This window comes from Halichoerus grypus, chromosome 3, assembly GCF_964656455.1.
Source record: "Halichoerus grypus chromosome 3, mHalGry1.hap1.1, whole genome shotgun sequence".
Taxonomy (NCBI): domain Eukaryota; kingdom Metazoa; phylum Chordata; class Mammalia; order Carnivora; family Phocidae; genus Halichoerus; species Halichoerus grypus.
The window spans coordinates 120990007-121134185 of record NC_135714.1 but is presented as its reverse complement, the minus strand read 5'-3'; the positions used below and the strand labels follow the sequence as shown (position 1 = coordinate 121134185).

Sequence of the window (144179 nt, the reverse complement as noted above, 5' to 3'; positions counted from 1 at the left end):
AAATGAAATCATAGAGTAGAGCCCTGGTGTGATGGGATTAGTGCCCTTATAAGAAGAGACACCAGAGAGTTCTCGCTCTCTCATTGCCCCCTCCCACGAGAAGAAGTCATGTGAGCACACAGTAAGGTATTGCCCCCTAAAAGCCAGGGAGAGAGAAATCACCAGAAACCCATGATGCTGATTCCCTAATCTCAGATTTCCAGTCTCTACCACTGTGAGAAAACAAGTGTCTGTTGTTCAAGCCAGTTGCCTCATGTCATTTGTTGTGGGAGCCTGAGCTGACTAATAGAAGCAGGTGTAGAGTTTTAGTCACGCAAGATGAACAAGTTCTAGAAATCTGCTATACAAAAATGTGCATTAGTTAACAATACTATACTGTATACTTAAACATTTGTTAGGAGGGTAAAGCTCATCTCATATGTCTTTTACCGAATTAAGAAAAAAGTAGTTGTGGGCGCCTGGGTGGCTCAGTCAGTTAAGCGTCTGCCTTCGGCTCAGGTCATGATCTCAGGGTCCTGGGATCAAGCCCTGCATCGGGCTCCCTGCTCAGCAGGGAGTCTGCTTCTTCCTCTCCCTCCGCCCCTCCCCCTGCTTGCACTCTCTCCCTCTCACTCTCTCTCTCAAATAAATAAAATCTTAAAAAAAAAAAAAAGTAAAAAGTAGTAGTATTTCCATAAAGCCTCATGCTGGCCATTGTGTTCCTTTTCTTTAAGCCCATGTCCTATTCCTACACACGCCCATCCAAGCCTTCTTACCTCTTTCCAGCCCAGATTTTTTCACTTATCTCCTACATTTTATCATTATTCCCTACATTTTATTTTCTTTCTTTTGTATCACCTTTATTTTCTGTTTACTTTAAAAAATTAATTTGAAGAAAGAATAGAAACACAGGCTATAAAATCCAAAAGATACAAAAGAGTACACAGTAAAACATAAGTCTTTTACCTCTGTCCTCCATCTTGCAGCCACCAACTATCTTCTCGGAAAGAATCCCTATTTCTTGCATAGTTTTCCAGATGGAAACTATGCATAGACAGACATAAATACATTTTTCACACAAATGATAGTATATTAAACACAGTGTTTTGCAACATCCTCTTTTCCCTTAAAACTATGCCTTGGATATCATCATTCCACATAAGTATGTATAGGTCTACCTCATTCTTTTTAAGAGCAACAATAAAGACCCTGTTGTTTTACAGAACAAGACATGTCTATACCAATGGTTATGAGACTAAACTCTGAGTTCAAATCCCAGATCAACCATTTACTAGCCATATTTCACTGGGCAAGTTATGTATCTCCCTGTGCCTCAGTTTCCTCATCTATAAGAGAAGGATAATAGGGTGGCTCAGTCAGTTAAGTGGGATTCTTGATTTTGTGTCAGGTCATAATCTCAGGGTCCTGGGATTGAGCCCTGTGTGGGGCTTCACCCTCAGCATGGAGTCGGCTTGAGATTCTCTCTCTCTCCCTCTCCCTCTGCCTCTCCCCCTGCTCTCTCTCTCTCTCAAATAAATAAATAAATCTTTTAAAAAAAGAGAGAGATAATAGTAATCTGTGCCTCGTGGCTTAATTGAGAAGAAATAACATACTCAATACATATAAAACACTTAAAATGGTGTCTAACTCATAGTAAGCACTCAACATTATTTTCTATTAGCATTTATCCAATTTCCTGTTGAAAGACATTAGGTTATTTCCAATACTTTGATGTTATAAGTAATTCTATAACAAACATCCTCATATAAAGCCATTTTGTACTTAGGCAAGTATGTCTGCAAGATGATTTCTGAACATGGAAACTTCTAGGTCAAATGAAGTGTGCATTTTATATATTCATACATACTGCCAAGCCACCTTCCATTCAGATTATAATAATTTACTCACTAGCAACAGTGATAAGAGAGTGCCTCTTTATCTCACCATTTCTAACACGATGGTCAAAAAATTATATTGCAACACAGTCCTAATTTTAATTACCTATTTATGTTAAGCATTTTTTTCATATTTTAAGAGACTTCTGTATTTCCTCTTCCCTTTTTTTAGGATCAATTCACTCAGTTACTTGCCCCATTTTTTAGTCTCCTCCTTTGCTTATACTAACACATTTTTCTAAAGTGTAGGTGGGCAGTGCAGAACCACCCACTTCCCTTTCTACTGAAATTGCAACCTCTGGCTCAAAAATGCTCAGAAGCTGCTCCCTGGAAGTTACCAGTGACCTCCAAATGACTCTATTTAATTGTGTCTTCTCCATCAGAATTCTTGCTTTTTCTACAGTATTGACCGCGCTTGGCCATTCCCCTTCCTGGGGCATTCAGGAGACTTCTAAATTACACACTTATGCTTCTCTTCAGAGTTCTCCATCTGCTTTTCGATTCTCTGAGGATGACCACATGGGCCACCTACCAGTTAAGCTTAGGGTCCACCATATAATTTATAACCAACCCAGGATACTTTTTAGGGTAAAAGAGGTGTTTTAATGATCACTCCAAGGCAATAGTTGTAAATAGATTATGACCCAAGCAAACCATGACATATGCTCACTCTAATCAAGACCCGAAACTATCTTTCTGTCAAGTATTTTCTTCCTTCTCCAAAATCCAGAGCTTTTTTTGTATAGCTGTGGTGCTTTAGCTTTGTCATTTATTTCTTGAAGTTGTACTCTGCTGAGATGAGAGGGAGTAGAGTCTATTCATCTTGGTACCCTGTTTCTTTGCTGTACCCCAAATCAAGCATTAATCAGTTGGAATTTTAAAGATTGCCTACTAATAACATTAAGAGTATCAGAGAGGGTATATTATGAGAGAGAGGAAAGCATGGCCATGTCTGAAGCAGTGATTCAGCAGCTAAGGGGGTCACTTAAGATGAAGCATATGGTCAGTGAAGATGAGCGGATGTCTTGAAGGTCGATACTCAAGGGATCTCTAGAAGCTCCAAGTGGCTGCACCTTTGCAACTGATGATGGCGTACTTCATTTTAAGGAACCGGAAGCCCCTGATATTGTGATCGCTCATCTACCACCACAGTTGTTTCAAATTCTCTTGAACCAAAACACCAGAGGAATTCACTTTTGCCCAGACAAGGAGACACTACTAGAACGAATGGTGGAAGGTGGACCTCTGACGGGCAGTCTGCACTGTGGACATTGAACTCCTCTCTCAGGGAGGCAGCTGGTCCACCCTACAGACATGAGCCATGCAGCTGCTCCTGATGTTTCATTCAGGCTGGATTTGGGTTACACCCATCAGTCTCTGCTTCATCTCTTTCTACATCCGTATGTAAACCTGGGGATGACCCTGAGTTCTTTGTGTAGTTGATAAAAGGGATTTTTGTGGCTCGAGGCTGAAATGTATGATATAAAGGCTATGCTTGTGGAACAGGAATCCAGAAGGTGGGAAGTAATCCACCTCTGTACAAACTTTTATGTGGGGCAATGCAGAGTTGCCTACCCAAAATCTATTCCCACCTTCTTCCTTGCTGGCAAAATCTCACCAAGGATCACATTGACCTAGCAGTTTGGTTTATTCACTTTGTCCCACCTTCAGTCCATTTTATACATTACTCCATCCAAATATCCACTTTAATTATGCCAGTGTCTGGCTCAGAAATCTATAGAGATTTCTCCAGTCTCTAATAATATTTAAAACATTCACCTTTTTTCCCCTGCCAAAAGCATAGCACAGAACACTAAACCCAATATATTTTTAGCAATTTTTTATTTTTTAATTTGCAACCATGAGTAATCTTATATATGAAAGCATTACTACCTTTTTATTTATATTTTATTAATGAGGACCCTGAGAAAGACACAGAGAAGTTTATATAGCTAGTAAAGGGAAAAAGAAAACAAGAGCGCCAAGCCCTGACTTTGATACTTGCAATTTTCTCACTAGAGTATGCCTCTTTCTTGTCTGTTGGGCTACCGACACCAGGCCAGCAACCCCAGCATTACTGGGACACACAGTTACATTTGTGACATCTGGGGATTTTCCATTGGTTGTCTGGAGGAAGATAGAATTCTTTGCAGTATAATTCCATTGCATACCAGAGCTACCCAGAGGTCCCCTTAAGGCATGAGAATAGCAAAATCCCAAGATACCTTCATCGTAATTGGAAATAAGAATAGCCCAGAGAACATGGTGAGGATGTTTCATAGATAAAGGAAAAAAGGAAAGCCTATAAATCTATGGAACCGTACTTATGCAGGAAAGGGATAGCTCAGCAATTTCGGGGAGCCCAAGCCCTGAACATTCCAAATAAAGGACTGGCCTTTCCCAGCTCCTGGAAGATAACTTCCAAGTCCTTGGAATATCCGGCTGCAGAGTGTCTTTGTATGCCTGGGAACTTGGCCCATGCCAGAGAGTTTGTGCCAGCAATGTCATATATGACGGAGGCCTTGGGCCATAATGTACCGGTTTGAACTCTGGAGAAGCTGGAGAGTAACTAACGTCAGCCACGCAGGTGTTCCATGCTGAACACCAAGACTGGGTGAGCTTCCCTCATTGACAATACTCTGTATGTCGTATTACATATTGTTACTGGGAATATTAAGTGCTCTTTGTATAACCCCATGGGGAGATGACGACTGAAAGTTTGCATCTGGTCTCTCCCAGACTCTGCCTTATGAACCTTCTACCTCTGCTGATTTTAATCTGTATCCTTTCACTGTGAGAAGCCGTAACCATGAGTATAATCCCCTACTTGAGCTCTGTTAAGTCCTTCCAGCAAATCATTAAACCTGAGCATGATCTTGGGGATCCCTGGCTTTTTTAAGATTAAGGGAAAGTCTAAGAGCACCTAGTTTACCTGTAGTGTGGTAAATGAACATGTGAAATAAGTATAGTAACTAGTATTTGTATTGATACTTTATAGTTTACAACATGCTCTCTTTTGAGATTCTTTCCAAAACTCTGTGAAGTAGGTATTATCCTCCATTTTTTTAAGATAAGAAATTATATTTGTCATTTGCTAGTGTAAAAAAACAAACAAACAAACAAAATCAAGTTTACTGGATTAAAACAACAAACAAGTATTAGCTCATCATTTCTGAGAGTCAGGAATCCCAGAGTGGCTTAGCTGGTCGATCTTGGTTCAGGGTCTCTCACGGGGCTTCAGTTACCTGGGGTTGCATTATATTGTAAAGCCTTGACTGGATTCCAGGCTCAGCCTCTGAGAAGACTCACAGTGGTTATTAGCTGGAGCCCTCAGTTTCCTGCTGGCTATTGTCTACAAATCTGATCTTGCCATGGAGGTCTCTGCACAAGGTTGCCTGGGTGTTCTCAAGACATAGACCCTGGCTTCGCCCCAAACACATGCTGCCGAAGACAGAAACCACAGTCTTTATAGCCCGATCTCAAAAGTGACTCAGCATCACTTTTGCCACACAGCATTGGTCACACAGATAAAGTCCAGTGAGGGAGGGTATACACAAGGGCTCCCTGACACCATCTTGCAGGTTCACCGCCACATGAACCAAGAAGGTAGCTGACAAGGGTACAGTCACCCTGTGAGAGGCAGAGCCAGAAGCGGAACTCTTAGCTCTAGGCTCCAGATTCCTTGCAAGTTCTCCCATAACTGACCCGACTTACTTACAAATGTTCCCTTTGACTCTAAGAGAAGCAGATGGAAAGCTAATTTAACCCTTGAATCACAACTCTAAGTAAATATTATTATCTCATCTAACACATTAGAATAGAGGTTCAGAAAAGTTACCTTGTTCTAGTTAGGTAATAAGGCTGAGGAAGAGAAGCTAATCTATAACGATTTCAAATATATCCATATTCTATTCTAAATTGCCTCTGTGTCGTGCTGTAGGAGCAACACTTAAAAAAATCACTTGTCTTGTTCCTCCATTTCTCTATATGTTATTGTTTTAACCTAATCTGAGATATCAATGATTGTATTACCCAGAAAGAAAGAATTGTGCAGATTGAATTATGAATCAGTGCTTTAACGAACGTCCTGCACAATTCATGAATTAGTCACACTAGCCTCTCCTTGTCTTGAAATTTTTCATCTCTTCTAAGAGACATGTTAATTTCTCTTGCCCTCAAATACATTGGTTGGAATCTAATAGACCATCCTTTGCATATATCCCATTAAGAAAACAATATGGCTTCACTGTATGTCAGTAATTTTTTTCTTAAATTCTTGGTTGCTGCTTCACCAAAAAAAAATGTATAATTATAGTTATTCCATCAGCAATGACTATTTGATAAGAGCAAATTTGTGCCCTGCTGCACTATTTTTGTGCATTTTTGCTTACATATCAACTTTTCCTTTGATGCCAATTACATTTTACCTGCAGTAGGAACAATGCACATGTCAGTAAGTTCATGGAAATGATGACAAATAAGAACAATTATGAACAAGTTGTGCACACCCACTTGGCTGGGAAGGATGGTAAAATGCCATTGGTTCTATGATAAAGATTGATTTCTAATATGTTAAAATATAAAAGCCTGTCTTTGAATCAGTGAACTATTATTGTCCAAGTTTTACTCTAACAATGGTTGTGGGTTACAACCTGGTTAATTTCAAGGTGCGAGTCAACCTAGTTAAAACCAAACTGAGCCTCTTTCACCTCACTTATTATACCCTCAAACAACTTTTATGTTATATTTTAGGATCTCTCAAGAATAAGTGAGAAATCAATTCAAAACACCAAGTCTGATGTCCAAAAGAGAGATTAGAGAGTCATCCATCAAAGCAGTTTATATCAACATGCAGTGGACCTCCACTGACAGAGCCTGACAAGCCTTATTTGGGTAAAATGAAAAACAGAAACAATTGCCTTTGCAAAGCAAGAACTTGTGAATCTACTCTAACCAGCAATTTCAACAAATGTGAGTAAATTCTCCAGAAAGGGTCAGGAATGGTCTCTGAGAACTAATGGAGTGAGACAGATTGAGAGGTAAATGCCATGTGTAGTTATATCATCCTGATATAGTCACAACATTCAGGAGACAGCTTTCATTTTTTCTACAAACATTTGTTTCCAGTTCAGCTGTGTACATTTTAGACAAAACTTGTATTAGTTTCTGGTTTGCTGCCATAACTAATTGCCCCGAGCTAAGGGGCATAAAACGACACAAATATACATCTTACAATTCTGGAGGTCAGAAGTCTGACACAGATCTCAGTGGGCTAGCATCGGGGTGTCAGCAGGGCTATGTTCCTCTATGGTGGCTCTAGGGGAGAATTGACATCCTTGCCTTTCCAGCTCCTAGGGGTTGCCCACATTCCTGGGCTCATAACTTCCTTTCTCCACCTTCAAAACCAATAATGTTGCATCCATTTGTGCCCTTTTCCCCCTAGGCAATCGCCCTCTGGCTCTTCCTCCATCTCCCTCTTCCACTTTTAAGGACTCTTGTGATTACTTTGGAGCTGCCCATATAATCCAGGACCTATTTAAAGGTCCTATATTCAGATGAGCTGATTAGCAAGCTTAATTCCCCCTTTAAAAAAAAAAAAAAGATTTTTTTTTTTTTTTTTTTTGAGAGAGGGAGAGCCAGAGAGAGAGAGAGAGCACAGAGGGAGAGGGAAAAGCAGACTCCCCACTGAGCAGAGAGCCCGACGTGGGGCTTGATCCCAGGACCCTAAGATCATGACCTGAGCTGAAGGCAAATGCTTAACTGACTGAGCCACCCAGGCTCTGCCTAATTCCCCTTTTTGATGTAACCTAACATATTCAGAGGTTCAGGGATTGGACATGGGCATCTGCCAGGGGAAGGGGTGCATTATTCTGCCTAACACTCTACTTTGGCTTTTAAGATGTTCTATTACTTAATTTCAAAATCATCTCAAAATTTTCCATATGTTGAGATGTTAGGCTCACTTATTTTGCAAAGTATATTTTTAACACTCACTGCTGGTTTCATGAAAGACTATCAGACTGAGTTTTAAAATGGAATAGTTTCTTTTCTGCTATTGACTTTCTAGGACAAATCCTTTTGTGAATTGTAGTTTCCAGCTCATAACATGTGGATAATTGTACATTTCCTACTTATCTCATGGAGTGATGATGAGATGAGCAAATATATGTTAAAATATTACATTGTCACTGCTATACAAATATGAGACAATTTATCTATTAGTAATAATTTGGGTTATGATGATTTAAATGTTCCAATTTCACTACTAGTTCCTTATCTCAGAGCTTCCAAATACAAAATGTTAACAAGAATTGGTTAAAGGCCCATGGGAAAATGTCTCCTACATTTTCAAAGAATGAACTACTGTATAAGCACAGCATTTCCTTCAGGAGTAAAATGTTTTTAGAGAGCCCTAAAACTCATGGGGGGAATCCCCAGGGTGCCTCATCTTCAGAGGATCTGATTTAAAATAGACCGTCTTTATTACAGATGTAAATTGTGTGACAGTTATGATTGGCCACATCTTCCACTCTGCAGGTGGTACCTTTTTTTCCTTTCCATACCTACAATTGTATCAAGAAAGGAGACTTGCTTAAGTGCAAGGATGCACACAGGTGGGCCAGGGCCCATGGTCGGTAATTTAAGGGCACACTTTCATTTTCAATGGAATTAGCTGTCTAATTGAGCCTCCAAATTTAGCAGTACATTTGCATGTGCAATTAATTATGATTTAAAAGCAGTCTGCGTTAATGGTTTCTTTTCCATTATCTACAAATGTAATTACTGAAGGATGGATTGAGTTTGGAAATCATTTGGGAAAATGTTTTTGCACCACTGGAGCCCAATGCTATAAGTGGTAACAGGGAAATCAGAATCCCACACCCAAAGGCATAAGGCTGAAAAGGGAGTTATTTGGTGGGGATGGGCTATAAGACAGGATCAGATTGCTGATTGGAGTATATAGTAATCTTTTCTTGCTTACTGGAATTAACTCAAATTCTAGTCGCCATATGACTTCACTCAGTCAGAACAAAGATAAACCCTGAATTTGCAACAGTGGATCTTAGGGGGGGAACCCTCACATTAAAATAAAAATCTAAAAGGAGATAGTATCTTAGTAATTTTTCATAAATCACAAAAATTAGTATCTAGCTCAGTTTAGGAACATTTGTATGTTTTTCTTGATTAAAGAAAGTAAAATATGACCTCAAAAAACCTGAGATAAAATTCAAATGAGGAGCCAGTAATAATTAATAGAGAACAGACTGAAAACATAGTCATTGGAGACAATATAAAAATTTTGAAAAAGCAGACTGTGTCCTTTCCATTGGCTGAACAACTGAAAAACTCTGCTATTATTTCCTGAGGAACAACAAAAATTTTGCTAACCTTGGATTTCTGTAAATGGAATGCCCATAAGTTTGCTGTGGAAGAAGCAAGTTCAAAAACCATCACAGAGGTTGAGTTCTTGTATCACTGCCCTAAGGAGCACCAAGACTCTGAAGGATGGAGGGACACTGGTTTGGGTTTATCTTCACAGGCCTAGTGAGGTTGGAGCCTGACCTCCTTACTGGGAACTGCTGACAGAAAGTGGCCATTGAGATACTGAGTGGTACTTCAGAAGTTGGGGGGGAGGGAGAGGCTAAAAAGTCAGGTGTGAAAGAAAAATCCTCAACCATTATTTCATTAAAGTTTAATTCATTTAAATAAAATTATTTTAAGTTTTATTTAAAATTATGTGCTAAATTATTGAATTAGTAATTTAAGAAATAAATTTAAAACAATTGTTTAGAATAAATTATTTTAATTAAAACCAAACAGAAGAGTATAAAACAATAAGTAAGTCTTTCTTCCCACTCAGAATCCTGGTTCTTCTCCTCGAAGGTGACCACAGTAAACATTTTTCATGTATTCATCCATAAAACAATATATACTATAGCTTAAAATTTTAAGCAAATTTTTATATCACACTAAAATCCATCTCTGTATTGCTCCTCACTTTTTCTTCATATTAAAAGAATTTTGATTTCCTTGCATATCAAGACATTCAGATCTACCTCATTCTTATGGCTGCTTAAAACATAATTGAACAGATTTTTTTTTTAAAGATTTTATTTATTTATTTGACAGAGAGAGAGAGGGAGAGAACAGGGGCAGAGCGAGAGGGAGAAGCAGACTCCCCACTGAGCAGGGACCCCGATGCGGGGCTCCATCCCAGGACCCAGGATCATGACCTGAGCCGAAGGCAGATGCTTAACTGACTGAGCCACCCAGGCGCCCCCATAATTGAACAGATTTTTGATGAAATATTTGACCATTCTCTTACTGATGGACCTCTGGGTTTTTCTAGCTTTGTCTTTTATATAAAATAGTGCAAAGTACATTTATGTAATTACCTTGGCATACTTTGGTATAAGTATATAAAGAATACACTTTTAGAAATGAAATTGTTGTCAGATGACATGTACATACATATACTTTAAATATTGATAGGTATTGGCAAATACACTTAAAAAAATTTTTTTAAAAGATTTTATTTATTTGACAGAGAGAGACACAGCGAGAGAGGGAACACAAGCAGGGGGAGTGGGAGAGGGAGAAGCAGGCTTCCCACAAGAAGGGAGCCCGATGTGAGGCTCGATCCCAGGACCCTGGGGTCATGACCTGAGCCGAAGGCAGACGCTTAACCACTGAACCACCCAGGCGCCCCTGGCAAATACACTTTTAATATAATATTCATTACCACAAATAGTGTCTGAAAATCCTAATTTCCCCAACAATTTTACTAATCCATCTTCAACATTTTAAGGCTTTTCTGAAGCTCATGAAGAAAATATATTGTGTTTTAATTTGCATTTCCATAATTACAATTGATACTGAATATTTTTTCACATGCTTATATTAGAGTTTGGTATCTTTTTTTGCTAATGACTTAATTATAGTCTATTTTTCTTCCTCTTTTTTTAAAACATCTTTTCCTTATTGGTTTGTAAGTTTCTATTCTAAGCCTTAACTTCTTGTCTGTTCTGTATGCTACATATATTTTCCATTTTATTTGTCTGTTGGCGCTTGGTCATGCTGTCTTATGCTCTGTAGTCCTGAGATATCTCTAACTCTGTGCTGCTCAGTGTACTTTAAAAATTATATGGAGAAATTATTTGACAACTAGGAAAAGGAAGCTTTATCCGAAGAGGATTTACATGTGTGTTACAAAGTGCCCTGAGATGCTACTTGTCCAGGACGATCTTAAACCAAGTTCAAGGTTTGAGTTTTCCATTCCCCACAGAATAGGATCACTGGCTTACTTCTGAGGTCTGTCTTGTTTTTTTCTGCGTAACAATTTACTGTGGGGGAAATGTCTCCACTAGAATGTACCTTACACTCCCTGTCTTGAGCAGACCCTAGTCTGTGATGTCTATTTAGCCTCCCTTACCCTTCACAGAACTATAAAAAAAAAAAGTTTAAATTTTTTGGAATGGCAAACTTTCTTAAGGCAAAATGACTTCAGGGCTCTGTTTATCTTTCTGGAATCCTTGCTTTGTTTTCCCTCCCACTTTGTTCTGCTAATTTCTTACTAGGTTTTGTCAATTCTTGATACTTTTCAAGAAGATTCTTAAAATAGTTTATTCAGTACTCTTACTTGTAAGCAGCATAAAGTTTATCAGAATAACTTAGTTTTCTATTCCCTTAGCTGAAAGTACTCTGCTCTTATCTTTATTAATCTTACCATTCATTCTATTTGGGAGAAGGTGGTGATTTTTCTGCTCTTTTCCTAGCTTTTTGAGATTAAAATGTATTTATTCTCAGGTTTTTCTACCTAGTGAATGTATTTAGGAGCGTGATTCTTTCTGAGTACTTGTTTGGCTGCATCCACTGGTTTTGATATGTAGTTAATTTTAAATAGTAATTTAATAACTTTTTAACCTAGCAGTTACTAAAAAGGGTTTTATTTTTTAAGACATCATTGATTAAATTTTTGGGCCCACCTCCAACTTATTAATTCCTTATTTGTATTATTTTCTGTTATTAATTATGAACCATATGATATATGGTTTTTACGAGTTATAAATACCACTCTTTACCTAATCCCTGAACAATTTTTGTAACTGTTACTTGTATTTAAGCTGACTATATATGCTGAAAAGGTTTCCCTTTTCTGGGTTAAGGGTAAGTTTATGTTTCTTTATATTAGTTTATCCTACAGATATTCATTGACTACTATTATGTGCTAAGCTCTGTCAGAGGCTATGAGGACAGAAAAGTCAACAAAACTGACAAATCACTGTCCTCAATATAATTGACTCTTCAGTGGAGGATTCAACCAATAAATAAAGGTATTTTTAGTGATAATGTCTATGAAAACAAAACGAAGCAATGTAAGGGAATGGAGAGTGGCAGAGGTGCTAGTTTCAATAGAGTAACCAGGGCAAGTTTTCTTCAAATCAGACATTGAGAAGAGACTTGTAAGCAGTTACCAGCTGACCTCGCGGAGATCTTGGGGATGAACATTCCAGGAAGAAGAAAAAAGTTATTACATATAGCTCATCGGTTTTGTTATTCAAATCCTCCTTTCCTTAACATTTTTGGCTGTTCTCAATTTCTCAGAAAGATATTAAAAGATGTTTTTAAGATGTCTACTATCATCAGACTTTGTAAACTTACATATATTTTAAAATAGGAATTGGGGCTCCTGGGTGACTCGGTCGGTTAAGCATCTGCCTTCAGCTCAGGTCATGATCCCAGGGTCCTGGGATGGAGTCCCACTTCGGGCTCCTTGCTCAGCGGGGAGCCTGCTTCTCCCTCTTCCTCTGCCGCTCCCACTGCTTGTGCTCTCGCTCTCTTTCTGTCAAATAAATAAATAAAATCTATAAAATAAGAATTAATTGAAAATATAGCTATGAAATATTTGTGCTGACACTGTATTAGTTCTCAGAGTATTTAAAGAAAATTAAATAGAGAAATCAAATAAATGGTTTGGAGGGGGAGGAGCTAAGATTTCTGGTATTAATATAATCTCCTTCAGCATTAAACTATTCTAATTGAAGTCTAACAGTTAGATTCTTGTCCAAGTACCCCAAAATGAAGTGATTCAGCCAATAAGGCCAGGGATACAAATCTCCCAAGAGATTCTTCCCATTTAAAGGGAAGAAAAATAGGTAAACCATACTACTCATACAACAGTGAAGAAGCTATCAAGAGAAATAGGTCTAACCCACAATTCTTAAATATGAAAGGACAACCAAGGATAAGCAGATATATAAGGAAAACAGTGTCATGAAAGAAAAGATAAAGAAAGGATCCACACATAATACAAGAAAGACAAGACAACTTAAATCTTCAAATTATTATCCTGAGAGAAATTTGAGGAGATATTGCAATGTACACAAAAGTTAAAAATAAAATTGCTAAAATAGAATAGCTGGAAGATACTATATTAGCTAGAAGATAAAGTCAAAGATATCCTAGAGAATTAGGAGGAAACTTTAAATACGCAACATCTGAGAAAGAACATTAGAGACAGAGGACATGTGTTGTTATGCCAATATCTAATTAGTAAGTATTCTGGAAGAAAAAAAAAATGGAGGAAATAAATTTATCAAAGAAAAACAGAAGAAAATTTTCTTAAACACATTAATTGAGCCATATTGTAAGGCCTTATGCTAAATACTAAAAAATTTAGAATTAATTCTATAGAACTGAAGACAGTAAAGTCTGTATCTATAGACTATAATACTATAGTCTATAGGCACTAGAAAACGAGTGAAAGGTTCTCTTCTCATAATCAGTATTTTTCTTTTAGGAAATGATTTCCCCTCAGCAATATGGATAATAGGCATGTTAAGAAAAAGCTTACATTTTACTAAATCTCTTCATCTATATATTCTTTATAATTGTAATGAGGGAGAGTTGTTACTATTCCCATTGGACAGCTCTGATTGAGAGAGGTGCTGTAGACTGTATATGCCAGATCTGAGACTAAACCTCTTTTTTTTTTTTTCTGATGCCAACATAACGTTCTTTTTCCTCATGATTATTTTTTTGTCCTTTGTTGACATTTCATGTGTATTCGGCACCATTTTGGCAATAACCTTTAGTCTGCAATTCAAATGGAAAATGTTTCTTTGAATTATCTAAGGACATATTATTCAATAAATGTGTGTTATGTAATAAATCTATTTTTTCTTATTCCTAGGAACATAGATAGATGACATTTTCTAGATCCCAGCTTGAGGTTGCCATGAACTATTTTCTAGCCAGTGGAATCTGAGAGGAAGTTGTGTAAACCTTTTTTAATCCTAGTGCTTAAAAAATTCATGTAATAAAGAAAACTTGTGTGATATAGAAAAAGCTGACACAGTTAATTGTGAGAAACCTAAAACTTTTCAATTAAGATCAGGTACAAAGCAAGTATGTTCCTTCTCACCATTCCTTTTCAACATCATACTGGAAGTTCTAGCTAATGTGATAAAGAGGAAAAGGAAATAAAGGTACACAGATGGGGGAAGGAAGAAATAAAACTCTCTTTACTTGAAGATGACATGATTATCTATAGAGAAAATCTAAAAGAATTGACAATAACTCCTGGGTCTAATAAACAAGTATAGCAAGGTTGTAGGATACAAGGTCAATATATAAAATATATAAATAAACAAAATATAAAACATACAAAAGTCAATTGCTTTCCTGTACACCAGCAATGAACAAACAGAATTTGACGTTAAAAATAAAATACAATTTACATTAGCACCCCAAGAATGAACTACTGAGGCATAAATCTAACAACATATGGACAAGATATTTATGAGAAAAACTATAAAACTCTGATGAATGAAGTCAAAGAACTAAATAAATGGAGATATTCTATGTCCCTTGACAGGAAGACTCAGTATTGTCAAGATGACAGTTCTTCCCAACTTGATCTATAAATTCAATTGAATTCCAATCAAAATACAAGCAAGTTATTTTGTGAATATTGACAAAGCAATTCTAAAGTTTATATGGCAAGTCGAAAGGCCCAGAGTAGCCAACACAACATTAAAGATCAAATTTGGAGAACTAACTCCACCAGACTTCAAGATTTACTATAAAGCTACAGTAGTCAAGAAACTATGTTAGTGGCAAAACAATAAAAAAATAGATCAGTGAAACAGAATAGAGGGCCCAGAAATAGACCCACATGAATATAGTCAATTGATCTTTGGCAAAGGAGCAAAAACAATACAGTGGAGTAAAGATAGTCTTTTCAACAAATGGTGCTGGCACAGCTGGACATGCACATGCCAAAAAATGAATCTAGACACAGACCTTACGCAAAAGGTGAAAATGCCTGTCACAAAAATTAACTCGAAATGGGTCATAGACCTAAATATAAAATGTATAAAATGCAAAATTATAGAACTCCTAGAAGATAACATAGAAGAAAACCTAGATGATCTTGGGTGTGGTGATGACTTATTAGATACAACACCAAAGGCATGATCCATGAGAGAAATAATTGATAAGCTGGACTTTGTTAAAATTTAAAACTTCTGCTCTACAAAAGACAATGCCAAAAGAATGAGAAGACAAGTCACAGACTGGGGGAAAATATTTGCAAAAGATACATCTCATAAAGGCTTTTATCCAAAATACTGAAAGAATTCTTAAAATTCAACTATTGATATTTCAAAGGAATACACATACCTTGATATTTAGAGCAACATTGTCTACAATAGCCAAATTATAGAAGTAACCCAAGTGTCCATCAACAGATGAATGGATAAAGAAAATATGGTCTAGATAGATAGATAGATAGATAGATAGATAGATAGATAGATAGATACACACACACAGAATGAAATATTATTCAGCCATAAAAAAGATGGAATTTTGCCATTTGCAATGACATGGATGGAGCTAGAAAGTAGAATGCTAAGCAAAATAAGTCAGTCAAAGGAACACAAATATCATACAATTTCAGTCATATCTGGAATTTTAAAAACAAAACAAAACAAATGAACAAAGGGAAAAAAAGGGAGAGAGACAAACCAAGAAATAACTTCTTAGATGTAGAGAACAAATTGATGGTTATCAGAGGGGAGGTGGTTGGAGGGATGGGGAAATAGTTGATGGGGATTAAAGAGTGTACTTACCATGATGAGCACTGAGTAATGTATAAAAGTGTTGAATCACTATATTGTACACCTGAAACTGATATAACAATTGTTATGGTAATTATACTGGAATTAAAATAAAAACTTAATAGAAAAAGCCTCAACAGTTGAAATCAAACAACCTGGTTAAAAATTGGCCAAAGACCTTGACAGACACCTGGCCAAGGAAGATATACAAATGGCAAATAGCATATGAAAAGATGCTCCACATCATATGTCATCAGGGAAACGCAAATTAAAACAACAAGATATCACCACACATCTATTAGGGTGGCCAAAATTTGAAACACTGACAACATCAAATGTTGGCCAAGATGTGGGACAACAGGAACTCTTATTCATTGATGGTGGAAATGCAAAATGGTTCAGCCACTTTGGAAGATAGTTTGCCAGTTTCTTGCAATACTATACATGCCTTTGCCATATGATTTAGCAATTGTGCTCCTTGGTATTTACCCAAGGAGTTGAAAACTTATGTCCATAGAAAAACCTGTACATGTTTAGAGCAGCTTTATTCGTTATTTCCAAAACTTGGAAACAACCAAGATGTCCTTCAATAGGTGAAGTGAAACATAAACTGTGCTACACCCAGACAATGAATATTACTCAGTGAGAAAAGAAATGAGCTATCAAGCCATGAAAAGACATGGAGGAAACTTAAACGCATATTATTAAGTGAAAGAAGCTGAATCTGAAAAGGTTACACACTTTATAATTTTAACTATGTAACATTCTGGAAAAGGGTAATTGTTTGACAGAGACTGGGTTGGGTGGAGGTATGAATAGCACAGGCAATTTTAAGGGCAGTGAAAATACTATGTATGCTTTTATATACACTAATACTATGAAATACTGTGTATCATTGCAGTTATAGATACATGTCATTATACATTTGTGTAAACCCATGGAATGGTAAACTATGGATATTGGTTATTTATGAAGTGTTGGTGTAGGTTCATCAATTGTAACAAAGGTACTGCTCTGGTGGGACATGTTGATAATGGGGGGGAGGGGGTTATGCATGTGTGGAGGGAGAAGGTATATGGGGAATCGCTGTATTTTCCTTTCAATTTTGCTGTGACCATAATACTGTTCTAAAAAAAGTAGCCCTATTTAAAGAGGAAGAAAGAGAGAGAGAGAGAGAGAAAGAGAGAGAGAGGGGGAGAGAGGAAGGAAGGAAGGAAGGAAGGAAGGAAGGAAGGAAGGAAGGAAGGAAGGAAGGAAGGAAGGAAGAAACTATCAGGGTAGAGAGAACAGAGAGCTGATCCTGACATTTGGAGTCTTTTTGCCATTCCTATTGCTTTTGTCAGCTTCTTGTGTCTAGAGCAAGTAACAGCAAACTTTTTATGTAAAGTGCCAGGCGGTAAATATTTCAGGCTTGGGACGCCTGGGTGGCTCAGTTGTTAAGCGTCTGCCTTCGGCTCAGGTCATGATCCCAGGGTCCTGGCATCAAGTCCCACGTCAGGCTCCCTGCTCAGCGGGAGGCTGCTTCTCCCTCTGCTGCTCCCCCTGCTTGTGCACACGTGCTCTCTCTCTCTCTCTCCCTCTCTCTGACAAATAAAATCTTTAAGAAAAAAAAAAAAAAGAAGAAGAACCATGAGAGACTATGGACTCTGAGAAACAAACTGAGGGTTCTAGAGGGGAAGGGGGTTAGCCTGGTGATGGGTATTAAAGAGGGCACATACTGAATGGAGCACTGGGTGTTATGCACAAACAATGAAGCATGGAACACTACATCAAAAACTAATGATGTAATGTATGGTGACTAACATAACATAATAAAATAAAATAAAATAATATTTTCAATAAATAATAAATAAACAAATATTTCAGGCTTTGAGGGCAACATGTAGTCTGTTGCATATTCTGTGTGTGTGTGTGTGTGTTGTTGTTTTTATACAGCTTTTTAAAAATGTAACAACCTTTTGGAAATAGCAGTAATGATTGCAAAACATTGTGAGTATAATTAATGCCCACGAATTGCACACTTAAAAATGGTTAATAAAAGGCGCCTGGGTGGCTCAATTGGTTAAGCGACTGCCTTCAGCTCAGGTCACGATCCCGGAGTCCTGGGATCGAGTCCCACATCGGGCTCCTGGCTCAGCAGGGAGCCTGCTTCTCCCTCTGACCCTCTCCACTCTCATGCTGTTTCTCTCTCTCTGTCTCAAGTAAATAAATAAATAAAATCTTTAAAAAAAATGGTTAATAAAAACTGGACAAACTTTTAAAAAAAGGAAACACCTCTCATGCTCTTTCTCCCTCTGCCATCTTAAAGCAACTAACAGATGCCAAGTGCTGAAGATGGTAGAGTAAGAAGATGTAAGAAGCTTGACTGAATCATCATTAGCAGAACCACCCAACAATCAGGACTAGCTATTACAGATTTGACATAAGAAATAATTTTTTAACATTTGAGGGAAATTACAATTATAATCTTAATACATGTAACCATACGGTATAACTATAATTACACATATTATGATTTTACATATATATTTATATATACACATATACACACACACAAAGCAGCTAAATCAAAAATCTCAAAAAATTTCAGGAAATCTCAATCCACATGCCACGATATCTAATCTTTTCATTGTCAAACAAGTGCTTAACTAAAAAAGTCTTGGTTTCCAATGATGACTTTTATATCTTTTTTTTAAACCTGGGATTAGTTATTTAGCCTTTCTGAGCATCATGTTTTCAAGATTATAATGCCTATTTCTTAATGCTATTTAAGGATTATAGAAAAAGGTCCCTTTTAGCAGTGTCTGGCACAGAATAGGCCCTCAATGTATGTTCCTTCTTCTTACAGCTTTTGATGTTGCTATAAAATCAGCCAAGACCAAAAATATCACAATAAAAAAAGAACAAAAACATTTCTTCATTCATGATGCCCTGGTGTGGTTTGATATGTAATCAATGCCTCCAGTGTTTTCCAAAATTTGTAGTGAATCACAAATTTATCTTTATTAGTTCTTTGTAGTTCACTATCTTAGCTAAATTAGGTTAAAACTTTAATTTTCTAAAATAAATGAAGTGTAAACCTACAAATGGAAAAAAAATCCATATCTTAATAAAGTGTATTTCATTTGGATGTTCTTTCATTTCCTATTTTTTCTCCAGGGCCTCTTAGAGCACAGCCAAATTGGAATCCTTAATTATAAGTAGCCATTTGGAATTGCTTAATCAATGGTGACTTACAACTGAATGCACAAACTTTATTATCATAGCTACTTTCCAAACGAATTCCTAAGTATATATGTCTTGGTGTATCATGTAATTTTCCTTTGATTTCTCTAGATAAAGTCAATTAAACTGATTAGAAGTAGATCTAAGTGGGGCGCCTGGGTGGCTCGGTCGTTAAGCGTCTGCCTTCGGCTCAGGTCATGATCCCAGGGTCCTGGCATCGAGCCCCGCATTGGGCTCCCTGCTCTGCGGGAAGCCTGCTTCTCCCTCTCCCACTCCCTCTGCTTGTGTTCCCTCTCTCACTCTCGCTATCTCTCTCTCTGTCAAATAAATAAATCTTTAAAAAAAAATAGAAGTAGATCTAAGTACCTAAAATATACATACACATTTTCTTATGAGGAGTAGAGAATTTATTTCTAACAAAATATTTACCCTGGAAGTGCCCAAGCTCTTCACAAACTCTTGAAACTTCATAGAGCTTTGGAATGAGAACCAGAAGGGTATAAATGGGCCAATATTATGGTGCTATGGTTCTAAATAATCATATGTATTTTTAAAAGACCTTAAATGTTTTTTATAATGGAGAGATCTAGAGGATGTTCTAACCAAGCAACAGTGAAGAAAAATATTTGGATAGTTTATAACAGTCTCTATCTCTTGCTAGTTTTGTTGCCTCTAAATAGAGCTATCTGGCAGGTGTTGCTGTCTTAGTTGAGTTAGTGCTTCTAGGTATATTTAACAGAGTAAGAGAATACTGTGTCTTTCCACTCAGTAATGTTTTCTTCTATACAAATAAAACTCTTTGATACTATTTACATTAGGTCAAACATAATTGTTAGGGTGTGTTTATTTATAATTAGGGAGCTTATTTATTCAATTTATGTCCCCAAGCTTAAGAAAAAACACACTCCTTAAATCTTTTAGTTTATATATAAAACAATTTTTTTAAAGATTTATTTATTTAGGGGCACCTGGGTGGCTCAGTTGTTAAGTGTCTGCCTTCGGCTCAGGTCATGATCCCAGGGTCCTGGGATTGAGCCCCGCATCAGGCTCCCTGCTCTGCAGGAAGCCTGCTTCTCCCTCTCCCACTCCCTCTGCTTGTGTTCCCTCTCTCGCTGTGTCTCTCTCTGTCAAATAAATAGTAAAATTTTTTTTAAAAATTAAAATTTATTTATTTATTTTAGAGAGACAGAAATCATGGTGGGTGGGGAGAGGGAGAGAGACCCCTAAGCAGACTCTGTGCTGAGCATGGAGCCCAATGTGGGGCTCGATCTCAGGATCCCGAGATCACAACCCGAGCTGAAACCAAGAGTCAGAGGCTTAACAGACTCTGCCACCCAGGCACCCCTATTCAAAACATTTTTAAGACATTGGTATCTTACATTCTTTTTTGATTGTTCAGAGCAGTTCTGGTGTCAAATTCCTTTCAGGCAGCAATTTTATAATTTTTCATTGACTTCCATTTCTTAGAGACAACAAATAGACTCTTGCAGAAAAAAAAAAGGTGACTCAAGCCAAGGTTGAGGGCTTTATTCAGCTGATAAGCATCAGGGAGCACTGAAGACAGGTAACTCCTGAGTAGAAGCAAGTTGGAGTTCCAGAAGGTAAGAAGAGGACACATGTCCTTGAGGTTTGGCTTGTGGCTCTTGCTCAAGACTATTAATTCAATGCCATTCCAATGTCTGTCCTAACAGGACTTTCTGAGACCTGTTTTTGCAAAGCCTTTCAGTATGGTGGTTAAGCGCTATGAGAGGGAGTGTATGGAGGGAGCAAAAAGCAAGAAAGCAAGCGAGGGAGAGAGGAAGGAAGGAAAGCATGGAGGGAGGGAGAGAGGGAAGGGGGAAGGAGACACAGGAAAAATTGGGGACTTTCTATTATGCCTGTTTTAGTTCTTTTAAACAGTACAGAAAAGGAACATTTTCCATACTGTATGCTCTTCTCATTTATAGCTGCCCTTGTTTTGTTTTGCTTTTTTAATCCACAGCAAGAAGCAGAAAAAGTCCTTACCACGTAATATGTCTACATTTCTACAGTATGAAAAACCATGATTACTTTTATGGTGCGATTGGCACAATTCCTATTTTATCCTTCCCACAGACTAGCCACCATATTGTTTGCTTCTAAAGCCTCTTTTCTATCTTGTACTTAAAGTTATTGCAATAGTTTGTATACCTTGTTTACCTTTACACATTCAGCTTTTACCTTGAGAACATGGCTTGTACCTTGAAACATTTGTAATCTCCTTTTTGACCTAGAATACTTTCTTTTTTAAAAATATTTTATTTATTTATTTGACAGAGAGAGAGGGAGAGCACAAGCAGGGGGAGCAGCAGAGGGAGAGGGAGAATCAGGCTCCCCACTAAGCAGAGAGCCCGACGTGGGGCTCGATCCCAGGACCCTAGAATCATGACCTGAGCCAAAGGCAGATGCTTAACCGACTGAGCCACCCAGGCACCCCTGGAATACTTTCAAGACTTTGGAATTATAAAATCTCAGAAATATTAGAGCATGACTTTAAAATATACACTTAAATAAAAGATATACTTTTAAACAGAAAATATTGCTTTCCCTATTCAGAGTAGTAATTGTGAAATCTGCATTTATGGTATTAGAGTATCATAAAAGTCCTTTGAGGGGCACCTGGATGGCTCAGTCAGTTAAGCATCTGCCTTCAGCTCAGGTCATGATCCCAGGGTCCTGAGATCGAGCCCTGCGTTGGGCTCCCTGCTCAGCGGAGAGCCTGCTTCTCCCTCTCCCTCTGCCTGCCTCTCTGCCTACTTGTGCTCTCTCTCTATTTCTCTGTCAAATAAAGAAATAAAATCTTTTAAAAAAAGTAAAAAAAAATAAAAGTCCTTTGAAACTTTCAGCAATGATCGGTCTATCTACATTTGGAAGTTAAAAATATATTTTTAACATAGCTTATTTTTCATACAAATAAAACTTCCATTGCTTTGCAGGGGTTCAAATACAAGTACTATCTACTGACTTAGAAATACTGATTAGCATATTATCCTTCTTTATTTCAATCTCATTCCCAGAAAAGTATGACTTACATACATGGGACCTTATAATTATGAATATTAATTCTCTTTTGGGGATTTATAGTTTATTGGAATTTTCTATACCTTTAAAAAACAAAAATCTCTGAAAGAATGTGTTTTGGCAATGTTTAAGCTTCTGATACTAACAGAGATGCACATGTCATGATTAAAGATTGGTTTGTGGTTAATTTATACTGTAAACTATCAAAGCATCTTATCAGAACATTAATTTAGGTATAAGTCATTTTACTCTTCACTCCAGAGCAGACATGTATGACTATCAAGCAGATGGAATTGGTATTTTGCTGAAGTCCACTAAGTATTCAATTAATTTGCTCCCCTTATGGTTAACAGGCCCCAAAAGGCTGTAAAATACTTATTTCACTCCCTTAAAGTCATTCATAAGAGACTGGCGGTTTATGTATCCTACTTCAAGAAGGTGCCTTGGCATTTACCTACCTGAAGTGGAGACAGAAACAAACTTTTGGTGACTGGATAGTAAGCCTCAGATGCATAAAAAAAAAAAACTATTTTTAGGTCAGCAAGATGCATCAGACCCACGCCATAAAAGCCCATTATCTGTAGGGTTTTGTTCTTTCCTTCCGTTGTTTTTAGTTTGAACCTCTGGTGCTACCATCCATTGAATTCCCATTCATGGAACTAACTCTGTTGGGATTGTCATCAAGGACTGGCATGGATGACCTGGGAAATGCAGGTGGTTGATGACTGTGTAGAATGAGAGGGATAGGCCTTTGGGGAAAGTAAAACTGTCTGCTGTCAGTCAGGTCCTAAGTGATAATTAAATGGTATGTTGTGACTATTTCAACTTTAGCCAACATTTCCATACTCCAACTTAGAACTGCAAATGTTTTCTACGTAACTATGTTCCTGAGACTCAATTGTTTGGAGTTCTATTATTTTGAGTTATGATACTGAACAGCAAAGAAAGGAATAAGAATTTTCTATTTCACTAGAGGGCCCTGGTTATATGACTACTGACATGAAAATAAACTACTCTTCAATACTTTAGAACATAGTAAATAATAACCTCAATGCAATTTATGTCTAGTCCTTCAAAGGTAGAAGATTTCTACTAGAAGCCTTAAAGTTTTATCTTGATTTTAGTAAGAAATGAATTTTTTAGACAATTAGGTTGGAAGTATTTCAAGGCCTCAGTAATTTGCCAACAGTATCAAGCACCAGTAGAACACGTTGGTGGTCTCTCACCACTCTGGGAGGAAGGACAGACAAAAGGGAGGGAGGGAGGGAGGAAGGAAGGAAGGAAGGAAGGAAGGAAGTGAGGGAGGAAGGAAGGAAGGAAGTGAGGGAGGAAGAGAACAGGGAGGGAGGAAGAGAACAGGGAGGGAGGAAGAGAACAAGGGAGGGAGGGAGGGAAGGAGGGAGGGAGGGGAGAAGGAAGAGCAAACAAAAGGAAGGAAGCAAGGAAGGAAAGAAGGTCAACATGTACAAAGCAGCTCCATTCTCTGACCTATAGGATTAATATTGAACTTGCATACATTCACAGAGGATAAGCTTCCATAAGTTTACATCTGGAAGGGCAAAAGCACTCTTTCTCTTCTCTGCACTTTCCCACGTGGGAGCAGCATAGCTCATCATGCAGCGGCTCCAATCCAATTCCATGAATACAATGCCACCAGTTCAACTGTTTCTAAGACAAAGACAGAACCTCTGGAATTTAAGAATCACCCCAGTTTCAAAGCACTTGCTCTCTGTTCTTGAACTCCTGACCCCATTCCAAGTACAGTTTAGTTCAGTTGATTGAGCCCAAGGGCCTTACCACATCAAGTTGATGCAAAAATTTCAAATGGGAAGATGGGACCAAGCATATTCATTCTGGATTTTCCATGGTGGGAGGATGGCTATCATGTAGGCATAAGCAAGGCTTGGTATTCAGAGAAATAAAGCGTGCGCCGGAAGTGATTACTAAGGTATTGTCTAAAGAAGCTTAATATTAAGCTGAGGAGCTCATCTGGGCTTCTTGGGCCAAAGACGAATTGAGTTGATTGGAAATTTGGGGAAAATAAATACTGCCCCTCCAAATTTCCATTATGCTTGAAAGTTAACAGCCTAGGCCTAAAACTGTTGCACATTTCAAGCTGTTTGCTGAGTCTGGAAGCTTTGTGATTCAGATTAATCCCGGGGTGACTGCTTCCACCCCCATTGTTTTCTTTATTAGGAAGCAAAGACTCCCATATGTTTCCGTGTAAGACAGAATGACTCAGGCGTTTTATATTTAATGCACCCTTGGATAGCTGCTTTAGATTTTATATGCTGGTACAAGAGCGCAGCAATCAACTCTGACACCGTCTGCTGGTGAGATGTCAAGAATGGCCCTGGAGACAGAGTTTTATGTTCTGGCTGGAAATATGCAGAAATCTGAATCTGTTCAATGCTATTATTTGCCAGTATCTCTCAGATGGACTTTTGGTTCCAGCATTAAATCTAATCAAATGATGGAAGTGATGGGACTGCCTTGATCAATGCAGGGATGAGATGCAAGGTGCTTATCCCCTGATAACTTCTCAGCAGCCAGCAACATGTTTACAAGAACTTCTGGGAAGCTCCGAAAGAAACAACTATATTAGAGAACTTCCATTTTTCTCAAGATGAGGTTGGCCCACATTACCTATGACCATGTTCTTTCTTCTGTGGGAAAGAAAGGGGAACTTTGAGGTGTGTAGCTTGTGCAGGCCTCCAAATATCAGCCCAGAATGTCAGGAGAAAAACGTAGTTACCCATCTCCATTTTCACACACGAGTGTTTTTTATTCTCTCCATCAGTGAGTTTTAGGACCATTCACCCAGTCAGAAGTTTGATTCTCCACTCCACCTTTTCTGAGAATCAGTCTCCAATCACATCTTCACAAATCCATCGTCCCCAAGTCCTATAGATTCTACCCTCTAAATATTTCTTATTTCTGTCTCTTCCTCTGCTAATTTCTTAATGGAGTCTCAGTGGCTGTGCCTGGATTATCTTAATGGATTCATAATGAGTCCCCTGCACCAAGTGCCCTCTCATCTTTATCCATTATTTATAAAACCATTGTCCAAGCTGGTGTCAAAGTAAAAAACTGTGCTAGACAAAGTTAACAGGAAAGGAAGACTTGTATTCAAGACTATTTCCAGAAGGAGGAGAGACTGAACTCCACTCTGCTAAAACAAAAGGCTGGAGATGTTTGAAGAACTGGGATGAGAGGAAGTATATGTCACCCTGTCACATGTTTGCTAATTGGCCTCACCCCCCAAAAAGTAAACTTTCCCTTAACTTCATGATAAGAGGAGGTTTTACAACTCAAGTTGGAACAAGTAGCCCATGGAAGTTAGGCTCCCACCTCCCACAGAGACTGGGAGATAGGGAGCAGTCTTCCTTGATGATTACATCTCGAAAGGATGGCTCTCAGGTCCTTGAGAAAGACATTCTCTGGATTGTAAAACTGGCAAGAGGCTTTTAAGGAGATTTACATACATTTCAAGAGGACAGAGAAAGAAATTGCAATTACAAGTTTTTTAAAGTAAATGCTCTACGAAAAGGGAGGTCAGGGGCTTATAGACAGAAAGAAATCCATCTAAAGTCTAGTCAAGCTGAAGGGAACTTTAAGTCCATCTTGGACACTGGCAGTAGAGAGATGTTTCTAAAATATAAATACGGACATGGCAGCCCCCTGCTTAAGAATCTTTGTTTCTTGTTCTCATATAGAATAAAACTAAAACTCCTAACTTGTTTCATAAGACCATTTTCATTATCTGACTCTCCAGCTACTTTTCTGTACCTCTAGGCTTCAGACATTGGAGTCTTTGCAAATCTCTAAATATAGCATACCTTTCTTGGCTCTTTGCCTTTGTGCTTTCAGATATGCTATTCTTTCTCTTAGGGATAACTTCCCCTGCCTTGTTTGCCTACCAAACTCATATTCCTTCTTTGTTACTGCCTCTGTGAAGCTATCCAGATGAAGTTATTTACTCCTTCACTGACCACATAGCAACTTCTACATAATTCTAGCATGGACTTAAGAAGTTATATTATCATGGGGTGTTTCTGAGTCTCTTGAGGGTTGAAGCAGTTGTAGGTAGAAGTTGTATATTTTTTATATTATTTCCCTAGTTCCCACCACAGTGCCAATTACCTTGGAACTACTTATTTAATATTTTCAACTAAATTAAAGATGTAGTTCTTAGAAATAACACCAGGACCTACAAATGGAGCTCTTAAATATTGTCAATAGTAGCAAATCACCATCTTTGAAGGGTATTATTTTTAAAAATAATAATCAAGTATAATTTGGAACTATATTTGGATAAAGAATATAGTTAAGCCTGTTTTTAAAAATCTGTAAGTATTTTTTCACATGTTTTTGCAAGGTGTGTGTGTGTTGTTTTTTTATTGCAAACCAGTGTTTACCAGATTTTCTTTTTTTAGTGTGATTTTTTAAATTAGCACTCAAAGTTTTACGCAAAAAACATACAATTTAAAATGCAAACCTAGATCCAAGGACTCACAAGGACAACGCTGACTTAGATAAATGACATTGATATGTTTGTTAACAAATTAGTCTCAGCACTCTATTGGTGTTTGCAAAGCAGTCCTGGGTAGGGTTATGTCTTCTGTGAGTTCTTAGTAAACATATGTTGACTAAATATTTTGGCATATTCCATTGTTTAAGGCATCACAACAAAATAGGGATTAAGTCCTCTGGCTTAAAAAGCTTAACGCATTCGCAGCACTGTGAAATCATGCTTCATGAGATAATGAATGCATTAGCCAGGCTTCTTGTCATGCTCAGACTCTTCCCCACTGGACAGCTGCCTTACACCTGTTAATGAATGAACTTCACTCACTAAGTTGGCTTAGTTCAATTTAAAGTTGGTTCATATCTGTTAACATGAATTATTTAAATCCCCAAAGTCTTTGGGGTAGAAAAGACATTCTTTAAAGTTCTTTAAAAGGTAACTCAAATCTGGCTACATTAAGTTAACTCCATAGAGGGAAAAATGTATCAGGTGATGTCTATTTGACAAAATATAAGATTGGAAAACTTAAAAAAAATTGTTGTTGTTGTTGAATATAATTTGTGTACAGAGAAATACAGAAATCTTGAGTGTACATATCAAAAATTTTGACAAATGCATAAATTAGTATAATCCACACCTCTAACAAGGCACAGAATATTTTTATCACCACATGCCCCTTCTCAGTTAAAGCCCCACCTGAAACAAATACCCTAGATTTATTTTGCCTGTCCTAGAAGCTTATATAACTAGATTCATGTAATAAATACTCTGTTGGGTCTCTCTTCTTTCATTTTAGCATAATGGTTTTGGTAAATTTTATAATGATGAATCTCTAGATTTACCGATATTGTTGCATGTTTCAGCAATTTGTTCTTTTTTATTACTGAGTAGTATTTAATTGGATGCCTATACCAAGTCTTGTTGAACTATTCTCATATTGGGAGACAACTGGCTTGTTTCCAGTTTGGGGCCATTATGAATAAAACTGCTATAAAAATTATTGTACTTAAGAGTACAATTGCTGAGTTGTTTGATAAGTATATTCTGGGCTTCATAAGAAATTGCCAAACCATTTTCCAAAGTTGTTATACTATTTAACACGCTCAGAGCAATAAACAAGAGTTCTAGTTGCTCTCCATCCTTTCTAACATTTGGTGTTATCAATCTTTTTCAGTGTAACCATTCTAGATGGTATGTAGTAGATTCTCTTTGTGGTTTTAAATTGCATTTTCCTGATGATTAATGGTATTGAGTACCTTTGCATGTGCTTATTGGCCATTTATATATCTTCTCTGGTGAAGTATCCGTCAAATCTTTTACACATTGGATTTTTTGTCTTTTTATTATAAAGTTGTAAAAGTTCTTTATATATTCTGGGAAAAAAATACTTTGTCAGATATTTGCATTAAGAATACTTTCTCCAGGGGTGCTTGCGTGGCTCAGTTGGCTAAGTGTCTGGCTCTTAATCTCAGCTCAGGTAAGAATACTTTCTCCAATCTGCGACTTGCTTGTTTATTTTCTTAACGGTCAGTTTTCATGAGCATAGGTTTTAGTTTTGATGACATGAAGCTTATCGATACTTTTCTTTTATGGTTAATGCTTAGTGAATCTGCTCTAAGAAAGCTTTGCTTAAATCAAAGTAGTGAAGGTCCTCCCATGTTATCTTCTAGAAATTTTATAGTTCTAGCTTTAGGTCTAAGTGTATAATCAATCACAAGTTATTTTTCCTTTATGATGTGACATGTTCTTTTTTTCTACATGGATATCCAGTTCCTCAAGCACTATGCTGAAAAATTTCAATTTCTGCATTGAATTGCTTCGGTCTCTTTGTCTGAAACTATTTGATCTATATGCAGGTCTGTTTCCAACCTCTTCTGTGGTAGAAGCCACTGCTCGATCTCCAGTGTCAGACCTGGGACGCTGGGTTTCCCCTCAGTTTCCTCCTACACCATCATGGCTCTGTACAGTGTGGGGGGGGTTTCCTCAGCCCTTGGTCCTCCTCCAGTAGCTGACTGCCATTCTTTAGCGCTTGGTGGAAGGCTTGGAGTTCCTGTGAAGTTTCTTCCTCCTGCCATCATACTTAGGAAGGCTCCATGTGTGTGCCTCAGAAGGGTCTTTTTCAGCTACCCTGCTCCACCGCCGAAATAGACTGCTACCATCTCATATTCAGTACAAGGCCTGGAGTGTGGGAGAGTTTCTCTTAGTTCTTTTGCTTTGTCCTCAGAGGACAGCAGGCTGGGGCACTTGTACCACAGAAGGGTCTCTCCATTCTCCTGCCTTGCTGAGTGCCCAGTGAAGGCCTGTGTAAAGGGGTTAGGAGGGTAGTTTGGAGTCACCCATGTATAGGACCCTGGAGGTCTCCAAACTCTTACACCCACCTACACGCAACATTTAAAAATCCATATAAGTTCACCTGTTTTCTTCCCACCATTTTTATGGCAGTTTTCTCTTCTATTCTGCTGAAAATGAAAATATCCATGGGTTCCAACACCCCTAAGAGAACTTGGCATGTCTCATATTTTAATTGATTGTGTTACCTTCAGACCTTAGGTCTTTGATGGGTTTAAAAAATAAAGTTCTTTTGTTGTTGTTGTTTGTTTGTTTGTTTTTAGATTATCTGGCTTATTCTTATTTTGTGAGTGATCAATTTCATCAAAATTAAAAATTTGACACAGGAAGAGACTTCTCCATCAATAATTTTTTAATACCGGAGGGAATGTCTTCTGCACTTAGCTTCCCAAAATACTTAACATAATTCTGTTTAAAAATTATTGAAAGTTTAGTAGTTCTTGCACCCACTAAACCAGCAACTTCTTGCTCCAAAAAAGGGTATTTAAAGGATTTTCAGCAGTTTTGTAAAATACTTGTATAATACTGAGGTTTTATTATAGATTTTTATTTATTTATTTATTTGACAGAGAGAGAGAGAGAGCACAAGCAGGGGGAGTGGCAGGCAGAGGGAGAAGGAGAAGCAGGTTCCCCACAGAGCAGGGGGAGCCCAATGTGGGACTCGATCCCAGGGCCCTCGGATCATGACCTGATCCGAAAGCAGATGCTTAACCAACTGAGCCACCCAGGCGCCCTGAGGTTTTGTTTTAACTGTGAGATCACTTTTTCCCCCTAGCGGCCTCAAAATATTAACATTCTGTGACAAATATCATAGGAACCAGTGTGACTTATGGGCTGTACTGACATCATTCCTCTGTTACCAATGCTATTTGAGCGAATTCTCCTTAAAACAAAGAACCAAAACATGCTCTTTAGCAAAGTAAATCGCACTAGTGGCTCATCAGTGAATAGTATCTGCATACTCATCATAGTTAAACCCTGAGTATTAATTGAAGCAAAGATTTTGGTATGGCTGTATTGGTATGAGGGGAAGTATATGGTGGGAACAGGGGAAGATGAACGTGAAAAATTCCATCTGCCAAAGAAAAGAGTCATGAGATAATATCTAGAGTTAAAAATTCTGTTCTATTAAGAAATAAACTTAGCATTTAGAAATATGATGAGAAACATGGAGGGTCACAATTGTTGACAGTGGATGTGACATGAGCAGGCCTCAGGCATGGGGCATGGGATGGCTTTTGCTGGCTTGTAAAAAAATATGTCCATAAATTCTTTTTATTAGAGAGAAAGAGAAAGCCAAATTCAATAAAGCAGAACTTTCAGGCACGGGTCTTGTAGACAAATCGGTACGAAGTTACTCTTTCTCCCTGATACATTTTGTACCAAAACACAATTTATCAAATTTGACTATTAATGAGATTTTAGTACTTTTATTTTTAAGTAAGGGAAAAAAAAAAAAACTACCTGCAGAAAAACAATTTTCTGAGCAGGCTGAAATGTACTTAATTTTGTAATACCAATTCCCAAGTTTAGATAATCACAAATAACATATCACTCCAAATAAATGATCCCCTTTTGAATATTTTTGTAAGGTAAAAACATATTAAGGGCAACACTGGAGGGGAAAGTAAGTCATGATGTTAGTTGGAAAGGCATACAGGGAAGGAGGGGGTCATCCAATCACTTCTGACTTAGTGAGGAAGGAAATTAAACAGGATGGAGAGAATGAGAAAAGAAAGAAGAAGGTGGGATAGTTTATTATCTAGTGAGAGACTTTTTAGTGTCTTCTGGAGTTGCTAACTTGTAATAAAGCACCACCCCACCCTCCTCAAAATTTAAGACCACAAGAAATACACCATATTTCTTTACCCTCATAACAAATCTTTAAAAATAATTTCCACTTTTATTGGATCACAGAGAAAAGAATTTGAGAGAAAACAAGTACTTTTTGAGCCATCACCTCCAATGAGATTGTCTCAGAAAGAAAAGAAACAGATTTGCAAAGTAATTTCCTTTTTTTCCCCTCATCTCTTCCTACCTGATGGATGGGGAACTGCTAAGCAATTAGATTCACTTGTTTTTCATGATTTGAAAAGCAAATTAAATAGGATTCTTTTACATAGCGACTCCAACTTTTCTTTCTTTGAGTCGTTCACCAATTTTTACTTAAACTTGAGGACCTCTGGAAGCTGATGCAATGCAAATGGCTACAAACATGTATGATTTTCTTGGGATTTTTTTTTTTCCCTAAGAGGAGTTAACACATTGTTAAGTTGAGAATCTTCCTTGTGGGTAAATAATTAATATCTGTGTTTTCTTATTTTAAACCTGTCCTAAAATCATTTGGTATTACTAAATGGGCCTCCCAGTGATCCTGTTCTCTTGCCATTTAAACACAAAAAGGTGGGGAATGAACACTAATTGATGGAAATAGAGAAAGTGCATTTTTGGAAATCTAGATTGTTTGGTTCAGTCAAGACCGGGGTTGCATATCTGATTACTATTACGTGAATTCTATTAGCTCTGCTCAGAGAAAACTCCTGAGTCATTGTGTTGCTTTTATATGTGAAGCCCCAAATCTCAATGACACCAACACAAATGAGCTCACTAGAGGACAGCAGTTAAAAAATGTACAATGAGAGATATAATTGCCAAAGCACCAGAGGAACACATCCCCAGGCCAGGACCTCCTCTTTCTGGTGACGAGCCAATAGGAAGCCAGCTTTTATTCAGAGATTTGCTCATCCACAGCAAGTCAGAGCCAGGGGAGACAGTAAAATTCAAATATTTAGTGACGGACGTTCTGTCCTGAGGCTGGTCCATTTGTCACTATGAGAGAATAGTTATCTCTGGCAATGATAAGTCAAGTCTGGAGCTACAGAACCCTTTTTCCAGGGAGCAAAAACATGACCTTCCCCTGCATTTGCTTGTCTTTGTGGTCCTCCTTTAGTCTATTTTTTTTTTTAAAGATTTTATTTTATTTATTTATTTGACAGAGAGAGACAGCGAGAGAGGGAACACAAGCAGGGGGAGTGGGAGAGGGAGAAGCAGGCTTCCCGCCGAGGAGGGAGCCTGATGCGGGGCTCGATCCCAGGACCCTGGGTTCATGACCTGAGCCGAAGGCAGATGCTTAACGATTGAGCCACCCAGGCGCCCCTCCTTTAGTCTATTTATGGCCAAAGCTCCTTATCATGGACACATTCCTTTTTCGGTTATATTAGCTCTATCCATATATTTATATGCCAATCACTTCCTCTTTTATTTTTTTAAAAGATTTTTTATTTATTTGTCAGAGAGAGAGAGTGAGAGAGAGCAAGCACAAGCAGGGGGAGGGGCAGGCAGAGGGAGAAGCAGGCGACCGCTGAGCAAGGAGCCCAATGCGGGACTGGATCCCAGGACCCTGGGATCATGACCTGAGCCGAAGGGAGACGCTTAACTGACTGAGCCACCCAGGCGTCCCTCATTTCCTCTTTTAAATAAGACTTTGTAAAACTCTGAATTCACCATTCTGTGCGGGGTAAAACTTTTCCTTAAATTTTCTTACAAATCTAATCTTTAATATTATTTTTCCACGTTTACTTGCTAATATCACGAAGACCAGCAGAATGTTTCCTGGTCAGCTCAGATAACAAGAATAACAGATGAAGAAAAAAGAATAGAGAGTCTAGAAAGGGATCTAAATATATATGTAGAAGAATAATCATTTAATAAAATGTGATTGGTTCACCTTTGGGGACATAATGAACTGAGACACCCCCCCCCCCCCGGCTTCATATCTTGAACCAAAATAAAGGGTCAAGTTATTTCAAAACAAAAATGAAACTCAAAACCTACCTGGAGGAAAGATTCATGGACTAAGGCAAGCCTTTCCAACCCGGATACCAAGGGCTGAAACCATAAAGAAAGTATTCAATCGATTTAACCATGAGTACGTGAGCCTTAAAAACTTCCTGCCAAAAACATGACAAATGTACTTGATAATATGCTCTGAGTCTTTCGCATGCCCACAGTGCTGTCTTAAGGAAATAGGCATAGATTTTTTTTATTTCAGTACTTACCTACTCTTTGGTCTAGGTTTTACCAATGAGAGAGAATGCACAAAAGAAATGATGGAGAAATAAGGGCTGGTTTATTTAATATTGGCCAGTGCTTAATACCACCCCTTTCACATACACACTGACACACTGTAACAAGCCCGAAACATGGCTTAGCTCAGGAGTCTTAAGTAAGACTTCTTATTTCTTAATCCCTAACCTCTTAACCTGACTCTGTTTATCCACCCAACCACAAGAACCTGAAACCAAGAGAGAGAATTGTGGTTTCAATTCACCCACCACTCAGTCACAGAACAAAGAGAGTATGGCTGGGCCAGAGAGAGCTAGATGGACGGTCAGGCCCAGGCAGAAGTACAAGATGCTGGAAGTACGAGACAAGGCAGGAGACACAATGCACACAAAGCTGACTCTTATTTTAAAAATCTTGGGACGCCCAGGTGGCTCAGTTGATTAAGCATCTGCCTTTGGCCCAGGTCAGGATCCCAGGGTCCTGAGATCAACTGAGTCCCACATCGGGCTCCTTGCTCAGCGAGGAGCCTGTTTCTCCCTCTGCCTGCCGCTCCCCCTACTTGTGCTCTCTCTCTCTAAAATAAATTAATAAAATCTTTTAAAAAAAATAAAAATCTTAACTGCTAGTGGAAGGTGCCCTCTGGCCCATTAGATCAGCCACCCTTCCTCCTGGGAGAGGGTGGAGGATGGGATGCAGAAAGGTCAGATGTATCTTCTCTCACACTTCTTGAATGAAGAAGCTGGGGGCATGTTCAGTCTCTATTATGGGCAGGAGCAAAAATGTGAGGAGGGGAGAAGGGTCCCATTCAATAGCATTGCGTCCTTAAATTTATCCAGATCCTTGGACAGAGAGGTGTATGTCTTAACAGAATGATTAAAAGTATACAAAAAGATTTGTCTCAAAGATATTCATTGAAGAGATAGTTTATAACAATAGAAGAGTATAAAGTAAACAATGTCCAGAAATAGAAAAAAAAAGCTTTTAGTAAGAAAATATATTCTATTAATACAGTAGAATGCCATATGGCCATTAAATCAGGTTAACAATAAATGAAGTGAAAATAATTCATAGGCTATGATGTACAATATAATTTTATTTTTATATTTAAGAGGTGTACATACACAAGAATGGCAGTTGTTCATAGTTATCTCTAAGTGGTAGTATTATGTGTGATTTTAATCTTTTCTTTATTAAAACCCAAATTGTCTGTCTGATCTTCCCATAAAAAACATGTAAGACAAAAAATTAATAAATGAAGAGTTGATTGTGTCAATGACAATGAAAAATACAGTTGTGTCAGGAATCAGGGAGAATATCAATATCTGGTTTATACAAGAACCACTTCCCAAACAACTGAAGAATTGATTCAAAAAACTCATTTTGGGCCGCCTATTGGAAATTGCTATGGGTCTCTTACACGTTACCTGGTTTTGTCTTGCCTATTTGACCCGACATTATTCGCTCTCACCTGCAGATGAACTAATTTGGAGATCGGCAGTTTCATTCATCTATTCGTTTAGTCGCACACATTTGCAAATGGAATGAAAGCATGATTTACTAGTGCTCTGGAGATGCAAAAAAGATAATAATTTCTCCTGAGAGAAACTTGCTGCAAACTTGATGCCTCTTCTGGGAAACAAATCATACCTGCTCGAAATAACTTGATTACACTCACAAGATGATATGGTAACGCGGCACGATGTGGAGATTTTTCCTGAGGACTGTGATGAGTGGGACAGATCCAGATGTCCTACGATGCCATGGTAAAAGATTCTTGGGGAAGAATCAGCTTAGCTTGAACCTTACGGAGTACATGGGATTTGAATTTGCAGAAAGGAGGATTTCATTATTCTAGGATGTAGTAACTGATGAGGTTAGGGGAAGAGGAAGTTTTAGGGAACTAGAGAGATGGGGTTGGACAACTAAAGTGGGCCCATTTGATGGAAAGTTTCAGAATCCAGATTGAGGACTTTTTATTTGCTCTAAAAAATTAAGAAATTTCAAAAAAGGGGGCACCTGGGTGGCTCAGTCGGTTAAGCGTCTGCCTTCAGCTCAGGTCATGATCCCAGGGCTCTCTGCTCAGCAGGGAGCCTGCATCTCTTTCTACCTGCTGCTCTGCCTACTTGTATGCTCTCTCTCTCTCTGTCAAATAAATAAATAAAATCTTTAAAAAAAGAAACATAATTAAAAAAAACTGATCTCCATAATTCAAGTTACTATATTTCTCTCGGAATTTTTCCATGGAGCCACTTCCAGGCAATATCCTCCCCAACCAACAAGAGCCTGTCCAGGATCACTGCGCAAGCTGAATGCTAAGCACCTTTCTCCAGCCACACAGAAACACCCTGTAAACCCTGAGACATAGAAGACTTAGCCTCAAAGATGTTATGTTAGATGGCTGTGCTGACTAGGACTAGTTATGGGGGAGCGATTAAAGATCGGAGTCAGCGTATGTGTTGGTGGCAGGGGTGGGGGGTGTCTTTTTGGCTTTCTTTTTTCTCTGGGGGCTCTCTTCTCCTCATGGAACTGGTAATGTTAGCAAGAATTCTATGCCAAGAGTGCCCAGACTGACTCTCCTCTATTTAAGGATTAAGGAAATGTTCTATTCTTTGTTTTTCCTGAGAGTTTATTTTTACTCTCTTGGCCTTGGTGCTGAGCTTTGAGATTCAGGGGATGGGTTTACAGTGTCAAAGGCGAGGGGCACCACCATCGCCATCATGTAGCACAGCTCAAAAAGATTCCCCACCGGGACTTGGAGTTGCCAGAACCCAAGCTAGTGATAGTCACGAATACAGTTGTATCTGCCTTCTTCTTCAGCACATACGTCTGTCTCAGAAATCTCTCAGGAAAAGGTGGCTCTAGCAGCCAGGATTTGTGTTCCGACACCATGGTTTCTAAGATGACCCCACAATATAAAATATAAATGCCAGGATTTTCCGGTGGTTGTATGTATGTATCATTAAATGGCTGCAGACACCAGGGAGTTACACAGATGTAAAAACCAGGCAGTCATGTGGGGCCTGTGACTAGAGAGAACCTATCCCACTGACGTAAGAAACATTAGACTGAGCTGAGTATTTTGTAAAACTATAAAGTGACTTCAAATAGTCACCAAAATCTCTCAGAAATGTCTAAATGTCAAGGATACAAAAGAACCTAAGCCAATCTTGGAGATGACCAGAAAAGCCAGGGGTCATGCATTCTTGATAATTCTTTGCAAAATATTACAACCCCTGTGTTGGGTGAGCCACCAGAATTCCCTGGCAACTGTTTAGGACCAGTCTTTCTGGAGACCCTGCCTTCTTTTTCAAATACCAATCATCATTTCAGTTTGATTAATTTTCCTGTAGGTGATTGCTAGGACATTAAAGCAAGCTCATCCAGAGTAACAATTTTGTTCTTAAGTTATTTGGGGAAACAGCTGTCCAGAAAAGGTTAAATTATTAGTCTTTAGGAGAAACGATGTGAGGAGAAAATGAAAAATAATTCTGTCTTTGATCTAACAGAGAACAATCTGTGCAGCACTTAAGGAAAAAGAAATCACAAAAAACTTTAATATGAACCTGGAGTGAGAGATGTATGTACTGAACAAGGCCTTTGTTTCTTTCACTTTTCTGGAAGAGGGAGAAAGATTGAGATGGTCACAGGGGCAGAGAGAGAGCATCCAGGAGGTGAAAAGGATGAGGGCCCAGTGACAAGAGTAATAATCCTGAGATCAGGGTCCCAGTACTGGGATGCCCTTCTCCACACATCTTTTTTGGTCAGCTTCTACTCATCTTTTAAATGTTTTATTTACCTCCTTCAAGAGACACACTTTAATCCCTGCCAGGCTCCTTTCAGGACTCTTGAGTTCCTGTAACACTCCTAAGAATATATCTAACAGTGTGCTTGCTTCCATTTAGTACTCTGTTGAGGTAGAGATAGACAGAAGTGTTACTCAGCCTCCTTTCGTCCCCACCTCATCCTCCTTGAGGTCTGGGCAACTTAGCTGGGAAAGGTAGAAAACAATGCTGTGAGGTTTTGCACTTGCAAAGTGTGTGCAGTTGTAAGTTACCCAATTGTTGGCCATGCAACAAATTCTATTAGTCATCTTAACAATGGTGTCCATAAATTTTAATTACTTCTAGAATCAAAAAATATTCCACTTGCCCAATTCATGGCTAAGAGCAATCACCAAGTTTGTTCTTGTCATCAATTGACATAGTCAACAATTTATATCCTTGCCTTAACAATGTGAAAATTGAGTTACTGAAAAATTATATGGTATTTCTAGAAGGGGTTTTATTCCTAGAGATTTGTTCTTAAAATTGTCTTTTTGAGGTTCTATCAATGGAATTCTACTCTGTTGTATTTTCTTGCCTCTAGCTACCAATGGTTAGTCACATACATGGCCTCCATATATTTATCAGGACCAAAGCAGAGTTAAAGATGCTGGTGCAGATCTCTTCAATATATCTGAGTACTCTGTCGTTTGGGGAGTTCCTCTCATGGGGTCACACTACTCAGTGAAGATAGCCAGAGTCACCTGGGAACATCAGAACACCCTGAACAGCAGAACTAACACCCAGAAATTGGATAGATAAGTCAAACCCTCTCTTTTTAAACAGAATTGTTAAAATCAAACAATAGTACTAGAAACAACAAATCTTTTTCTTCCCTTCTGGATAAGCACCCAGAACCTCCTTCAGAAAAAAGGAGGAGAACACTCAGATCTATGTTCTAGAAAAAAGGAAATTTACCTTTATTCCCCCCCCTTTTTTTTTGGATGGTATCAATCAAGTTAATGGCTACAGCTTCCAGAAAGATCTCAGAGGCAGCATGCATTGTCACTGATGTACTTGCTAGCTCAGGGGTCCCCATGGAAAGGATGCTCATTTTGTAGCTAATGTAAATTACAGTGCCTGTCTTTGGATTTCAGTGATTTGAAGTGACATTCTATTAAAGGTGTTCCTGACATAAACAGGATTAGGTGGTAATGGGAGAATTAAACAAGAATTATGCTTGGCTGGTAACCTTGAGACTAATGGTCTTCAAGAATAACACAGAAGTCTTTCTTTCTCTCCATTTTTTATACTGTGATCTCTCTTTACAAGTGGCAACTTCAAGAATTGAAAATTTATAGATTAGGACCTCTGTTTTCTATCACATTTGTTTACTACCATCTGCTCAGAGACTTCATTAATAATAAGAATTTGATAGTAGGTCAAATTAGTATAAGTTCCATGTTAATCATGACCTTGATATTTTGGTAATAATAATAATAATAAAGTACTGGCCAAACTGTCCTGCCTTTGTAGCTTAATGAGAGCATGAAATCATTCATTAGCAAGAGCAGTGAACTAAACTCCAAGAAAGAGTAACCATGACCTCTTCAAAAGCATTTAAGCCCCCAGCTTCACCTGAGACTTGGGGGTTTTGATGCAATGCAACCTAGAAATATTTGCCTCTTGACAATCTGAGGACAAAAAAATGAGATGAGTGACCAAGGTAATACATCAGATCAAAAATTAATATAAATAATGTAAGCAATTACATTCAGCAGCAGTAATAGGGTCAACACTGCAGGTTTTATGGTAGAGAGAGAGGTGAGAACTAGCAGGTAGAATAGCTTGAAAATGAGTTGGGAGAGAGGATAAGAATTTTGGAATATCACAGTATTCGCTGTAGTAGGGGACAATTAACTGATACAATTTGCTCAAATAAGTGTTGAAGTTGAAATACAAGTGAGAGAGGACATTGGTCAAATTAGCTTAAAGGCAGCATTCCCCAGGGCAACCAGTTTTTGAGACTTTACTGATAAACTTTGCAAGGTGGAAAAGACTGGAACTCTAATTCTGCTCGAGTCCAGGAGATACTAAAATAGAACTCTTTCAAGGAAATTCTGGACATATGCAATACTGTACTTTTCTTATCCAGAGGCTATCCTCAGTTTTGCTGATTATAACTCCTGAGTAATCGCCTCACTAGAGTAACAGGAACCATGAGGTGCTCAGGCGAGGAGATAGGGAACAAAGTTATCTAGTATTTACTCCATACCAAGACCTGTAGTCAGCATCTAACGTAATTCACAACGATCCTGTCAGATAATATTGTTAGTGCCTTTTTGGAGACAAGAAGACAGGCTCAAAGGGGTTAGGCGACTTGCCCAGCATCAGGTGACGGAGACAACATCTCGGTCGTGGCTCTCTGGGTGGCGTCCACTTGGAACGGCTCCTGGAACGGTGGCCTCTCGAAGAGCTCAGAGGCAAAGGTCTCCTACATCAAACTTTATGAGTACTGTACCTCTGTTATCCAAAGTGCAGTCCTTGGACACCAACATGGCACTTGCTTGGAGCTAATAAATCATAACCTGCATTTTAACAAGAGCCTGAGGTAGCATTAAAGTACACTGCAAACTTTACAAGACATGGCACTGCTTGGCCCTTTGACTTAATTGGGGGGAAAAGGGATTCCTTTTGATTCACGGAACACTCTAAGAACCTGATGAAAACTGCGGGACTTCTCTGAAAAAACAATATATCCACACTGAGAAATACACTTATACTTACTTCCTGAGGGTTAGGGACTCCCTGAAACCCATGCATGTACAATCTAGATGTCTGTAGACTCTAGGTTAAAAATGCCTAGGTGATTAAGGTAACAGGGAAATCAATGCAGTATAAAGAGTTTGGAAAGTGAAAAACCATAGCCAAAAAAAAAAGGTTTAGTCTTTTCTTTCTTTCTTTCTTTCTTTCTTTCTTTCTTTCTTTCTTTCTTTCTTTCTTTCTTTCTTTCTTTCTTTCTTTTTTTCTTTCTTTCTTTCTTTCTTTCTTTCTCTTTCTTTCTTTCTTTCTTTCTTTCTTTCTTTCTTTCTTCTTTCTTTCTTTCTTTCTTTCTTTTCTTCCTTCCTTCCTTCCTTCCTTTCTTTCTTTCTTTCTTCTTTCTTTCTTTCTTTTCTTCCTTCCTTCCTTCTTTCCTTCCTTCCTTCTTTCTTTCCTTCCTTCCTTCCTTCCTTCCTTCCTTCCTTCCTTTCTTTCTTCTTTCTTTCTTTCTTTCTTTCTTTCTTTCTTTCTTTCTTTCTTTCTTTCTTCTTCCTTTTTGAGAGAGAGAGAGAGAGAGCATGAGTGGGGAGGGGCAGAGGAAAAAGAAGAAAGAAAATCTTAAGCAGACTCCACGTGCTCAAGGCAGAGCCCAATGCGAGACTCAATCTCACAACCCTGAGATTGTGACCTGAGCTGAAATCAAGAGTCAGACACTCAACTGGCTGAGCCACCCAGGCACCCCAATGTCCTCTCTTTCAATCATCAGCAGTATGATTATATAAGTTGAACCACATACATATTCCCAGAAATTGGCTGAACATGGACACAAGAGATTTTCCTAGAAATTTGGTCTCCATTTCTTTATTTATTCATTTCTTCTCAGTGGACTTGATCAGTAGTTATTTGGAGTTTCTCTCCCAATGCAAAGATCTTTCACAATTGATAAAAAGTGTTTTTCAAAGATGATGTTTGGGTGTTACATCATTCTTGGGGACTTCGGGATATAGTTTCAGCCATGATTTTAAGGCCTAGTTTCGGGCACCTGGGTGGCTCAGTTGGTTAAGCGACTGCCTTCAGCTCAGGTCATGATCCTGGAGTCCCGGGATCAAGTCCCGCATCAGGCTCCCTGCTCAGCGGGGAGTCTGCTTCTCCCTCTGACCCTCCTCCCTCTCATGCTCTCTCTTTCTCATTCTCTCTCTCAAATAAATAAAATCTTTAAAAAAAAAAAAAAGACTTAGTTTCAATAATTTTATAACTGAAGTTAGTTAAAAAACTGGGTATTCCAGACTTTGTATTATTAAATGCAAGTCTGCAGCAAAAAAAAAAAAAAAGACAAAAACAAATATATATTTTTTATACTGATTAGACTCTCCAGGTTCTCAACTCTTTTTCACCATTTTGTAAATATTCCTAAAGCCATAAAGTCATCAGCTGTTGCCTGTGTCCTTCATCCTTTTCTCCCTTTCCTTGGACCTTAGAGAATGCTTATTTTTATCCTGAAGGGTCCAGTTCCCTCCTCGTCAGATTAACTTTCACGTCCTCTGGAACTTGTTCTGGACACATAGTGATATAAAAACAGATTATAATCCACCCTTTCTTCTTTAATGAAAACTTGGTCTTGTCCAAGTCTTTACTAGTGTCTTGGTCTAGTCCTACTTGGCCTTTTACTAGCGTCTCTCTCGTCTCCATTTAAAAACAAAAAACAAAGCCAAAACCTCTTGGTTTTGAATTTTGCTAACATTTCTTCTCTCTTCCTCACTGTCAGTGCTTCTAGAAGAGAATTCACTGTCAATATAATCTCATGTTGGTATAATTCCCTCACATACATTTCTTTACAAAATTCAGAATAATTATGAATTGGTTGTTCCTTTCACAAAAATACTACAAATAATTATAAGTTCCTTTAAGTTTCTGAAGAAAAAAACCCACAACTATTTAATTGATTTAAATCTACATAACAGCTCAGACTTCGATTCTGCAGTGATAGTCTGATAAAGTAACATTTTGTATAACTGACCAGTAACAAACAAGTATATTTTAATGAAACTGAGACATCTACAAAAGACACAATTTAGACACTACTAAATCATACTGCCACTGAAACATTTCATTTTCTTCATTTTTATTTTAGTTTTAAATCAAACAACACTTTAAAAAGATCAAATTTCAAAGTTAAAGGTAATTAGTCACATTCGGGAAACTATTTCTTTTTTTATAAAGATTTTATTTATTTGTTTATTTGACAGAGAGAGAGAGGGAACAAGCAAGAGGAGCGGCAGAGGGAGAGGGAGAAGCAGGCTCCCCGCTGAGCAGGGAGCCCGATGTGGGGCTCGATCCCAGGACCCTGGGATCATGACCTGAGCCAAAGGCAGATGCTTAACGAACTAGGCCACCCAGGCGCCCCTCCTTCTCAGTTTTAAATGCTAAACACAAATCAAAATTGAAGTAATGTTCAGTTTCTTACTCTTCACTGTGTTATCCTTGTTTAATTTCAATCTGCTTAAAGAATGTGCAAGACCAGAGCAGTGAAAATACCAACGGTCCTTGAAGCCAGTGTGAACAAGGCTGAACACTTTAGAAGGGACTGTCAACTGAATCCACTAGAGTTGATGGCCAGCCATGTAACCGAGGTCTCCAAGTGAACTTCCACGTAGAATATAATGTTTATTGGGCACCTGGGTGGCTCAGTTGGTTAAGCGCCTGCCTTCGGCTCAGGTCATGATTCCAGGGTCCTGGGATCGAGTCCCGCATTGGGCTCCCTGCTCAGTGGGGAGTCTGCCTCTCCCTCTGCCTCTGCCCTCCAGCTTGTGCGTGTGCACTCTCTCTCTCTCTGACAAATAAATAAAATCTTAAGAAAAAGAATATAATGTTTATTAAACATAAGTAATAAATAGGTGCCAACTTGCAGATCACATGTATATTATTACAAACAATATAACCTGAGCAATGTTTAAAACTCGGACTTCCAAAAATATTTTTCCACTGGCACCATTTAGAATCACTGACACATAGTGATCATAAAAGCAGACAGACTTTCAGTCAGTTTTATTATTCTCTGCAGACAATTATCCGCAGACATGCACCCACTTGAAGCCCACACCTAGTGGGGTCAGCCCTAGGTATGCCAGTGCTTGCAAATATTTATTCCTCTGAGCGCATTTTACATTTGGTGTTTGAAATAAGATAAAGATGACTAAGAATAAAATAAATCTTTAGGGACAAGTCAGCTTGGCTGAGAAATAGCATGGCCTCATGGGAAACCAAGTTCCTTCAAACAGGGGAAGTCTAAGCCCAGTCCGATGCCTTGAAGGGTTAGGATCTCATCATGTTGACAAGGGGTTATACTTCTTATCTTTTCTGGCTCAGAGTTCAGAAGAGCTCTCTGTAAGGGGAAAAGGTTTCTCTGCTTTGCACACCTACCCTATCTTACCAAAGGAAAAAAAAATAATCCCTTCTGCATTGGCCATATCAGTCATCAAAAAGACATTCAACTGAAAAGCAGGGAATAGCATCATTGTGGCCATTTAGACAAACTCTGTGGTTGCCTGTTAACTTTCTGTTTGGGAGGAGAGGTGCTTTGCTGCTCTCCAGATGCTTCACCTGTGAAGCACTCAAGACAGAGCCAAATGACCAGCAAAGACAATAACCATTCACAGGAGTACTGTCTTATGTCTGCAATTTGCATTAAATCCTTCTGCTACAGAAAGTGTGATGTTTTTCTGACGCTGCGATGTGGATAACAGGTCTATGGTTTTCATAAACTCTGGGACACCAAGAGCTTTTGTTATATTGAAGAGAGTGGATTTCTTGTCACATGAGATGTTTAAAGTGATGCTATTAATAATGCTGTGTATAACAGCTGCCTTTATTTATTCATAAATACAGCACCAACATCTTACTTGTCACAAGGAGAGGATTTTCTTTTACTATAAAAAGATAATTAATTCAGGCTGAATAAACTTAATGGTGCATTTGCCATCTGGGCAAAGCAAACAAAACACCAGAATAGAATTGTGTGAAGAAAAAATAATCAAAATACAGAATAAAAATACATGCTTAAGCTCTGTTTTGATTTCTTTAACAACAAATAATTTTTCACCCCAAGTATTGTGCTCATGCTTATTTGAAAAGAAATATAAAAGGCAATAGGGCATTTAAAAATACATAGCTGAACATGGACAGACATTTCAGGTGATTTCTTTCTGTCTTTGTTTTTTACACATCAGCAACATAAGCAAAATGTTTCATAGGTCTGCATCTCTTCTTGTCCATACCCACGAGGGACAGAAGCTCTTATCAAATAAAATCATATAGATAAAAGTGCATTGTGAACTTTAAAGAACCATAAAAGTGTAGGAGAATTAATATTATTTCCATCAGCCTGGTGTGTCCTTAGAGAGCAGAACTCATAGACACACTGGGGGCTTTGATTTTATTAAATAACTCAGGAAAGTGAACTTCATTGACGACCCATGATCTTTAAAAGCCTTGAAAAGATGGTACTTGTCATGGGGAGCCATCACTGGCCTGACATTCTAAAGTCTCACCTGTAGGCTCTTAGCTGCTTATTCAGAAATGTTTCTTTTTTCTTATCCTCTCCATAAACATCTCAGATCTGTCTTTTCTTGACCATTGTGCAGCTGAACCCCGTGAGTCCCTGATATATATATGTGTTTGTGCTTTCAAAACTTCCTCCCTGCCCACCACCCACCCACTCACCCACCAAGCCGCACCCATCTTGCACCTTTCCATTCCCTGTTTTAACCACGCCTTGCCACCAGACAGCAGAGTACCATCATTATATCCTGGGGCCTTTCTCTGCCCCAGTTTTCTTGATGAAGATGACTGGTCTCCCTTACATTAACTAGTTCTCATTAAGAAGTGATTGAAAAATCCTTTTTTCAAAAAGACTTCCTGGTGTAAAGATTTGGACCACGGATCAATTCTGGCAGGCCTCAGAACCCAAAACTGGATTTACATGTTAATCCTGACGTCAAGTCATATATACTGCAAACAGGTTTGTTGCATTTGACAGTGAATGAATAATTACTTGCCAAAGTTAGTCTCCATTAAGTGTTGCAAGGAGTTCATTAAAATGACTCCAATAATGAGGTCCATATAAGATGCTGTTATTAGAAATACTTTTATTATCCCGGGATTTAGAGGCAAGGGGATTTTGACTTTGACTCTTTTCTCAACAGCAGAAACAAAGCCTGCTGTATTTTTCACACGTCAGAGTAAGAGCCTCTTTCTTTTGGAATATAAAGCAAAATCTTTATCACTAATATCCTTACCTGGCCTATAAGACCAGCTGATATTTATCTTACCAGCTTCTTCCATTGCTTTTTCTGACCCTAGCCACTCTGGCCTTCCTTCTTCTCTTTGAACATGCTCTAATCCTTCCTTACTGAAGATTTTGGCAGGATGTTTCTCAGATGGATCCCCCCGCCCCCCGCAATCAGTCTTTATAATTTATAGCAGAGCTCAGACACCACTGTTTGAAAGAAGCTCTGACAGCTTGGAAGGATCGGCTGCTTCCTTCATATGCTCACCTGGTGCCCTTCATAGAACTGGTAACCAAATAAGCACACGAGTGGTTAATGGGATAACAGGATTCTCCTCCTGGAATGTCAACCCCATGAGGGCCGAACCTATGGATGCCTTCCTCACACTTGTAACTGCAGTAGCCGCCATCATGTTCGCACACAGTTGGCTTTCAATAAACCAGGTTACGATATGGCTGAAGGAGTGACTTCCTTAACGAGAGTGAGGATGATGAAGACAAATCACTTTTAGGGTGACACTGCATCTTCTGATAATATTCCGAAAGTGTTGACACAGCTCGTAAAAACTCAATGTACAATTTTCAATTTGACATCTGTGTAACAATTTCCACTTCAGTTCCTCTAGTGGTTAACTGATTTTGAAATCCAGGTTTAAAGAGGTAAAATAGGGGCGCCTGGGTGGCTCCGTCGTTAAGCGTCTGCCTTCGGCTCAGGTCATGATCCCGGGGTCCTGGGATCGAGCCCCGCATCGGGCTCCTTGCTCAGTGGGGAATCTGCTTCTCCCTCTCCCACTCCCCCTGCTTGTGTTCCCTCTCTCGCTGTGTCTCTCTCTGTCAAATAAATAAAATCTTTTAAAAAAAGTAAAGAGGTAAAATATAAGACTGTCAGAAATTTAGAAATACAGAAAAATAAAACCAGTCAATCACTGAAGTAGTAATTAGTGAAAGTTTATTGTGCACACACCAAAAAGGCAGTCTGCAAACCAGAAGCATCCAAATCAAAAGATGGAAGGCAGCTCAGGGGTATATTGTTACGGAGTAGCAGCTTTAAAGGTGAGAGAGCAGTGACGATTTATTCTTCACAGTGATTGGTTACATTAGAATTTTCTTAAATGAAAAGGAATTGGTCAATGGTTACCTCATATCCATCTTGGGAAACAGTTTAGGTTTTGCTTATGGTTTTCAGACGCATAAGCAAGAAATGACCCAGTCAGGTTAGTCTTGCAAAATAAGCTAAATTAGTGTTTGTATGACTAAACTGATTTTGTCTGCTCAGGGAATTTTCAAGGCTGGTCTCCGTTTGTTTTTTACCAAGGACAAAATCATGACTCTTTATTAACGATTCATTAATTTTTCTTCTCTGTTGCATCAGATAGATTATACAATTAGGGGACTTTTCAATGAAGCTAAAGTTTGCCTTGCATAATAAATTCCTTAGTGAAAATAAAATTCAATCATCAGACACATTCAGAAGCATTGAACTAAATCTCTATGGAAATGGGATTTCCTCTGGGCAAAATATTTATACATGACATGCATATGTTAACTGTGACTCACATATGAATGCAGAGAACTTACACTAAGCCTGAGATAACACAGATGAAGGAACAAAAATGCTTTCTCTAGTATTTCTGGGTGGGGGGGGAAGGGATCGATCACATGCTTGGTTTTCATGTTATGTATGTTGGTTTGACTTTATGAGCCTTTAAATTTGATGGACAGAAAGAGTAACACATAGAGAAACACATAATAAGCCCCTCTCACAACAGGAGTAATAGCAGCAAAAGAAAAGAATTCCATCAATTCTCTGTTCTAAGGTAAAAAATGAGAGTATGTAAAACTAGGCTTGTGATTGGGTTTTAATAATCTCTGGGCTCACAAATTATGTATTGGTTCAGTTTGTATTTCCATGTCCTCTGCCTCCTAACCCTTTTTTTGCTTATTGCCAGGGAGAGTGTAGAAATGATATTCTCTCATATATCTTTTTCTTCATTTGAAATTTTATTTTTTTATTTTTTTTAAAAGATTTTATTTATTTATTTGTGAGAGAGAGAATGAGAGAGAGCACATGAGGGGGGTTAGGGTCAGAGGGAGAAGCAGACTCCCTGCCTAGCAGGGACCCCGATGCGGGACTCGATCCAGGGACTCCAGGATCTTGACCTGAGCCGAAGGCAGTCACTTAACCAACTGAGCCACCCAGGCGCCCCTTCATTTGAAATTTTAAAGAGTAAGAATATAATCCATCAAAATGACTCCAGACTGTAAACCTAATTTTTATCAGGCTTGCCTTTACTATTTGAGCTTTTAAGTCTATGGATTTGTGCTTTCTTTATTATATGTAACATAAGGCAAATGCTTCCAGCATTTAGGGCAATAGGTGAGATAAAAACAACGTATTCTAATCTACACAAATAACATCGGGCTGGCTAACTAAGGAGGACAGTTCGAGAAGGAAAAGCTTTGAAACACAAATGAAAAACTGATCTTGTTAAGAATTCAGGCCTGGGGGTGCCTGGGTGGCTCAGTCCTTAAGCATCTGCCCTCAGCTCAGGTCATGATCCCAGGGTCCTGGGATCGAGCCCCGCATCGGGCTCCCTGCTCGGCGGGAAGCCTGCTTCTCCCTCTCCCACTCCCCCTGCTTGTGCTCCTGCTCTCACTGTATCTTTCTCTGTCAAATAAAAAAATAAAAAAATAAATCTTAAAAAAAAAAGAATTCAGGCCTGAACAATAAAACTTAGGTTGTTTTACATAATTAGTTCTTTTCTTAAGTTAGCTAAGAATGTTTTGAGAGCTGTACCTCTATGCCTTGAGTTCCTTAAGATTAACTGAAGACCCATACTAAGTAACTAATGTGGAAGAAATCCCCATTTTGAGCACTGGAAAATGCCAAACTTTAAACCCACTGTGTGCTTATATAGCCGGAATGGGTCATTGGTCACCATAAAAGATTATTGGTGATGTGACTGCCATTATGATTTCCCTCTCCCATCCCAACAAACACTGGAAGGAGGCTAACTTTTGTCTAAGGATTGGATTGGCAACTTCAGTTAAAAATGGTGTGTTTTTCCTAATCTCCATCCATAGAAAAGCTAGGGGGGAGAAAATGAAAAGTAGATTTTTAAAAATCCATTTCGATGAAATTAAAACAAATGAGCAAACAAAACACCTTGCCACAATTTCAATCCTTAAACTTTAAAGTGTGGCTGTCAAACACTATTTGTCTGGACTGATATCAGGGAACAAACTGATAGCCGACACATGACTCTTCGGAAGTCAAACAGGATACAGATTTCTCCAAAACTATCTCGAAATAAATGTTTAAGCATACATTGACTAGAGCAATGAGACACATGAGCGTGGACTGGGTACTGGGGGATAAAAGAATGTTTCGATAGAGAACTGGTTCGTATTGTGAAATGGAGTGAAATCGAATTCGCAGGACATCAACTCCTACCCTGTAGCCCCTCGAGTGAAGAATGCCAGAAGTGAGTTGGGTGAAAGAAGTCGTGAGGAGACAAAAATATTTCACCTTAGTCAGACTTTTATTAAAAAAGAGCTTGGAAATTTCAGACAGTATAGTGCAAAAATATATAAACAATTATTTTTTATCAGATAATGTTGGCTCTAACAAATCAGCAGTTTTTTTTATTATACAAAAGTAGCAAAAAAAAATGGGAACACCTGCACTCGGGAAAGCATGGAAATATTAACATCATTACAACCACGAGTCCTCCATACACGATTCTACCTACCGGTGAAGGTTTATTATTGTCACTCCCCCCTAAGATTCACTGATGCGCAGTACATGCCAGTTTCATGCACTGTCTTTGATAACAGATGCTTTTGATATCAATAACTATGCTACAGAGTAAAGCACCCATTTCACACCTATTTCTCCTTTCTCATTGGGAGTCAGTTCTTCCTCCTTGTGGGACACCCACTGGAGAAGTGAGTGAAGGCTGGTGGTTAGCAGTTCCTGACTGGCTGGAGCACACAGTTGACCTGCCCAGTGGTACTCAGCCCCGCCAGCTGTGTAATTTGACTCCTGCCCTTGAAGGAATGTCCCCTATTTCCTTAAAGGGGTAAGTATCAGTGCAATTTCAAAGGATAAAGTAGGTACACAATTTTATTCAATATACTATGCTACAAATATGTACAACTTCAATAATAAATTAAGAATAAGTGAACAAAATAACTATGAGGACAGTTCATAGACACCATGTTACTCAATGCCATTTTTCTGCCTTCATTTCCAAGAGTTCATCCGATCCAAAATTCCGGATCAGCCTCTTGTTAGAAAAATTGGTTTGGGCAGCCCATGTGAACTGCAGAGAGTTTCATTGCCTTTAAGCCATGGGAAGATGTTTGTTAATAGCAGAAATGCTGAAGAGGATCAATTACAATCAAGAAGAGTTGATGAACATTTGTACAATATGTACAAAACTCCGAAAAAATTCTTTAATATTTTTCTCCTCCAGTTCCTCACATTCTTTGCATCCCGTTTCAGTTACATTCTGCCAAATAAAAAGAAAGGATTAGATTGAAAGTCTGCTGTATCTCTTTCCTGGGAATATCACATCATTTGAACCATACGGTGAGGTCTTAAGACATGAAAACTTTGGCAAATTAATATCATAGTAGGAAGAACCACTGGAAAAGAGAACTGGGAGATTCGATTTAGGCTTATTTTTCCTATAATAGGTTAAAGACACTGGAAAAATAAGCCATGTCTATCAGACATGGACTTCCTGCTTACCGCCCTTGAGTGGTCATTTACCCTTCTGGTCGTCTACCCTAGCATCAAGTCCATGCCTCCCTGCATGGCACACAGGGGCCTTGAAGTGATCCTCACCTGTTTCTTTCACCTGTCCCCACCACCTCAAAGGACATAGCCTAAGTACACTGAGCTCATGCCTTTACCCCCATGCACACATCATGCTATTAGCTACCCTCCCGTGTTGACTTTTCTCTCTGCAGGTTCCTCATTGCCATTGTAGCTACCACTACTCAGGTTAAGATCGCTCAGGTGCTATCCCCACCAGGAAGGCATTCATGAGCTGAGGAGTTCCTCTAAATGTTCCATCTCCACATTTTCAGACCTCCGTCCTATCACATCATATATTATATTGATATTAGGGAGTTTCACGCTTTTTATGCTATTATTCTCTAGGCTTTTCTAAGAGCGCAAAGCCACACATTTTTGTTTCCCTAGCATTTAGCACAGGGCCTAGCACACGGGAGTCACCTAGTCGTTACCGGTTGAATTGAACTATTTAGGTGAAGACCACAAGTTGTAATTCAAACACCATTTCATGGATAACTAGAATCTTCCAAATGTAGTCATCACCAATAAACTATTTAAGAGATCATCTGAACCATGAAAGCCATACCAGCAAAAATCAAAATTAGATTTTACATCCATTAAGCATTTGAAATTCAGATTCACCAACATTTATCAAGCACATCCTCTATGCCAGGCACTGTCATATTCCATATAGAACTGTCCTCCTTGAAAATAATCATGGCAACCAGCAAGGCAGAGATGTTACATGATGCATCTCAGTTGACATAATCAATGAAATTCTCTGACTGTGCAGCCTGCCCGCTCCTTCCATTAGATGTGCTGAACCCACCACATCACAGTCACAGTGACTGTGACCATGGGCATCAAGAGTTCACCAGGAAAGATGTGGTATATATATACAATGGAATATTATGCAGCCATCAAAAGGAATGAGATTTTACCATTTGCAACGACATGGATGGAACTGGAGGGTGTTATGCTGAGCGAAATAAGTCAATCAGAGAAAGACATGTATCATATGACCTCACTGATATGAGGAATTCTTAATCTCAGGAAACAAACTGAGGGTTGCTGGAGTGGAGGGGGATGAGGGGTATGGGGTGGCTGGGTGATAGACATTGGGGAGGGTATGTGCTATGGTGAGTGCTGTGAATTGTGCAAGACTGTTGAATCACAGATCTGTACCTCTGAAACAAATAATACATTATATGTTAAGAAGAAGAAGAAGAAGATAGCAGGAGGGGAAGAATGAAGGGGGGGAAATCAGAGGGGGAGACGAACCATGAGAGACGACGGACTCTGAAAAACAAACTGAAGGTTCTAGAGGGGAGGGGGGTGGGAGGATGGGTTAGCCTGGTGATGGGTATTAAAGAGGGCACATATTGAATGGAGCACTGGGTGTTATGCACAAACAATGAATCATGGAACACTACATCAAAAACTAATGATGTAATGTATGGTGATTAACATAACAATAAAAATTAAAAAAAAAAAAGAGTTCACCAGGGATGTTGTTAGGAGTTATCTGTTGCCTGGCTCAGCCTTTCTACCAATAACATAGAAATAACATATCACAAGAGCATTTTAAACATCAGTATGTTCATTTCATAAATACATTGTCTAGAATATGCCAGGCAATGTTTGGGGAGTTGGGATACAGCACTGAAGAAAACACACACACACACACACAAACACAAAAATAACTGCCTCTTTGAAACTGGCATTTGAGTAGGGAAAAGCAGACAAAAGCCATTCAGGAAAACATCAGCTAGTGGGGCATGCAGACAAGAGGACAGGGCGTGGGAAGGGATTGCAATGTGAAGAGCTGCCATCACTGAGAAGGTGACATTTCAGCAAAGACCTAAAGCAACCTGGCATTTTTTGGGCAAGTCCACGGCGTCCAGCCATCCTAGCTCAGGGGCTCCGCACTTTCGGTCGCCTCTGCCTCAACATCCTTCCCCGGAGACAAGGCTCATTCCCTCTTGTCCTGGCCAAATGTCAGCTTAGTAGGTAAATGTCTAAAGTGGAATCCTAGCCCTCTTACCTACCTTCTTTTAGGCCACTGGAATTAATAAATAACTGAGTTATTATTATTCATTTCCTTCTGATTGCTTTATTTATGCTTTATTTTATGGTTTATTTAAGACCCTTAAGAACAGAGACCAAGTGTATTTTTTCACGTCTGTTATCCCGAGGGTCTACAACGAGGCTCACAAAGTGTTTGTTAAATTAATGAATTATTCTTATGCCTTCTTTGTTCATAAAACTTCTTTCTCTCCACTCTACTTTAGCCCCTGGTGTTGTGCTGGGAAAGCTATCACACTTTTTACTTGAGGGCCTCTGAGCAGCTCATCCCCAAGCCCGCTGTGGGCGCTCCTCGCATGTGCTCCCCCCGCAACCGTACGGCTCGTGGTGCCCGGCGTGGCCCAAATTCTACTTGAATTATTAATATGTTTATTATTAACTTTTTGAGGCATTTGTCCTGCCAGGGGATAAGAAGAAGACATCCTCCGAAGTGAAACTGCTTAGGTATGAATCCTGGCTCCCCATTTTACCAGCTGTGCAAATTGGAGGAAGTGATTTCAAGCCCTTAGTGCTCCAATTTCTTCAGCCTTAAAACAGACACACGATAACTATCTCACAGATTTATTGTGAGGACGCAAGGAATTGCCACATCACCGCTGAAGAACGGTGTTGTCTGGCATAGAGTAATAACCGAATAAATGCTAATTGCTATTCCTGACGCTAAACACTTAACTATGTCATTAGATTCATGGCTCTGCACTGCACCTGGGGATGAACACCTTGAGGGCAATGACCTCCCTGGTTCACCACTATCACTCTCGCACCAAAGTGCACGGCCTGGCGTCATGCAGGGCATGTTTGTTGAATGAATAAATTGATAAACCAGTTTAGGATTGTGCGCACCCTAGTGGTGCAGCCACTCCGCAGACATGAACTCCCTCTCCCGAGAGCTGCTTGTTCCTTATATCCAGCTAATGCCTTCTCCCACCCAAGTCGAGAGCATCAGACAAAGCTCCGTCTGACTATTGGAAAACTCACCGCATTAGAAGATAAACCATCATTTGCTAGGATGATAAGGTTCTCTACTGTTTCATTAAGGAGATGATGTTTGGACTCAAGCAAAATAACACGTAACTCCAGGAGAAAGCACTTCATCGCTGTTACTTTGCAACTGGGCTAAAAATAAGAGTTACAGAGAATCATTTTGAAAAAAAAAAAAATGACCTTTCCATTATGCATGTTTACATAGATGTAATTATGATTTTTTAAAAAGTCAATCCAAATATTTTATAAAGAAACACAATACCCCCAAGAAGTTTTACATAGGAGGCAGCTTTTTTTTTTTTCTTTCTTTTTTGGCTTTGAAATCAAACCCAAACAAATTGACAACAAAACAATCTAAGAGGATGGTAATATTATACAGAAGAGCGAACATAAATCTAGAAAACATGGAAATAATAGGCCACTTTTTCTCACTGAGAACATTTCCTCTTTGTAAAAGGGTGCTAATACCAGCCTGAGACTCTCAAAACATTAGTATGGATAGTGTGCACTGAAAGAATTTTTAGAATCAGATTGTGTTGTTAACATTTTAAACAGTGATAGCTGCTGATCGTGCTATTTCTGCAAGTTCCAAAGTTCCAGAGGCAGAAGTGATTCCAAGAAATGTATTAGAAAAATCGGGGCGCCTGGGTGGCTCGGTCGTTAAGCGTCTGCCTTCGGCTCAGGTCATGATCCCAGGGTCCTGGGATCGAGCCCCGCGTCAGGCTCCCTGCTCAGCGGGAAGCATGCTTCTCCCTCTCCCACTCCCCCTGCTTGTGTTCCCTCTCTCGCTGTGTCTCTCTCTGTCAAATAATTCAATAAAATCTTAAAAAAAAAAAAAAAAAAGAAAAATCAATGTAGGAGTATTGCCCACTCACGGGCTGGCCAAACCAGAAAGGGATCTTTCAGATGCCGCAGAAGTATGTTTCCCACAACGGTTCATTGAACAAAAGCCTAAACTTAAAAGAAGCATTGATGAATATCTGGAGGTTTGACCACGACTTGTTTGACTTTCTGTTCTCATTGCCTTGCACAGTGCCTGAGACCCAGCCGGCACTCCACAAATGCTTACTGAATGGACGAGGGAAGGAAGGAACCCACCCATGTGTCTGGCACTGGCAATATGCCCATGTCCCACAGCAGCTGCTCAGGATTGAAGGGTAAATACTGTCCCCACATAGATAGATAGATAGATAGATAGATAGATAGATAGATAGATAGATAGAGAAAATAATAAATAAGTAAAACAGGGTCAGACATGCTTAGTGACTTGTAAGGTAACACAGCTAGATAGGGGCTGAACCAGAGTTTAAATCTAAATTTCAACCTCAGCTTCTTTCTGTAACCCGTGAGTTACAAGGTTATCTTCTTGCAAAAAAAAAAAAAAGCAATCTCAGGATGCTGAGTTTTGGGGGTTAATTGACTGCTCTCTACTTTGGAAAAATGGAAGGCATGCTGAAGCCGAAGAGGCAGACAATTTCTATGTGTAGCAGCACTAGCCAAGTGGTTGATGAACATCTGGTTTTTTTTCTAGTTCATGGTGAAGGCTTCCTCCCAAAGCTAAGAAAGTCTTCATAGGAGCAAAATCTTCTATTTCAGAGAGGTCCTAACTGAGAGCAGACTCACGGTTCTCCATGCACACAACATAGAGTTTGTTTTCCACAAGGTGAAGAAGTCAGGGATTTGTTTCTTGGTTTTTAGTAGCCAATCCAGAGAGAAGGACCAGCAACATGGCTAAAATCCTACACACCTTCGGCAATGTCAGGGTATTAATGAGACAAGTTCAAGATCATTTTTGAATTCTGATAAGTTTTATGAGTTCTGTTTATTTCTTTTCTCACATAGAGGGTAACCAGACAGAATCCTCTTCTGACAATTGTAGAGATTCATGCAAAATGTAGAACATGAATGCATTTAAGCGATTTGTAGAAAATTTGATTAAGGGTGGTAATACACTACAGCACTGGAAACAACAGATATGGTGGATAGTTTTAAATTGAATCAGTTAACCTGATTTTTGCATTTAATTGCATCATGATCTAACTGCATCACAAAATATATAATATATTTTGTTTGACATTGATGGAAAAGGCTGTTTCAGATTTTGATTTGGTACCGTTATGAAAATAGCATCTTTGTAGTTCTCTGCCCCCACGTCCCACAACCTCAACAGTTACCTACAAAATTCATTGATCATATGTTGTCAGAACACACGGAAAGTTAGATTTAAAAACTACACATCCAAAATTCATTGATCATATGTTGTCAGAACACACGGAAAATTAGATTTAAAAACTACACATCCTTCAGTAAATTTATGAAGATACACTTCTTCAACTTTTGAAACTGGAAAATATAGCAATTTTCAAAAAAATAAACTATACTCACATGAGCATCACTTTCAGTATATAAAGTGGTATCAATATGTATAGACTGAAAGAAAACAAAATTAGATAATATGAAAAACTATGCCCTCCTTTAGATATAGTGAGAACAACCTACTGAAAACATTAAATTAAGCTTTTTAAATTTTTTTATTTTGAGATAATTTCAGATTCATACACAATCGTAAGAACAAATAGAGATCCTGTGCCCCCTAGCTATTCCCCCAGCGGTAATATCGTGCATAACCACAGTACAATATGACAACCAGGAAACTGACATTGATACAATCCACTCACCTTGTTCAGATTTCACCAGTTCGATGTGCACTAATGGATGTGTGCAGTTCTACTCAATTTTACCAGATGTGTAAATTCATGTAACCACCTCCACGGTTACATAGTTACATCATTAAAATCTTCCTCCTACTATTTTATAGCCCAAACCACCTTTCTTAACACACATTTCACCCCCCGCCTTTCTAATCCGTGGCAACCACTTCTCTCCTCTCCATTCCTGTATCATTTCAAGAATGTTATACAAGTGGACTTATATAGTATATAATTGTTTGAGATTGGCCTTCTGAATACACTATTTTTTGAGCAGTTGTATGTTTATAGAACATGAGCAGAAAGTACAGAAAGTTCCCATATATCCCCTCCCCCCCACCCCAGTTTCTCCTATTATTATTATCTTGCATTAGCCTGGTACATCTATTACAATTGATGAGTCAGTATTGATATATTTGTAACAAAGTCCATAGATTGCATTGGGATTCAGTCTTGGTGTTGTACATTCTGAGTTTTAACAAATATATAATGACATGTACCCACCATTTTAGTATCATACAAAATAGTTTCTTTACCATAAAGACTACCTGTGCTCCATCTATTCATCTCTCCCTTTCCCCTGACCCCTGGAAATTTCCCACTGATGTTTTTGCTGTCTCCATAGTTTTACCTTTTCCAGAATGTCATGTAGTTGGTACCACAGTACGTAGCCTTTTTAGATTGGCTTCTTTCACTTAGTGGATATGCTTTTAAGGTTTCTCCATGTCTTTTCATGTCTAGAAGCTCCATTTCTTTTTATTGCTGAATAATATTCTATTGTATGGATGTACCACAGTTAGCCTATTCAGACTGGTTTTTTTTTTCACCCAACATAAGAATACTCTGGAGGTCCATCCAACCTGTTGTGAGTTATCAGTAACTCTTTCTTTATATTTGCTCAGTATTGTTCCATGATATAATGTACCACAGTTTATTCATCCACTGAAGGGAATTTGGGTTGTTTTCAGTTCTTAGCTATTGCAAATAAAGGTCTATGAACATTCATTCATGTGCCTGTTTTTGTATGGACATGAGTTTTCATTTCTCTGATATAAATGTTCAGGAGTGCAACTGTTGGATCATATGGCGAATGCATGTTTTATTTTATAAAAAACAGCCAAACTATTTTAGAGTAGCTGTAAAATCTTATATTCTCATGAAAAATATGTGATCCAGTTTCTCTGCATCCTTGCCAGCATTCAGCATTATTACTATTTTTTAATTTAAATATTCTTATAAGTGCATGGTGATGTCATTGTGGTTTTAATTTGCATTCTCTAAATAATGTACAGCCATTTATTGGCACTTTCTCCCAGAAAAAGACTTGCAGTGATTCATAATTTCTTCCTTTCTAATCTGCATACTTTTATTCTTTTTCTTGCCTTGCCAATTTAGCTAAAATTCCAATACTGTGTTGAATAAGAGTGGTGAGAGATGACATATTTGTCTTGTTTCTAATCTTAGGGGAAAAACATTCAGTCTTTCCTCATTAAGTATGATGTTAGCTCTACGTTTTTTGTACATGCTCTGTATCAAGTTGAGAAAGTTACCTCTCTTTCCTTGTCTGTGGAGAAACTTTACTAGGAATAGGTATATTCTTAAAATGCTGTTTCTCCATCAACTGATCCGGTCACATGATAATCTGCTTCAGCCTGTTAATAAGGTGGGTTACAGAGACCGATTTCCCAGTAGTAGGCAGGTCTTGCATACCTGGAATAAATCCCATTGGTCATGATATATAATTCTTTTAATACACTGGTGCATTTTATTTGCTAATATTTTACTGAGAATTTCTGCATCTAAGTTTATTAGAGGTATCTGTTGCTTTCTCTTTTGGTATAATCTTTGCCTGGTTTTACCATCAGGGTAATACTTGCCTAAGTGAGTTAGAAAGTTTTCCTTCTTCTATTTTTGGAAGAGATTGTAAAATCAGTGTTAATTTTTCTTTAAGTGTTTGGTAGAATGCGCCAGTGAAACCAGGTGGGCCTGGGGATTCTTTTGGGGGAGATTATTTATGGTGAATTCAGTGTCTTTAATGGTTATAGTAGTTTGGGATTGTTTATTTCATCTTTGTCACATTTTGGTAGTTTGTGGTTTTTGAGAAATTGGTCCACTTCCTCCAAGTTGTCAAATTTAGAGGATAAAGTTGTTTACAGTTTTTCTTTATTATCCTTTTAATGTCTGCAGATTCTGTAGCGATAGTCTCTCATTTCAGCTCTGATATTAATGGTTTATGTCATCTCTTTCTTAATCTTTATCAGTTTTTTTGGAGGTTTATCAATTTTATTGATTTTCCCCCCAAATAATGAGTGTTAGGTTTCATTAAGTTTCTCTATTATTTTTCTGATTTCAATTTCATTAATTTCTGCTCTTATCTTTACTTTCTCCTTCCTTCTGCTTGTGTTAGGTTTATTTTGCTCTTCTCTTTCCAGTTTTTTGAGGTGGGAACTTAGATTGTTGATCTGAGATCTTTCCTCTTTCCTAATATAATCACTTAGTTTTATAAATCTCCCTCTCAGTAATGCTTTGCCTGAATCCCACAGATGTTGATGTGTTGTACTTTCATTTTCAGTCAGGTCTATGTACTTTTTTATATCCTTTGAGATTTAACCTTTGACCCACGGAAAATTTAGAAGTATATTATTTAGTTTCCAAGTGTTTGGAGATTTTCCTGCTGTATTTATATAATTGACTTCTACATGATTCCACTGTGCTCAAAGAACACACTCTGCATGATTTCAATTCTGATAAATTTGTTAAAGTTTGTTTTATGGCCCATGATATGGTTAGTCTTGGTGAATGGTGCCTGAAAAAAATATTAATTCCTTTCGGTGAGTGAAATGTTTCATCTATATAAATTAGATATTGTTGGCTGACTGTGTTGTCCAGTTCTTCTATATCCTTTCTGATTTTCTCTCTTGTCGTTCAGTTTGTTCCTTAGGAGGTGGTGAAGTCCTCAACTATAATTGTGAATTTGCCTCTTTCTCCTTTCAGTTTGATTAGTTTTTGCATCTTGTATTTTGAGGCTCTGCTGTTTGGCGTGTACACATTTAAGATCACGTTTTCCTGGTGGATTCATCTCTCACCATTTTGTAATGGATCTCTTGATTCTAGTAATTTTACTTGTTGTAAAGTCTACTTTATCTGATACTAAGAGAGCTACTTCTGATTTTTGAAATTATTGTCTGTATGTGTATCAGCTTCCTAGAGCTACAGTAACAAAATATCGAAATGAGGGCTTAAAACAACAACAACTTATTCTCTTACAACTCTGGAACCTAGAGGTCCAAAATCAAGATGTCAGTAGGGCCATGATCCTTCTGAGGGCTCTAAGACAATCCTTCTTTACCTCTCCCAAGTCTCTAGTGACTCGGGCAATCCTGGGTCTTCTGTGGCTTCTAGCTGCATTATTTTAGTTTCCTTTGCCTTGTAGCTGCCTCCAATTTCACATGGCCTTCTTCCCTGTCACTCTCTCTGTGGTCTGTCCTCTTCTTAGAAGCACAGCTAGTCGTGGAGTTAGGGTCCAACCCACCCCAGTAGGACCTCACCTTAACTAATTGTATTTGCAAAGACACTATTTCCAAAGAAGGTCACATTTGGGGTTCTGAGTAGACATGAATTTTTTTTGGCGGGGGGGCACCATTCAACAACCCATTACAATATGGTATATTCTTTTCTCTTTTCAATTTCAACCTACTTATATCATTATGTTTGAGGTGAATTCCTTGTAGACAGCAAAATACTGGTTTGTGTTTTGTTATCAATTTGGCCAATCTCTGTCTTTTACTTGTATTCTCTTTCCCCTCTCCTTCTGGGATGCTAATGCTAAGAATGCTGGATCTTGGGTGCCTGGGTGGCTCAGTCAGTAAAATGTCAGACTCTTGATTTCAGCTCAGGTCATGATCTCAAGGTCATGAGATCAAGCCCCGCAACGGGCTCTAGTCTCAACACAGAGTCTACTTGTCCCTCTACTTCTGCTCCTCCCACCGCTTGCCCTCCCTCTCTCTCTCTAATAAATTTTTAAAAAATAAAAAAAAAAAAAGAATGCTGGATCTTTTATTATACCAAAGATCCCTGAGGCTTTTTTTTTTCAGTGTGTTTTCTATTATTCTATCTTCAAGTTCACTGTCTTTCCTCTGTCATATTCATTCTGTTTGTGAATCTCTCCAGTTTGCTTTGTATTTCAGTTATTGTATTTTTCAGTTCTGTCATTTCCACTTGGTTCCTTTTACGTATTGTATTTCTTTGCTGAGACTTTGTTTTATCCAGGTGTTTCAAGGGCATCTGTAATTGCTTGTTGGCACATTTGTATGATGGCTGCTTTAAAATCCTTGTCAAATAATTCCAACATCCAATCCATCTCTGTTTCAAAGTCTATTTCAGAGTTGTTTCTCAGTCAAGTTGTGATGTTCTTGCTTCTTGGTATAATGAGTGAGTTTCAGCTGTATTCTGGTATTTTAGCTTTATGTTACGAGACCCGGGTTCCATTTAAATATTCTATACCAGCACGCAGCCACCCTATTTAATTAGGTTTACGTCTGTTTGTAAGCTGCAGTTCTAATGACAGTGTAGCTTTCAGAATCTTTGTGGTGCTAATTTGAAATGCTTGGTTCACCTGGCGCCCCTGGGACTCCCACCGGTCCCTGCTGTGTCACCCCCTGCGGTGGAAGGCAATTCCCTGGGCTCCTGCTCTCTTTCCCCTTGCAGGTTCTGCCAGGCCGGCTGGTGTCTCCAGGTGAGGGAGGGGGTTCCTTAGCCACAGGACAGAGAGCTCCTCCCTGGGTCAGGCCATGCTCCCTACAAGAGCGGCCAAGCTGCCCAGTTTCTTTGCTGGAGACGGGAGTCTCTGGACTGTGGTGACAGAGAGCTCTTCATAGCAGGCCACTTATAAATTGAGTTTTAAAGATAATTAAGATCTGAAAATTGTAAAAGATTTCATTTAAGGCTCATGAATTTCTACAAAAATATTGTTTCAAGTGAGATTTCATTAAGACTGACAGCAGAACATAGGGAGAGGCATACTCCATAGCAATCATACCAGATAGTTTATAGAAAAATGAGTACTCACTTGAATAATATTGTCAATTTTTTCCAAATCACTTATTACAAACTGCCAGGTTGCCTCTGTTTTAGGAAGACCTGCACTGATACTGCTGAAAGCAAAACCAAAGAGCAAAACATTTTGAATGAGCATAATAATACTGGCTTGATGAATATTACAGGCAAAAGAGCAATCAAGATCTTTTTTATTTTGATCAGTGAAAAGATAAGTGTTATCCTTGCCTTTGTGCATTCAACAGATGAATATAAACAGCAAACATACAGTACAACCCCTTGACACTTGAGGTTAACTTAAGGACTGACCTACCGGGATTAGAGAAAAACCTAATTTGGAAGGACAACTTATAAATAACCTGGTGTAATTTATTACAATGGAATAAACACAGCACCAGATGTGTAGTAGTGCTCAGTAAATGTTTTTGAATGAATTCCGAGTTTTCTTTAAGTAGAGGTTCCATCCGACTTTTAAGTCCAATAAATAGGTAAAATTCTTAAAATAAGCACTAATCGTTTTCATGTACAGATTTTGATAGTACATATTCTTTACCATAGATTAAACACGGCCCTTTGCACACTGCTCACACTGTGACTAGGCCTGCGGTAGCTTTCTTCAGAAATATTACAGACTGGAGACCAATCTAGTCTGAACGATCATACACTTACTCATTTTGGTAAAACTGAAATTTAACATCAGGACAAAAGGCTCATACACTGACCAAGTGACTGTGGAATGGTTCTTCAAGCTTGAGGAAAAATAGTTGCTCCCTGATGGATATTGCACGGAAGCAAGAGATCCAACACTAATCTTCCCTGTGAGGAAGATGCACCTGCACACATCTCTGGCTCCCCACACCATGAAGGCATTAGTAAGGAAAACTGAGCTGAGGCTCATATGACGTAACTACAGGCTGGGTGCTTTGGGCCAACTGTATGCAGTGAATTAGCTACATCTAAGAGAGAAGAAAAAAGTTAGTAAGCATGGAAATATATGAATGTCTATTAGGAGGAAAAACGAAAGGCCTAAGTAAAGAAAGAAACATTTCAAACTGAAGTAGGGTAGGGCTCAGAGGATGGGGGATGGCAGTGTCAGGGACAGATAAAAAAGTAACATGGACAAGCCCTAAATATCCGTATTTTACTGCTGTGAAAATCATGTAAGCTATTAATAAGGAATGGACTTCCAAGTTTAGTTAAATACCAAGAGGTCTAATTTATTGGAAAGATATAACACTCATTTGGAATAATACCCAAATGTAGAAATGCTCATTTGGGTGTTTACCAAACCTCCTCGGAATCTCCGTAATCTGCCCTCTATCTTACCCCAAATACTTAGCTCCTAAGGATTTAAGCAAACTGAACATAAAGCAGTTTAAAAGAAAAGATACTGAAGAACAATGATCAAGGCCATTAACATGATGATATTTATGCTGAAAGATAAACTTACCCCAAAATGAAGACATGAATGCCAGCCTCAGTTAGAAAATGACTGTTCAAAAGTAAACACAGGTAGCACTGGATGGAAGTACTTCTCAAATGTGGTTTCTAAAAAATATCATCACAGGCAAAGTGGTTAAAACTTTTTTTAGTTAAAAAATGATACTTAAAATAATATTTTATCATATTTTTAGATTCCAAAAGTTAAGTTTATCACAATTTCAGGATTAATGCTCTTTTTTAGAATTAATGAAGCTAGAATTTATCCTTCTTGCTTTGTCCGCACCTCCAGCTCTGTCTTCTATGAGCAAAATTCTTTAATATGTATTTCTCCAGGTGCATTTCAGTGACAATAATTTTAAGAAAGTTCACATATTTACTAATTTACATATATACTAATATCATCACTTACTTTGTTTCTATTATCTTTATCCTCCCTCTCATCTTTTTTTTCTCCTTTTGAATAGTTCAGCATATATTTGTTGGATTGCTCTTAATTCTCCATGGCATGTTCATTTTTTTATTTGGGTGTGGTTGACAATAATAGTTCAACATATTTCATATAGCACAGATTAATAACATGAGTTACTAATACAGGTGTACTAGTTATATATTAATTTCACGTGAATTAATTTCAAATGAAAATTAATTATATATTGGTATCATTTGGAGGAAAAGAATGGATAAAAATAGACCCAACTAAAGATACTCTATGCCATCATAACAAGCAATATATAATAATTTCTCTTGGTGATTTAGGAACATACTTATCTTAGAATTTCTCAGTTTTGATATTTTTGCCTGCCTCTCTCACACTGTCAAAACCTTTACAGTTTCAGAAAGTACCCTAAACACTAAGAATCTGTGCTTCATTTAGTCTACACTAAAGAGATGAATAATATCCAGACATTGTCATCAAAGACTAGACAATTCATTGATTAGATGAAAATTCAAAGAACAAAATAAGGTAAGTGAAATAATACATTTACAATGACATGAAGAGCACCTGATGTGAGTAGAGTTAAAAGACCTGTTTCTATTTACTTTCAAAATAAGAATAATCCATATGTGACCAGAGATTTGTGACATCTCAAGGTTTTTGGAGAAGAGTCATAGAACTTACTATGAAGTATCTGAGATTCAAGTGACCTTTTATGAAAAGTCCATGTACTATCTTTCTCTAATTTTTCTTACCGAAATTCTCATTACTCAATGCCAGGGTAAATCCTTAAGTACTGAAGAAGAGCTGGCTATGGCAATGGGTTTCCAGCAGCCATCCATCCAGAATATTTCCTACAATACAATCCAGGGTAAGGGAATGATCCATTAAAAACACAAGTGGACAAGAAGAAAGGGAGGAAATTAATATTCATGGAGCACTTACTTTTTCATGGGATCTCTATTAGTCACTTAATATATCTATCACATTACATCCTCACAGCAATCCTATGGGGTAGGGTTAGCAGCATTTGGGTAAGCTGCCCAGGCCCCACAGCAGGTGCAAGACAGCCAGGATTTGAGACCAGGCCTGTCTGATGACTAAGCCCAAATTGGCAAATTCCAAAATTCTATGTTGGTAAACAGTAGAAGCAACCAAATACCTGGCTTCGTATAAACTACTGACTGTTCATTTCATTTACAACAGAAAAGGTTACTTCTACAGACATGAACAGCTGTGTTTTGAAATAAATCACTGTTAATTAAAACATTATTTGAGAATTTCATAAGTAACAAATTCTATTTTTTTCTAATTCAAGGCAATGAAGAATGTGAAGATCACACACTCCCAATTTCATCTCCATTGTATTAAAGCAAAAATTAAAACCAAGATACATAAAATGTAAAGTTATTTGTGCCATCCTTTTTAAAATAGTTATGTGTTTACTGACGTCCCCACAAAACTCAAAATCTGCTATGGTCTTGACATAAATATTCACTGCAATTAAATTCTGTAAATTCAATTATTTAAATTATTTCATTATCCAGATGATTGCTTTATGATATACAACATATAAATCTTTAAAAGAAAAAACTAGCATTTATCTAAGCATTAAGCAAGATACTATGAGAGTACATTCAACAGGAATGCCTTTTTTTCAATAATAACATATGAAATCGAATCCTCCTGTTACATACGATCTGACTCATACGCACGATTTTAATTACAGCAAACCCTCCTTATTGCTCTCATCTTAGAATCATCTTCTTTGTCTACATTATCTCAGGGCTTCAAAGCCTCTTAGATTCCCTACATCCTTTTGAGTTGTATCCCAAACTCCACATTGTTCAAATAAAATTACCTACTGACCAGAGCCTGAGCAATACCAAGGGTGCTGGAGGTGTTAATAAGGCCCTTATGAAGCTACCTGAGTAAGCAGCGAGGATTTCACAGCAAGTCTCCACATATGCAGGGTGTTCGATTCTCATCCGGGGTGCAGTGGACGTCCACCACCCTGCCCAACCACCCCTGGCGGGCACCCGTCAAGGAAGACTAAGCCTGTACCCTGAATGCTCCTGCCCAGCATGGTGGAATGCAGCAGGAGCCCGCCTCCAAAGCTGCAAGCAAAATAACGATCATGGAGGCCAGTGTGGCCGCAAAGGGAACTTTTACAGCTTTGCCACCCACAAAAGAACTGATACGGTCTCCTGGGTTAACAGTGAAGAATCCAGTTTTTATAGCAGCTTTGGAAGCATTCAACCTGCCACTTGCTAGTTCCGTGGACCAGTAATTTTACCAGAAATATATGTGTGGGGGTGCACGTGCACGTGTGTGGGTCAAAACTCAGTGCGGGTCAAAGAAACCTGAGAAGGTAAAATACTCTTTTCTCTTTAGCCAGGGCTCAAAGTTAACAATTACTATAATTAATTAGTATTAATGATGGTAACATTATGATAAGTATTGTTTACCTGGTGCTTTCAGGTTTACCAAAGTATTTCCTACACATGATCTCATTCAATCCTGACAATCTCTTCCTGTGAAAGATATTACTCTTATTTTATGGCGAAGAAATTGAGGTTCTGAGAGGTTAAGTGACTTGCTTCAGGTAAATGTCATACGTGTGGCCATGAAAATTGACCTCACAACCCAAGGTGGGCAGAGGGAGGAGGGAAGCCAGAAACAGACGAGTAGCCCCTTCCTATAGGAAGTAACCGACCCACCCCGTGTGAATAAGAAAAATCCACTGCTCTACTGACACTTTAAAAACAGGTCTTTCAAATTCCTTGTGTGAAACAGAACTCAAGCTCTTTCACATCCATTATCTCATTTAATTTTCACAAAATACCTGTTAGAGGGAAGTGGCTGAAACCAGGTTAATTACTTTCTGAGAAGACAAATCTAGGGATGAAATAAATTACCCACTTCCTTTTATATCATATTTTTGGAGAACCAGGAAAACAGTGTTAAATTTTTTTTTAAGATTTTATTTATTTATTTGACAGAGAGAGAGAGATACAAATAGGCAAACAGTGTTTAATCCTGGCATACTAATTGCGTGTGATCATGAAATGTGCTCTCAGTCAGCATCTTTGGTTTGTCCTTCAGTCATGTGGGGGCCCAGACCCAGGATCAAAAAAGGACTGAATCCCGGCCTTGTGCTCAAGTGGCTCACAAAGTTTAAGCAGGGATTTTTTTTTTTTTTTTTTTTTTTTTGCGATCTTGTGGTTGGGTGTCACCGCAGGATGGTTGTTGACCTTATGGCAACACCTCTACGCTAGCAGGATGTCACCGGCCCGGGGTAAGACATCGGGAAGAGCTGACAAATCAACACAGCTGGGCAGCTCCCAGAGCTGTAATTCTGGAGTGACTTGTGAAAATAACTGTACACATCTTGCACTCCATACCAACACTATAGTCCTTCCCGGCGAGGAAATATAATCTAACACACTGCTGTTTTGTCTTGTTTTATTCTGCTTAATTATTTACTCGCCCAGTCACACATTTGAAGTCAATTTTAAAAGGTTTAGCAGAGAGGAAGGGTTTTAAGTCTCGGTTAATTTGGTAAACACATTCATCTGTTCACACACAAAAAAACAAAAAATGAGGGAAGACCAATGCTGCATGTTCATGTGACTATAAAGAATGGAAGACAGTGGGGTGCCTGGGTGACTCAGTCGTTAAGCGTCTGCCTTCTGCTCAAGTCATGATCCCAGGGTACTGGGATCGAGTCCCGCATCAGGCTCCTTGCTCTGCGGGGAGTCTGCTTCTCCCTCTCCCTCTGTTCCCCCCCGCCCACTTGTGCTCTCTTTCTCTGTCTCAAATTTAAAAAAAAAATCTTCAAAAAAAAAAAAAAAAGAATGGAAGACAGCATTGTTGCCCTGTACTCATGTAACAAATATTTATTGAGTACTTACTATGTGCTAGGTATTTCTCTCTGACCTTGGGATACATCAATGAATGCAGAGGACAAACCACCTTGATTTTAGAGGGAAAGACAGACTACTTATAATATAGGTAAACTAGTTAATTATATGTTTCATTAGGGAGAGATAAGTGATGTAAGGAAAAAGGAAACACAGAATTGGGCATGAAGGATGCGGCTGCGATTTGGAGTAGGTTGTCAGGGTCGAGTTCAGTGAGAACAAAATCAGATCAAAGATGGACAGGCAGCAAGGGAATGCGCCCCAAGGATACCTGAGTAAAGGGCATCTGAAGCAGAGGGAAGAGCTAGAGCAAAGGCACCAAGGCAGCAAGCATGCCTATGAGTGTGAGGTTCGGAAAAGAGGCCGAGGGAGCGAGCAAGAGAAAGTAGTCGGCGATGAGAGCAGGAAGGTACACAGGGAGGCATGGGTCAGACTGGGCCCTTGCGGTCACTGCACACGTCTACAGCTTGAAATCACTGCAGCACTTTGTCACAGTGGACAGCTGATACCATCTGAAGGACCTTGTTAAGAATCTGTCTTGGCTCCTGTTTTAAGGACAGGCTGGGCAGGGCGGGGCCAGGAGGGCAAGGCTGGAAGCAGGGGTGCAGGTGACCCATGGCGGTGGCTGCCACGTGGGGTTGGCAGTGGAGACTGGGACACGTGGTTGGAGTCTGGAAACACCATTATGACGGAACCAACAGGATTTCCTGACAGACCGGATGTGGGGCATCTGAGAAAGAAATACTCCCAAGTCGTTGGCCCTGAGCACATGAGAAATGGAGCGGCCACCAACTGAAATGAGATAGGCTGTGGGTGGAGTTGATACTTTGAAGGGAGGGGGCAGATAAGGAGTTTTTATTTTGGACATGTGGAGTTTGGGACATCAAGTACATATCTACATGAAAATGTCAAATAGGCAGTCAGACGTAAGAATCTTGAGTTCAGGAAAGTGCTTTGAGCCTGAAATCCACATCGGATTCATGACACTGGTTGAGATCACCAAGGAAAAGGTAGAGAAAAGGACCAAACCTGAGCCAAGGCATTTCAATATTAACTAGCCAGAGAGACAAAAAAAGGACCAGCAAAGAAAAACTCAAAGGGAAGACCAGAGAAAAGGGGAAAAATGAAGAGAGTGTGATGTTCTAGACATCAATGAAAATTATATCCAGGAAAATAAATGATGATCACATCAAAGGTGCTGACAGGTCAAAGACGACATAGATTGAGCCCTGAAGGGGGCTTAGCAACATGGGGGTCCTGGGGGACTCTGACAAGAGCATTTTCAAGGGAGTGATGGAGACAGAAGCCTGCCCGAAATGGGTAGAGGAGAAAGTGGGAGGAAAGGATTCATAAAATGTTCGTGCAGGCAACATTTTGCAGAATACTGCTCCAAAAGGGAGAAAAAGGGTGGTAAAAGGTAGTAGAAGGTGGGGGGAAAATAACAGCATGTCTATATGCTGAGGGAAACCTTGAGGATGTTAGAAGGAGAAGGGACCATTGCCAGAGTGATGTTCTTGAATAGGCAAGTGAGGAGGAGAATGGGATTTCATGCACAAGTGGGCTGGTGGCTGGGTCACCCATTGTCATGGAAGGAAGGCTATGGGTCAGGGTAGGTGCAATGTCTGGGTGGTAGAGAGCTGTCGTGGTGTATGTGCTCGACTGTTGCTTCGGTTTTCTCAGTGAATTAGGACAAAAAGTCATCGGCAGAGTGAGGGCAGGGAGGGAGCATTAGGGGTTGAGGACAGAGGAAAACGTATGAAATAGCCATTGAGGTAAGTAGGAGAACGACAAATGTAAGTACAGCATGGGACCCATGCCCAAATCCGTGGTCGTGAATGGTCAGAAAGGAAGATTAGTCGGCACGTGTGTGTTTTCTCCAGCCGCATTAAACTGTGAGGAAGAGGCAGGCCCGGCATAGGTGGAGAACTGTATTTAATCGGGGTCGTGTATGTCAACAAGCACAAGCAAGAGACAGGCAAGGGACTTTCGAGTCTATGTAAGGGAGTATATTGGAGATACATCCAGGAAACCTAATTTTCTGTTTTTATTACAAAACTTCATGGAGGAAGTGTTCCTGGAATCATCTCATAAAGCATAAACAGATGTTAGATGTAAGGGAAGAGAGAGAGACAACATTCAAGGTGGAGGAAAGAGCCCAAGCAAGGACATATGCAAACAAGTGCAGTGTGTCCTCAGAGGAAAGAGTGTCATCGGCTAACAGTGTGAAAGCTGGGGTGGGTACGAGTGGACAAAAGAGTCGTGGGTGTACGAAGCAGGGACTGCAAACATAGTCTCTACAGGGCCGGGGGTAAGACTGTCAGCCTCTGTCTTGCGTTCCCAGTCACAACTACTCAACCCTCGTATGAGAGTGGGAAACAGCCATAGACAATGCACGAATGAATGCATTTGGAGCAGACAGTCGGTAAATTTGACCCACGGGCTATAGTTCACAGACCTCTGACTCCTGGGGGAATCTCTTAATCAGTCCCAACTGGAAAAGAGTTGAGAAAGTGATACGTTTAAATGTCTCAAATTGTCCTGTTATTAAGGGTACCAGCATTTTTTTCAGTAATCGCTTTTAAGCTGTTTTCAATTGACACTAATATTATGAAATTTTCAAATACAAAATTGCATTAAACACAATCTGTGCTCAGTATTAAAGCTAAAAAAAAAAAACCCAATATGGACAATGTTACCATGGGTACTACTGTGACTTTTAAAAATTAATTCATATAAGATCTAAAGTTGGTATTCAATTCTTTCATAAGGCCATACAACTTGTTAACAAGGCCTATAAATCTCCCAATTTATCAAAACAACAAAAATAAATGATTAAGTAAGATGTTTCTTCTTTTAAAAATACTATTTCACATAAGGTTTACAAAGTATGTATTTTTAATATATATATATATATATATTTTTTAAATAAAAACAGTATTTAGTTTTGGCGAATAGTTAAGACAAATTGCTTGATTATATTGAAATGTTTCTAAAGCAAGTCATAACCATTTAAATGTCTATGCTACCAACGGGGTTCCTGGGTGGCTCAGTGGGTTAAGCATCCAACTCTGGATTTTGGCTCAGGTCATGATTTGGCTCAGGGTCATTAGATCAAGCCCCACATCGGGCTCCATGCTAGGCCTGGAACCTGCTTAAGATTCTCTCTCTCCCTCTCCCTCTGTTTCTCCCCCACTCGCGTGCATGTGAGTGTGTGTCCTCTCTCTCTCTCTCAAATAAATAAATCTTTTTTAAAAATGTCTATACTACCAAAGACCAAGGCAATAATAAAATTTGGATACTTATGATGACTGCTCAAAAAGCATTAATTAAATAGATGGTATTATAAAAAATAAATAGAGAAACACTTCAGGTAGTTTATCATCTAAGAAAGACAATGATGCATACATGTAGCTGGAGGGCACATATACTCTGATCATAGTTCCATGTAGCAATATGTTCATGTGCTTTTTTTAATCATTTGGTGCAAAGGTTCTTGAAAAATGTGTTGCCTAAGTGTTTTTGAAAAATGCTAGCTAGTATAATTCTCTAGGGCAGGTACAATGGACAGCTTGCCCAGAATAGCACAGCTCTAATATTTAACCTAGTGTCTAGGAATAGTTAACGAGATCTGTTCCTCTAGCCCAGTTTCCAAAAGGACTGCATTCAGAACACTTGGGAAAGGTGAAGAAATTCTCCCAAATCAGAGCACAAAAGAACAAAAAGTTGGAAATTATGAGACAGTGCTAGAAATTCCAACATAGGATTGAAATGGAACTCCAGAAAGAGCAAAGAGAATGGAGAGGAGGAAATAATTACAAAATGATTTTTAACAATGCTATAGAGTTGGAAAAAGACACCAGCTTTCACTTTGAAGAGGCATAAAAAGTACTGATGGAAAACGTGATATTTTTTAACCTAAATTCTCTAATTCCGGGATAAAGAACACCATGCTAATAGTATTCATAGAGTACAACCAAGTTACTTAAAAACAAGAATCAGAATGAATCTGATCATGTGGTACTTAGAAGACAACAGAACTAATCTTCAAAGTTTAAGGGAAAATGAATTTGAACCTAGAAAAATATTAGTATTTAAGAAAGAGGGCAAAAAATATTCTTTCATACCAGACTTTTGAAAGTGTAAGATCCACAGAATGTGAAATAATAGTGAAAATGTGAAAATGCATTTGGGGAAAATAAAAATGTCCAAAATAATAGAAAAAGATGTGGGATATAATAATATGAAGCATAAAACAAGTAACATTTATATTTGGGTTTAAATAAAGGCACTGTTCTTCTAAAGTACAAGGTCTTTTACCTGCTTCATTCATTCATTTTGCAAAAATGTGAGATCCTTGTGATTAGAAATGCTGTTTGTCTTGTCCATTACTGTACCTCCAACACCTAAAAGCATACTAGCTTAATATAATAAGCGCATATTCTATGTTTGTTGGATTTGGTTTTTCATTTATTTGCAATTACATTGTTCCTCTTCTCGCAACCATCAATCTCTTAGCTGCCCTTGCGTCCCCATCCAGCAGGTGTAGCAGTTAGTCACTGTAAAACTACCCTAACTGGCACCCTAAGTTCCCTCCGCATTTCATCTTTCTGCTACTTTGATTTTGCTAAGTTCAAATTACAAGCTACAAAGTACTGCTAGAAAAAATATGCCATTATAACTTCTTGAGACACAACCTCCAATGGACCATCTCTACATCTTGCTAATAATTTCTTGCTCTCTGACATTCTCCACACTTTAAAAATCAGCTTTATTGAGGTATAATTTCAGCCTTAATAAAATACACTCAGTTTAGGTATACAGCATGGGAATTTACACAACCGAAATTGGCGAATGCTACGTATCACCGCCTTTTTTTTTTTTTTTTAAGAACCAACTTCCTTGCCTACCATGGACTATAGCCTTACTCATTTTTGTACTTAAATTTCTCAAAAATGTTTTAAAAGCTTTGTGTTTTTCTGTGTTTTAACTGTGTTTTTCTATTAGTTTTTCCTTTATACAATTTATAACTAAATTGTTAGGTGCATGAAGTTTTGTGATTATTTTATCTTTCTGTAGACTGTAACTTTTACCCATGAGCATTATCCTTTGTATTGCTTAGTACTTGTCCCTTGAAATATAATTTTCCTGGAATTATCATTACTATACTCATATTTGCTTAGCATATCATTTTCTGTTCTTTCATTTTGACACTTTTTGTACCATTTTATTTTTGTTACACTGGTTATAAATGGCATATTCTAAAATTTGTCTGTCTTTCTGCCTTTCTCCTTTTTAAACTCAATCTAAGTGTCTGTTCTTTTAGTAAGCAGATAGAGTTTTTATCACATCTTTGCATGTGCGGAGGGACTCGCTTGTATGTTGAGATTTACTAATGCCACTTTATTTTGTATTTTTAACTGTGCCTCCTTTACCGAATTTTTTCCTTTTCCGCCTCCATGGCCTTCTGTTGGATTGCTCAAGTTTTCTTTGCCTTATTTTCCTTTTTTTGGTTTGGAAATTATAATTATAATGTTATATTTCATTTTTTTTCTGTAGTAAACTTTTATGTTGATTTTTTGCAATTAATCATCACGAATATGCTTCACATTTCAAGCCACCAATGGTTTAACGACTGGCTCACTAAATGCCTGCAAGGCTTCCACAAGCCAGTTAGAGCTCTCCAGCATACCACTGCCTATGGTAAATTTTAAAAACACAATGAATAATGTTTTATGTGGTATATATGTATATTAGATTGAATAGATACAGATAGATGAAACCATTCTGCCCTACAGAACAGCACATAGAACAATCATAAAAGTTGTCTCTGACCTAGATCTAAAATGTCTATGTGCCAAACTTAAAATAAAGTCTCAAAAATTATAAAAATCTGAAATCATACCGGCCATGTTACGTGATTACAAATCAATAATGTTGGATTAATGAAGTGAATCATACTGAATTACAATATTAACAATTTTGAATTAAAATAATAAAAGGAGAAAAATTCTAAAATCTGCTCACAGTAAAATGGTACGTTTAAATAAAGCTGGTATAAAAGAGAAAGTCAATATGAAAATTATACCTTACTTAAAAAAATTGGGGCACCAAAATCTGATGTCAATACTGTGTAATGATATCCCAAAAAAGAAAAATTATCTGGCAATCTCTTGTGAACACTGATATGCAGTCACAACTATGTGGGTTCAAATCCTGCTCTCTCACTATCTTAAGACATATATATATATATATATATATATATATATATATATATATATATACCTTAGTCATTTTCTTTCTAAGTCTGGAAAATGGAGATGAGCACAGAACATACCTCCTATGATCATTGTGAAGATTAAGTGAAATTTTACATGGGAAGCACTTTAGACCTTGCATGAGATGGGAACGATTCATAACACCATCTATTAATATTACCTTGACAACTCTTCAAGAACCTTTGAGAAAATATGGCAGGCATCATTATTATCAGCCTCAAATTACAAATAAAGAAAGTAAAACTCAGAAGTTAAGTAATTTGCCCAACATCACACATGCTGAGAAGGAACACATCTGAGTTTAGTCTTGGTTCCTTCATTCACGTACACATTTATCAAATATTTTCTAAGCCCCTACTATGTGTCAGTAACTCTTCTTCTAAGGACACAGCACTGAAAAATAAAAAGGTGAAAATGAGTAATTCTAAAGTATCACTGACAGTGTCCTCAGTTACCGTGGAGAAAGTGAAATTTTACACAGGATGGCAAGAAAGACCTCACGAAAACGGTGACATTATATTTAAAGTAGAAACCTTGAGTCAGCAAACAGTATCTGAGGAAATAGTTTTCCTGGCAGAGGCAACAAGAAACACAAAGACCAAAAAAAAGAGGAAGAAATATAAAGACGCCGTGGGAGAAGTGTGCCAAGAAGAGCAAGGAGGCTCATTCAGACAGATGTCCAGGAGGTAAGGGGACGGGGGGGTTAAGTAAGGGACAGTGGCGGGCAAGTATGCCATCAGGTAAGGACTTGGGTTTAACTGGAAAACTTGTTTGAAGCATGTTGAGCACAGGGAAGATGGGATTGTCTTAGACTTCAAAAGCCACGCAGTGGCTGCAGTATTGAGGAAGACTCTGCGTGGGCACAGGGAGACAAGCTGGGGGGTTGCTACAATAATCCAGGGTACTCGTAACAGCGATGGAGAGAGGTGTATATCCCGATGAACTGATGTTAGGTACGAAAGAAAGAGAAGTGTCAAGGATGACTCTGAAGGCTCTGGCCTGAAAGGGGAAGAGCAGGGTTGCCATTGTTTAAAACAAAGTAGGCTCTGAAAGGAACAGGTCTGAGAAAAAAAAGTCAGGAGCTCAATTTTGAAAAGATTAAGTTTCATGATTATTAGATATTCAATTTTATTAAGATGTGTGGAGGAGAGCTGGATTTCAGCACAGATGTCCCAGAAAGAATTATGGGAATACTGATAATATACCAAATAAGCAATGAATCAGTGAAGGCAAAGGGAACCAGAGGCCTATTGGTCTTCACTGTTCAGTTCTGTACAGCATTACTAGGTATCCCCTGTGTGCGAGGCACTAAGGGTTACAAAGGGGAATAACCATAGCCCCCGTTTCTTCAGGAAATTATAGAAACCCACACATACTTTCATTATAATATTATAAATGCTAAGACAGTTTGGGGGTCCAGCTTTTTACGTTGAGAGAAAACATCCTCGAGGATACGACAAAAATAGACTACCTGAGAGGATGAATAAAATTAGCCAATCCAGGGAAGGAGAAAAGAACTTTCCAGGCAGAGGGAAAATAGTGGGCAAAGGCAGAGAGGCATGAAACAATAGGAAGCATGCAGGGAAACTCCAACACTGCAATTTTCCTAGCACGAGTTAGAGAAAGGGAGTGGTAGTGGTAGAGTGAAGGATGAATGGGCTAAGTCATGGGGAGCCCTGCCTGACAGGAGAATGTGCTGTTCACTGTGTTCATGAGTGCCACGGCATGATTAAATCTGCACTGGCTATAGATCATCTTGACCACTGTGCAGAGGGTGTATGTGAAGGAAGCGAGACTGAAGGTAGGAAAATAGGTAAATTATTATTACAGTCGTCAACATAAGGAACTAACCTGGGGAAGAAGTAATAGGAATTGAAAAGTAGCCACAATATTATCATAGTTATCTGTAGTAATACTGCCTAGCAAAATCAGCAGGGCTTGTTGGCAGTCTGGGAATGCTGCGTGAGGGAGGAGGAAGAGTCTAGGACGCCTAACAGGTTGTATGCTTTGATGTCAGGGTCGTTAGGTCACTAATTGAGACTGGACACAGGCAGGGCTCGTAGGAGGGGAAGATGATTCACTCAGTGTTGCAAATGCTAAGTTTGGAAAGCTGGTTGGGATACCAAAGAAAATGTTCAGGCAGACAGATGAATATGCAAATTAAAGCTTAAGAGATGGCAGGGCTAGAGACAGAATGCATTGGCTTAAACCATGAGTTCAGAGGAGATCAAGCTCAGAGAGCATGTAAAGAGAAAACTGCAGTGAGAAAAGAGAGAACAGCCATCTTTAACCTTTCTTCAGATAATGGCTTCAGTGAAAGGATTCTAATTGCTTCAGGTTACTGGTCACAGCTAACGTGGTCACGCAGCAAGCAATTACAGCGCTCTCAGGGACTCTGATGGCGCATCTCCTTGAATGTAAGAAGCACATTTTTTCAATGTGAACATTTCTGAAATAGGGTTCACGTCTTATAAATGATCTCTATCCTCATACTCGGAAAAGCTGTTATTAAAAAGATTGTGCTTCTTAAAAAATTGATGGTGTTTCACCACAGGTTCTCTGGGAAGGAGACTGACAGATTTATGGGCAGGAGGTATACTGAGAAATGTCTTTAGGGTCAGTATCTGTGAGGGAGGGGTAAGAAAGCTCACTGGGCAGAGGGAGAAGTAAGGCCACTGTGCCATCACCAACTTGGCTTTGAGGAGCTCGAAAGCTGGGATGGCTCTCGGGAGCTGTACCAAGTTGGGAAAAGCCCTTAAAACACTCCCCTCCTCCCAAAACACGGGACGCAGGCTGCCTCTGGAGTGTGGGTGTGACCTTGGATAAGGAGAGTTTCTCCCAGAGATGACTGTCCTCTGAGACTCTAGCAAGCGGCACTCCTGGCAGCTGTGGTAACCAACTCTCATCCCTTAAGAAGAATATGGTCACAGCATGGCATCCATTACAAGTGACATGTATGAATGAAGGAAGTGCAGCATTTTTATCTCAGTATCATTTGATCTTACTATGATCATGAAGTATTAAACATAAATCTTCTCTGGCACAACCCATTTCAAGTCAGGAAAATGGAGATGAGCACAGAACATACCTCCTATTTTTAGTAAAAGTATAGGTCATCTGAAATCCTACCCTATATGGGATAAAATAGAGAAAGAGAATTATTTCTGAAAATTAAAGAAATAATGTAAGATCGAAAAAGACATTCACTGCAAAATTCCTAGGGATTTACTGAAAATTATTTGGGAATGAAAGAGTAAAATAATAATGGTTAAGTGCTAAGTTACTGAGCACTTAGAAGGACAGGCAGATTTACCATAAAATCAGTGGTGTTCTAACACCTCGGTCTTGCATCGCCAATGGTGAGGAAGCAACAGTCCTAGCCCTGTCGACGGGGGCATCAAGAACGGGTGGCCCCAGCCTTTGGTCCCTTCTACCTTCTAGAGGTCATACTGGGTTTGCAAACAGGTCCTAACCGCAGGCAGGCTGCCAACACTTCCTTCGATCTATTTGGACTCCAATGACAATTTAACCCCAGCAGACCTCATGAGGAATCTGAACCTCATCTGTGACTCTAAGGATGTGAATGCAATGCATCAGGGCCACCATGTCCCAAGTTCTCAGCCACTTTACATTCCCTCCCCGCATCTCTCACAGCAAGACCTGCCCACAGGGTAGGGACAGGGAGTCAAGAGGAAGCAGTAAGGACCTGGCCAAGCTGTGGAGGCACTGGCCTGTCCAGATCAGGTCAAGTGAAACCCCAAAGCTGGACTTCTCCGAGGCTTCCCTCCAAACAAGGAGGACTGCCTGAGCAGGCAGCTGTGGGGTAATCAGAAATGCAGTATTTCCAGTAATGTGTTATCAAGGTAAATGAATACTTCCTAAACCATCAATAATAACAAACAAATTCCAACTCACTTTGCTATAGAAAAAAAATAAATTTTCTCTCTATTTGCTCTATAAAAAATATTTAAAATCATCATCATCATCTAAAAGAGGACATCTGAGTCTACACAGACAAAGATTTGTAGGAAATAAAATATATAAAGGTGAGTTAGGAAGTTTTTTTACTGATAATGATAACATTTTGTGACGTTTGTGGTATTTTTCAGTTCTTTTAGTATTTGCAATTTGTGATTGCTCTTCCCACTCTAAATAAATACCCCAAAATGTGCTAGTTGACTAATTTTGTGTTCATAATTTAGTACTCTTTTTATTAAAGAGGGCCCGGACCCTGTAAATGCTTGAGGCCCTACAAACCTGGATTCGCTCTTATTTATGATGTGCTAGACACTTCTTCCAAGCACTCAATTGATTTAATCAAGTAAATGTATGAGGTAGATGCTTTCATTAGATGAGAAAGTTGAGGACAAAGACTTTAAGGAACTTGCCAAAAGTGACTCACGGAGGACAAGACAGTGTCAAGATTTGAACGCGTCTCACTCCTGAGCTCATGTTCTTTCAACTCTATGCTATACTGAAATAAGCAATTTATAGATTCTTTTGATGCACTTTGATATGCATTCAATACTTACTAAGTATTGTATCATTTAATACTTACTAAGTCCCTTTTTTGATTAAGGGAATGTGCTAGGTGCTGGGTAACATCAGGCAGATATTATAAAGCTCCTATCCCCCACAAACCATGTTGACTAATAAGGAGACCCAAAATGCTGCAACAGAAAGCATAATAAAATCAAAGGTATTAAGAAGTGCCACAAATAAATAAAGGAGAAATAATGAATTAAACATTCTCATCTGCCAAGTGAAAGAGTGTGAGCAATGGTGTATAAACATAAGCTAAGTCTTCCTTTTATTCATGTAACATTGGGGAGCTAATGTTACGATATTTTAAAATTTCAACTCAAGATAGTGGATATATTTGGGATAACACATTTTTAAAGTTTCATTTCAAGACTAATTAACAGATGTTTTCTGAGTACCTATGAAGTGACTGGCATTTTGATAGGTATTTGGTGATCACATTGAGAAAAAAATTTCGTATCTGGAAAGAATAACAGAGATCCTAGAATCTACCCTCTTTTGTAATGAGGAAGCTGAGGCCAAAAAGATATGTGGCATATGTTTCAAGAGTCATCTCTTTCAGGACGCCTTTCCCTAAATGACCACAGTCACAGACCATTTTACCTTTTTATAAATTCCGCATAGGCTTTGTTTGGTGGCTCTTGTTCTTTGATTGGGTACTTGTTTTATACATAGTGAGGTCATGAGCTTTTTAGCTCTTTTTTTTAATGATCAATGACACCTTTAACATCTAAAAGCTATAGACTCTTTCCTCAGAAAAATGCACATAAGCACATATCCAAAAATTTAAATAAAATCATCTTAAGATTAAACATTCGGTCCTCTAGAGGTCTCAGGATCCCAGGTTAAAGATCTTTCTTCTAGATTGTTGGCTTCATGAAATGATTTTTTTCTTATACATGCCCATAATACATGCATAAAGTACACTTATCTGTGTATCTCCTATAGTGCTTAATATTGCAATAAATATGGTAGAAGTTTAGTAAATGTCTACTGATTTGAGTTATCCAAGAACTAAGCTGCAGCCAACTGAAGACACAGAACCAGCCTCATCACTCTCTGCCTGGTCATGTCTTACACTATTTCATGATTTCTCTTAAAAACAAAACAAAACAAAACAAAAACGGGGTGGGAGGGAGGCGCATGGGCCTGGATGGCTCAGTCGGTTAGGTGGCTGCCTTCGGCTCAGATCATGATTTCAGGGTCCTGGGATCGAGCCCCATGTCAGGCTCCCTGCTCAGTAGGAAATTTGCTTCTCCCTCTCCTTCTGTCCCTCCCCCCCGGCTCATGCTATCTCTTTCTCACTCTCTCAAATAAAAAAATAAAATCTTAAAAAAAAAAAGAAGACACAATCATTAACATTGTGGGCTCAGTTTTACAGTGGAGGTAAAATAAACATTCAAGTACAAACTCAGCATAACCACTTGGATAGGACTATATGTGCAATAAAAATTCACATTTAGGACAGGACAGCACTTGTAACATAGACAATACTCAATAAATATCTGTAAGGTGATTGTGAGTACATGAATAAATGAATAATAAGGAATGACTAAATGTTACTGCTAGTGGAGAAGGCTTTTGGATGGGGTGGCCATTGCGGTTGGTATTGAAGAGTAAGTTGTGATGAGCACAGGGTGTTGTATGGGAGTGTTGAATGACTATACTGTACACCTGAAACTAATATTACACTGTATGTTAACTAACTGGAATTTAAATACAAACTTAAAAAAGAAAGTGAACAAAATTTGAATAGGAAGGAGGATATTCCAGCTAAGATAGACCCAGCATAAGTAATACCATCTGATTAGGAGAAAACCCAAGAGCTTCCACTGAATATAAAGTATTAAAGGGGGTGAGAGGAAATTGTAGGGAAGCAAAATTTGTCACCCCAAAATGTGTCTCTTTGGCACTGGATTATTTTAAGTTGATTATTTTTAAGAAACAGAAGGTTCGGGGGCGCCTGGGTGGCTCAGTTGGTTAAGTGACTGCCTTCGGCTCAGGTCATGATCCTGGAGTCCCGGGATTGAGTCCCGCATCGGGCTCCCTGCTCAGCAGGGAGTCTGCTTCTCCCTCTGACCCTCCCCCCTCTCATGCTCTCTCTCTCTATCTCATTCTCTCTCTCAAATAAATAAATAAAATCTTTGGGAAAAAAAAAAAAAGAAGCAGAAGGTTCGGGGAAAAACTCTGGCCTTACTCCTAACTGCCTAAAAGAATTAAGAGTACCTACCCTGGAAAGGAAGATATCAGCATGGATAACAACAGTATAATATGAACTAGGGGTGGTAGACAGGGAGGAACTTAATAAAATCAGTGCTTCTGCATGGCCCAGCCAATATTTGTTTACCGAAAGGGCACTTGTTATGACTGAGCACTGGGTATTATATGTAAGTGATGAATCACTAAATTCTACTCCTGAAACCATTATTACACTGTATGTTAACTAGAATCTAAATAAAAATTTGAAGAAAATAAATAAATAAATAAATAAATAAATAAATAAATAAATAAAAGGTACTCCCTACCTGTTCAGTAATTACCCCCCCCCAAAAAATTTACTCTTTTTCATCTTCCTGTGAACTGTCTTCCCTCCCTTTGAAGTCCCAGACCCCTAACCTGTTGTCCTTAGCTCTGGATGGCGTATACGCCTCAGCTGCCTGACTGCCGTGGGCCTCATATTCTTATGGAGCCCCCTACATACATAGTTCAATTTGATTTTCTCCTGTTAATCTGTCTCATGTCAATTTAATTCTTAGACCAGCCACAAGAATCTTGAAAGGTAGAGGAAAGTTTTTCACCATCAAAATACATTTGAATAGTCAGGCTGGAGTAGGATTACATGTGACCTAGAAAGTGAAGCTGAGGAATCTGATTTGATTTTCTAGATTCTGAGACAGTGATGTTACCCAACAGTTGTCCTTGACAGTAATTATTAATTCAATGCAAAACTGAAGAGAAAAAAGTCACATATCATTTTTTAACATCTGCTTGTATAAACACTCAGACCAGTTATTCATCTATTAAAAAAAAAAACTATTGCCCTAATCTGATAAATAGTCCTTCTACTTTAATAAGTAAGTTTGTGATTCCTGGTAATCAACAGTCATTCTTTTTACAGGAAAGGAAAGACTTGATTTTTCAAGAGTGAGAGTTTGTAATTGATTTAATACTGAGCCCATGTGTTAATTATTAGCTGGATAAGTACAAGGCTGGGTCATAATTAGCTCATATCCTATATGAAATTTTCCAGCTCCTCAGCACATATGCCTAATAGGAGCTCTCTTCTGGACCGTGGTCCTCTTTGTTACTGTTGCTTCTTTAAGTGTATTTTTTTTTTAAATTTGCTTCATCAAGTGTTCATACTGTTTCTGTATTTTGACCTGGCTACTAAAGCTAGTCATTTTTCAGTCTCTCTACAAATCCACTCACAGTATGATTGGGGTATAGCCCCCCTGTAGGACTCTACCTAGGGAGCTGGCAGCCATCTTGTCAGTTCAGATGAAAGAATGAACAACTAGAGGTCATATCAACCCCCAAGGCATGGCCAGACCAACCAAGGAACACATAGGCGTAGGCTCAAGGGATAGGAATACTTACTCATCATCCAAAGTAACCCATAGGACAAGGAGTTAATCAGCACTAATGAAATCTCTCACATACAGACAAAAATATTTTTCAGATTCCAAGTCTCTTGAGATGAAACAGACCTCCAAAGGACCAGATGGAGCCGGCACCAGAAGTTAGTAAGTAGCATCTGCTAACATGACCCTCAGGGCCTCCGATCAGCAGTGTCCACCTTCTCAGGAGACCCCTGCCCCAAAGTTTGCCCTTAAAAACCCTCACTTACAAGGCATCAGAGAATTTGGGATTTTTGAGCATTAGCACCCCATTTTCCTGGATGGTGCCATACCAATAAAATAGTCTATCTTTGTTCACTGCAAGAGCTCAGTGTCCGTTTTTATTGGCTTGCTGTGCACTGAGTGGACGAACTCTCGTTTGGTTCAGTTACAGACATTTATGGGGGAAATGTCTGTAACTTGATAAAATTAATTTTATTTGTGGAATTCAATTATCAATATTTTCCAAGGTTAGACTCAGTAAAGAAAATCCAGAGTTAATCACCAGTAAGTAAAGTTTTCCTAGTGTTCATATTTTCTTTCAACAAATATGGATCTTAATTTAAGGAGAGGGCGAACAAAGCTGGATATTAATGTATTAATAATTTATACGGGAAGCTAATAGTTAAACTTGCCTTTGCTGTTAACTCTGAACAAACGCCCAGAAAAAAACTCCACAGTTCAGAGAAAACTATTTTTGAAGGAGGAAAGGTACACTAAAAGAACAAAGTCTTGCATTAATAATCTCTATAGTAGAGTACATGCATTCAAATGTTGTATCTAATGTTGACTCTTCATGAAAAATTTTGAACAATTGTCTAGAAAAAGCACTTCTCAGCAGAAACTACTTCGACATGAGCTCTAAGTCTGTGAATTAAACTGAAATCCACAGTCTGTATGGTGCCAAAAGAAAATAATGAGTCTTGGCCTCAGGAACAACAAAATGGGTCACTTAAAGTCTGGGAGTTACATACAACAAATGGAGATAATAGGCTTTCTGTACTAATAACCCCTTATCAAGCCAATTAATGACTTAACTCGAGCACCCAAAGAGAGTCTGTGGGTTATTATCTGAAAAAAAAGAAGGCTCTACAATAGGGTAAAAAGGCCATGTGGAGTAATTGCCTTAGGAAAAAAAAATGTTTTCTCACTTTCCAGTAGAAATATCTGAAACATAAATTATATGGGAATGAGAAATATGTTAAGAATCCTGTTATTTCACTTTGATTCCCTTGGGCACCCATTATCATGCTAGAACTGAATATTTACATAAAATAAACACCATTAGCAGAAAAGAAGATGACAGAAAATTCTTTTCCCACTTAGGGCATTTCAACATCTGGGCTACCATGGGCCATTAAAGCACAATGAAACCGCCTGCCTGGCCTGCCATGTACCCTTTTATTTATTTATTTTTAAGGGAAAATGTCAGGAAATATCTGTATACTTTAGACTCCTTTTGGCTGCTGAGCAACCTGCTTCCAGGAAAAGCAAAAGATTAGTATGACTTTTATTCCCTTTGAAAAAAAAATGTCTTCTCTTCCTTTTTAACTTCGGTTAATTAAACATGCCAACTCACACGAAAAAAAGAGAAGGAAAGAAACCACGTTCACGGTGCATCTCATGTAAGAGTTCAGAGCAAAAATCAAAAGGTGTTTTGGGGAAAGAAGAAAAATACACAAGAAGGGCAAACAGGCAGTCTCTCAGGCTCTGCTTAAGGAAGGCAACACAGGACCGCTAATAAGTCGCAGAACTTAGGTGTGTACTGGCTGAGCTGAATATCATAGATGTCAGCCCATAAGAATACAAAGACAGGGTGACATGGCCACAAAATGTAAGTGGAGAAAAAGTTTAATATAGAAGAATTTTCATTAAAGGACGCTCATTTCAGTTAAGAAATCTCCCCAAAATGTTCAATTAATACTCACTGAGGATTCCCTGGTTTGAGGCAGTTCTTGGGAGCTATGCCTAGGGTAACAAAAGAGGTGAATTACTGAACATAAATGATATTTGGTCTTTGACAGTGTAAATATCCAAGGAAGACACCCAGAAAGCTTGGGTCTAATGTACAGCATGGATGGGTCCAACAAGACTATGGAGCCCCTGAAGGAAGGCTGGTGGGAGAGGAGTTCTGTATGGAAGAAAGTGGTCATATGAAGGATACGTCCAAATACACTGGGCAAACACAGCTCTGAGTTAAAACTAACACTCAGGTTCTGAGTTTTTAATGGCACACAGGGCAGCAACTTATAAAGATAATTTCCGATCACATTTTATAAGACTTTCCTTTATAGCCAAGACATAAAGCCATCTCCATAAAGGAAGCTTTACAACAAAACTTTCCATCAAGTGTTCGACAGAAAGAGAACCAACTGACAAGTCTCTGATATTCAAAGAACAACAAAAAAATAAAAACAGTAATACAATATTTATTCAGTGGAACGAAGCACATAAAACACAGGAGGTAGCTCACTTCTGGACATGGTATTGGTGGCATTAGGCTTCCTGCCTTGAACACTCAGAGTCACACTCTCCCTCCAGCTATAATAAAATATTGCTATCCAGCTAGAAAATCAACACATTGGCTTCCAAAGCACATGGACTCGGTAGTTTTCCTATCAGAATCCTACAGTTTTATGAAGCCACGTATTGATGGAATGGCAGTGTAAAAAGAAAATAAAACCAAAAGAAAAACAGACAAACAGCTGTTTTCCCTTACACTAAGGCATCACTGCAAACATATAGTAGTGTAGGTTCTTACACAGTGAAAACTCTTTTTGTTCTCTACACACTGAATGACAGCATGAATCATTTTGTTCTGTTTTGGTTGCCATTTTCCAAACTTTATTACCAGAAAAATCATTCCCTATGTGCATGTTGCCCATAATATCCTCCCCTCCAGGGAGAGAAGTTATATAGCTCAGACCCCATTTCTAATTTAACTGTTCATTTAATTTTCTTTAACACTTTAAAACATCAGCTGGATGCTTTGACTTGTCACAACTGGGCCATCAACTTGGTGGAGAACCCATAAGAATGGCAATACCAGAGCTTCATACCACATACTTCACAAAGAAAGGCAAAATCAACTTTGCTAAGACAACACATAACAACTCTGGCCATCGTCTGCCATTAATGATGTCTGTGTTTTAATATTCAGTACTTTATCCTTGAGAGCAGAAACAGGAATTTCTCATTAAAGAACAATCATGCATATTTTGTGACCAATAGCATGCCAAGTAAAAGATATTTCTGGTAAAATAAAGAGAAACAAGAAAAAAATGGAACACTTATTTGAGAAGAGCAAAGTGTGCATAAAAGTTGGACCCCAAGAAAGTTTTCTTGTGTGAAGAAAGAAAACAAATCCTATAACTTAAGTATGACAAGCTCCATACTCATTCCAATGAATTTTACTATAATATTCACACAGGTTCAACTATAAAATTTTTTCATGTGTCTTTATGAGATCCAGCAAACAAATTTCTAAGCAGTCAAACAAACAAACACAAAAAAAACTCCAGCAACTCAGAAACTGACCAAAATACGTCATAAAATAATAGAAACTTAGAAAACTGCTTATTTAATAGCTGGGGACTATAAAGTTCAGAGATGTCTAGTGACTTATCCCAAATTATGTAGTTATTGAGAAAAACCAGGACTGGACTTTGTTTCACACACAAACTACACTGTTCCCAATACAATTGAGCAGGTTATAGTCTAAGAGGCTGTTTGACCTGGTTAAATCATGGGGAAAAAAGCAGATGCCTATTATCGTCTTAATGAGGGGGAAAAAAAGAAGATTCAAAGCTGCCAATAAAGAAATCAATGATTCTCTGATAAAAAGTTGTCCTCAACAGCCTAAGAAATATATGCCATATAATTGTTTATGTTATTTAAAATTGTTTATGTTATTTAAAAGGAAAACTTAATCTGTTTTCCTTTTTCGTAGTGTACACCACTTCAAATATTCTGCTTCATAAAAATCCATGTGGTCTCCAGTCAATGGTAGCTTTATTTGAGAATGGGATTTTTCTTAATTGACTTTATGTCTTCGGCAGTTTGCAGCGATCTTTAGCACACTGCTATAGGAATTATAGTCACTCAACTCAATTGCTTCTTAAAAGCATATAAATAAAAAGAAAAACTATGATTGCACTCAAACTTCCAGAAGAAATGGAAATGAGCATGACTCTTGGTTAACCAACTCTTTAAAGTGTGTTTATAAGATAAGCGGGGGGGGGGGGGCACCTGGGTGGCTCAGTCGTTAAGCATCTGCCTTCGGCTCAGGTCGTAATCCCTGGGTCCTGGGATAGAGCCCCGCATCGGGCTCCCTGCTTGGTGGGCAGCCTGCTTCTCCCTCTCCCACCCCCCCTGCTTGCATTCCCTCTCTCACTATGTCTCTCTCTGTCAAATATAAAAATAAAATATTAAAAAAAAAAAAAAAGATAAGCAGGGGGGAGACAGGGTACAAAGGAGAAACCAAAGCTTGAAATCAAACAGGGCAGACTCAACCAACATTAGTGCAAATCACAGAAATATGGACAGCATAACAAAACCTAATGTCCGTGATTCTTGACCATCTGGATCTCCTATTTTACGGAACCCATGTGCATGGAAAGCTTGTGTGGGAACGCCGTGAGCTGGTACCTTTGATAGCACCATGTGGCACCAACACAGTCTGACTGTATAGCAGTAAGTGGTCTCCATAATGCCCACGGATAACATCCAACCCTCTGATCAATGTGATACGGGGACAAAGGTCTATCATTCAACCAAAACCCCGGCTTGACCTCTAGATCTGTCAATTACTGTTTTGAGTAATAGGACGTGGCAAGCAGAATTATACACCCCATCCCACCCCCAAAATCCCACCCCAAATGTGCATATGATGAAGGATCGCCCCTGGGGCTGTGTTATGTTATATAGGCACAGCTGACCTTAATAGAGAAATTATTGAAGGGGGTGGGGAGGAGGTGGCTAATCTAATCACACGAGGCTTTAAAAGCAGAGAATTTTTTTCTGTGTGGTGGCAGAAGCGGAAGCCAGGGAGGCTCAGATCATAAGAAGGACTACACATGCCTTTGAGGGAGCCATTGTAAGAAGCAATTCTGGTGGCCTCTGGGAGTGGTGCATGACTCTTCCTGATAGCCAGCAAGGAAATAAGGACCTCACTCCTACAACCACAAAGAACTAAGTTCTGCCAACAAGCTGAATGAGTTTGGCATGGATTCTTTCCAGAGCCTCCAGATAATAGCCCAGCCTGGCAGAAACCTTAATTTCTACCTTGAGACCCTGAGTAGAATACCCAATTGAGCCTGTCTGACTTCTGATCTCCAAAACTGTGATATAGTTAACAGGTGTAATTTTAAGTCACTAAGTTCGTAAAGATTTGTTATACAGCATAGAAAACTAATATATAAGGAAATTTATTTAACTTCCAGAGCTTCTGAAAAACATAAAATACAAAATCATTAATGGTTGTAATGAGAAGACACATCATGTGCCTGGTACAGTATTTAACATGCAGTAAGAATTCAAGACGCAATTACTGTACCTTTAAATACTTCATTTTATGACACTTCAGAGACTTCTGACACATTTTCTAAGTCAACCTTTCTGAGATCCTCTGCAAACTTGTTTGGGTAATACTTCTGCCTTTGTTCCCCTATACACTGAACAGATTTACAGGTCTGTGAAATTAAAATGAACTTTTATACGAGATAGCACAATAAAACAATCCGATGATTCTACATAGCACATGTGAAAAGCAGTCTTGTTAATTTGTATGTGCATCCTATACTTGCTACACTTCAAGCGACCATAAAGTAACCACAACAAAAAGGATGTGCATCCTAATCAGTAAGCAAAGGTCCCAAGAGCTCTAGGTTGTAGCTCTCTACTACAATAAAGAGCACCTGAAGAATTACCTGAAACCTGCACAAATCTAGTATCAACTTTAGTGAAACATTTTAAATTTTGGCACCCAAACAGAAAGATCAAGTGCTTCGTTAATGTTCAATTTGCTGACTTGTTGAACTACTCCAAATAATGTGCAGTTACCGAAGTGCAAATGTGTGTTGAGAGAGAAGGACAGATAGTTAATTATGCTGGAATATTTGGAATGGAGTAAGAAACCAGAGTGTTTGTTCTGAGAGAGATAAACCACATAATAAAATTGAAAAGAGAGTGAATTCATGAGGCTATTTTCAGGATGACAGGATGTTTTGTATGTTAGGCAAATGGACAAAAGTTAGGGAAAGGCAGCAAATTACAGAATGTGAGTGGAAACACATTGTGAGAAGAAATAAACACATTACCTCTTATGTGTCATAAGAGGCAGATGTGTTCAAAGAACCGCCATCTAATAGTGGGGAGCTCTGAGGACAGTGGTACCAGGAGGTTATTATCCATCCAAAGAGTGCAAGGAAGCTGTAGAAAGCTGTTGGAAGCAAAGAAAGATCATCAACACAGGAAATATGGTGAGGAGGTAAGGCGAAGTTGAGGTATTTGATTTGGGTGACCATAATTCCCAGAGCAATGTGCTAAGGGAATTGCCAAAAAATACAAAGTCAATCAAATAAAATCATATCCTGGTTCGCATAAAGCTACCCTTTAACGAGAGACCATGTGAATGTGAATAGTTGGGCTGAATGTATTTGTAATTGGATGAAAAATACGTAAAGAAGGAAATTTTATCAGTCTACCCCAAATTAATCCATTCAACAAATATCAATCGCCCACTGCAATGCTCTAAGTGCTGGCTATGAAGTGAAGATATGGCGGTGATCCAGGTCAATGTCATACCTGTCCTTGTTGAGCTCACTGTCCAGTGAGGAAGACAAACCCACAGCTATTACATAATAGTGGGAATTACTAAAGGACGACACTATGAAAACACTCAAGAGAGGTGTCTAGCCTGAAAAAAACTTTCTGAAGGAAGTAACATGGAAGCTGGGACCTCCAGGGCAAGCAGACAGTCCTTAAGTGAAAAGAGGATGGGAGAGTTCCAAGTGGAGGGGGCCACATATCTAAAAGCTAGAAGATAAGAAACTGAGTTGTGTTTTCAAGAAAATGAAGACATTCCCTAAAACTAAGGCTATACTCAACATATATACTTGTCTATAAACTGGAATACTTTTACTTTGTTATTACTGTTTTTGTGTGTTTTTAAATTGGGCATTGCCAAACTAGAAGTGGTTAGGAGCCCTCCCTGATTTTATGTATGAAGTTTGCTCTTATGTATGAAATCTACTGTTCAATCTAGATCCTGTGAATATTTTTCAACAGAAAATTCTTGCTACTCCCAAATGTTTGAAAACCCTTGTTTTTAGTAAAATGGGCAAGTTTGTGTTTCCGTTTTGTCATACATACCCACAAGATACTGTAGTATATAAATTACAAAGTCACTGAGACTATAAAACAACAAAGATATATGCAACAAAATACTTTGCTGTGAAGTCACTTAAAAAGTAAGGAAACTCTAGCCAATTGAAATGACATTGAAACTACTAGATTAAAACAACAAACACAAAACTAAAATCACTCCCCATCCCTATTCTATGCTCTTTAAGCCTTGGTTATACCCTGAGAGAGAGAGAAAAAAAAAAAACTGAATTAAAATATATTTACATTTTTGTCATCAAGGAATAAAAGTGACAGCTATTAAGAATTTACTTCCTATTGCTAAACCACTCTAGATAGTATAATGATTGACTAACAAGACTTTAAAACTCTCAAACTAGTAGATTTCCTCAGAGATACAAACAGATCCTTCATTCAACACATTCGTTAGAAGTAGCTACAATTTTTCTTTAATTATAAAAATTACAATGAGCTGTACAGAACTTAAACCATATCTTACCTCATATTATTATGTGCTAGTAATGATTACTGAAGTACAGAAAAAAATATACAACTGTTAGCCCTTGTATATAGAAAAATAGTTACATTTTATCAGATGTGAAATGAAAACCCACCCTGTTACGAAGATGGCCACAACAATCCTTGTCATCCCTGGGCCCTTATACAATGTGACTTTACCACTCCTCCCATCGAGAGGTGGAGTCTATTTCTCCTCCCACTAATCTGGACTGGCCGTGTCCCTAGAACTTGCTATGACTGAGAGGATGTGACAGAAACAATGAGCAATCTCCAAGGCTAGGTTCTAGGAGGCCTTGCCACTGTGTTTTCTCCATCTTGGAATGCTTCCGCTGCCATGAAAGAAAATCCAGGGAAACCTCTAATGAAGAAACTACGTGGAGAGAAAAACTCAGAGCAGAGCCAGTCCCAAGTTCCCAGACATGTGAGTGAGGAGACCTTGGATAAGACCAGACAAGACCAGCAGAAAAGTTGACCAGCCGACAGACAGAATCATGAGAAATAATAAAGTGTGGTGGCTTTAAGGCACTAAGTTTGGATGTTTTGTCATATAGCAACAGATAACTGGGTCACTATATATAAATTTTTCAATCACAAGATTTAGAAAATAGGAGTTCGTAATTCCTTGTCAATATATCCCTCAGACTCTAACATGAAATCATCTAACCTTCCATAGCACTCTGAAGTACTTTTCACAAACTCCTTTTTTCCTAACATAACCTATGAGCTAGTTATTCTTACTATCCAGATTTAAAGAGGAGGAAACAAAGGCTGATTAGTTTACCCAGTTAGTAAGTGTGTCCACAAAACTGAGTCTCCCCATTAGTCTGTGACTTTCTTCAGGTAGGGCTTATCTAATCCATCTTTGTATCTCAAGCACATGCATGGTGACCAAAATAAAGAAGGGTATTTTTCAAACGTCGGATGGATGAATGCATGGATAGATAGATGGAATGAATGGATGAATGAATCAATTGGTGCCTCCTCTGCTATTTTAAATATTTAAGAAAAATGATATACATGTAGCCCACCCCCACACCCAGCCCCTCCAAGGTCTTACTTTTCCATGATCGTTGTTGGCTATTTTTTCACTTGAATTAGTACCTAGATATTTTGTATTCTTGGTTGTCCTCTCCTAAGTCAAATTCTATTTCTCAATGTTTCTCTTAAAATTGAGAAATTGAAACTGAATGTAATATTAAGTTTATCTAAAACTACTCTCTCTAATCTCAACTCTGCATTTTAATATTCTTTGTGGATTTCAAAAGTTTATCTGAAATAAAGCATCACCTTAAATAAAACAAAATAATTTCTAGGTTTTAATAGGAAAAGATTGAATCTCTTTAGAAATCTGTTGTAAAATGCAAAATGCCTTGGCTAAATTTACAATCAATAAAAGTCAGTTAGGAAAATGTACTCACTCTGTAGTAATCTACTTGAATCGAGGGAATAAATGGACTCATTAATTTTGGCTAACTTAAGAGGCTTCTTTAAATTGTGCCATTGATTCTGGTTAATTTGGATAGAATTAAAGAACTCAAATTGTTTTATTAAATTCTTTCTATACGCATTCACTTTGGTCAGTTTTAAACGAATACAACTCCCTCCAACCCCACAGTTAAAACATAAATAATCTCAATGTCTTAAAGCCAGGAGCAGTTGGCTACAGTTCTTATGTCCTGTTTCATTCCATCACTTACCATGATGAGAGCATCATAGACCAAAGGTATCACTTTTCGTCTCTGTGACACCCAGCAAGTCAAACATAATTTTGCGTTAATTTCCATGGAACTATGAAATCATGAATTCTCTGAAATGGTTATGTTAAGTTCTCATCAGAATTTTAAAAACATATCTATATTAATTTTGCTGAACTTACTTTGGTATCTAGTTGAAAGAGAAGTTCTTACAAAGTAACTTTACAGGACTTACAAGAAGACAAACATAATTTTATAAAATCTATTTCTAGGCAAAAATTCTTTTATTTTAAATATTTATGTAATTTTATGTTCACAACACTATTCAATTTTAGTTAGAATACTGTAATACATGTATCCATGCTCACTAATGATTTCTCAAATTATATAGATGCTGAAGATGAAGAAATCAAAATCGAAATCTCGAACTCCAACAACTCTGCCAAGGTTCTGTTCTTTTGCAATAAATTACAGCAGGGGTTGGCAAACTATGTCTTTAGGGGGGCAAATCAGGTTGCAGCTTGTTTTTGTTCTACATTTTTACCTTTTCAAAAAATTAAAAGAAGAGTTTAAGACATTTAAAAAGAAGATTCTGTAACTGATTCCATATTTAGCGCACAAAGACTAAAATATTTACCTTCTTGCCCTTAACACAAAATATTTGTCAATTCCTGACCAATGGATGTTTCTACCTGAATAGCCTATTGCTATCTCAAACTTAACCGAAAATTAAAATTTTCTTGTCCAGGCCTACAAAAACTCTTATAGACTACAGCAGAGAAAGGAATACTTCCCAACACACATTCCCCCTCCCCCTCAAAAAAAATTCTCCCTAGACCCTCTCCTGACTACTCTCCATTTCTCTCCTATTCAACACTGGCCAGAGCCCCTCTGTGACCCCAGTCAGCCACATCTCTATGTCCTCCTGGATCCCTGCTGCTATTTCCAATAACTTAATCTGAGCTTGTGTGTCCTTAAGGCTTAATTGTCTTAACTACAATCTTTCTCTCACTCTTTGATTCTACTCTTTGTATTCTGTATGGGTTCATTTATAACAACAACATTACTGTCACCCAAATTTTATCAAGTCTTCCTACTGCTTACTATTGTATGTCTAAATACTATGGCACTTTCAGTAAATAAATACATATATACATACATACTATGACACTTTCAAAGTCCTACTTACTCAGGCACGTGCATTTCCAAATTTTCCATTTAGTTGCCAATAGCAAGTTTCTTATTTCCCTCCAGTTAGGTCAATCACTTTACCACATTCTACTTATGTTCCATGCCTTCAAATATCTAAAAGAAGGATAATTTTTTACTATGATTAATAATATTAAAAGAATAATTGCTAACAAATAATCAAGTACTACTTATCAGTTACTGTTCCAAGCTATGCATATATTTTTAATTAACTTTTTTATTACGGCAACTTTATAAGGAAGGTAATGCTATTATCATCATTGTAAAGATGAGAAATCTGAGGAACGGAGAAATTATATAATTTGCCCAAAGTTACAAAGCTAATACGTGGCAGCAGGTATTAGGCAGCCTGGCTTGCATCCATGTTTTTGCCACCATACTACGCTCTTCTCAATTAAACCAGTGTTTACTCCTGTTTGGAAGATCCCTACCACATAGCTTTCCAGAGGCTCCTACCTTGAAAATGTAAGTTGGTCTAGACAGAGCTTCTTCCACAGTAGAGAGTAAAAATACGATCTATGTATAAACACTAGACAACAGGCTACCCTTGGGATCAGAAAGATGTAATGCAAGTACATGTTTCAGTGAGGAGGGTAAGAAGGCTAAGAGAAACAGGTAGTATAAGACATCTGTGCAGTGAATTCTCCCTCCAGGGGTTGATATCTTTGGGAAAGTGAGTGGAGAGTACACTTGGGGGAAGGTTTGGTCCTGCCTCTCTGCTTTGAAATTCCTAATGGATACCAATGTGATGGGTAACCCCATTCTAGAGGCAGTGAAATGTGATAGAAAAACAAAGGTGAGGATTAGCTAGGCAGAGAAAAAGACTGAGAACACAACAAAGCCTCCTCTCTGGAAGGAAGTCAGAAATTTCTGCCTAAACCCACAAGAGAACATAGAAGATGACTGAGAAAGAGCCAGCAGTGTGCACGGAAAAGGCAGTGGGGAGGTGGCATAAAGGAAGCTGACCCCAGTGGAACAGAGATGGCTTAAAAGCATGGCCCAGGAGGGTAGACTGAGGCTCAGAGGATCTGCAGCATCTTTCCAAAGGAATTCCATTTTAAAGAAAATCTCTCTCAGCAAGGATATGCATATACCTTCCAGCATATGTGGCACTAAATATTATCTCTATCACAGAATCAATCATTTAATGAATATTAATAAAATTAAAGTGGTTTAACCACAATTGTAAAATACATATTGAGAAAAGATAATCATACATCATGTATACTTTTTAAATGCACAAATCCATTTCTGTAAAGTGAGCTTTACTGGTAACAGTGAGGTAGACAAAGCCTAATGTCCCATAAAGAAATGTTAACCTCAGATTAGCTTTTTCCGTAGAATATCTAAATAACCTATTGCATCAGAAAATTAAAATTTAGATAAGAGAATTAAGTAAGCTTATTTAAGTAGATGATGGAAGTGAGGTTCATGCTTACGTACATACATGACTAACCCTCGGTATATATGTATACATGGTTAACCCTCAGGGTGCTTTGACAACTTCCTAAATATTATGTGCATACAATACCAAGACAAAAATAAAGACCTTTCCCAATATCACCCACTATAAGAGAACTAGAAGAAAAAAAAAATGTTTGAAAAATTAGTATTTGATTCAACTCTACCCTTCCTCCTGATAACTGAATAAACAGAGCCCTGAAAAGTAGAAGACAAACTTGTTTCTTAATACTGCTGACTGGACAAAGCAAGGACACATTTTTTTTTTTAAGGTGAGAGCATACTGAGAGTGGAAAAAAAGGATAAGAATTAAACCACAGATGCTCAAACACAGGGTGGACAGATGTGTGCTCTTACTAAGATGGGCCATGCAATCTAAGATTCCAGTCAGACTCGCTTTGCTCGAATTCTTTCATCTTAAGTTATCCCATAGAAAGATCATACCATCATCTCAACAGATGGCAATGACAGTCATCGCTTACTGAGTGCCAACTATATTCCAAGGGCAATGCCAAACACATTACAGGCTTCAGTTCATGTGCCATTTATAGAATGCCTATGAGGTAGGTATGATTGCTATCTGCACTTTATAAATGATGAAACTGAGAGCAGAGCGTAAGCAGCTAGCCGTGGTTGTGATGCAATGCTGCTAAGTGGTAGAGCCGGGCTTCAAACTGCAGTCAGTCCAATCTCTTCAACACTGCACCAGGCTTGACATAAAAATACCTTTGGCAAAATTCACTACACATTTTTAAAAAAATAATAATAAATTCTTAATAATAGGAATAGAATAATAATTTCTTAATACAATCAAATCTTCCTTAAACTAATTCCAACTTCAAACCTACTAGCAAATCACTCTAAGTATCCCCATTGTATTCAAGAATAAGAATGGATACTCTGGTGGCTGTTCTTTGGCATCTGGAAGAAATTCCTGGAATTTCTTCTTTTTTTTTTTTTTTTAAGATTTTATTTAGTTACCTGAGAGAGAGCAAGAGAGGGAGAGAAAGTACAGAGGGAGAGGGAGAAGCAGACTTTTTGCTGAACAAGGAGCCAGATGCAGAACGCGATCCCAGGACACTAGGATCATGACCTAAGCTGAAGGCAGACGCTTAACCAACTGAGCCACTCAGGCGCCCCTGGAATTTCTGATTAATAAAAACAAGGCGTAAAAATATACAATTATAACTATTCAAAAACATAAAACCATTACTTGTAGATTCTACAATTATTTTTTTGATTTTACAATTATTTAACTAACAAAGTTAAGCAAATTACCTGAGACATCATATGAACTAAAATAGCAAGTTCTATGAGATAGTTTGTAACAAAATAAATGAAAAATAAAAATTAAATAACCACTTATTTTCATGTTCATCATTCTGTATCTTAGCAATATGTAGAGGAAATTATCTAATTCACATTACTGACAAAATTATACAATACTTAGGAATGAATATGATAAGGAATATACTAGAACGATATAAAAAATCAGTAACACTAGATTGAAAAGCAAAAAGGACAATAAAATGATTTGAGAAGCATATTTTATCCCTGAATGGTAACACTGTATATTACAGAGGTATAATTTTTTTCCAAATTACTTCATAAAAAATGAAATTGGAAGTATCAGGAAGTGAAATTGACACTATGATTTTTAAGTTCATGTGAAAAAGTCCACTGGTGAAAATAATTTTGAAATAGAAAGGTAATTTAAAAAAACAAAACCAGTCTTAGTAGATGTCAAAATTTACCACAAAATGAAAATAAGTGACTGACGTATTGATAGATGTCTCTATGAAAGAATCTTTTTTTTTTCTATGAAAGAATCTTGAAGCAGCAGGTAAGAGAATGGTTACTATTTAACAAAGATTCTGTGAAGCTATTGGTTAGCTGTTGAGAAAAATTATATTCTCCTCTCACTTCATATGACAAATTCCAGCTTTTAAAAAAAGACATCTAGAAAAAAGTATGTAAGTAAGCATCTGATTTCTGGATAGGCTTAAGGCAATTTTAAAAAAATTCAACAAAATAAGATTGATAGATTTAATGTATAATGAATAAAATAATAGGATAAACAGACTAAAAATGTGGAACTAAAAATTTTAAATGTTCCTTATATATTAAAAGGTTATAAAATTTGGTAAGAAAAAACATCTCTAAATATGAGAAACTCAAACAGATAAGTATGAAGAGTGAAAATACAGACAACAAATGAACACTTTAAGGAATTCAGTGTCTACAGTAATCAAGAATGCAAGATAAAATGAGATAAAATTTCTCACTTAACAAATTTGCAAAAAATTATATTTTATTGTATTTTTTCTGTAAAGGTAATATATTCACATGGTTGAGAAACAAAACAATATGAAAAGGTATTCATTTAGAAATCACACCCTGATTCTTTTCCCTGTCCACCCTGTATTCCCTCCACCCTCTTCTCTTTATTTAAATAACCATTTTTATTAGCTCCTGTGAATCCTTGACAGTTTTCTGATGAAATGCAAGCAAATTGAGAATATATACTTACATTCCCACATTCCTTAAATAAAATTTTAAAAACGACTAGCATTTTGCATGAGGTTGAATTTTTATGAATGAAAAGACTGTTCGCATTTTTTGTTATGCAAACTACCTATTCATAATCTTTGACCATTGTTCTACTGCTTTTTACTTTTCCCCAACCCCACAATTTCTAAAATATATTAGAAAACTCTTGGTGTGGCGCCTGGGTGGCTTAGATGGTTAATAGTCTGCCTTTGGCTCAGGTCATGATCTCGGGGTCTTGGGATCAAACCCCCATGTCTGGCTCCCAGCTCAGCAGGGAGTCTGCTTCTCCCTCTGTGATTCCCTCTGTTTGTGCTCTGTCTCTCTCTTTCAAATAAACAAATAAAATCTGAAAAGAAAAGAAAAGAAAAGAAAAGAAAGAAAAGAAAAGAAAAGAAAAGAAAAGAAAAGAAAAGAAAAGAAAACTCTTGGTGATTTCAGAGGTAAATACTTTTTCCCAGTTTATCATTCTTCTTTAGAATTTCTCCAGAGTAGCTGCTTTTTTGTTTTGTTGCCAAACCAAAGGATTTAATGAGTCAGATTTGTCTTTTTTTTCCTCTCTCTCTTTTAGACGTTAGAATTGAATCATAGTTAGAAATCTTTTCAGTTACATTCTTTTGGGTTTTCTAAGTATTAAGTCATCTACAATAACAGTTTCTCTTCTCTGGTTTTGTTGACTAACAACTCTGGTAAAGCGTCACTAGTGAGTGTGAGAGCTGTGCACCCTTATCTTTTTTGTCTTTTGGCAGAAATAACAGAAGTGCCTCTAGCATTTTGCCATTAATTATTATACCGTCTTTGGGCTGAGTTGGTGTGTGTATGTACGTGTGAATGCATAAATAGTTTGTTATGGTTACAAAATGCTTAACTCTCACTTTATTGAGTTGTGTCTTAAAAAAAAAAAAAAATCCAGAATGGCTGTTGAATTTTGTCAAATGAACACTCGACATCTATAGAGATTAACATATAATTTTTCCCTTAGATCAATTAATATGATGAATTCTTTTTAATGGAGTTCATAATTTTTCATTCCTGGAATGAACTCTACTTCATCATGATATATTACTCCTTGAACGAGTTGCTGGATTCTTTCTCCTGATAATTTTCTGAAGAGTTTTGCATTGATATTCATAAATGAAATCATGGATAGTTTTCTTCTTGTGAAATTTTGACCAAGCTTAGGTGGTCAATGATATTACGACCTCATGAAAATAATTTAAAGTTTATATTACTCTGAAAGGGGTTAAATCACACTGAAACCATCTCTTCTTAAAAAAATCACCAGATAGAATATAATATACAAATGATGAATATCATAATATCTATATAACAACTAATATCCAGAGTATCAACTTTAAAAAGATGCATGTTGTAATATTTAAGGTAACACATAAGAGTAAAATAATATGAATTAACAAATTAGTAGAGGAAAAGGGGATAATAAAAAGTTGATTAACGCACACAAAAGCAAGAAAGGAAGAAAAAGCTACATAAAGAGATGGGTCATATAGAAAACCATAGTTGGATGGTAGATATAAGCACAACTATATCAGTAATTAAATTAAATGAAAACAGACTGAGATTGTCGGGTGGAATTAAAAACAAAAATGTAAAACACAGCTACATGTTGTTTACAAGAGACACAACTGTAACATACGGGCAAAGACAGGCTGAAAGTAAATGGAAGGGAAGCTATAAATTATGCAAACATTAAAGGAAATAATCTGGGGTGACTATATAATGTTGGAAAAAGCAGACAGTAAGCCAGATAACTGTATTAGAAAGACAGGAGAGCACTTCATATCCATGAAAAGGTCCATTCACCAGGGGATAGCACAATCCAAAAGATAACCTTCTAAAACCATAGCTTTAAATTTTATAAAGAAAATGAGTAGAACTACAAGAAAAATAAGCAAATTCACCATTATTGTGGGTGATTTAAAAATATCCCTCTCATAAGCTCATAGAGTAACAATAAAATATAAATTCAGGAAGGAGAGAGTAGGTCTGAAAAAAAAAAAAATAACACACTTGATCTACCTAACTTGGATGCTGCATTGTACCAACAACGGCAAAATTCACACTTTTTTCAAGTTCTATCGGAACATCTGCCAAAGGTGACCATATGTTGGGTCATTAAGCAAGTCGTTACAAAATTAAAAGGACTGAAACTATTCAATGCTTATTCTCTGACAGAATTCTGGCTGCGAAATCAATAACAAGAAAGATAACTAGGGAATTCGTAATTGCTTGAAAATCAAGCAATATGTTTTTGAATAACAAATGAGTCAGAGGAGAAATCCCAAAGGAAATCAAACAATTTAAGATATGACATCATCATTAGACACAGAGGAAATACTCCATTAAGGAGTGCGATTCCAGGCAAGCAAGAGGAAGTGAAAATGGGCAAGAAGCAGGAGAAGGGGAGAAAGCCCATAGAAGGGGGTACCGTGGGGCTGGCCATTTCTAAGGGCACACAGCACACAAACTGCCCCATAAGTGGTCACTCTCAGGCAGAGAAAAGGTCAAGAATGTGTTACTAACTCTTCCGTCATCCTGGTCAAGGATGAGCCACAGAGCCTGTTCATTCATTCCCATCTCCATGTCAGGAGGAGAGCCCAGGCAAGGAGCCCATGTGTAGTCCCTCGGAGTTCAGCACTAGTGAGGATGCGGTGTCACCAAGGCTCACAGAAGGGTGCCGAAGGTATAAATTTATACATATTTTCTGGAATATGTATTGAGCACCGTTAAAATATTTAAAATGTCAGACATCTTAATTCTCCTCCTAGGAAATTTTCCTTAACAAAATTGTCAGAAAACTGGACGGAGATTTATTCAAAGATACATTCACATAAGTATTATTTTTAATAACCACAAATTTATACAATCATAATGGATTGTGATACATTTTAAATCAGAGTATTATACTCACATTAAAAATAGTATTTGCTTTACTGACGTAATGTCACAGGGAAATGTCACCATCTGCTGTTAAGAAAACAAAACTACAAGGCAAATGTTCAAACTTTTTTTATATCCACTATGTAGAAAAAATAACGATGCAACGAGTTGTCTCTTAGTAATTGCATTGCTGGATCTGATATTTCCCCCACTTTACGGTTTCCTATAGTTTCACTCTTACTACGATAAACACATATTACTTTGATAATCAGAAAAATAGCAAGGAAAAAAATTAAAAACTTGATATAAATTGAGTTAAAGATGGTGACTCAAGGCCACCCACGCCTGTAGGTTGCAGTCCTGGCCAAAATAAAAAGAGGAGAAGGCTTTGAGTGAGATCCTCTACAACTTAGTCTATACCCAAATTCAGCTTTCTAAATGCATTTATTCTCAGAATCTAAAAAAGAAAACAAAGATAATGATAAATACTACAAGTGATATTCAGTTAGCACAAATGTCAGCGCAGCCAAAATTTCTTGAGCACAGAGTCTAGTATGCTTCCCAACAGAGTCCCCAAAATAAAAGCTACCTTCAAAGGAACATCCTATAGAAATAGCAGCTTTCTGGATCCCTGTTACAGTAACCCCGGTGCTCATTAAGAAGCATCTTACAATTAGATGGTTTGCTTTGACTATGCAAATTGTAAGAAATGTATCTTTAATCCTACCTAGCCAATATCCTTCTCAATCCTCCCTCACATCACACAAGAACAACTATCACAGGCCTGCACAAAATGACCACATCAAAATGCCTCTGTTTTGAAGTACCCCAAAGGAAGCAATAACTAAAAATCTAGGAAGCAAGGAGAATTTGAAACACAGAAAGCACATGACATTTTGCTTATGATCTCAAAACAACTGAGGGGAGGTTCCTGTTTAATTTTTTTGCATATTGCAAGTATGATTTCATTTAAAGAAAATTCCCCTATTTCTTACCCCGAGTTGATCATGACAGTTTTTTTTAAAAAAAAATAATGTGTTTATTCATTTTCATAAATCTCTCGTAGTGACAAGACAATTCAGAGCTACGTTGCTATTTTAAGAATGTCACAAGTTCTATCCCTCAATATCCAAAATGCCCTCCTGCTTCTTCTCTGAGCTCTCAGTGGTAGCAACCCCTAAGACTGTCAGTAAGTTGTTTCTTGAGTTTGGGGAATTCTTAATAAAAATTCTATGAAACAGAGCAGTTTCAAGGAAGCATATGAAGCATGCTCTTCATACTTTTTCTTTCAATTTATATTTCCTTTATTATTTTCTGATGCCGGAAATGACTGCACAAGAGATGAATTACTTTTTCCTCCGAGGATTCTTATTGTTTCAATTTTCATAAACACCTTTACTTACTCCTTTGTTTATCCTGATCTATACACATGCTATGGAATTTTTTTCTGAAGGGATAAATGTAAATTATAACTGAAAGTAAAAACAAAATGTGTGTTTTCACTTTATCAAAAAGAAGTCAGTTCTTTGAATTTCCATTTCTGTGACTTTATTTTGTTTCATTCTTGAGCCTAAACTTGATTTCACATTGTTCTCAATATTTTTCAAACATTTCAATGAGTCATTCAAAAAATATGATCTACATTATTCTCTAATTTCCTTACACTGGTGAAATCATTCAGAAAATGGATGGTTGGATTACATATATTGTTTGGTTTTAAGCATCTTAGTTCCTTTAAAATTAACCTAATAATATAGGAGAAAGTGAGATACAGAATTTCTTCATCTTATATGCAGAGGGTAGGCAAACCATGACCCACAGGCCAAACCTCACCCACCACCTGTTTCGTAAATAAAGTCTTAATTGGGACAGAGTCCCATCTTATCCACATCTATGGCAGGAATAAAGGCAGAGTGGAGTAGTTTCGGTAGATCATTTGGCTCATAAAGGCTAAAATACTTACCTCTGGCTCTTCTCAGAAAAAAAAAATTGCCTACTTCTGTTATGTACAGTGTTCTCTGTCCTCAGAAAATCCCTTAAACATTTTATGACAAATAGCATTTTCTTTCATAACCAAGATATTCATGTTTAAAATTTTGAGTGTGTTTATGTATGTATAAAATTTCAACTGGTTTTCCACATCTTCCTTATTATTAATTACATTATTACATGAAAGAGTCTTTACTACCTGATATAATTCTTAAAAACTTACTTCTACGACCTCCTGTGGGCTGGCTATGTGCTCACATTGACTTCTTTGCTTTCTGTGATAATACCAGCCTGGCACCTGACGGGATATTGTTTTAAAGAAGCCAGATGGCAGTATATAGGAATGCATTCTGTAGGAGTCAAAGGTAGGAATTAAAAGATTTACAATTATGTACTGAATAATACTCCCTTCTTTAGATTTATGATTATCTCCATGCCTGATCATGCTAGAAAAGACAGGGAGACTCATATGGAGAAAGCTTCAGAAGTCCATGGGAATTTTTTTGGATTAATCTTTCCTAAAATCTTCAGACTTCCCCAAAATTTAATTCATATCCATATTGACTATAGCTACTTCATTTTGGAAGACAAATAATCATACACCTTTTAAAATAAACTATAATGTTTCATGCAATTCTCTAGTAAAATGTTTTTCATTTCCCCAAAAACAGCACAAAGCAAATGTAATGTCATCAAATCTATTTGTGGACTTGATACCAAGTTACTGACCAACTCCAAGGAAGATGCTAAAAATAAGCTACAAATATCTATTCTAAGAGTGGAGTAGCAAAGTCTCCACTCAGACACTTAACAGTAAAACACAACATTATAACATCATAATTTCACGGGATATGTAATTTTGAAGGGGTTTGAATACGCCAACAGATTACACCATTAGAAAACCCTAAAGTTGGGTATTTCCTATTTTAAAAAAAGGTAGTCAAACTTATGCCCTTTTTAAAAGTTAAGCAGTATAATTCCTATTTTATAAAATAAGAAACATTTTAACCAAAATTCAGTACGGCCCATGATATACAGGATATTTATGTTAATAATGATAACAAAATTATCTATATAATCTTATCTCTGACTCTTACTGATTTAATAAAAGTTTTGGGGCACCTGGGTGGCTCAGTCGGTTAAGCATCTGCCTTCGGCTCAGGTCACGATCCCAGGGTCCTGGGATCCAACCCCGCGTAGGGGCTCCTTGCTCAGCAAGTCTGCTTCTCCCTCTCCCTCTGCAATTCCTCCTGCTTGTGCTCTCTTAGCCATTCAATATATATGCCTATATGCTGGAATCTTCCTGAATTATTTAAAACATTTATTCAAAACTTATTGTATATAAGAACCTAGTAACTGGTTTTGATCCTTAAGAAACATGCCAACGGGGGGGGGGGGGGGTAGTGGAATGCAAACAACTAACTAATGCACTTCGTATTTGAATAGAAAAATAAGAAAAGGCCCATGTTAAAACATAGTGTGAGGCAATTAATTCTGAAGAGATGAGGAAGATGAGGGATTAGGAACGATTTCAGTGAGAAGGTGACATTTGAGCTGGCCTTTAAGAATGAGTAGTGTTACTCTAGCAAAATGAATGCTGCCCACAGAGCTCAGAATTCAAGAAGGTGGGTGAGGAATGATATTTTAAGAGGATTTTGAATGTGGCTTTACTCTCGCCCTGGAACTGGTGAATAGAGCTCCATGTTGGGGATGAAGAAGCGTTAAGAGGGCGCCTGGGTGGCTCAGTCGTTAAGCGTCTGCCTTGGGCTCGGGTCATGATCCCGAGGTCCTGGGATTGAGCCCCGCATCGGGCTCCCTGCTCGGCGGGAAGCCTGCTTCTCCCTCTCCCACTCCCCCTGCTTGTGTTCCCTCTCTCACTGTGTCTCTGTCAAGTAAATAAATAATCTTAAAAAAAAAAAAAGAAGCATTAAGTTACCCCACATTCTAAAGAGAGTTTTACAGCTAGGTCCAGACACCTGCTCCAGAGCTAACTTAGAGGTAGGCAAGCCCTTACTACTTTTACTCCCACCAAACCACCAACTTCACCCCAAGCACCCTTCCCAAGTCCATATACAGAAGACTAAAATACCAGGAAGGAAGAGAAAGGCAATGGTTAGAATCACCAGCCAAGAGCATGATGAGAAATGCTATGGGACTATACATAAAAGAGACTGTGCTATAGACTGAATTGCTTCTTCCAAAATTCTTATGTTGCAGCCCTAACCCCATTGTGATGGTGTTTGGAGATGAGGCTTTAGAGATATGATTAGGGTTGAATGAGGTCATAAGGGTGGGGCCCTCATGATGGGATTAGTGTCCCTGTAAGAAGAGACACCAGAGACTTTATCCCCTCCACCCCGCCACACCATGTTAGGACACAGCAAGAAGACAGCCATCTGCAAGCCAGAAATAGTCCTCACCAGAGAAGGGAATAGCTGCCACCTTGATCTTGGACTTCCCAGCCTCCAGAAGCCCATGATATTTTGTTATGAGAGCCTGAGCTGAGCAATACAGACTGGCATCTCATCTCCTGGGTAGACATCATATCAGCTCAAGAGATTGCTGATTTGCTGTTAAACCTACCTTACCAAAGGGGAAAAAAAAATAATGCAGAAAAGCATCAGATTTTATTTCCAGTGTTTGATGCAGCAAAGCTACGGATCAAAGCTCGCGTCTTTGCAAGGGGACTCGGATAATCAGACCTGGTGGGCTATCCCACTAATGGAGGGAGCTGAGAGGGTAGGAAGAGGTTAAGACTAATCACACACAGAGGGCCAGTACAGAGACCACTCTACATGTGAGGAAGAACTCACACATGTCCCACAGAAATGCCCAACTTTGGAACCCTCCTCCACAGAAGGTATCAATGGTGAGTTACTATTAGCCAGGAAGAGAAGCAACAACCAACAGAGAATGACCTCCAATCAGAAGCTAATCTGGCCCTTTTGCCCTATGTCCCCTCCCGGTCTCCACTTCCATCAGGGAAAACCAGAAGGAGGCTAGTAGGCATGAAAACGTGAACCACACCCTCTTCCCCCTTCTAGTCCCGCAGGTCTAACTTGAACTGGAGGAACACATGAAGATGAGACTGGGGTCTTAAATGGACTCCACAGTTACATCATTGGAAGTAACCAGCATGCTATAGGGCCTGACACTTTGCAGATGAATCACTGCAAATGGATTATGAGGGGAGTGGTTCCAGAAACATTTCAGAGTTAGCACAAAGAATCTTATATACCATCTATTATGGAGGAAAAGGAAAGAGTCAATGACTGGTCAGAAAAGATAAATTTGTTTTGGATCGATTTAAGGCAAATTCCTATTTTCATCATTTTCTCCCATCCTCTGACAATATCTTTTCTAGTTTATTCCCTTTCAAATCCCCCTTTTAAATAACCTCTCACTTGAGGCATTACTATTATACAATATTAAGAATATCAAGAATTCTTACTAAGCTTTGTGTTGACGGAAAAGATTAAGGTTTTTGAGAAAAATGTTCAATTTCAAAGTTGGTCTTGGACACAGCCATCAATCTTAGCATGTTTTTTCTTTTTTGTCTCCACCTGTGCATCATATTTATGTAACAGCCAACCCCTTAATCCTGGTTTTACTTCCCACTTCACTGGTCTCCTCCATCATCTCCTAAGAACTTCTTCGAGATTTTTCTTGGATATTTTTTCATCCTGTCTATGAAGCTCCATCAACTCTATCAGGCACACCTAAGACAGGCCCATTCCTTGGATCCTTCTCCCTCTCGGATCAGGAAACAAGCTTCCTTGACAGCCAGGACAACTGACGAATTCTGCATGAGGCATGAGAATGAAATTAGCAGACACACTAAAAGGCACAGGATGGGCACTCACATCTGATTTTCAAATAGAATGCCCTTGAGAAAAGGCTATGGCTTGTTGGCTTCCTCTGTTTACCCTGAGCTTCAAAAGGGAGGATGAATAAGAGCACCTAAGATTGTGGTTTAAAGCTGGTTGGACTCAGGACAGTCTAATCCTTCACCTATTAGCAACGTGGGCTAATGTTTCCTAGCCTAGGGAGATTGCAGGCTAGCTCTTTCAGGAAACACCTAAGAAGAGGCAACAAAAATACTTAAACAAAAGAAACTCTAACTCAGCTTTCCTGCCATTTTGCCCCAAGAATCTGTCAGGTTAAGTGACATCCTCTTAAAAACGCTGTTACAATGTGCCTTCTCCATGAATGCACAGCAGTAATTCCTGCAGATTAAGGCTGACCTAGCCAGGTCATTGGCCCCTATGTGGCTGAATACATGTTTGGGAAAACTTATCTCATCCCTTAGAGTTTAATTAGTACATATTTAAATGGAATTAGAAACAAAGAATGTTAGATACTCCCAAGAACTTCCAGCTGGGCATCCATAAATCATAAAGAAATTGGGTCATGAAAAAATCAAGTGACTTGCTCTAAACAGCAAGGCTATGAAGGAATTGATACGTATTCCCATTAAGATGTGAAGGTGCTACTCAGAGTTTTAGTGAACACGGAGGCTCTCATGACCCCAGCTGACAGCTCAGAGTGGAGTCTCTCCCCAGAAACGCCCTCAGTGGAAGGGAGCTGCCTAGCACAAGATCACACCTCCCTGTGGGGGCCTGGCCTCTTTCGCTGCAGTTGGAACATTCCTGAAGCTCCATCTGGGCTGCAGAGCACTCACTATCCATGGGACTCATGGGCCAACGCCTCTATTGCCAACCGCATCCCTCTTCACCTACTTCCTCTGCCTACCTTACTCCTGTCATGGCTTACTTCCATCAGGTGTCCTCCCGGAGAACACGCCCCAGTACACCTCCTGCATGTGCATTTCTAGATCACAGTCTGCTTCCCAGGGAACTCAACCTACAAAAACAGTCTATTCCAGTACTTGAGAAAATCGAACATTGGGAAACACTTGGCCTACACTGACGTAGACTGTTGCAGGATCTCTTTTAATTTAACAAGGTGCACTATGAATCCCCAATAAATACCCAGAAGTTACAGAAAGTTATTTAGCCAGAGAACCCTCTTTTTATATTGAACACCTTCTGAGACTGTTTGTGCAATATGCTCTGGGAAACATGAATGCAATTCACTCTAGCTCACATTAGACTATAATTGCTAATGTTATTCATGTCTATATGTCCTGTAATAGCAAAAGATTGGAAATAACTTAAATCTCCACAGAGGACTGCTTAAACAAATTATGATATAGCCATAGGATGGAATATTATGCATCCATAGGAAAAAAATGAGACGGTCTTTAAGTACCAGTATGAAAAAGTATCCCAGATACATACTTTTAAGTGCAAGAAGCAAGGTTACTCAATAGTGCATACTTGTTTTTTAAAAAAAGGATTGAACATATGTTTATGTTTCCTTGGGCATGCACAAAATATTTATAAAGGTATGAACTAGGAAATGATAGCAGCGGTTGTTTCCATAAAAGGGAATTAAAAGCAACTTGGTCCCCTCTGAATTTTAAACCATGGGAATAGATTACCTTTTGAAAAAAAATTAAAATATTAAAAATTAAAAGCAAAACACCACAAAGTATTAAATAGCAGATACTTAAATACTTTGTCTAATTATATATGAAGAGACCCTGGGGAAAAAAAAAATGTGTAACATTTTTCTTAGTTCCTTAGATTATGAGCTCCTTGAAGACAGGCACTATGTCTTCCTATTCATTTATTTGTAATGCTCAAAGCCTAGCAGAATGCCTGAACCAGAGGAGGCAGTTAATAATGTGCTTTTTAATTGAATCCTATTGCTTCCATATAGCAACAGATTTAAAGTAGCCCTTTTTTCCTTTCTTTCTTTTTTTATAATAAACAAAAAAAAATTTTTAATGTAGGATCCAGGGAAACTCTAGAAATGGAGGAAGAATAGCACATTCTTTCATGTATTTTCTTGGTTTGGTTTTTCTGTTATTAGCCTATAGTCATCTAAAAAGCATCTGGAGCTATGCTGTCCAATACAGTAGCCACTAGCCGTATGTGGCTATTTAAATATAAATGTAAATTAATTAAAATTAAATTAAATTAAAAATTCATTTTCTCAGTTGAGCTAGCCATGTTTCGAGGGCTCAAAAGCCACAAGTGGTCTGTGGTGACTTTACTGGACACAGCAGACGGAGAACATTCCCACCACCGCAGAAACTCCTTCTGGACAGCACTGATGCCGGTATAGCAGAGGCTTTGGTTTCGCTCCTATCTGGATTGAAGCCCAACTTAGCCACTTACTAACAATAGGGTTTAGAGGAGATTCATCAATCTCCTTGGGCCTCAGTTTCTTCATCTGTATAATGGGGGAAATGATAGTGCCTCCCCTCCCCGGGTCATTGTAAGAGTCAAGTAAGTTCATTCATGAAAACCACACAGAACAGGCCCAGACACACAGTGAGCGCTCGAAGATGTTACCTCTCTGTGATTATCACCACCGTGATTGTGACACCTCACCACGAACCGCTCACAATCCGGCTGTTCCCCCCGCTCCCATAAGTCCCTCAGAAAAAGTGGCCATTAACATCCTTACCATCTAGTTCAGTGTTATTAAAGTACCAGTCTACAGCGAATAAAGCTTACAAGAATTCCTTCTTCAGAAAAGACTTTGTGAAAAAAAAGAAAAATGTTGGGCGAACTAAAGATGTGTGCTAGTGGTGTGGTGAATTTGCATTCTGGTACGAGCTCTTTATTGGGTCAAATCCTGGAAACAAACATTTTCATACTTTGGACTGCAATGGTCTAGTTGGATATGATTTTAAAATTCTCACAAAGAAGGCATCTGTCATACTCCGCCATGTAGAGAGCAAAGTCTAGTACCAGCAAAACTGAAAGGGAGAGGCAGCTGGGTCAGTCAAGGTGAGGTTTTTATAGCTGGTAAATGTGAATTAAATTTCAAAGAACATAAATCATGATGAGAGGAGAGACAGAAGTGGAGAAGAACGGCCAAGGAACAATAGCAAGGGAAAGGAAAAAGAGAAGACTCATAGCTTTAGCCAGCCCTTCAAAAATCAAGAAATAGTTTCCTTTTAGCCCAGAGGCCAAGCCATTCCCTTGCTAACTTGTGGCTTCCAACAACAGAAAACCAGACAAACCTGAATCTACTAGCAGCCAGTTTTGGCCTCTTTAGTGCTTCTGTGTGGTATATCTTCACATAATATAATAGCAATATTAAATATATATAACTTTAAACTCAGAAAATATATATGGGAAGCTATTTCAGTGACTTTCTGACCCTTCAAACATTTGCAGTTAAAGATAAGTGAGCCAAAAAAACCCCAAAAAAGTGCTCACGTGTGTGTTTTAAATGAATGTTCTTCTTTTGAATTCCTCGGTACTTATATAAAAAGACCTATATAAAAATTATTCCTCGTCATAAAAATCAGCCAATTATTACTAACCAATTTTCCAGTACGGCCTCTATAGATAATTGTTTAACTATTAAAGTGTATGTTGTGATTTGTAACGGCCACATGCTGGCACCACGTGCTTGCTCTGTGTTGCCGCAGAAGACATACTTTATCTGCTGTAGCATGAAATGCTGTATGACAATTTAGAATGACGCACACTTCTTATTACCTGCTGATAAAAAGCTATCAGGGAAAACGACAGTTTAATTATATAGCACATCTCCTGCTGGCAAATAACTGGATTCTAACATTTCTATGGCTTCTCACCAATCCCTCACAGAAGCAGAGAGGTAAGATTACCACAATCCTCAGAAGTATCACTTACAATTAAGTAAAGAAGTCTAAGGCAAAGTAGATCTTTCATATTAAATACAGATGCACTTTCGGCCACAATCTCTCAGCGCCCTGTCCCCAGACAGTCCTGCCAGAGTTGGCTGTCGTTCCTCTCATGTTTTATTTTTTCTGGCTGATTAGGCCTTTGGTATTTCCCATTCCAAATACCCAGGTTGTTATGAGATGCATCAAGTGATTTATTCTGAGCACCGGATCTCTGAATCAACACAGTGGCCACAAATTTGCTGTAGTAGTCCCAAAGGTCTTGTTTCTAAAGCATTACTTGCTGGGCTCCTTCTTGACGAGTAACCTAAACTGCTCAACTCTCCATAGCAAAGCAGTCGTGCTTATAAAACTGGGAAGAGGCTGGGCGCCTGGGTGGCTCAGTCAGTTAAGCGTCTCTCAGGTCATGATCCCAGGGTCCTGGGATCGAGTCCCTCATCGGGTGCCCTGCTCAGTGGGGAGTCTGCTTCTCCCTCAGCCCTTTACTCTAATTATGCTCTTTCTCGTTCACTCTCTCTCTCTCTAAAATAAATAAATAAAATCTTTGGAGAAAAAAAAAGACCTGCCAAGAGGCAGACTGTCTCTATTCATAAAATTTATTTGCAATCGGCAGAGTGCTTGGACTCTTGAGTTCTAGGGTGGTCCATGTGGCTGTCGGCCTTTTTTCCCCGGACTGGATGCAGACCTTCTCTATCTTTGACAGCACTGCTGGCTCTTTTCTCTCCACCAGGGCTGTGTGCAATTTCCTGGGACACAGCTAACAGAATGCCTGCCCCCAGATTAGGACATTGCATCAGATGTTTTCGTTCTTTATCTCCTCTTTCCCCTGTCTCACTAGATATTCTTATTTAAATAGTAGCTACCAAAACTACCGCTATGAATATATTGTCATTCCTTTATTCTTTCTAACCTTTGCTTTTCATTTTTCTCTGCTTTTTATCAATTCTTCCATGCTCCTCAGCTTGTGTGCAAAGAAAAATGGTAATATAGACCTCACCGAACACGTAGTGTGCCCCATTCCTTCTATGGGATTACATATTTGGTTTTGTTTTTTTTTTAAAGATTTTATTTATTTATTTGTGAGAGAGAGAATGAGAGACAGAGAGCATGAGAAGGAGGAGGGTCAGAGGGAGAAGCAGACTCCCTGCTGAGCAGGGAGCCCGATGCGGCACTTGATCCCAGGACTCCAGGATCATGACCTGAGCCGAAGGCAGTTGCTTAACCAACTGAGCCATCCAGGCGCCCGGGATTACATATTTGTTAACAGCGTTTAAAATTCTGACCCTTTCTGTTGGGTGAATTTGGCAGAATGCCTCCAAATGGCCGTATTTTTGTAGCCTAAAATGTCACATTTCTTTTGAAGGTCCCCCCACCCCCTCAGAGGGGCTGATGGAGAGATAAAGTGGCAGCTTTTTACGCCAAAACCATCCCTACATAACAGAGGCTGTCCTATTAACTTAAATGACCAAATTACTAATGAGAAGATTTGTGACAAACACGGAATGGGAGCAAATGAAACTGAAAGGTCTTGTAGAATATATCATCCGGGATAGAAAACAGCATAGAAAATAATCTGGGTGGCTCAGTCGTTAAGCGTCTGCCTTCGGCTCAGGTCATGATCCCAGTGTCCTGGGATCGAGTCCCGCATCGGGCTCCCTGCTCAGCGGGAAGCCTGCTTCTCCCTCTCCCACTCCCCCTGCTTGTGTTCCCTCTCTCTGTCTCTCTGTCAAAATAAATAAATAAAATCTTAAAAAAAAAAAAAAAAGAATCTCCATTCAGTAACAGAACACAGCCCTCTAGGCAACCACCATGAAATGTGTCACTACCATTTGCTGGGACAAAGAGAATTTCTCTCTTTGGACTTGTGTAAACAATAGCAATGTTGTTCACTATCTTTTCTTTTACCAGACGCCACGCAGATGTCTTTACAAACTATTCATCACTAAAACGTTGCAATTTCGAAAACTATGGTTTACGCAACACTGAGACTGACGGCTCCTTGATAAAATCTGGGAGCCTCCCTAATCTTACCAAAAGCACAGAATCGACTGAAAGCCTAGAGAACCCAACCCTGATCCTGTTTGTCTTTAGAAAGCTATGTGACCTTAGCAAGGTACTTTGTGTCTCTTAACCTCAGTTTCTTTATCTTTAAAATAAAGAAACTAGACTGGAAGATGTCCAAAGTCCTTCCCAGTGTTTACGTACAACTATTAAGGTCACAGGTAGCTTATCAGCATATAGTCAAATCCATCCACATTATATTAATCATCAGTGCCGTCAGATTTGACACCTGAGGGAATTCCTCGGCTTTAATCATCTTAATTTTCCAGAAGAGAAAAAAAGTGCAGAGAAACTAAATACATTGTCCAGTTTTACACAAAGAGGTAAAACTGGGGTTTACCAAGTGTCGTCCTGGATTCTTGGTTTAAGTCTTAACCAGTAGTTCATTCAGTCAACAGGAAGCATAAGACATGTGCTATACCCTGGGTCCCCTCTCCATATTCGTTTCAATTTCAAAACAGGTCTACTTATCCCAAAAATCAAGAGTTATAAAATGCTTGGGGCTTACAATCTGATATGTACTGATCATAACTAAAGGGCAGTGTTAGTGGAATTTGAATTGTTTTAATTTCAAACCTTAGATCTAACTATCCTGTCCCAGCACTGGCACCATCAGCAAAATGCTGTGATTATGCCATTTACTCTACTTGTTTCCAAATAGCTACTTTCTGGGTCAGAACGACTAAAGTAAACAGGCCACCCATAACAATTCTGTGTCATCCTAACCCACTGTAGCCCAACTGACACCTCTCTACCTTGGGGGATGGGGAAGATAGAAATTTCATAATCTCCTTTACCCTGTGGCTAAGCCATCACCCTCTTGCTTTTACACTGGGATCTTCGAGATCTTTGTCCAATGTGGCTTGACGATAATAATGGTAAATATCATCATATATTTACATATGTACTGTTTCTTGGATGAATCATTTGGGAGAAGGGAAAATAATTAATCCCAGGCAGTTCCAAATTAAATGAAGAACCGGTAAGAACAACTAGCTTTTTCTTTGGAAATCTGCCCTGTAGGTTCCAGAGAAATAAGATGGTTCGTGGAATGTCAACCCATGCTCACGAGCTAATGCCAATACTGTAAAAACTCCCTTGGGAGAGAGGAGGAAATTGTATCTCATTTCAGCAGACCAGAGTTGGACAGCCTAGGGCCAGAAGTAGAGGATGAGAAGAGGAAGAAGGTTCTAGTTGCTGTACCTTGTTTCCTCCCATATTGTCCCTGAAAAGTACGGTTAGGAGATGCTTGTTTTATTGCAGGTGTTAACCTTAACTGGCACTTTCTGATTGGGCCTGGATTGCAGGGCATTCAGAACCTGGAAAATCGGCAACATGATTGCATAAGCCCATACCCTGGACCCAACTAATTGTTCCTCTCATCACTGGTGCAAGACAGAAGGGGCACCTAGAACAAGGGACTGGGAAAGATCCTTGAACAAGGTATTAGACTTGTGGGGGAGTCATGCAGTTGTTCAACAGTATAGGCTCTTCAACCTGAAGGGGACCCCACACCGACACAGTTGGAGGACATAAGCTAGAGTCAAGGGTTTTGTCTCTTGGCCAATAATGCTAGCCAATGATGACCTCAACTTAAGAAAGAGAAGTTTATAGGGAAGAATATATAGTAGGGTCTCTATAAGAGAGAGACAAAACTGAAAAAAAAAAAAAAATGTAGGCCAGATGGGAAAAGCCAAATGGAACAGATAAAACAAGAATTTAAAAAACTAAAAAATACTTGGTAGAACATAAGAAGGATTTTGGAAATCTGAATCAGGAACAAAAAATATGAAGAAATAACTGGGTATAGTAAATATTACAAACAAACAAACAAACAAACCCACAAGTGATAAAAGTAAAGATTTAAGCAGATAGGCTGAATGTCAGAATGAATACTGCTGGAGAGTGGCAGAATGAGCCAGACTGTTAGATCACGCAGTATCCTGCAAGGCATTAGGAACTAACCATTAGATGGGGAAAAATAAAGGAAGTGTAGATGGAAGATGAGAGTAGGAATTGCAACTCTGTCTACTTGCAGTCTGAAAAAAAATAAGGTAATAAATGAAAAGATAATAACCAAGATTTTCCCAAAATTCTAAACATAAGACCTCAAAATAAAGAAGATAAGAGTAGCAAAGAAAATAAATTGAAAACACATCCCACTCACAGCCAGGCATATTTTAGTGGCATCCGAAAAGATTCAAGCCCTCCAAAGAAGACATACAAATGGCCAACAGACACATGAACAGACACTCAACGTCACTGATCATCAGGGAAATGCAAATCAAAATCACAGTGAGTTATCACCTCACACCTGCCCAAATGGCTAAAATCAAAAACACAAGAAACAACAAGTGTCAGCAAGGATGTGGAGAAAAAGGAACCCTCTTGCACTGCTGGTGGGAATGTAAACAGGTGCAGCCACTGTGGAAAACACTATGGAGGTTCTTCAAAAAATTAAAGCTAGAATTACCATAGGATCCAGTAATTCCAATATGAAAATACTAATTTGAAAAGATAGATGCACCCTTAATGTTTACTGCAACATTATTTATAATAGCCAAATTATGGAAGCAACCCAGTGGCCATTGATAGATGATTAGATAAAGAAGATGTGATAGATATATAAATAGATATATAGAGATATACATGTATACAATGGAATGTTACTCAGCCATAAAAATGAATGAAATCTTGCCATTTGCAACAACATGGAGGGAGCTAGAGAGTATGATGCTAAGTGAAATATGTCAGTCGGAGAAAGACAAATACCATATGATCTCACGCACACGTGGAATTTAAGAAACAAAAAAAATGAACAAAGAAGAGAAACAAAAAAAAACAGACTCTTAACTATAGAGAATAAACAGATGGGTGAAATAGGAGAAGGGGATTAAGTGTACACTTATCATGATGAGCACTGAGTACTGTATAGAACTGTTGAATCACTGTATTGTACACCTGAACCTCATAACCCTGTATATTAATTATATTGGAATGTTAAAAAGAATTCAAGCCAAAGAGAAACTTCAACCATATTCATTAGAGTGAAAGCAAACAAAGGTCAGAATGATGTCACACTTCTTGAACAACAGATGCAAGATAATGGAGCAGAGTCCCCACAATGTTGAAGAAAAAATAACTTTGTACCTAGAATTAAATATCTGGGTAAATCATTATTTACATGTGAAGGCAAAATTAATATATTCACAGGCACACAAGACGTCAGAAAAATTCACCCTTTATGGCCCGTTTGAAGTAATTTTTGGAGAAAGCAAAAAGATATCGGAAGCAAAGATAAGTAAAGAATTTAACATTTCTGGTCGTTTAAATAAGCAAAACTTACAAAGCAATTAGAATACTGCTTGTCACATAGTAAGTACTCAGGAAAAATGAGTGGCTATTATCTTTGTTTTCAGTACTCTGTTAAATAGTTGTGTGGATACTGACATCCTCATCATTCTCCAAAACTGAAGGAAGTGCTTTTTAAATTTCTTTATTAAGAATGACATTTACTAGGGGCGGCTGGGTGGCTCAGTCAGTTAAGCATCTGCCTTCAGCTCAGGTCATGATCCCAGGGTCCTGGGATCCAGCCCCAATTGGGCTCCCTGCCCAGCGGGAAGTCTGCTTCTCCCTCTGCCCCTCTCCCCTGCTCGGGCTCTCTCTCACTCTCTCACTCTCTCACTCGAGTTCTCTCTATCGAATAAATAAATAAAATTATTAAAGAATGACATTCACTAGAGATTATTTACCAGATATCATTCATTCATTCACGCATTTGGAAGATCCCATTTAATCTCATGAAGCTCTTATCCAAATGCTGATAATAACTTCTCCTACATTCATCCATTAGCATTATATTGATAGATTTTCTAATATTGGACTATCCATACAATCCTCAAGTAAATCCCATTTGATTATGATAAATGTCTTCCTGGTGGGGGCGGTTGTGCCCTGTGTTTTATTGTTATGTTAGCTGATATTTCATTTAGTGTTAAAAACTGCTACTGAGTTTTTGTTACTCTGTCTAGCTGTCTTGCTGAACTTGCTTATTAGTTTTCATAGCTTGTTAATTTTCATGGCTTTTACTTATAAATAATGATAATTCTACCGCCTCCCTTTTAATCTTTATGCCTCTTCTTAGTTTTTCCAATGAAATAGCACATGCTAGGTGAAGCATACAGGCTTTGGAGAGAGACTTAGCTGTGGATCCTGGGCACAAGGTGTGCTTGGACCCTTGGTGCTTCTGAGTCACCTGAAAAGCAGTGAGAAAAGCACCTCAAGGAGTTTACAAGGATTCCACAAGTTGAAATGCTTGGCACGTGGCCAACAATAAATGCTAACTATTGAAATATTTACTAAATAAAGTTAAGAACAAGGGATACGGGAGGGCACATGATGTAATGAGCACTGTGTATTAATAATGCAACTGATGAATCACTGAACTCTACCTCTGAAACTAACAATACACTATCTGTCAATTAACTGAATTAAAAAAAAAAAAAAAAGAACAAGGCATACCTAATCCAATCTTGGAAGTTTAGGAAAATCTGCCTGAGAAACAATATGAAACTGAAACCTCTGGACCAGGTGTGTGAGTCAGAAGAAAGGGTATAGGAAAAAATACTGGATGCAATAAAGCATTCCCAAGGAGGGACGCGCATGTCCACATGCTTTGCAATGACAGAAAGCACAGCATGTTTAGAGAATGGACAGCTGTTCAGTATAAGTATACTGGATGACTCAGCTCTTCGGATACCAATATTAACTGCTCCAGTAGATAATGAGTTGCTGAAAGGAATTATGTTTGGTTCAGTTTTTTATCCGTAAGAGCACTTGGCAAAGAGCCATGCACTGAAAAAGTGCTCAATAAATATTTGCTATTTTTAGGAAGGTTTCTGGTCCGTTGTAAGCCTACTTGATTCAAAACCATAGCCTGGGAGCCAATACTTTATAAACTGCAGAGGCTAAAAGTAATGTGTCTTGAATTAAGAAAGGTCAAGGTTTAGAAGAGAGATACCTCAATATCAAATCTAAATCAGCCATCATAAAACCACAGGTCTGAAGTTTTAGAAGTCCTTCACAAAACAATGAGAAGAGTCCAGGGGTAAAGTCTAATGATATAAAATACAGATTCTTAAAAATCTGACATCTGGGATTACTGCAAATTTTAAAGTGACATAATAAAGTTGTTATGTCTATGTATTTGTTTCCTTGGATTCTCAGGAGAAGGAGCACTAAATAAATTAAATATTAACAGTACTACTATTTTTACAAAAATTTTTTCATCTTTTTTGTATTTTGAAATATTTTTTTTCAAAATAATTGGCAAATAGAATTAAGAAAATGAAAAAATTTCTATTAAAAAATTTTAAAGAATAGGGTGTGTCTTGTTTCTATTTCCTTTCATTTACTGAAGGATTTACTTTGCAATTTATAAAATGATCCCCTCAATAAAAACTGGCACAAAATATTAAACAGCACCTCCCTCTTTTTTTTAGTTCTAATAGGCTCATGCTGATCTAAAAAAGCTCATATGCATCATCCTAAAAATGAATGTAAGGATTCTATCAGTAGTCTGGCCCAAATTAGATCCTCAGGAAATTCTATTTCCCTTCCTGACCCTGACAATATGCTGGTATTGGTTTTCCAACAGCTATCTGATCATTGATGATTTATTTCCGGTCAAATCTAGTCAAACTCCTTTTCTCAAAACCTTTTATCACTTGGCCCCTCAGCAATATGTGATAGATATGGACAGCAAAAATAACATTATTAAAGATCGATTATGAGGGCGCCTGGGTGGCTCAGTTGGTTAAGCGACTGCCTTCGGCTCAGGTCACGATCCTGGAGTCCCTGGATCGAGTCCGGCATCGGGCTCCCTGCTCGGCAGGGAGCCTGCTTCTCCCTCTGACCCTCCCCCCCTCTCATGTGCTCTCTCTCATTCTGTCTCAAATAAATAAATAAAATCTTAAAAAAAAAAAAAAAAAAAAAAAAGATCGATTATGTGCCAGGCAAGGTGCTAGGCACACAAGGATGCTGCGTTTCCCAAACTCCAGCCCTTCCAACCCCATCATCACAATTCTTGTCATTCTTGGTACCACTTTCATCATTCACTCAAGAGGAAAATCAATCTGAAAACAAGTCAATATAATAAAATACTGCCGATACTATTAGAGAGGTACCCATCAGGAGGGGACAAAAACAAAGGAGAAATGTAGTCAATATTTCTAGGGGGCTTGAGAGGAGGTAAAGTTGGGGCTTTGCCTGGAGAACTTCACAGAGGAAGTGACTCTTTAAAGACTGGTATATTAAAAAAATAAATAAATAAAAATGAACTCATAGATACAGAAAATAGATGGGTGGTTGCCAGAGGCAGGGGGTTGAGGAATGGGTGAAATGGGTAAAAGGAGTTGAAAGGTACAAACTTCTAGTTATAAAATAAATAAGCCATGGGAATGTAATGTACAGCATGGTGACTATAGTTAATACTGTATTGCATATTTGAAAGTTTCTAAAAGAGTAAGCCTCTCTTGCATGGGGGTTTCAGGGTAGGGTAGGAAGGGACACATAATTCAGTCAGTAACTGTTACCTTTCCAAAAACTGAAAAAATCTGAACTCCAAACATATCTGACCCTAAGAGTTTTAGAAAGTATTATAAACCTAGTAGTTATAAACCTAGTAGTATGTCAGATAGTTATAGGTGTATGGAAGAGAGTTTAAACACAGTGCTGATGGGAGTGCAACAGGAAGTACATGAGTTAGGGAAAACCTCACCACAAATGGGATACTGAACCAAGCCAATGAGGTAAGGGAATAGGCTATATCTGAGAGAAGAGCAGTCTAAGTAGGGGAACAGCAAGTTCAAGACACTTCGATAAGAACAGAGCAGTATGTGTGATGAGGAGAAAGGTTGTCAGTGTGACTGAAATAGTGGAAGAATAGTAGGTAAGATAACAGAGATAAAAATCACTTAGGGCCTTACTGACCTTTGCAATGGAATTTGGCTTTTACAGAAGTGAGGTGAAAAGGCTAAGGAGGGTTTTGAATGGAGGAGGAGCATGACCTAATTAATGTTTTAACAGGATCACAATGTGTGGCTGATCATCTCCAAAGATGGCTGCCATCATCGGCACCATCCCTCGTTGAACAAGCATGACAAGCTACCTAGCGAGGGGTAGAGTCTATGTCCTCTCCCACTGAATCTGGGATGGCCTTCTAACTTGCTATTCCCAACAGAATGAAACAAATGTAAAGTCTGGGAATTCTATACCCAGGCCTTAAAAGGATTTGCAGCTCCCACTTCCTCTTTTATGGAAGCTGGATACTATATAAGAAGTCTGACAACCCTGAGACCATCATCAATCTCATCTTTCTAGATTGAGAAAGCCCAATCTAGCCATTTGGAAAGGCCAAGTGTAATAGAATGAAAGAACCCACCAACAGCCTGACCCAACGTCTTGAGCCATCTCAGACAGTCCTTGGACACTGGAGTCAGCTGAGACCACAGACACTGTGGAATGGAGACAAGTCATTACCACCGTGTCCTGTCCAAATTTCTAACCTCCAAACCTTGAACAAATAAAATGGTTCTTGTTTCACACCATGAAGTTTTGGAGGAGTTTATCACATAGCAATTAAAAACTGATACTAAAACTGTTAATGAGATCAGGTGGTGGGTAGACACCTGAAATGCAGCAAAGCTACTCTTTCTAGTCAAAGTTAGAAAGGCAATGATGAACCTCTTACTGGTGGCTGGAGAGAGGGCAACACATTACACTGTGGCCAAATGCCTGGCAACACTGCAATAATACAGAAGAAAGAAAATATATCTAATGTACTTGTGGACCTGACTAAGAAGATTTCTGAGCATGATAACTGGCTCCATTTAGCTGCCCAAGATTGATTACAGGAAGACAAAGATGAACTAAAGTGTTCAAGTGGGATTTAGAGAAAATTGTTCAACCCAGGATTTGCCAGCTTAGAAAAGAAAACTTTTTGTCATTCTTGCCTCTCCAGACAGCAGAAGATTCTCAAAGAAAGAAGCAGTCCTAGGACAAAATTCAAATCCAGGGTCTATTAGCACAATGTGCTCTCAGGTTAAAGATCAAATCAAGTGCGTGGCTGGAAGATGCCTCATCAAGACCTTAGATGAAGGTAGTGCCTCATAGACCCAGTCAGCAGGACAAAAATGCTTCGAAAAACCTTAAGGGTTTCTCCTACAGCATTCTGAAAGGGTTTCTCCTACAGCATTCTGACTTGCAGCCAAAGTAAAGAGGGGTGTGTCATGAGAGTCTAATGGGTACGTCCTTCTCTAAGGGAGTGAACCTCAATAAAATTTATAGGAAGCCTTCAAGATTTAAAAGAAATTGTACTTAAAAAAAAAAAAAACCCACAAAAAACTCACCACCAGGTAAACAAAAGGAAAGACACAAAAGGTCCCTAGATCCCAAACTCAGAGCAGGAAGTGGCTTACTCAGCTGCTGACGAGAGCTAGTTCTTATGGAAAAGAAAGAAAGACTCAAAGGAGGGGGCTTTAACTTTCCAGCCAGCCCAGATGAGGTGCCACACGTAGGAATGAAGAAACCTTCCGGAATGTTTCCTCCCCTGGGGCCTAGTAAGAGCTAAGGAGCTGAATGTAGCCCAGACTGCGGAATCATGACAAGTAACAAATTACTATTTGTTAAGCCAGTGGTTTCTGGGAGTTTGTTTGTTTGTTTTGAGGGTTTGCTTGTTTGTTTTGTGGGTTTGTTTGTTTGTTTAATGCAGGCAGGGCAAATAAACAGAAGCTTTCTGGCTGCTGTGTCCCACTGAGAACAGACTGGGGGGGAGGGGCAAGTATAGCAGCAGGGAGACCAATCTTGCAGTGATACCTTGAGGCATGACAAGAGTAGCTTGGATACAGGTGGCAGCAGTGAAGCAGGTGAGAAGTCAGATGTGGGATATACGCTGAAGGGACAGCTAAACGACCTGGTGGCAGATTAAAATGTGGGGGGTGAAAAAAAGAGAAGTAAGGACACCTCTGAGATGAACTAAGTGATTATCTATGCAACTCAAAGAATGGAACTGCCACCAAGTAAGAGGAGGGAGACAGTGGAAGAAGCAGTTTGGGGGTTAAGCCAGGAATCCAGTGAGTCCTAGACACCTCCTCAGGAATACTAACTAGACTGTTGTGTATACGAGTCTGGAGTTCAGGGGGAGGTCATGACCGGATATAGAAATCACCACTCTAGGAAGGCATTAACAACTACGAGGCTGGATGAGATCACCAAGGGAGTGAGTTACACAGACAAAGGACCTAGAGACTGAGCCCGCTGACTCCTCTGTTTAGAGGTTAGGGAAACGCAACCAGCAAGAGACTGAAATGGGTGATGGTATGGCAGAAGGACAAGCAGGAGAGGGGGGACTGCCTGGAAGCCAAATGAAAAACTCTGAAAAAAACTCTGCTGAAAGAGTGCACCAGAAGAGAATCAAGCCCTAACCGCGGAATCCAACATGGCGGGGCTTAGTACCTCTGACAAGGACAGTTTTAGTGGAGTAGTGGGGATGACAGCCTGCCTGGTTCAAGAGACAGTGAGAAGAGAGAAATTGGAGACAGAAAGTAGAATTGAAAATGGGGACCGAAAAACCAGGTGGTGGCTGGAGAGAAACATGAGGCCAAAGACAGCTGTTTGTTGTTTTTGTTGTTGTTTATGGGAGAAATTATAGTGATGGGAAAGACCCATTACAGAGAGACAAAAATTGATGATAGAAAGAATGAATTACTAAAGGCTCTGTCCTTGAGCAGATAACAGGAATGAGACTGCACCGCTGAAGGACTGCAATGGATTTCTGGCTGGGTTCCTTATCTCCAATTTGTTTTTTCTTCAATAAATCCTACCCCAGACTGATTTCCCCCAAATACTGTTTTTATAATAGTCCATCATTGTTTTTGCTCTGTTGTTTTCTACCTGTTTTACACTCCTCTGCTTAGTTGTCAAACTGCTGAATGTCCTGACTCTCATTGAAGTCAATACAAATCAACCATGTGACCAACCCTGGGCTGGGCTCACACTGTCAATACTTTATTCAAAATGTGACTGTAGAGACACACATAACAAGATGAACTTACAGAGACAAAAGTTATCACAGCAACAAAGAAATTCTTCATACAAGGGAAAAAATAATTCCACCTGGGCAGTATAAAGGGGCGGCAACAGTTATGGAGGTCGGATGCTTTCAGCAGGGCGCAGGAAGGATGACGAGGAGTGAGCAGGAATAGCAAGTGTGTCTAGAGCACAGAGAAGTGTGACTGGAACTAGCATGGAAGAGGAGCCCAGGCTGGGAAGGCTATCCAATCCCCCAAGCCTGGCTGGAAGCTATTCCCCTCCCAACCCCCGCTCTCAGTGGGAAGCCTCTGCAGCTGCCAGTTCTTTACCCCTCCCTCCCCTACACACACACACACACACACACACACAGTCTCTGTTTTAAGCAAAATGAGCCCTGGCAATCTACAAACCAACCTTAGGAGGGCGGGCAACAGGCTGAACCAGATCAGAGATCTTCAAAGTAAAAAACAGGTACCCCTGGGGAACCCCACAGCTTTCCAAGGGCTGTATGGATATAGAGAGTTCTAAAGGAACCAATTTCCGGATCCACTATTTCCATAGGAACCCTTTTTTATAAGTGATATGCCTGAAATGTGCCAACAGCAAGCAGTTTCTGGCAAGTTCTCTTTTCCCACTTCCCCTTTCATAATTACCCTTCACCCATTTTACCAAAGGAAGGCACATCTCTCTCCCATTCAGAATCTCACCATATGTCTTGCCTCCCCAGGGTGCCAAATAAAGGGGCAATTTGAAAAACTGATATTAGAGAAACTTCTTTCAGGAAAGCATTGATATCAACACTACCCATACCTACATGTATGATACACATTTCCAGTATAGTTTAGTTTTATGCCTCATAATTACTTATCAAAAGTTAATGAATTACTTTGGTTACCTGTGTACTAATATTTAAAATAACATAAAGGATAATTTTAACAGAATTATTTTAAAAATTAAATTTAAATGTATATACTTTTTGTTGCAGAAGAGTAAGAAGAACACGGAAGTTGGAAAAACATATTGTAAACTTTCTAACTATAAAATGTTCAATTAAAGAATAATTGAATATTTTAGAGGTCAGAGCTAACAGTGCCCAAGGGGTATTTCATTTCTTGAATTTCTATTAGAAGGCATATAAGCAAAATGCCCAGTGAGAATGAAATGATACAAGGGATTATTGAATGTATCACAGGGCTTCTTTCCTGTGCCACTGTGATAAGTAGAGCTCCCCCCGCCCCCACCAACCTTACAACCATCATATTTTCTTCTTGTAGGATCATTTTCAGTTTCAATTCCTTTATTTAACAAAATACTTTCTGTCACTCTCCTGATCCCCTCTGCAGTCTGTTAGCACTTGGAGAAACCTTAGCATCAGGAGAAGAAGCAACTATGTATTACTAGAAAATGATGAGCGAATACACATTCAGACTTTTTTAATCCATTTTTATATGGTCTATATACAAAATATACATTTTGTACACACACACCCATACATATATGCATATGCATATATGTACATATGTATATTTTGGTCCTTTCGAAAATGACCCACAAGACACTACTAGAGTCACAGTGGGATAAAACACTGAAAAATATATGTATATGTATACCCTGCCTCCAGATATAAAACGACTACGAATAACACTGCTGAATTGAAATGAGACCAAAGAGCTTCTTATTTCCTACATCCGATTCCAGTAGTGAGGAACTTGAAGAAAAAAAAAAAGGTAAAGCAAAATAATAAATATATAATTAATAATAATTAGTAAAGGGCGCCTGGGTGGCTCAGTTTGTTAAGCGTCTGCCTTCTGCTCGGGTCATGATCCCAGGATCCAGGGATCGAGCCCCACATCGGGCTTCCAGCTCAGCGGGAAGCCTGCTTCTCCCTCTCCCACTCCCCCTGCTTGTGTTCCCTCTCTCGCTGTCTCTCTCTCTCTGTTGAAAAATAAATAAAATCTTTAAAAAATAATAATAATAATGATTAGTAAAATTCACCATTAAATAGCTAGTAGTGAATATACTGCAGGACTAGCTAAAACCACAAAGGTTCTTCCAACTTCCCTATGGAATTTTTACACTCAATCCATTCAAATAGGATAGCAGCAAGCACTTAAGCATTATTCAATCTCAATAGCCTCATGTAGTAATCTGCAATCACTGTGTAAGTAAACCAAAGAGCTAATACTGAACTAAGGAAAGCAGCTGGCCTCTTGCCAACCTTCATACCATAAAGCCTCTGAAAAAGCTTCTCAAATAGTTGACTACACCACCTCGGTTGTGATATAATGGGAAAGGCTTCTGTTCTGATCTCTCCATGAACCCCAGCTTTCCACTTGGATGGATGAATGGACAGGGAGATGGATAAATTCAGCATACAGATCAATCCACATGTACCTATGCCAAGCCCTATCAGCAAAAACTGATGCAAATTAATGTTTTCATTCAGGAACCATGAAAGAAGTTTCTCCAAGGAACCAAACACATATGGACACTCATGTGAATACTAGTTGATCATAAAGCTAATCTTTAAATATATAATTAATGATTGATGTCAATCATGCAAGTACTATATAAGCAGTGTTACTTGAAAACCAACATTCTATCATTATAACACTGCGTCCATCAAAATGAAGTCGTGGTTAGTTGTCACCGCCAAATTGTGGGAAATACTTATATGGAAATATCATTCTTCCTAAATACCCGTGATCTTAAATCTGTCCGGGTTCAAATCCTCAGTTCTACCACTTACCTAGCTCTGTAACTTTGGGAAAGTTATTTATTACCCTATGCTTCAATTTTCTCAGCAGTATAATATAGTCCCTACCACCACATAACTTTATTATGATGATTTTTAAAAATACATACTTGGAACAACGTCCAGTACATAATAAGAACTCAACAATTATCAGCTATAATTCATATTATTTCCCATAATTCAAGTTCCTGGCAGAAAGACAGAACTCTCTGTATCATTAACTAAACTTCAAAAGAATAGCTACCTAATGAGCAAACTTAACAGTAAACTCTAAGAGATAAATGAAGAAAAGGACAGTTTTCTAAGTTTTAAGATGTTTTTAAAACTAGTTGTGGTTCAAGACCCACTTAAAAACCTAATTAGAGTTGTGGACATTTTCCTAAGAAAAATCCACTTATCCATAACATTTCAGGGCTTCAATCATAGCCTTCCTGAAATCTACTCAGAGCCAGCAAACCTGAGATGGAGAACCTCCTGGGGTTTAAAATCCTCTAATTATCAAACTCTGTTTCAATAAACTTTAAACCACTGATTTTCTCCCTCCTTCATAGAAGTTGATAAACATGTATTTCATTAACAACTAGTATGTCTTGCAATAGAGCTGCTGACATTTATAACTGAATCTCATGGGTGAAAACAAAAAGCATCAAATCATTTTCTTTAAGCCCACCAAAATCTGCAGTAAAATTCCAAATTTCAGGACTACAACTTCAAACCAGGTTCTGGAGTTCCTACTCCAGACTGTCGGAGAATAGTGAATCCAAAGTATGGGAAGGGGCGCCTGGCTGGTTCGGTCAGTAGAGCATGTGACTCTTGATCTCCGGGAAGTGACTTCGAGCCCCACATTGGGTGTAGAGCTTACTTAATAAAAAATAATATATACATTAATAGATTAATAATAAGTTAAAAAAACAAAGTATGGGAACACTGCTTACTAGAGCTTCAGGACCAGTGACCAACCTATCTCCTCTGTGTCACTCTGTCACAGAGCAGATGATACTGCAGCCATTCTGAGTATGACTAAAACTTTGAGAGGAGAAAACACAGGGAGAGATGGAAGAATGTGACCTTAAAACACAATCATAACAAACCTTTAAAACTTTCTGAGACTTCTTAACTTGATTACATAAAATTTTAAATTCTTCGTCACTTTAAATCTAAGAAGCCTGTTGCTTTTTTTTTTTTCAGTCCCTTCCTTTATATCTCTTTATGTTCTTTCCTTTGTACCACCTTCCTCTGTCTACCTTGCCCACCACACTGCTTTTCAATAAAACAACAGGAGTTTAAAAATTGAATCCATATATCACCTTGCTGCTTTCAGTAGAACAGTCCCCCTCACAGCCATCCCACTGCAGGATGCCACAACCATCCAGATCTAATCTGTTCATTCAGTCAAGTCAGTAAAACCTCATTAGGCACACTGAGAAGATGAGGATGCCTATCAGTTACAAGTCATCACCCGTGTCATAACATTAGAAAGTAGCTTTAAAAAACATAATGGAAAACAGCTAACGACAACCACTTTACTTCCAGTTTTGAAACTTCTGACTCACCCTGTTTAAGAATCTGTTAATACGCATCGTTTAAGAATAACCTTGCTTTATCTACGTTGAAGTTATCAAAATCTTAAATGCACGGCATTACATAAATTAAAATGAATCGTATCCGTTCGCAAAATGCAATCTCAGTTGGAAAAAATCAACCAGATTTTCATTTAAATCCACCTTGGATAAGGGTTTTATTGCAATTAAAGTCTCCTGCATCTCTTCCAAGTTACTAAGACTGCTTTTCTAAGAGATGAGTGGCTTGTCCAGGGTTGGAAGTGAGAATATAGACCCAGGCCTGATTGCCCAGCAGTAACCATTTCTGCAAGTTCCTCTCCCTAGGAGGACAAGGGTCCTTATTCAAGAAGAGGAGGGTAACTCGATTTTGCAAACAAAGGTAGCGACAGACGCGCAGGGCCCTACACACCTTTGCGCCCACCGACAGGGAGTTTGGGAGGCGGCAGGGAAGAAGCGGGGAGCTGCGGTACCTTTCTTGAACTCTCTGAGCTCGGTTAGGTACAGAACTCAGCGCTCCGTGCTGCCAGACGGCGTCTTCTCCGAAACCGGCAGCTTGGCGGGGGCAGCCAGACGCACGTCCCTTGCTCTCCGCGGGTCAGCTGCAGAGTCAGCGGAGGGGAGAGCCCGGCGCCGGGCGCTGCCTCCCGCCACTCCGCTGCCTGCAACACCGAAAGACCGCGAGCGCACGGAGGAGCGGCGCGGGACCCGCAAGCGGACGAGCAAGCTGCGCACCTCTGGAAGTGGAGGATGGCGAGCAGAGGGCACGGGAGGAATAAAGGGTCAGCAGGGGAAAAACCTCTGTGCGTAGTGCAACCGAAAACTGAAGTCGCGGTCAAGTGTTCCCCGTGAGAGGGCAGGGCGGGGCAGCGCGACCCGCAGCTGGTGGCGGGAAACGGGTGGGTCCGCCCGGAGCTGGGAGAGGCCCGAGGCGTAGGCTTTCGGGGAAAATTCCATCGCCTTTTCAACCACCACCACCTCCCCTCCCAGAGCGAAGTAGCAGAACTCTACCTCCATCGAGTCCGGGCTGCAGGGCTGGGGGCGGCAAGCGGCGCAGCCGGACGGGCGCGGCCACCCGGCTCCCTTCCCTGGCGATGGGCTTCGACTGCAACGAGCGAGTCAGCCGGGGTTCCCCATGGGCGCCCTGAACCCAGGGAGTCCCAACCCCCAGCGAAAAGAAAAGTGAAAGAGAAAAGAGCAAGGAGCACAGGGCAAGATAAACATCCCCAGCGGAGGCTGGGGGAGGGGAAGGTGGCAGCAGACCCTGAACGATTGCCCCAGGTGTCCAAGTTCCCCGCCCCCTGGGCTGGGACTCTCGGCAGGTTTCTGCCACTGCCAAGTCCGGGGGCGCAGAACCTGGAGGGAGGAGGAGGTCAGGGAGCGCCGGCCCCGCCTCGCAGAAATCCCGGACGGCGGCTTTGGCCTGTGCCTGTACCTTCCCGGGCACCTGCAGGGAAAGCGCGAGAAGTCTGCGAGACCACCCCCAGCACCCACCCAGCCTGGCTGAGGGCGGGAGGCCTCCCCGGAAAAGCCTGGAGACCTGGGCGCGTGGTTGCGCTTGCAAGTGGCCCAGAGGCAAGGGAAAAGTGTGTAGTAGGATCGGGCTGGGCTGGGCGGCTACTCCAGACCAACCCCTCAGCCCGCAGCGCAGGTTGGAAGAAGGAAGGCTCAGGTGAGGTCTTACTGCAGAAGACGGAATAAGACAGCTGGATGATTACTTTGTCCAAGGCAGTTAACACGGAGGGTGAACCGGCAGAAATGAGCCTGCCTGTGGATCACTTTTCCAGTCTAGTGCATACTCGAGTGTAAACACTGCACATGGCCCCATTAAATAGGACCGTGTGAAATGGTATTAGAGTATTTTACAGTTGAAAGAAGGGAGTAAGTTCTTTGAAGCTGAGTGATCCTTATGCCATACAGAGTCAGCAGAAAAGTCCTTGCCCAGTTTTGAAAACACTTTGAGGAAACTTGAACACCTATGAATCACCGAAAATCCCTAATGGAAGGTGCTTCCCCAAATTTTCCAGTTATGTCACAGAAAAAATGATATGGCTCCCTGGAGTTTAGTAAACATTTAACTGCCTTTTCTTTACAATTACCTATGTGTTAAAAAAATAGAAAAATATTAGAAGTGATTTAAATATTAAATATGCATAAAATTCCACGTAAAATAATTTCATATTTTTATGAAAAAGTTGATCTCTAGATAGTCACTTTCAACAAAAAAAGGTGATATATAAAAATGTAAAAACCATTTTTACAACAATTCAAAAATTTACCATGGTTGGAAATTATATTTAAAGAAATTAAACATTTTTTTCTGTCCAAGACAATGTAATGTTGAATTTTCTTGTAATAATGCCAATGATCTCAAATCTAATCAGACTTTTTCATAGCAATATGCTGAAGCTCTGATTTGCAGAATGGGCATTCACTGCAGGTCTGTAGCTGGATTGGATTGTTGCAAAGATAGTAGCCACAATAGGAGGACAGTATGTGTACACGTGAATATACAGATTAGGAATGGAGAAGGGGATCTGTGTCTTATCAACCTGGACTATGGCAGAGCTTCTTGGACTCCTGCAAAGTGAACTCCTCCCATACCTCCTTCAGCACCCTTACGGATGCTGTGTGCTGTGCAGCCGGTAGCCGACATAGATGTCCAGACAGTAAGACACCTTATTGGCTACACCTAGCATCAACCAGCAGAGCCTGATATCATTGTTGCCAGAGGACACATCATCACCTCTCAAACCCTGCTGTGCTTGGGCTGCCCAGGGGCACTAGAGAAAGCTGCTCTTCACTCTTAGCCTATGGGTTCCAGCTGCCCCCAGGGGCTGAGCAGCATCAATGTCTGACAGTGCACTTTGAACATGGGATCACCATGAGTTCCTGGAGAGATTTTCACAACACTCTGGGAAACTGATGGGACTTTTCTTCATAAACCTGAGTTTTAAACTACAATCTGAACACATAAGAATAATAAAATTGGTCTATAAATATTGATCAAGCTTCTAATATATGTGAGTTCTGCAACAAGATGGGCTGAATGGGATATAAAGCATTTGGTCAAGTTGGGGAGATAAAAAAAACATAAGTAATAATACAGTGAAACTGAAAATTATTCTAGCCATAAGATATGCTTTGCCCTATTATTTGCCCCCCAAAAATGTAGGTCAAATTTGTCTTCTTAATTACAGAAAATAAAAGTATTTTTAAATTAGTTACATAAGTGCCTACAATTCAATGATGTTGGGTTTTCAGCATAATTTGTTTTTGTTGCACTGCACTCAAACAGAAGAGTCTCATATAAGCAACTTGTATTTTCAGTTGCCACAGAGTGTTTTGGCAAGATACTGAAAATTACTCACACCAATGAACAAGTAAATTCCACTGTATAAATTAAAAACAAAGATTGATGAAATAATTTGAAACCACTGTAAGATACCTCATAAAATTATAATGTAGAGAGATGTAAAAATTAACTAAACCTCACAGGAGGGATTATAATAACCATCCTTTGAATTTACAGAATTAATAATAAAATCATAGTTCAATAAATTTTTAATATCTAATTTTTCATTCCAAAGACAATGGTTGCCTATTGGGCAGTTGTCTTTAAAAGAAATTACTAATAAATGTTTCCTAATAGCTTTTGAGATGACGTGGAAGAAGTTAAAATTAGCTCATCTGATTTAGTGTTCAAAGTCCGTGACTGTGACCTAATTTATGATCCTAAGAACAAACCATGGGCCAAGAACTAAGTTGACTTTCTGGTCTTTAAAAAACCTGGCCCAAGACCCCTCAAGTTTCCATTTTGATTAAAACATGCCTGAAATGCAGCTTTAGCTCAAGGTTGCCCCCCCAACTCTGGTTTTTGTTTTTTGGGGGTTGTTTGGTTTTTTGTTTGGTGTTTTTTTGTGTTTTGTTTTTGTTTTAGCAATACTTAGCAATGTTATGAGATATGAACTATCCCCATTTTACAGATGGAGAAACCAAAGCCCAGAGAAATTACACGGCTTGCCTAAGGTCCCACACAACTGACTAGCCCAGCAAGGATTTGAACTTTGGTGGCCTGGCTTAAGTATACACCCCGACCCGCTGCCCCCTCTGAATTGACAACTACCCTCCGCTGCTTGTAAAACAAAGGATTCCTGAGGAAAGAAGGCATTGACTTCCAGGCAGTGTCTCTCAGTCCAATTTTGTTTGCTCTAGAGTAATTTTAGCCACCACTAGGAAGGAAACTCATCAGTTCCATGAATTTCTGCTTCCTGATTTCATTGTATTTCTGTAATGAAACCACTATGGGTGTTACAGCCCCACTACAAATCGGTATTTGAATAAAGTGACTGGCCAAAGGCTGGCGGAGCTCCGCTGCAGATTGGACACCGCAGAGCTAGCAGCTGGTTCCTATCAGAGACACAGATTGTGTTTGAGTCAGATGTACCCATGGCAAAGGAGGAGAAAGACACCTACTTTCAAGCTGCAGGGGAATTATAAACTGTTGTTATAATGTTATAATGTTAAACTGTAACATACTGAATTCTTAATGTACTTAAGTGTATACAGAATCTTTAACGTTTGGATAGATAGCAATTGGGGGGAGGGGTTTAAGTAGAACCAAGAGATCATTTCATGTGCTGACACTGTACCGAATGATCTTTTAAGGCTGAACTTGCTAATCAAAACCTAGAGCAAAAAACTTTACTTATCTTACTTAGATTTATAGTGAAAGTGTATCATAAATGTACACAATATGACTTGTGATGGCATTTATTTCAATGATTAACTGTAAAAAGGGATTTCACTTTTCCTCACGGATAGGGGGAAAATACATATGGAAAATACATATTTTCTTCAATTAGCTCTATAACTTAAATTTATGCATTTTTTACAACATGTAACCACCTTAACAAAAAGGTGTGAACTAAAGTTAATAGCAAAGGTAGATGCATATTGACATATCTGACAAAAAAAAAAAAAAAGTTGAATGACATCGATTTTGATTTTGATTCTGCGGCTGGCAAACAGGTCCTGAACAAAAGTTTGTTGAATTTATTTTGGTGAGAAATAATTTCACCTGTCTTTTCACGGTTTTAAATTCTTGCTAGAATCAAAATCTGAGAACTTACAGATCTACATGTAGATATGTGGGTATGTATGCACATATAAACATATATACAAATACACATATACATTCATATTATATATGTATATGTGTATAAATGTACATAATAGTTCTTTGCAAGTATCATGAAATAATTTGATAATTTACGTAACTTAATTCTGTGGTCTATATGGATATCTAATACTACAATCACTTTTCATTGAGTTTTTAAACTAAACTGTCTTCAAAACACTTATCAAAATCAATTTTCAGAAACACTCTGACAAATATCAACTATGCCAATAGAAGGCTCATAATCATCTGTTAAAATACCATTAGTTTTGTTATTATAGGTATTGTTGTATGGGAAATGACCGTGATGAAATGCTGGCCTCCAGTTACCACCCTGGAAGAACCAAAATGAAAATGCTTACAGCCCAAATTAAGATAAACAACATGATTTATTAAATCAATCTAAAACTCACAATGAGAAGCAAAAGAAGAGACCAGACACCAGGTTAAACACACTTAGGGAAGAGTACATGGGTGGAAGACCCCAAGCCCCAAATCCTGGGTTATGCAATGTTCATATAACTTCTCTCTCTGTCTCTGTCTCTTTTTCTCTCTCTGCCACATCATCCTTATCTGATGATGGCATAGTGATGAAGACCAAAGTTGAGGTGTGAATAAGGATGGGGTACAAAGATGAAAGTTACCTAGGGCCAAAACACACGCTTGCCCTATTAGAGAGACATAGGAGTGAAGCTGTGTATTTCCAATGAGCTCCTACATTTTTTGGACACAGAACATGTGAGGCTGGAATGAGACTATACTGGATATCACCAATAATGGCCAATTTAAAGATGGTGCATAAAAATGTCTGCTGAGAAAGTCATAATCGTAACTATGACTTTCTATCCTTTCTATCTCTAAGTAGTATTCTTGTTTGTTCTTGCATGTATTTCATTATCCATTTTTTAAAAAGATTTTATTTATTTATTTATTTGAGAGAGAAAGAGAGAGAGAGAGAGACAGCACGAGCAGGAGGGAGGGCAGAGGGAGAAGGGGTTGGAGAAGCAGATTCCCCGCTAAGCAGGGAACCCGATGTGGGGCTCCATCCCAGGACCCTGGGATCATGACCTGAGCCAAAGGCAGATGCTCAACCGACTGAGCCACCCAGGCGCCCCTGTACCGTTCATTTTTAACATGTCTTTCAGGTTACTAACTTACCATTTATATTTAACACATCTTATAAATTTGCCTATGCCTCACAAGCTACTTATGTATTGTCTATGTTTAACACACATCCTATGATTTTTGCCCATTTCTCGAAAGCTGCTAGCCTACTTACTATGTTTAACATTTCTTAGGAGCTTTATCCATCTCATTGTTCTCTTGTCTTGTATAGAAGAATCACATATTCTTTAATAATACATATTTTAGTAATTCTTTGTGATAATATGTTTATTTATTTGAGATTGGTATGCCTGGAGGCTATTATCACGTTTAAAAATATTTGTCCTGCATCGGGCATTGATGTCCTTAACCAAAGGCCCTATAGACATATGGGATCATGGCTGATTCTGAAGCTATATCCTGCACACTTACACCATTCTATTTTGGATCTCAGTAACTCCATGGAATGAAGCCAAATCTGCTATGTTCCTTTGGGATATATAACAGTCTTAGTGTTTTGGAACCTAGTAGAGGGGAGAAAGTTTAAACAGAACCAAGAGATGATTTAAGGTACTGTTATGGAACCTGGACTGGATTGCTCGACAGAAGAACCAAGTGGCACCTGGAGATCTTGGAGGATAGGAGGTTTATTTAACGCTGGCAGGCTCAGAGGAGAGTGATCTCCAAAGGTCTGAGCCCTGAGCACAAACAAAGGGGGCAATTTATACACTTCTACTTCTGCATACTTGGCACTTTTGGCGCGTGCGCGAAGCGGGGCAGGGAGAAGGACCCAGATTGGTGCATGCGAGAAGCAGAGCAGGGAGAAGAACCCGGAAGAGTCCCGGGGCAAGAACTGGACTCTCTCGCTGGCTCGGTCGGCCATCTTAGGACATAGATTTTCCTTATCATTCCCCCCTTTGATGCCCCTTTAATCACCTAGTTTAGAGGGCATCATCTTCATCTTCTAAGGAGCGATAGTGAGTAAGGAGTAATGGAGTCTGATTTTAGCAATTTGAGTAGTGATAAACCTAGTAAGGGCATTAAGAATACAAGGACCAAATGCCACTATGAGGAGAAGCAATAGGAGGGGGCTGACAAGGGGGGTGAACCACTGTGAGAGGGTATCCCACCAAGTTGTCTGCTGGAGTGTTTCCCACTGGCGATGTACTCGTTCCTGTAATTGGGTCAGAGTTTCTTGGACCACTCCCGACTCATTAGCATAGAAACAACATTCCTCCTGTAAGAAGTGGCAGAGGCCCCCTTGCGCGGCTGTGAGCAAGTCGAGCCCGCGCCTGTTTTGGAGGACCACTGAGGCCAGTGAATCGAGTTGGTGCTTCAGGGCCAGGGCCGACTGAGTGAGGGTGCAAAAATCCACCGTGAGTTGTTGAGTTAACCCCTGGTACTGAACCTGAAACATCCCGACGCCAGTGGCGTGGAGGGCAACACCTGATGCGGCCAGCAGGCTCACGATGAGAGGGATGGCCGTGGGGGAGCATTGAGGGCGGCTAGGAGGTCTCCGTATGAGTGGGGCATTGCTCCCAGGGAGGACTGAAGACTGACAAGCATGCATGATTGAACGCACGGGGTGATGCAGATGTTTACACCTTGATCACAAGCTAGAAAAGTGTTGTTAGGCACACAGACCCAACTGTGGCCCATGATGGGTGAGGAAGAATTGCCATACAGTGGTACTGGAGCCAGAAAGGGATAATCTGAGGTCCCTGGTGCCGAGGTGGGAGGTGACATGGTGGACTGGTTGAGGATGACACCTAGGTATTGGACGGGACTGGGCTCCATACAGATCCAGCAGTCAGACTCTAGGGGTGGATTTGAGTGGTTAAGCGCTTGGTGGGAGGCATTAATCATACCTAACAGCTGTGCTATAGATGCTTGCTGTGTGTGGATGGGGGACCCAGGGATGCGCCAGGGCAAGTTATTTTCTGTCTGACTCTAGGGGTTGACTGTAAGGCTTGGACTTAATCATAAATTTGGTCATGAAGTCGGTCCCCATAGGGTGATACTGGCCCAACAGGAGAATGATTCCTGTAGCCCATGATGTGGCATTGGGTTCTAAGACTGAGAGGGTGATCAGTATACAGTGATTGTTAGGGCAAGAAGATGGGGTGGCATTCTGTGACAAGGAAATCCGGATGTCACTGCACTGTTTGAGGCGCCACCTGGTGGACCATCGTTCAATTCCCAGTCAAGTCGCCACCCATGACTCACATCCCCAGGCTTGCGAGCAGAACTAAGGGCAGGTGTTTGGCTGTTGAGGCGTAGGGCCCCCACAGATGTAGATATCTACCAGCCGGTAACCTGAATGAGGGCCATGGTAGGAACACCATCTGTGAGGTTCCCAGGAGGTATCAAGAAGCTGGCATCCATCAAAATGGAGGTTAACCTTTGGTGTGTGCCCATCCCAGGTGGAAGAAGTCAGTGGGGGCACTGGTGCGGGATTGAGGGGGATAAGCTGGAAAGTCCATTTGCCAGTAACAGTGATACGAGAGTTTGCCCCCCTTGCCTTGCCGAACAAGCTAGAGGCAGTGAGGAGGAACAGCACACCAGGTAGCAGAAGACTGGGACTGACTGGGGCCAAGAAAACCATGGTGAAATGCGCTCGGAGTAGACAGCAGAGGGCCAATAAAAGTGGGATCTATGACCTTAGGTAGAGGGAGCCATCATGGCTAACCCATCAGCAGACAAAACCTGTGGACAAGTAAGTGCAGTAATACACCCTAGGGACACCCAATAAGCAATGACAATAGTAAGCCTCTGGGGGAAAGTCCAGTCAGGAGGGGCAACAGTGTAGAGTCCGACTCCCAAGATGAGGGAAATCACACCATGATGAGAGCCAGGGACCATGGTGAACAGGTGTCCATCAGTAGGTGGGGTCTCGTCGAAGGTGAAGCCAGAGTGGGTTCGTGAAGTCTGGCTGGACTCTCCACTGGCACGGCTCCTCATCCGAATGATGAGCTTTCTTCACTCTGGAGTGGTGGACCCATGGGGTGACACTTGAGACCTTGAGGGCAGTAGGGGCGGTTAGAACAACAGTGTGGGGCCCTGTCCACTGCAGTTTGAGGGGGTCTTTCTTCCAATCTTTGACCCAAACTGAGTCCCCTGTCTGGAAGGAGTGTACTTGAGACCCTAAGGAGATTGGGGCCCTCTCAATGGTGTACTTTTGTAATTTATTTAGGGTGGCCCCCAGGGCCTGAAGCTGCTCCTTTATCTCCAACCTGATGCAAGTTTCCTGGAAGGCTCCCCAGGCATGGGGGAGGCCGTCCATATATTAATTCGAATGGGGAGAAACCTAATGTCTCGGGTGCAGCGAGCACGCAGAAGAGCTAGGGGTAGCAGATCCGGCCATGGGAGGTTAGTCTCTGGACAAAACTTTGCTAAGGTTCCCTTAAGGGTGAAATTCATTCGCTCTACTTTCCCTGACCTTTGGGGCCGGTAAGCACTGTGGAGTCTCCAGGTGATGTTGAGAGATTTGGTCAAGACCTGTACAATGTCTGCCACAAATGCAGGTCCATTGTCACTATGGATTGTTAATGGCAGGCTGAACCGGGGCACGATCTCCCACAAGAGGACTTTAGCTACTTCCCGGCTTTGCTCCGTCCTGGTTGGGAAGGCTTCAACCCACCCAGAGTATGTGCATACTATTACTAGACGATATCTGAACCCCCTGCTTGGCTGCACATCTATGAAGTCTACCTCTAGATCCTCGAAGGGGGTTGCTCCTATCCTCTGGACACCTGGCGGGGGCCATGGTGCAGACCGAGCATTATTTTTAGCATATGTTATGCACCGTTCACTCGTTGCTCGGCACAGTGCTGGCAGCTGACTGATGTAGTAGTGCTTCTTGAGAAGGGCCTCTAATGCAGTTTTCCCCAGATGAGTGAGTTGGTGGTATTCCTTGACTAGATGCCCTCCAGTTGCTGTTGGAACAAAGATGCACCCATCCGGCATCATCCACCATCCCTTTTCAGTCAGGGTGGCTCCCTCAGCCATGGCCCATTCCTTTTCCTTTTTAGTGTAACTGGGTGGAGGGACTTCTTCCAGGGGTGTTAGGGCCATGGTGAGGGAAGCGGCTCTGTCCATGTCCTCACTGGCTGTGGTCTTGGCTGCCTCATCTGCCAGACAATTTCCCTGCGCTGTGGGGTCGTCTCCTTTCTGCTGTCCCTTACGGTGCAGGACTGCTACTTCCTCTGGAAGCCAGACAGCTTCGAGGAGTCTCAGTATCTCCTCTTTGTTCTTAATAGCTTTTCCTGCTGCGGTTAGGAGGCCCCTTTCCTTGTAGATGGCCCCATGTATATGTACAGTAGCAAAGGCATACCGAGAGTCAGTATAGATGTTGACTCACTTGCCTTCACCGAGGGTGAGGGCTCAGACTAAGGCATATAATTCAGCCCGTTGAGCTGACCATCCAGCTGGTAATGCCTTAGCTTCTAGGACTTCAGTGGTTGTGGTTACTGCATAACCCACCTTCTGGGCACCCTCCTGTAGGTAACTGCTGCCGTCGCTGAACAGCATGAGCTCTGGATTCTTTATGGCTTGATCCCGCAGATCTGGACGGCTCACGTAGAGTTCATCAGTCACCTCGGAGCAGTCATGGTCTGGTTCCCTGTCTTCCGTGGGGAGAAAAGTTGTTGGATTTAATGTCCTTACTGTTTCAAGGGTGACCCGTGGGTTTTTGCAGAGGAGCCCTTGGTATTGTGCTAGCTGAGAGTTGGAAAGGAAGCGGTGTCCCTGTGCGTTCATGAGGGACACAACTGCATGAGGGACCTTGACATTAAGTTATTGCCCCAGGGTAAGTTTGTCCGCCTCCTTGATGAGTAGGACTGTGGCTGCCAGCGCCCTGAGGCACGGTGGCCATCCCGTGGCCATGGGGTGCAGCTTCTTTGACAGGTAAGCAACTGGCCATTGCCAGGGTCCAACAGTCTGGGTGAGTATCCCGAGCGCTATTTTTTCCTTTTCATGAATAAAGAGATTGAAGGGTTTTTCTACATCTGGTAGGCCCATGGCTGGAGCCCACCCCAGGGTGGTCTTTATCTCTGTGAAAGCGGCTTCTGCTTCCTCAGTCCAGGCAGGGGGTTCTCCATCTGGTCCCCCTAAGACATCATAAAGGGGTCTTGTTATTGCCGAGAACCCAGGTATCCAGATGCGGCAGAATCCTGCAGCCCCCAGGAATTCTCGTAGGCCCCTTTTTGTCTGGGGCTGTGGCAGGGAGATGATGACCCTTTTCCTCTCCAGCCCTAGTTCTCTTTTCCCTTGGGTGAGGAGGAAACCAAGGTATCAGACCTGTTGTTGGCAGATTTGTGCCTTCTTCCATGAGGCTCGGTATCCCGAGTCTGACAGGAGCTGTAGGAGGGCGTTGGTGCTTTTTGTGCAGTCTTCTTGTGCGTCACTGGCGAGGAGGAGGTCATCCACATACTGGAGGAGGGTGCATCGTGCGGCCTCTCTTGGGAAGCTGGGGAGGTCGGTGGCCAGCACTTCCCCAAAGAGGGTTGGTGAGTGTTTATACCCCTGTGGGAGGCGTGTCCAAATCAGTTGCATCTGGAGCCCTGTATCAGGTTCAGACCATTCAAAGGCAAATAGTGGCTGGCTCTGGGGAGCTAAGCAGAGGCAGAAGGCATCCTTCAAATCTAGGCAAGTGAACCATCTGGCCAACCATGGGATTTGGCTGAGGAGGGTGTATGGATTCGGAACCACTGGATGCAAAAAGGTGGTTACCTTGTTGATGGCCCCCAGGTCTTGAACTGGTCAGTATCCCCCTCCTGGCTTCTTGACTGGCAGGAGTGGGGTATTCCAGGTTGACTGGCACTCGACTAGAATACCCCCTTCTTTGAGTTTGGTCAGCTGTTCTTGGATGCCGATCTTAGCTTCTTGTGGAAGGGGGTATTGTCTTTGCCTCTGAGGTTGGGCTCCTGGGATCAGTTCAAAAATGATAGAGGCCTGATTTTGGGCTAGTCCGGGTGGGTTGTTTTCAGCCCATACTGAAGGAAGGCGAGTCTGAACTCTGGCAGGCTGCTCGGTTGGGCCTGGGCACAGAATAGCCTCCATTCTTCTTCCCTTGGCATGGTAATTGCTAGTATTAGAGACCCCGTCTCCTCTTGCCTTGGGTTCAATCGGAGGCTAGTGTGTCCAGTGGGCTCAAAGGTTATCTGAGCCCTAAGCTTGGAGAGTATGTCTCGGCCCAAGGGAGGGATGAGGCAATCAGGCAGATAAAGGAATTCGTGTCAGACCTTGTGGCCCCCGAGTTCACACTGGCGAGCTTGGCAAAAGGGCTGTTTTATCGCCCATGTCCCGGTGGCCCCAAGGATGGTCACAGTCTTTTTGCTGAAAGTTTCCAACTGGGGAGGTGACAATAGAGTGCTCGGCCCCAGTATCAACCATAAAAGTCACCGGCTGGCCCCCCACCTTCCTTTTGACCGTGGGCTCATGGGGGCCAAAGAGGAAAGAGCCTGGTCCCCCTCAGTCTGAGTCCACTCCCGCAAGGCCGATGAGGTCCTCCTCTCAGGGCTCTTCCTTGTAGCGGCTGGGCTTTTGAGCCTTTCCCCGGTTGGGACATTTGTTTTTCCAATGCCCTTTCTCTTTATAGTAGGCACGTTGATCCCTTGCCAAAGGGGTTCTGGGCGTCCCCCCTTTCGGTGGTTGGGGTCTCCCCGTCTTTGTGTTGTCTTTTTCCTTCAGGGAGGCGGCAAGGAGGCTGACTTTCTTTTTCATCTTTTTGTTGGCTTCCCATTCGGCTGTGACTTCCCTGTTCATGTAGACCTTACTGGCAATCTCTCTTAGTTGGGTGATGTTCATCCCGGCAAAACCCTCTAGTTTCTGAAGTTTTTTTCTGATGTCTGGGGCAGCCTGAGCCACAAAGGAGGTGTTTACCATCTGTTGGCTTTCCTGTGCCTCAGGGTCAAATGGAGTGTATATCCTGTAGGCTTCACATAGTCTTTCATAGTAGTCCCCAGGGGACTCCCCTGGTTGTTGAGTGACCGAGGATACCTTAGTCATGTTCATGGGTTTTTTTAGCTCCTGCCCGGATTCTCCAGAGGAGGGCCTACTGGTACCAGTGGATGTGGGCCTGTCCCTCAGTTATGGCGAAGTCCCATGCTGGGCGCTCTTCGGGTGCAGCTTTATTAGCCCAGGCAGCAGGGTTGATGACTCCCGCTGGTGTGTGCTCTTCCAGGTACTGCCGTGCACCTTTCATTATTCTCCTCCTTTCCTCTGTGTTAAACAGGGTGTGGAATAACTGTTGGCAGTCTTCCCAGGTTGGCCAATGAGTCTGGAAGAGGGATTCTATGAGGTCCTACCATAGCCTGTGGTTTCTCAGAGTAGGATGGGGTGTTATGTTTCCAGTTCAGGAGGTTGGTGGTGGAGAAGGGCTGATAATACATCATGGAACAGCCAGGTTGGACCGTCCTGTCTTCATCGCACCTCTCAGGTTCCCGCGTCTCTTGTACCAGCATTTGGAGGGCCCTTGCACCCGGCCTGGGGTGCAGCCTGACTGCTGTCCTGGAGAAAGTGGATCTTTTGCACCTAGGGGCGCCGGTGGATCCTCTGGGCCTGGGGGCACCAGTGAAACCAATGGTGGCCGAGTGTCTGGAGCTGAAGGGCCAGGTGTAGGCGGTCTTGGGGTATGTATGGTGGGGGCAGGATCAGTTTGTCCTCAGGATCTCTGGCTAGGATTTGTGGAGACTGGGATTTTTGCCGATTTTCTTTAGGTTACTTGGATGAGGCGATTAAGACCCTGGCCTGTCCCTGCCTATTGCAAGTGAATCGCACCCAGGGAGAAAGGGTCTGAGCAATTCCTAGCCAGCAGTCAATGTACGGAAACCGGTCAGGGTGTCCTGGTTCTCCTGTTTCTACTCGCCATACTCGACGAATCATTGGGACATCCAATGTTCCTTCTGAAGGCCACCCGACATCAAAGGTGAGCCATTCCAATTCACATAGGGTTCTCAACTTGCCGGGGTTCATCCTGACTCCATAGTCTCCTGAAAACACCTTCTTGAAATTTTTTTGATCATGGTCTCTAGAACCGTAGGTTTACTCTGCCCTGACCCCATGGTGATGTCCCCGTGTGCAGTGGCACAGAGACAAAGGGGGTGCGTCCTGAGGTGAGGAGACCAATCAGATGCCCATCTGGCCATGTCTCGAAGGAGCTTAGGTGAGGCTTAGCTGTAGTGGTCTCAACGCTGTGACTTACAGTCGGAAACTATTGTATGCCATTCACCACGGAATCGCAGACAGGCCCACTCAGACTCCATAGGCTTCTGGAGACCTTAAGGGTGCCCTCCCGTGGAGTCACAGAATCAGTCCGCTTGAGCAAGCCAGGTCGACTGCACATTCACTCACACATTCACACTCCAGAAGTTATTACATTCCCTCCCTGGGAATCCCTACCTGTGAAACCTCTAAGAGGTCTCTGGGAGGTGATCAGGCTCCCCTTTCACCCCAATGGGGGTGGGCCTTTCTGGGTCCTGGGGCCCCAGGCCTTACCAGAATCCGAGGTCGGGACCAGGTCCTCACCTGCCAAGTCTCATCAAGTCCAGCGGGAACAACGGAGCGGGGCAGGGCCGAGGCAATAGGGGCGGAGACTGCCGAAAATTAGGCAGGGTGCTCCTTCTCTCTTAGGATCCCTTGTTCCATCACCGCCTTGCCATTGCCCTCAAACCAGTGGCAACAATGGGCCAGCGCAGTTGGGTTTCCGGGTCAGGGAACCAAATGTTATGGAACCTGGACTGGATCGCCCGATGGAAGAACCAAGTGGCAGCCGGAGATCTTGGAGGATAGGAGGTTTATTTAACACCTGCGGGCTCAGAGGAGAGTGGTCTCCAAAGGTCTGAGCCCCGAGCACAAACAAAGTGGGCAATTTATACACTTCTACTTCCGCATACTTGCCACTTTTGGCGCGTGTGCGAAACGGGGCAGGGAGAAGAACCCGGACTGGTGCCTGCAGGAAGCAGACCAGGAAGAAGAACTCGGAAGAGCCCTGGAGCAAGGACTGGGACTCTCTTGCTGGCTCAGTCGGCCATCTTAGGACACAGATTTTTCCTTATCAGTACTAACAATACTTTTCTGAAAAATCTTTTAAGGTTGACCTTATCAATCAAAATCTAGTTCAAAAACACATTAATTATCTTACTTTGATTTATAATATAAGTGTATTTTATGTATCTATTTATGGAAATATACAATATGAGATTGTATATGTATATATGACCCACTTCTGAAGCTATCTTCTACCCATGCTTTATATTCCAAGTGTATATGTCTTAGATGTAAAAAGAGTACTGTTTACCAGTTTCCCAGAGTGGGTTTTGACAATTTACCAAATTAAACAGCAAGCTTCTAAATAAACCATGGATTAAAGAAGAAATCACAGAGGATATTGTAAGATTCTTTGAACTGAATGATAATGAAAACAAAATATACCAAACTTTGAGGAATTAACTATCTAAGAACTAACATAGTTCTTAGATAAAAATTTATAATTATCAATACTTATATTGCAAGAAAAAAAGGTAAAATCAACAGAACAAGCTTCCACCTTAAGAAACTAGAAAAAAAGACAAAAATACAAAGTTAAGGGAAAGAAGGAAACAATAAAGATAAGAGATGAAATGGAAAAGAAAATCGATGGAAACAACTACAATGAAAAGATCAGTGAAATTGGCAAATCTGAACCTAAACTGATCAAGAAAAAAGAGGGAAAATACAAGATACCAATATCAACATTGAAAGAGGAGATATCACTATGTATACTACAGAAATAAGAGAAAAATAAAGAATATTAAAAACAATTTATGGCAATAAATTTAACAACTTAAAAGAAAGAGGCAAATTCCTTAAAAGCCACAAGTTACAAAGACTGATATACAATAAAATAAAATAAAATGTTTAAATTATATCTATTACAGAAATTTAATTCATAATTAAAATTCTTCCCACAAAGAAGACTCCAGGCCCAAATGGCTTCACTGGCAAATTCTAATAAAAAACCAAGAAAAAATAATGCCAATCTTACACTAACTCTTTAAGAAATACAAGAGAAAGACACACTTCTCAACTTATCTTGTGAAGCCAAAGTTATCCTGTCAAAAACAAAGATATTACATGAAATCTACACAGAAATATCTTTGAAAGCCAATCAATATAATTCTCCATATTAGTTGAATAAAGAGGGAAAAAAGCATTTATCAAAATTCAACACTTAGCTGTAAGAAAACCTCCCAGCAAACTAGAAATAGAAGGAAACTTCTTGAACCTGAAAAAAGCTACAATGAAATATCTTATTTTACAATGAAAGATGAATGCTTTACTCCTAAACTCAGCTACAAGCAAATATGCCTCCTCTATTCAATCAGTCCTGGAGATCCTAAGCAGTATGATAAAATAAGAAAAAAAAATCACAAATATTAGGAAAAAATAGATAAACAGTGTTATTTGCAGACAATAGAGTCCTGAGGAACCCCTAAAAAATATTACTAGAACTATATTTGAATTTAGAAGGTCACAGGATACAAGATAAATATACAAACATAAATTATAGTTTTCTATAGAGCAACGAGTAATTGGAAATTTAAAGTTTTTAAATATAATTTACAAATGTATCCAACATAAATTATTTAGGCGTAAGTATTTAATAACATGTACTCTGAAAACTACAAAATACTGCTGAGAGAAACTGAAGATGGTCTAAATCATGGTTTGGCAAACTGTGGCCTACATCTTGCAGCCTGTTTTTGTTTAGAATATAGCTACACCCATTTGATTATATGTGGCTAAGGCCACTTTTGCAGCTGAGAGGTTGCAAAAGAGCTCAAAAAATTTAGCAAAGCTTAAAATATTTACTACCTTGACCTTTACAGAAAAAGCTTATCAACCCTTCATCTAAATGTTTGGAAATATACCATGCTCATAAAATCGGAGGATTTGATGTTAAAATGTCAGTTTTTCCCAAATGTATCTACAGATTCAATGCAATCTCAGCAGGCTTTCTTTTACAACTTGGTTGTAGCTGATTCTAAAATTGATATGCAAATACAGAGGGGCTAAAAGAGGCAAAATACTCTTGAATAAAGAGCAATGTTGGAGTATCTATACTACCAGATATCAAGATTTACTATAAAGCCATAAAGGCCAAAGCAATGTGGTAATGGCATAAAGACTGACAGACAAATCAATGGAACAGAACAGAGTTCAGAAAAAAGTCCAGATATATGGTCACTTGGATTTGACAGTTGTGCCAAAGTGAAAAAGAAAAAAAGAATAATCTTTCTAACGAATGATACAGGAACAACTGGGTTTTTCAGGGTTCCATCTGGGTTGAAAAAAAATTATTCACATACTCACATCATTCATAAAAATTCAGAAAATGGTTCATAGACCTAAATGTAAAAGCTAAAAATATAAACCTTCTAAAAGAAAGCATAGAAGAAAATCTTTGCAATCTTGAGATAGGTAAAGATTTCCTGGACAGAACACAAAAGGTACTAACTACGAACGAAAAAAAAGTCATATAATTAGATTTCATTAAAATGTAAAATTTTTCTTTCTTTAAGGTCCAAAATGACTACTAACATACTAAAATTTCTGGAGAATCCTGCAGTAAAAGCCCTGTTTAATATTATTTGACTTATTTCTCCAATTTACTGGTCCAAGAACCATTTTAAAGTAGAACACCAATTAATCTTTTACAGAATTGTATTCCAAAAAACACACTAGCAAAGTGCTATTGATGACACATTACTTTCTTCTGGAACAAACTCCACTATCAATGCTAACTGAGGGAGAGGAGCCATAACAGTAAAATAATGATTTTTTTCTATAGAATATGCTCCGTGTTCGATTCAGTTACCTTTTGGTATGATGCTTTTAATGTTTGGGAGTTATAAACATTTCCTTATGGCAATAAACATTATTGAAAAACAGTATTTTTGTAATAGCTGTATAACTTAACTATTCACCTACTAATAGTCATTTACAACTTGATGTATTTTTTTTATTAAAATTCAGAAGTCCTCATATAAAATTTGGTTAGAGAATTTCAAATTTAAACTTAGGTCACACTTGCTCTGGTTAAAGGAGTCTAAAAAACATTAGGAAGAGGCTGTCCTCCTACAAAAACCTAAAAGGAAACTCACTATATTTCTACTTTATTTTGAGAGAAACTGGGGCATAGAGAAACTAGGTGATTCACATCTAATGATATATCCAATGTAATGGCAGGCCTCAGAACAAATGCCTTAAGAAGTGACAAGAATATTACAAAATTCCTCAGCTATAGATCTTAAATTAAGAGACAATAATGATTACATCCCAAAATAGTCCGAATAAGGGCCCATCAAAAATCAGCATTTGTCCAATGTAAGAAAGTATTGTCAATAAACACTGCATTAATTAAATAAACCAAAGAGGCAAGCACGGTCATACAGCTGAAACAGCAAAGCAAATTTTAGATAGGAGTGCTATGGGAACTATTTAGATTCTTACCCAATAGAGCACACAGAAAATGTGCTCTATTCCAAGAAAGCATTTCAAAATTTACTACAGATTACATAAAGTCAGAAACTCATGCAAACACTGAATGCCCATTTTCCTGAAAAATGGCTTTTAAAGGGAAGAGTTGGCATATTCTGCTTGAAACATGAATAAGAAATGAGGTTATAGATCAGGCAAGGGGAAATCTTACGTTTGCAAAGTTAACTTTTATGTTCAAAATAGTGAAAACAGAAGAAGCGTTGGAAGTAGTTGTATGTGGTGTTTGAAGTGACTTTCATCCACACATGAATAACTAATTCTGGGTATGTAAATTGTGTTGGAAGCCTTGCTGCTGCATTTGCTTATCTCACCCCAAAAATACACGTCCTTCCTTTAAAATCTACATTTGTTTGCATTTATAACTAAACTTAGTTTGGGAAATCTAAGATTTGTGGATTTGAAATAGGCTCTAATAGACCTAAAACTAATGCTATCAAATCATCCCTTCACTAGCGTTTGTTTTTTCACTGTGCATTCAGAATCTACCACACGCCACAGATTATGTAGAAGGAGTAGAGAATATAGTCCCTCCTTTCCAAAGGGAAAATATATGACATAATTGCTACCATTAAGAAGTTTGCAA

At 39.3% G+C, this 144179-nt stretch overlaps 1 protein-coding gene across 6 annotated transcripts; it reads right to left on the bottom strand.

The window, feature by feature from the left end:
• Positions 1-48528: 48528 nt before the first annotated feature.
• On the bottom strand, positions 48529-126264 carry IL15 (interleukin 15). 6 transcript variants are annotated; one of them, XM_036105228.2, is made up of 8 exons: positions 125785-126264; positions 91642-91757; positions 63276-63374; positions 62092-62189; positions 60655-60736; positions 55264-55308; positions 52873-53010; positions 48529-49519 (listed from the first exon to the last, which is right to left on the bottom strand). In XM_036105228.2, the coding sequence occupies exons 3-8, from the start codon at positions 63285-63287 to the stop codon at positions 49409-49411; spliced, it is 486 nt and encodes a 161-aa protein (XP_035961121.1). In that variant the 5' UTR covers positions 63288-63374; positions 91642-91757; positions 125785-126264; the 3' UTR covers positions 48529-49408. The 6 variants fall into 6 exon arrangements, with proteins under 6 accessions (XP_035961121.1, XP_077925383.1, XP_077925385.1 ...); XM_078069257.1 differs by having other exon boundaries at positions 60655-60739; positions 125785-126262; XM_078069259.1 differs by lacking the exon at positions 125785-126264 and adding an exon at positions 125247-125576 and having other exon boundaries at positions 60655-60739.
• Between the last annotated feature and the right edge of the window lie 17915 nt (positions 126265-144179).

Bases quoted from the DNA above. Each gene is read 5' to 3' on its own strand.
- IL15 (XM_078069257.1), bottom strand. The intron at 55,309-60,654 runs GTGAGTACTCAT...GTTTTCTTTCAG, and splicing joins AAATTGACAATATTATTCAA to TCTATACATATTGATACCAC. The intron at 53,011-55,263 runs GTGAGTATAGTT...TCTTATTTTTAG, and splicing joins ATACTGAAAGTGATGCTCAT to CCCAGTTGCAAAGTAACAGC.